This window comes from Amborella trichopoda, chromosome 6 (assembly GCF_054954075.1).
Source record: "Amborella trichopoda isolate Santa Cruz 75 chromosome 6, AtrichopodaSantaCruz75HAP2 v2.0, whole genome shotgun sequence".
NCBI lineage: Eukaryota > Viridiplantae > Streptophyta > Magnoliopsida > Amborellales > Amborellaceae > Amborella > Amborella trichopoda.
The window spans coordinates 8,549,630-8,693,808 of record NC_142341.1 but is presented as its reverse complement, the minus strand read 5'-3'; the positions used below and the strand labels follow the sequence as shown (position 1 = coordinate 8,693,808).

At 36.9% G+C, this 144,179-nt stretch overlaps 4 protein-coding genes across 6 annotated transcripts; 2 read left to right on the top strand and 2 right to left on the bottom strand.

Moving 5' to 3' along the window:
• Window positions 1-14,071: 14,071 nt before the first annotated feature.
• LOC18438022 (acetolactate synthase 3, chloroplastic) lies at window positions 14,072-16,730 on the bottom strand. Its single transcript, XM_006848191.4, has one exon. It carries the CDS (start codon window positions 16,442-16,444, stop codon window positions 14,426-14,428), a length of 2,019 nt encoding a protein of 672 aa, XP_006848254.1. The 5' UTR covers window positions 16,445-16,730; the 3' UTR covers window positions 14,072-14,425.
• Window positions 16,731-45,860: 29,130 nt separating this feature from the next.
• Window positions 45,861-70,664, top strand: LOC18438020 (nucleic acid binding / zinc ion binding protein). Of its 2 annotated transcripts, XM_006848189.4 has the most exons (4): window positions 45,866-46,190; window positions 51,419-51,483; window positions 56,223-56,421; window positions 69,983-70,664. In XM_006848189.4, exons 1-4 carry the CDS (start codon window positions 46,008-46,010, stop codon window positions 70,415-70,417), a joined length of 882 nt encoding a protein of 293 aa, XP_006848252.2. In that variant the 5' UTR covers window positions 45,866-46,007; the 3' UTR covers window positions 70,418-70,664. The 2 variants fall into 2 exon arrangements, with proteins under 2 accessions (XP_088725730.1, XP_006848252.2); XM_088869604.1 differs by lacking the exon at window positions 56,223-56,421 and having other exon boundaries at window positions 45,861-46,190.
• A 5,828-nt stretch (window positions 70,665-76,492) lies between these two features.
• On the top strand, window positions 76,493-83,099 carry LOC18438019 (protein transport protein Sec61 subunit gamma-1). Its single transcript, XM_006848188.4, has 3 exons — window positions 76,493-76,642; window positions 76,785-76,900; window positions 82,848-83,099. The coding sequence occupies exons 1-2, from the start codon at window positions 76,549-76,551 to the stop codon at window positions 76,898-76,900; spliced, it is 210 nt and encodes a 69-aa protein (XP_006848251.1). The 5' UTR covers window positions 76,493-76,548; the 3' UTR covers window positions 82,848-83,099.
• Window positions 83,100-89,387: 6,288 nt separating this feature from the next.
• Window positions 89,388-107,856, bottom strand: LCR (Galactose oxidase/kelch repeat superfamily protein). Of its 2 annotated transcripts, none has more exons than XM_006848187.4 (2): window positions 107,647-107,856; window positions 89,388-90,896 (listed from the first exon to the last, which is right to left on the bottom strand). In XM_006848187.4, the coding sequence occupies exons 1-2, from the start codon at window positions 107,730-107,732 to the stop codon at window positions 89,657-89,659; spliced, it is 1,326 nt and encodes a 441-aa protein (XP_006848250.2). In that variant the 5' UTR covers window positions 107,733-107,856; the 3' UTR covers window positions 89,388-89,656. The 2 variants fall into 2 exon arrangements, with proteins under 2 accessions (XP_006848250.2, XP_011624846.1); XM_011626544.3 differs by having other exon boundaries at window positions 89,388-90,876.
• Between the last annotated feature and the right edge of the window lie 36,323 nt (window positions 107,857-144,179).

The following is a 144,179-nucleotide window of genomic DNA, read 5'->3' as shown; positions in this document are numbered from 1 at the left end:
GGACAATAAAGGTCAAGGAATGAGAGAACAACACAGAGGTAAAAGAGAGGGAGAGCCAAAAGAAGTAAGGTGCTCATTGTATCAAACAAACGAGATCATGAAACTTTTTTTTTGAATCTGGTTAACTTTGTTGATTGAAAACATTAGATTACATTAGATCGGGTTGGAGAAAAGAAAGGCATCCCACAAGCTGGATGCTCAGACTACAGGGGGGGGAACATATAGAAAACTACTTCTAAAAGCGCGAGTTTGAACATGGAAAAAATTTCTATGTGAAAACTGCCAAAGAAAGAAGAGGGAGGCCAAAAGGAAGGGGTGGGTAAAGTGGGTCCAAGATGGAGGGGAGAGCCATTAAAATGAGAGATTGGGTTGGAAAGTCCGTTGGTAAAATCCCCAAGGCTGAAGTGACCCGTTCCACGAGATAGGTAAATCTGATCATTGAGAGGTTGCAGGCGCCCTATTGTGAGGTTGATAAGGGCAGGCTTCCTTGGTTGAGTCAGAGGGGATGAGCCGATGAGAGCCTCTTCCAGCTCCGTCTTGTACAAAGTCTTTCTTTTCCTGTTCACTGCTGAAAGACAAGGGATGGAAAGGGAAAGAGAGGGGTAGAGGGGGAAAGGGCTGGCTGTCCAGGACCTAGGGAAGAAGAGGAGTGTAGAGGTAGGGGGGTGGGTAGCAAGGGCCAGGGAAAGGCTAGAGCTTTTAGAGAGAAAGAGAGAAGGGGGGTGGGTAGCATGGGAGGTGCCATGAGAGAGAGAGAGAGAGAGAGAGAGAGAGAGGAGAGATAGAGTGAAAATAAAGGTTAGGATGAAGGGGGGAAGAGAGCGTTGATCATTTCTCTGCCTTCAGGTTTTTTTTTCCTCTTTCTTTCTTCTTTTTTTTTCTTTTTTTTCCTGAGCTTTAGACAGGGAGAGAGAAGAGAGGTGGGTAATGTGGGGGGTATAGAGAAAGAGGAGAAAGAGAAGATGGAGAGTAGGGGATCAAAGAGGTGACAGGTTAATAGGTAGAAAAAAAAAAGAGAGAGAAAGGGGGGAGGGTGAGGAAGAGAAACTCTGAGAGGCTGAGGAATGGCCTAAAAGCGGAGATCATACCTTTAATATGGGGTAAAAGAAAATTGGCCTTTCAAACCAAAACCAAAATTACAGTTAACAAGCAAGATATTTTCGAACTCATGGCAGGAGATATTTCTTCAAAAGTAAGTCTAGATACTCCTCGTTCATCCACCTCTGAACCTATGTTTTCAAAACAAGAACATCTTTTTGAAATTACCTATACTCCTGAAAAATTTTCTGAAACTCAATCTCAGTTGTTCAATCCTTATCATGTTTATGATAAATCAAGCTTAAACTGGACTAAAAGGCTTAAGAAACTTTGTGGAAAGAAAAACCCTAAGTCCATAAAAGAGTATGTCCAAGCCTCTTCTTTTGATCAACATCATATCCCAGCCACCCAGTCTGAAAAATATGTTACAATAAACCTACCAAAACATCTTTTCCCTTTATGGTTAAAAGAAGGATATACCCATATCCATTTTGGAGCCATAAAATTAGCCTTAACCTTTCATGGCAGAAAAGGGATGGAAGCAGTAACCAGAATTGCTTTGCTAGATACAAGATTTCTTGAATACCAACATGCTTGTATAGGCACCATTCAAACCACTTTAAATGTAGGCACCATCTTTGTTACCTTCTTCCCAAATTTCAATATCCCTATAAAAGATCCCAATCTGAGTTCAGTGTCCAAAGTCCAGTTACAAATAACTGGAACTAAACAAATTGAAACCTCTTTAGTAGCCACTCTTCATTACCAAATGGTCTATCGTCTGCAAAACCAGGCATTCGACATTGTTACACCTTTAACCCCTGAAACAGAAAACACTGCTTTGTTCATCAAAGTTGATAACAATTCTCAACCAGTTTGCCACTATGTCCCCAGACAAATATCCAGGGAAAGACTGATTGAATTAATACCCTCCACTTGGGTTACAAACTATGAGAATTTACAAGCTCAAAGCCAACCAGTGTTACAAACTGAGTCCAGAATGACTAGATTGATAGATGGTCAGGTCCAAGTTGATTTCTTACCCTCAGGTCAAGAAAATCAAACCAGAGATATTTTTCCAACTCATTTCCAAGGATTGCTCGAAAAGATTCCAATTCTTGCATTTAACAAACTTGGCCAACCCATTTATGAACAAAAAACCATAGATGGCCATAATTGGTTTGACTGCTGCAACTGTGACTCTTGTCTTCAAACTGATGATGAAATGGAGATAAAGAAAACAAGAAGAACACTAAAGAAAAAATCTTCTTCTCAACGATTACATCAAAGATATCAAGATGGAGATCCTACAGTTGATCCCTTAGGAGAAAGTTCAGGTATGTGGGATTATTATGTGACTTATGGTACTTCTCAACCTTCGGTCCCACAATCTTCTCCTATCATTCCCACTGGATGGGATGATAAAGATGATTCCACAACACAAAACAGCTGTTTAATGTTTGACCCTTCCAGTTCAAATTACGCATATAGTTTTCCTCCTCTTCGTGATTTTGAAAAAATACAAGAAAATGAAAAGCATGTTTTGGAAAATAAAAACCCCTCCGGAAAGAGACTCCTCAGGTACTTCTAAACAGATTGCATCTGCTGAAGCAAGCCTAAACTGGCAAGCTGAGAATACTAAGTTTCAAAATTTGGCATTACTACGACTAGAAACTACCCAAAATTCTATGAAAGCCCAGTTGGAAACTACCCAGAACACCTTTTCGTCTCACACCCAAGGGTTGACACGCATAATTATAGAATTGAAAGAAAAAATTCAGCTGTTACATGAAGAACTTTTGCAAATATTGTATTGTGTAAAAGACATGCATGAACAATCTTATTTGTTGTCCGTCAAAGGGAAAGAAAAAGCATTTTTGGAGAAACAATTACAAAGCCTTGAAAGGACTATTGGATGAAATCCCAATATCAATCTCCATACCAAACCCCATATCAACCTTTGCCAACCATTTCTCCTCAACCAAGTTATCCAACCTTGAGAAACCCAGATCCTTTTCCACCAACAAGAACTTTGTATCCCCCTACTAGAATTATTCACCCTAGACCTTTTGGACTAAGATCCTATAATCCTTATGAAGATGAAAGAAGATTTCCAGAAGAAATATTCTTTCCCCAATTAAGAAAACCACAACCTAGACCAGAACCTAGTCCTTCCCAAACCAAAAAACCAAACCAGACACCTCCTACAGATAAGCCTCCCAAACAAGAAACCCAGATGTTCCAACCCTCAGAAATTGATTATGATATAGTTGCCTCATCCACTTCTCGTTCCATACAGCTACCCGAACCCGAACCTCTTGGTGATATGAACACCTTCTTAAAGAATATTATCAAACCCTCTGAGATAAACCTTCATTCTGAAACCCAGTCTTCCTCTGACTCATTATCAAAAACTTCTACACCTACAACATTGTCTGAAACTTCTGATATTTCTGATCCTCTGTACATGATGAACCAACCAGAAGCTGACCCTCCAGAAGAACCTATGGAACCAGACCCAGATCCCATACCTATAGAAGAATTTAGACTTCCCAATATTCCACTCCCAACCTATGGAGATTCCTCAAAAGGTTTTACTATAGATGACATCCCTCCTTCGAAATGGATAGACAGATTCAAAGAGATCCAAGGATGGATGCATGCTGAAATTATAAATCCTGCAAATACTTTGACCAACACAATTGCGAAAGTCATTGTTCGTTTTGGTGGAAGACTATTTGACTGGTATGTCAGCCTTGGAGAATATAGGCAAACTCAATTAAGAAATAATCAGTCCATCATTGAATTTTTCAGCTATCTCATTGCTGAATTCACAGGAACAGTCAGACATGAACAGATTACTGCAAGAGAAGAATTTTTCCAACTTAAATGTTGTTCTTTCAAACGGCATGATCTGGAAAAACATTTTATCGAAATGAACAAAAGATACCATAAGATTGGAGGAATTGATGATGGTAATCTCAAGCAATATTATTTAGAATCTATTCCTCCTACTTTGGGCAAAGAAGCCACCAAGACAATGGAAAACCAAGGACTCACAATTTAAACTATTAGTTTTGGAGAAATTTACCAGTTTGTTTTACATGCTTTAGAACGATTATGTAACCAAGTAGAATTTGTCAAGCAAATGGAGAAAAACAAGTATCTTCTTGGCAAATCCTGTGACAAGCCGTATTTAAAGATTAAATGTGACACTGAGAAGCATTGTACATGTCCTTCTCTTGGAAGAAAAGCAAAACAGAAATATGGCCATACCATGGACCACAAAAAGAAGAATAAAAAATTCAAAACTTATAAATTTCTTCGACGATCCAAATTCCGAAAGCATCGAACCAAAGGAGACCGATGTTATGTTTGCGGCCAAACAGGACATTTTGCAAAGAATTGTCCCAACCAACAGACAAAGAAGAAGCTCATCCATCTTCTTTCACAGGTACTAGACGAATCTGTTAATGATGATTTGGAATCGGTATTTTCGCTGGATGATGAACACAATGATGAGACTTTGATCTCAATCTCCTACACAGTGGACTCTGAGCTTAATGAAATCTCAAATTCAGTCATACCCGAGGTATTTTGTCCCTCTGAATATTCCCCTGAACCTCTAAACCAAATACCTGCTGACTCCTATCCACTCTGTCAACCAACCCCAATAGCCTTGGTTCAACTCCTGCATGAACACTATTCCAAACCACTTACCCTCCCTGCCTTTTTTGATATTGGTGCATCTGCAAGCATATTAAAACCTGATCTGCTCCCTAAACAATTTTGGAAAAACTGCACCCAATCCTTCAGAGCTGCCAATGGAGAAAAGTTTACCATCACCCAGATCAGCAAACCTATTCTCATAAAACTTTTTCCAAAAGTTGTCATCCAACATAGACTCTTAGGATCATTTTTACCCAACAAAGACCTCCTGATAGGATTTGATGTATTACACCAGGTAAAACTGCACTGGACTTCCAAAGGTCTGCACTATAGAAACCTCACACTCCCATGGATAGCCAGTCTAGATCAACCTTTAACCTTAGAACAGGTCAAAGGCAAAATTGTTTCTGATTGTTGTGCTACCTTTCATTCAAATTTTTGAAAAAATGCACAAATCCTTTGTGGAGAAACCAAAACTTCTATGTCAAACTTCCCTTCAAAAGGAATGAAGGCATAAACCCCACAAAAGCCTCTCACAGAGGACTTAATCCTGCAATGCTAGATCAGGCAAAGCAAGAAATACATGACTTGATTAAGGAAGGATTAATTGAACCAACTAGCTCCCCATGGGCTTGTGAAGCTTTTCATGTCAATAAAAGAGCAGAACAAGTTCGAGGGAAACTTAGATTGGTAATCAACTACAAACCCTTAAACTCTTTTCTTGCTGATGATAAATTCCCTTTGCCCAACCAAACTGCATTATTTTCTCAAATTTTTTATGCACATATATTTTCAAAGTTTGTTTTAAAATCTGGTTTTTGGCAAATAGCTATACATCCAGATGACAGACACAAAACAGCTTTTTGTTTACCAAATTATCATTTTTAGTGGACTGTCATGCCTTTTGGTTTAAAAAACGCACCAACCTATTTTCAAAAGGTTTTAACTACCATTTTTGAACTCATCTCAACACAAACTCTGATATATGTTGATGACATTCTCTTATTCTCTCCAAACTTGCAAAGCCATATCAATTTGTTAATCAAATTCCACTCTCTTTGTTGTCAATTTGGCATTATGCTTTCTGAGAAAAAATGTGTCTTTGCTGCTACTGAAATTGATTTCCTTGGAATGCATTTTCATAATGGGATGTACAAACTTCAACTTCATATTGCCAATCACTTGTCAGAATTCCCTGATACCTTATCCTCTGTTAAACAAATACAGCAATTTCTTGGCATTGTCAATTATATGTCACCCTTTATTCCAAGATTATCTCTTCATACCAGCCCTCTTTACTTGCTCTTAAAAAAGAAAGCACCACCATGGACTTATAAGCAAACTGAGAGTGTTCGCGCACTGAAATCCATTTCCAAAAATTTGCCTTCATTAAAAATACCCTCTTCTGGAAAACGGATTTTGCAAACAGACGCCTCAGATGAATTTTGGGCTTGCATTCTTCTTGAGGAATTGACAAAACAAAGATGATTTGTGGTTATAAAAGTGGAAAATTTAAACAATCCGAATTACACTACCATTCCACTTTTAAAGAAATTTTGGCTGTAAAACGTGGAATAGAAAAGTTCCAATTCCACCTTATTGGTTACAGATTTCTGGTTGAAATGGACTTATCCGCTTTCCCACATATGCTGAAGTTTAAAAACAAAATATTACCAAATCCCCAACTTCTACGTTGGTCGAATTGGTTTTCTCAAAGGGATTTCGAATATAAACACATTTCAGGGAAAAACAATGTGTTAGCTGATATGTTTCTCGGCGGCAATTTTCAGAACAATCAAATTTCTCAGTCATTCCTTTCACAGGAGCTATTATCCGCATTGATAACACAGATCATGACCTTCCTGATGAAATATATGAATTGATTCTGGATAAAACTCTAGCCTCCAGAAGTGACCAAATGCAACAGAAAATGCATGAAATAGCCTTAAGAAATCATGGAGATTGCATGCATGGAATTCGATGCCATCCATCTTACCCTTATCTAAGCCTCTTTGAAACCAGGCATTATTATAACATGCCTAAAGAAGTACTCTGCCTCTTATGGTACTTAACCCAAAACCACCATATTTGTTTTATATTCCATGTAAGGAAACTCATTTCCTACCTAAGGCACTGCAATGTTCTTCAACGAAATAATTATATGCACCATAATCCCAGAGCCCTGAATTTTTATAGATTCCTCCTTAAACATTACCATTACACTCACTGGATGGATTCTTTCAGACCCTTTCTAAAACCTTATGTTATTATCAGTTTCCACCAAACTCTCAAACCGCTTCTTTATCCAGATTATACCTATATCACCCAACATCCCCTTATAGAAACTATTGGATGGTATGATTCTGATCTCCTTAATTTCTGGCCTAATAATGCAGAAATTTGGTCCGAGCTCAAAGCTACAATGTGTTACATTAACAGAGTCTCTCCAGACACTATTCCTCTGCAGGTTTATACAGGACAAGAAGTATGGAATGACACAACCCCTCGAGGAGCAGCTTTACTCCACCAACTTTACCATTGGCTTGCTGACCATCCACCACCAGAAGATGCACCAAGTGATAGCTCAAGTGATGACTCATACAGTGGACCTTCTCACAGCCCATTTGCAGGAAGCTACGACTCAGACGGTTATCCATACGACATGTATCCAGATACAGACTGAGACACTGCGGATCACTATTTTGTCGGCACACACTGTAGAGCACTATTTTGTCGGCAGACACTGTGGAGCACTATTCTGTCAGACCCACCTGTCTGTTACTGTTGTCAGACCCACCTGTCTGTTACTGTAGATATACTTTTGCTTTGTACTATTCACCTTTTACTGTTTCCAGATGCCAGCTGTCTTGGCTAAGTTGTTTGCTTTTAATTTTATTTGAAGTCCGGCTTTCATGTCCGACGTCTATAAAAGGCCTCATAAGGCATTGTAAACGGCAGAGTGCTTCTAGAGCCTCTCAGCCTTGTAGTTCTTGTGTGCTTGCTTTCTTCTTGAGGAAATTGACAAAACAAGGATGATTTGTGGTTTTCTTAATTGGGGAAAGAACATTTCTTCTGGAAATCTTCTTTCATCTTCATAAGGATTATAGGATCTTAATCCAAAAGGTCTAGGGTGAATAATTCTAGTAGGGGGATACAAAGTTCTTGTTAGTGGAAAAGGATCTGGGTTTCTCAAGGTTGGATAACTTGGTTGAGGAGAAAAGGTTGGCAAAGGTTGATATGGGGTTTGGTATGGAGATTGATATTGGGATTTCATCCAATAGTCCTTTCAAGGCTTTGTAATTGTTTCTCCAAAAATGCTTCTTCTTTCCCTTTGACGGACAACAAATAAGATTGTTCATGCATGTCTTTTACACAATACAATATTTGCAAAAGTTCTTCATGTAACAGCTGAATTTTTTCTTTCAATTCTATAATTATGCGTGTCAACCCTTGGGTGTGAAACGAAAAGGTGTTCTGGCTAGTTTCCAACTGGGCTTCATAGAATTTTGGGTAGTTTCTAGTCGTAGTAATGCCAAATTTTGAAACTTAGCATTCTCAGCTTGCCAGTTTAGGCTTGCTTCAGCAGATGAAATCTGTTTAGAAGTACCAGAGGAGTCTCTTGCCGGAGGGGTTTTTATTTTCCAAACATGCTTTTCATTCTCTTGTATTTTTTCAAAATCACGAACAGGAAGAAAACTATCGGCATAATTTGAACTGGAAGGGTCAAACATTAAACAGTTGTTTTGTGTTGTGGAATCATCTTTATCATCCCATCCAGTGGGAATGATAGAAGAAGATTGTGGGACCGGAGGTTGAGAAGTACCATAAGTCACATAATAATCCCACTTACTTGAACTTTCTCTTAAGAGATCAACTGTAGGATCTCCATCCTGATATCTTTAATGCAATCGTTGAGAAGAAGATTTTTTCTTTGGTGTTCTTCTTGTTTTCTTTATCTCCATTTCATCATCAGTTTGAAGACAAGAGTCACAATTGCAGCAGTCAAACCAATTATGGCCATCTATGGTTTTCTGTTCATAAATGGGTTGGTCAAGTTTGTTAAATGCAAGAATTTGAACCTTTTCGAGCAATCCTTGGAAATGAGTTGGAAAAATATCTCTGGTTTGATTTTCTTGACCCGAGGGTAGGAAATCAACTTGGACCTGACCATCTGTCAATCTAGTCATTCTGGACTCAGTTTGTAACACTGATTGGCTTTGAGCTTGTAAATTCTCATAGTTTGTAACCCAAGTGGAGGGTATTAATTCAATCAGTCTTTCCCTGGATATTTGTCTGGGGACATAGTAGCAAACTGGCTGAGAATTGTTATCAACTTTGATGAACAAAGCAATGTTTTCTGTTTCAAGGGTTAAAGGTGTAACAATGTCGAATGCATGGTTTTGCAGATGATAGACCATTTGGTAATGAAGAGTGGCTACTGAAGAGGTTTCAATTTGTTTAGTTCCAGTTATTTGTAACTGGACTTTGAACGCTGAACTCAGATTGGGATCTTTTATAGGGATATTGAAATTTGGAAAGAAGGTAACAAAGATGGTGCCTGCATTTAAAGTGGTTTGAATGGTGCCTATACAAGCATGTTGGTATTCAAGAAATCTTGTATCTAGCAAAGCAATTCTGGTTACTGCTTCCATCCCTTTTCTGCCATGAAAGGTTAAGGCTAATTTTATCGCTCCAAAATGGATATGGGTATATCCTTCTTTTAACCATAAAGGGAAAAGATGTTTTGGTAGTTTATTGTAACATATTGTTCAGACTGGGTGGCTGGGATATGATGTTGATCAAAAGAAGAGGCTTGGACATACTCTTTTATGGACTCAGGGTTTTTCTTTCCACAAAGTTTCCTAATCCTTTTAGTCCAGTTTAAGCTTGATTTATCATAAACATGATAGGGATTGATCAACTGAGATTGAGTTTCAGAAAATTTTTCAGGAATATAGGTAATTTCAAAAAGATGTTCTTGTTTTGAAAACATAGGTTCAAAGGTAGATGAACGAGGAGTATCTAGACTTACTTCTGAAGAAATATCTCCTGCCATGAGTTCGAAATATCTTGCTTGTTACCTGTAATTTTGGTTTTGGTTTGAAAGGCCAACTTTCTTTTACCCCATGTTAAAGGTATGATCTCCGCTTTTAGGCCATTCCTCAGCCTCTCAGAGTTCCTATTATTAACATGTAACTCAAGAAAGTTTTTAGCAGTGGAATAAAGTCACTGAAATTAACCTTTAAGTTATATTCTGTGTTCTGATACGAGAGATCGTAGTCCAGCTACGCAGACGTAGAGCATACTAATCTGAATATTTCTTACAGATTAACCAGTTAACATAACAAGATAGAGAATTTAATTTTAACATGGCTCTGATACCAATTGAAAGACATTCTCAGAAGACAAATACAGAAACGACATTAAAGCCACAAGGTCATACATACATAGAGTAGAACAAGACACAATGAAACAAGATATTGAAAGACATAAGATAGATATAAACATCAAACGGAAGACATGCTGAAAGCAAGAACCTGGAGGAGGAGAATGCCACTGACTCCTAATCGAGGGGGAGGGTGAGGTCAGGGACAGAAGGTAGAGTGAACTATCCCGAAGATGGGAGATGGGGATATGAGAGAAGGCTAGGATCCTACAAGCCCAATAGGAAACCAGAGAGATAACCGAGTCCAAAAAGGAGGGTAGGGGTTTTGCAAGACCTTGAAAGGTTCTTGCGTTTCTTTTAAGCCAAACCGACAACCAAATGGCCGCAATGGCCACGTTCCAAAGTTTTCTACCATTTTTCGGGAAGGGAGGGGGTAGGTAGGATAGGAAGAGATCCATTACAAACTGAGAGGTAACCCATTGGATCCCAAATAGTTTTAGAAAGGATGACAGCACTGTGAATGAAAAAGGGTAGTGAATGAATAGGTGGGGGATGGACTCCTCATTCTGGTGGCAGAGGATACAGCGGTTAGGCAGGGAGATGCCTCTCTTCTGCAGCTGATCAAGGGTTAGAGCTTTACCTAGGATCAAAATCCACAAAAAGCCCTGGACCTTATGGGGAACAAAGAAGGACCACACTTAATTGAGAACAGGGACAGGATGATCATTAAACTTTTGTTGCTCTAGCATGTTCATCATTTTGATATGGAGTTGTGATACAAAGTACAGATACAAGTAAAGGAGTAATTTGTTACTCAACCAATGTTCAATAGGTTTCTTTTTTCCCATGATCTAGATTCTAGAAAATTGAAAGCTAAGAAAACAAAGATTTACAAGGTAAAATGCGCTCCATTTGCACTCACAACCAAATAAGTTGTGCGTGAGGCTCCACACTCGAATGGCAAGATGTTGGAGATTTAATGTCCCCCTCCCATGTGATGCCTACCAATCAACTGCATATTATTTTGGATTAAGTTTAATACAACTAAACAAGTATAAGAAAGTAAGAGAAAAGAATTTAGTTAACACTGTGTTGGTGAAATTCAAACTCCAAAGGTCAAAGTTCCACTTCTTTTTTGTTACATAGTTGTGCAGCATCCCTGCTCTGAAACGCGATAGCATGTGCATAGCCCCGAGAGCATGCTTGAACTTGATCAATTCACAACTTCAGATCTCATTTTCATAACCTCTTAAAGTACATAAGAGCACTTCATTTATTATGCAATCTGATTCAAGGGAAGGGTGCGAGAGATGGATTCAAAAAGCAAACCACTGCATGGGGGGGCTGGGTATCCTATCTGGTACCTATATTCTCAAGTATGGGATTGTATTTGGTCGCATCATTCTTCAAAGCCATTTTATCTCTTTTGTTGCCCTAATCATGGCCTCATGCATGTAGCCATGGTGGGCAGCACATCTTCATCCACCAATTGAAGCACTTTCACCAAAGGGCTAGAATTATTCAAGGAAAAGTAGACTTGGGACCAAAAGGATGTATTACGAACAATTTTCTCTGCTTTTCTCCCATCATGATGCTTGACCACTTACTTCTAGTCCACTTCTCTGAAGTGAACATACTGCTTAGGACATCTTTGAGCTTGCATAGGATTTGCAGAGCGAGAAATGTCATGGCAAATCTAGTGACTCCTGGTTCTCAATCTCCCACATCTTTGTAAGCTCTCTCATCATGCTTAGGACTAAGGCACGATCGTAGATGAAACCAATGACGAACTTGGCTTTTCTAATTGACCATAGATAGCTTCACTGTGTCCTCAAGAATGAGATCAAGCCCATGTGTTGTGCAAGGAGTCTAAAACACATACCTTCTCTTCAAAGTCAAGAGATGACCAACTGCAGATAATTGGCACTATTGTCACCAACAATTTGTACCGCATTTTCTTCCCTAACAAAGTCTACAATATCATCCATCAACCCACAAAGTTGCATTTATGGACAACCCGAGATGTCCATAAATGACCGAGACTTTCTGTCCATCCATCACACATGATGGTCACTGCATACTTCTCCCACCCTTCTCTTTGAGAACTTGTCTTCACATCTTTCAATGTGTCCTTTAATAAAGGCCTGCTCAGCTCATCAAAAAATGGGGTTTAAGCCCGAGGCCAAAGTGCCCAATTGCCTCAACCATAACCTTGAAGCTAGCAAGGCACAATGTCTCAGTAAACCCACTTGTATAAAGTGTGGTTTGTTCTGTTTTTTTCCTCTTATTGTCTACCACACTTTTGGGGCTAGGGGTACGGAATACATCCAATGGCCCCTTAGGGAGAGGCCCTCTCTACCCAACATTTCCATAAGTCTACATAACATTCTCCCTTATAATCCTATGCTCGGTTACCAGCCAGTCAGTCTGCTTCCAAAACTATAGGTGTCAGTTTATAGATGAGCAAGGCAGAATTATCCAAATATACCCTAGTCTCTCTTCTAATTTCTCTGCTGCTGAAGGGCACGCTTCACATTCCCGATAATTTTAGCAAGATGTTGTTTTTACCCGAAAATACCCCCCAATATGTTTTCTCACATAGCATACAAAAAAACACTATTTAAATCATTTGGATTGTTCAACCTCGAACATTTCCACATCAGATCTTTGTTACTTGATGAGGATGAAGACATTATTTCATAAAAAAAATATATATATATATTGGTAGGACTCTGAACTTACCAAAAAATTGATCCTTGGTTCAAACTTTCAATACCAAACCCAAAATAAAAAGAAATATCAATTTCTAGATTTTAATCTCCTCGGCATTGAATCCCTCAAATTATGAAAGTTCACCCTAAAACCTTCAAAATGATGCCCGAAAAAAAATCAAACGATCGCCCAAATAATCAAGAAAGAAACCCCAATCTTTTTGAATTTAGGAAACACAAAAAAAACTTTATTTTTCAGTTTTAATCCAACCCACATTAATCCCCCCTAGTTCGACTCAGGCAAGTCTGAGGCAGAACAGGGAATTTTTAATAAGTAAAATTATAAATTTGTGAAAATTCATAGGACATAAGCTATTCCCGGGATCCCAAAATCGCTTGGCTCATGATCCGGACTGACCCATGCGATTTTCAAGTCGGCCCGATGATTTTTAAATGCTGATCCAAATTGCATGTGGAGCAATGTTTTTTGTCACAACATGGAAAAAAGACCGACATGAGAATTGATGAGACCAATGGTTCGCAAGGACCATCCAAATCAATTGTCAAACAATGTCACTAACGAGTAACAGGAATTCCCTTAGAGTTCATGTGGCTACTCACATTCTGCCTCCAAAAGATTCGATGTGGGATCCACAAAACCCTATTGGGACTTCCTGCAATATTTTGGAGCCAAGGTGCTTTTAAATATGGGGCTACAGTCTTAAACTATTTTAACATCAGGCTATAAAATTTATCGTACCTTTGCAAATATTTAGATCACAAACACCAGATACAGAAACAGGAAATTAGCTACTTGAGGAACACTATGCAATCTTTTCTAGTGTTATCTTCATCCGCAGTGACTATCATATCTTTGCAAATTCAAACACGCTATTCGTGAACACCACAAACTCTTCGTAGTGTTGTCTAAGGCTATTGGGTTGGATGAAGCCCTACGACCCATGCACACTAAAATCATTCCTCTCATATGAGAATCTAAAAATATCAATAAAATGATCTCCCATGAAATGTTAAAAAACAAAAAACTTCATTATAAACAACAATGTAATTCCAATACGATTGGCAATTTGGCATCATGATAATGGCATTCGATATGGCACAAAATGACTCAAATGAATTTTTTCTTATAATCCAAAATGATTCAAGATATTAATCGCATTTCTCACGTGTAAAGAACATAATCTCAAAGGAATTGCCAGCCATCACAACATAAAGTCTCAATCCTCGGAACAAATAAACAACCATGTAGCACAAATCGAACAGCTCGCATGAACTATATATTAGTCTTGAATATATCACGCTCAAGTTTGAGTACAAAATGAAGCACCTCATAAATATTCAACCACCAATACAGTACAATAACAATAGATATCCCGAAAACGTGAAGTTGTAGGTCTACCTGAATAGCTCAGAATATACCATGCCCTAAAACATTCTTACGTCAAAGGAACAGAACAATGATAGTTCATAGATATACGATAAAAACCAACTCATAGCATGATCTAACTCAACTAATTAACACACATTTCCTAAATCAGCTGCCTTTGCAGTTTCCTGAGCATATATATACAAGAAACACAAACCGTAGTGGCTTCCAATCTCAGTATGAAGTTCTCCCATCTCCTTCTGTGATTATATCTTTGAAAGCTCCACCGCTCGGGATCATAGGCAGCACATGCTCCTGATGAGGCACAACAACATCCAATAAGTAAGGCCCAGGGGTCTCTAACATCTTTGAAATGGCAGCCTTGAGCTCATTAAGCTTTGTTACTCGAGCAGCTGGGATATCACAGGCCTCTGCGAATTTCAACAAATTGGGGAAAATCTCTGATTCCCTTGATGGGTCTCCAAGATAAGTATGAGCCCTGTTCGCCTTATAAAATCGATCTTCCCATTGAACCACCATACCCAAATGCTGGTTATTCAAAACCATCATCTTTACAGGGAGGTTTTCGACCCTTATGGTTGCAAGTTCTTGAACATTCATCATGAAACTACCATCACCATCAATATCGACTACAATCGAATCAGGGTTACCCACCGCTGCTCCGATGGCAGCAGGTAATCCAAAACCCATTGCACCCAAACCACCAGAGGTTAGCCATTGCCTTGGCCTTTGATAATCATAAAATTGAGCAGCCCACATTTGGTGTTGACCCACTCCAGTGCTTATAATGGCCTTTCCCTCCGTTAACTCCTCTAATAATTTAATGGCATATTGGGGTGGAATAGCCTCTCCAAAAGTCTGATAGCTCAGAGGCCACTTCATCTTCTGCTCTTGCAATTCCTCTCTCCAAGCCGAGAAATCGAGCTTGACATTCGTTAAACCACCCTCTCTCTCCATGAATGATTCAGACGCACTCCTTTCTCTCTCCTCCAACAAATGATTCAACCCACGTAAAGCCAGCCTGATATCAGCACAAAGAGAAACATGGGGTTGCTTGTTTTTTCCTATCTCAGCTGGGTCTATATCGACATGAACAATACTCGCCCTACTTGCAAAAGCCTCCAATTTTCCAGTCACTCTATCATCAAATCTAACCCCAAAAGCTAACAAAAGATCAGCTTTATCAACAGCATAATTTGCATAAACAGTACCATGCATTCCTAACATACGCAAGCTGAGATCATCTGAACATGAATAGGATCCCAACCCCATTAAAGTACTAGCAACTGGTATCCCAGTTAGCGCAACAAACCTCCTCAACTCCTCACTAGCATTCAAACAGCCACCCCCAACATAAAGAACAGGCCTTTTCGATCCCAAAATCAAACGCACAATCTGTTCAAGCTGAGAAAGTTCGGGATTTTTTGGCAACCGGTTAATATAACCATGAATTTTCATGGGTTGATACCAATCGGGCACCGCCATTTGTTGCTGAACGTCTTTAGGCACATCGATCAACACAGGGCCAGGTCGACCCGATGAAGCTAAAAAGAAAGCTTCTCTAACAATCCTAGGTATATCATCGACATTAAGAACAAGATAATTGTGCTTTGTTATAGACCTGGTTACCTCGACAATAGGGGTCTCTTGAAAAGCATCAGTTCCGATCATTCTTCGAGGAACCTGACCAGTAATGGCGACTAAAGGAACACTATCAAGCGTTGCATCAGCTAACCCACTAACCAGATTGGTGGCTCCCGGTCCAGAGGTGGCTATACAAACACCCACCTTACCAGTAGATCGAGCATAGCCTTCGGCTGCAAATATCTCACCTTGTTCATGGCGACAAAGGACATTGCTAACGGTTTTGGACCTGGTCAGGGCCTGATGAATCTCGAGAGAGGCACCACCGGGATAGGCGAAAACATGTTTAACATTTTCTCTCTCTAGAGCTTCAACCAGAATGTCAGCTCCCTTTCGAGGCTCTTCGTCAGCGAAGCGAGAGATGAAGCTCGAGGGCAAAGGGGAATGGAGGTTTTTTTGGTGGGTGGTCAGGGTTGCAGGGTCGTTGGGGGAGTCGGAGAGGACGGCTTTTAGAGATAGAGAGGATTTTTTGGGGGTGGAGTAGGCGGAGGAGAAAAAGCGGTGGTGGTAATGAGGTGGAGTGGAGGATTTTCTCTCTCTAAAGAGAAAGGAGGGCTTGGAGAGGGGTAAAGTTGCAGTAGCCGCCATAGTTGAGGAGAAAGCAAGAGGGGTTGGAGAATGAAAGAGAGAGTGGGTTTTGCAGAGGAGTTGCGCTCTCTTTCCCTCTTTCTCGCTCTACATGTGGCCACCACAAGCAGGGAAAAGACCAAAAAAAGGAGAGTGAGAGGCGGCTAACGGGAAGGGGGGCAGAATTTGGAGGGAGTGCCGGGGGGCGCCTAGGGTTTTTCTCTCTCCTCTTTGGCGTTACTTTAATGGCGTCTCTGAATGTATGTTGAGACTTTCTCTCTCTACGTTCTCACTTCGGTCAATGTGCGTCTTCTCTCGTTCTCTCTCCTCTTTGATATCCTCTCTCTATACTGAATGTGTCTTTTTCTACTGAATGTGTCTTTTTCTCTCCATTGTTTCTCTCTCTAACGGTGGTGTCCTTCTCTCTCTTCTGTTTTTCCGTTTTTTTTTCTTTTTGAATATGTATGATTGGTCAGGGATATACGATACGTGGACGCGATTTGATAGAATTGCGATTGCTACGGGCCCCACACGTGTTATTATTAGAAATGTCTTTAGCACGTGTAGATACTGCCTTTTTGGTTAGATCCATTGAGCTCAGTTGTCGTTCGAATTAAAGGACGGTCAGGATAAGGAGATGTTACATAGAGATATCCAAGCCATACAAAACAGTAACAATAAATAAATCATTATTTTTAGGAAAAAGTTTATATCAAGGGTTTAAAAAGCGGATCGGTGACCCGGATCGGGAACCTCAAAAACCGATCCGGATCGGTGAATCGGCTATCCGAATAGGGAATCGGCTTAATCGGTGGGATTAAAGCTTCAAAAAAATCCAAAAAAATTATTAAAATTTATTATAAATGTTGTTTTTTAATAATCTAATAAAAAATGAGGGTACTACATTATTAACTTTCATTTTTTTTTATCAATTTGTGAATATTGAGATGTTCTTGCCCTGTATAAATTTATTTTAACTATTAAATTTGCATCACATAAAAAAAAATCATAGAATTATCATGGATAAAATATATAATTATATATGGACTATTTTAAAGAGTAGACTAATCAATGAAAGAATGGCCATTAAAATCTCGTTTTGGCGAAAAACCCTAACCCGCTAAAAAAACCCAAACTATTACAGCCTAACTAACTATAATCCAAAATTATTACAACCTCATTAATTATAATATTATATACTGAAATTATAATTGTTATTTTATATTTTATAATTATTTTATTAGACAAATAATAACAAATTTAAAATATTTTATAATATTATCTAATTTAAAATATATTATTGACAACTGTAAGAAAAATAGTACATTACATGATTTATAATGTAAAAAATCATAAATAAAATAAAATATTTGGTTATTTATGTAAAAATTAATAAAATGCGCACAAATTTTGGAAATAACACTTCAATTTTTCAAAAATTTATTTTTTTAGGTTTCTATAATAAATTTAGTAAAAGAGATTGTTAGCAGAAAGATGGAGATTTCAAATAGATTAAACTTTTTATTTTTATTTTTTTTATACCTTTCATATTATTTACAAAAATAATTATACCACTATATACAACAAAAATTAACTGTTTTATAAAAAATTAATTTTTTTATTTTTCATTTTTTTATGTCTTTTATATAATTTACAAAAATATTTATATTTATACCAACTACTATATACACAACAAAAATATTTATATTTATACCAACCACTATATATACAACAAAAATGCAACACATGCCCAAGGGGATTCGAATACAACAAAAATATTTATATTTATACCTACCACTATATATATAACAAAAATGCAACACATGCCTAAGGGGATTTGAATGCAACACATGCCCAAGGGGATACCCAAGAGGATTCGACCTTGGGACCTCAAGTAAAAAAATCAAAATCGTAACCATCAAGCCATCTAACTACATATAATTATAAATTGCTGATTAATAGACTATATGTACATTTCGTTTTCATTTAATGATGTTTGGAAATTATCCCACATTGAAATACGGGTATTCAACTTTGGTATATAAATACCTATACAATATGAATTATAAATGTGTGTAAAAATATTAGGGCAACCTCACACGTGGGTTTGGATAAACGTGTGCATGCGTGAGTGTACGTGGGGCACGCTCTCACGTGCGCTTGGACACACGTGTGCACGCATGAGTGTGTGGGGCACAGTCGCACGTGCGCTTGGACACATGTGTGCACGTGTGAGTGCGTGGGGCACCCTCATACGTGCGCTCGAACACACGTGTGCACGTGTGAGTGTGCGTGGGCACGCTCGCACATGTGCGAGCGTGCCCATGTACACACGTGGGCACATGTGAGTGTACGTGGGCACGCTCGCACATGTGCTCGAACACACGTGTGGGCATGTGAGTGTGCGTGGGGTACGCTCGCACGTGCGTGTCATGCGTTACGTGTGTGAACCGGGCTGAACCAGATAGAACCGGATGGGAACCGGCAGTTCCACTCTAGAACCGGGCGGTTCCCGGTTTTTGGTTGGAACCGGCACGGGCGCGTGTGTTTTTGAGTCCAACCGGGCGAGTCCGGTTCGACTCACCATTTTTTAAAACACTAGTTTATATAGAGCGGAAGGCTTGAACGATCAAATTAAAACCCAGCTCAAAAGGCGGTTCCACTCTAGAACCAGGCGGTTCCCGGTTTTTTGTTGGAACCGGCATGGGCGCGCGTGTTTTCGAGTCAAACCGAGCGAGTCCGGTTCGACTCGTCGTTTTTTAAAACACTGGTTTATATAGAGCCGAAGGCTTGAACGATCAAATTAAAACCCCGCTCAAAAATTTCACAAAAAGAGTTTGTTTTGATCCCCAAATATCTTCAAATTGATCATCTCCACGTCAAGATGTATGGATATGAGAAAAAAATAGATTTCAAGTTTTAGAAATAGTGCATCTTGTAACATATTTTTTTACCGTCAATTTTTCAAGTTTTCATAGATTTGCTCTATCTACATTATTTTTTAAGCTTTAAATTTTATAATTAAAGATGAAGATATATTTAGACTATCACAAATATTTCTAGTATTAAAACCATATTTTTTTATACTATTTGAAGGTGTGATTTGCTTTGATTGTTTAGAGCCTCGACTCTATACAAACCACACCCTTATTTTAACCCGAGTGAAACGATTAATAAATAGATTGAGACATTTTTTTTTGTTTTTTAAGAATGAATAGATGGGAAACTTTTCTTAGTTTGGAGCTTCTATATTGGCTTTTACATATGATTGTGAAAGGCGATTATGATCACTTTGTACCAGAGTTCAGAATGAAAAATAAAAATAAAAAATATTCTTCCTCGACTAATAGTAAATGTTTTTATAGCTTTGTCTACATGGAAGATAGACATACATCAAGTTCCTCTTGTTTATAAACGTTAGCTATTTATATATCAAACCGTGGCAATTTTTAATTAAGATCACTTATGCAGATGGAAATCGGTCTGAACCAAATTAGTTGTGGGATGATATTGGTCCCTCCCTAAACTCACCCCACCCCCCTTCTCATTTTTTTTCCTTTTTGTTTAAACTTGTCTAATGTATTTTTTCGTCCCCTTATATTTTTTGCCTCAAAATCCATGTTTCAATTTTTATTTATTTGTATTATATTTTTAGGTCACTGAATCATATTGATTCAGACCCAATCTAAATTGTTAGTTCAATAATTTAATCCTTCCCACCGATCCAAGTTCTAAAACACATATCATAATCATTCTTATTAAATTACTAAAAGTTTGATCTAAAAAAATTGATATGTTATCTTTACGCTTGCTCGTTTGAACTATTAAGGTGCTTACATTTACTATTATTTGTTTGTGACGCCCTCCAATAAAAGAATATTCTTCGACTCCCCTAACTTTTTAGAACCCTTGTCACATACCATTGTGATGTGTAACGCACAAGAGACGTTACATGTTAAAAAACTTAAAAACGCTCTGATTTGATACATTCGAATGACTTAGAGTGTCAAAAAAAAGTTTTGGGAATTAATTTGTGTAAAAAAATTCCCATGCCTAGTCATATTAGGGAGTTTTTTTTTTCGTGTATTTTTATGTACATCAAATATGTTTAAAATTTAGAAAGAATTATGTAAATATCTGTTTTAGTTTATGTTATTACCAAAATACTGAATACTTTCAGTTATTACTAATATATCTGTTATTTGGACTTCATAACAATTTTAAAAAAAAGATGAAGCTACCCATTTTCAAATTTTCTTAAAAATCAAAATCAGGTCAATTTCGAAAGTTTTAAATTTTTGGTTTTTCAAAAACAAAAAATTTAACTCTCTCTTGTAGGTCCTTTGCGTATTCTCTCTCTCGTTCATTACCTCTTTTTCTCTCTCCTTCATTTGACATGTGTCTCATTTATGACCTTCATTTTTTCCACGCCTTAATATTCCAGAATATGGACGGAGGGAGAAAATTGTAGAAGGTCCTTCTGCATAGCCAAGACCTTCTTGCTCTTGTTGAGTGTGGTATTAACAGCTTAAAATCTCCTTCCTTGTTGTTGGGTTGGGGTTTTTTCCAACTGCCTTTGCTACCAAATTATCTCTTCCCTTCTTACTTCTCTCTCTACAAAACCCATCTCTCCCAAACCTCAAATTGCTTGAAAATCCCACATATTTTCTATAACCCAATATCAAACCTCAAATTGCTTGAAAATCCCACATACTTTCTATAACCCAAGATCTCAAAAGGAACCTAGCCCTATAACTCCCACTAATGATGTTATTATCGATCTTTTTGAAAATAGAGAAACCACCCTTAGTGATGCCACTGAGCTAAAAAAATGTAGAAATCAAAGATCTTTGCAGATAGTGATTGCACATTAGTTGGGTTTTATATACCAAATTCTCGAATATTAATGAAAGAAAGACCTATGTGATCTTTTATCGAGGAATTTTTTTTTTTCACCTCTTTCTTTTGGCAAAAGATTACTTACAGGTGGTCTTTATTATAATAAAATAAATTTTAAAATAAAATCAACATAACAATAAAACTAAGATCTTAACAACTTGATACCATTAAAACAACTATGCATTATGCTTGAGAATAAAATATAAGATTGCAAGAAACAAAAAAGAAGAGTGCCGAAGATTACCTTAACCGGGCTTATTATACCTCACACGGAGCCACTACCATCCGATAGCGCGAGATTAACGGTTTAGCTTCAATCTCGAACCGGGAAAGCAAATTTCAATCAAGCCACACCAATTGAACATGAATCCCTTTGATCACAAACTCAAACCCTAGGTGAATTCTCTTAACAACCTAGTTTGAGATAGATGGATTCTCTTTTTGCTAAACCCTAAAACCCTTAACCGTAAATCCATATTTGAGAGATAGGATAGATGAACTCCATAACCTAAACCCTTAGGTTCTTTCATAATGTGAGAGAGAGATCAAACATGAGAGAGTGAAGCGTGCCCCTTTTTTGGGATATGAGAGAGAAAGATGGAAATTAGGTACAAGAGATAAGGTGTAGAGATTTTTGGGTAGAGGACAATCCATTTTTATAGGCTTTGAATAAGATTAGGGTTTTTCTTAGCTTGCATCTTCTTGTGAGATTGAAAATAGACCGTTGATCAAGGGTGACTTGTGGGGTGAGAGATCTGAGCCATCTATTTCATAGATGAGTCATCAACATTATAGAAGGTACATGAACCATTATCCCCATTTCCAAAACCATTTGCCCATCAATATATTTAAATAAAATAAATATCATGCATTCTATAAAATTACGCGATCCATGTCACATATTCCAAAAGGATATGTCAAATAATATCAAGTAGATAAATACTACCAAATATAAATAGGGATAAGATCCATATCAATTCAAATTGATCACATCTCTTTAAAACAAACTTGCCACAAAATAGATAAAGCCATGGTCATTATATCCCTTCTAAGATTTGACCACATGCCACAAATCAAAATAACCTTATCTTAAAAGCAAACAAGAGAATCCAAAGAGGGTGGGGCGTGCCACCCTTTTGTGGCACATGTGGGCCCCCGCCCACATGCTACATGGTGGGCCCATGTGTACTATGGGCCCCCAAGGAATATTATAAAAAATATATATTATTTTTAAAATTGAATAAAATAATTTAAAAAATATATATATTTGAATGTTTATAACTTTGTAAGAACAATAATTATATTTTTATAAGTCCAAAAATCACAAATAAAATATTGAAAGATTCATAAAATTCAAATAATAAAACTAAAATCATTTCAATAATAAAATGAATACAATCAAATTAATATAATGGGAAAAGGATCCATATGGTTTTAATAATCCAATCTGTAATAACGGGGTACTCTACCTTCAACTGTAGACTACGGACCACACTTGTTTTATCAGATCGACCCAGTGTTTCCCATGACCCACAGTCCAAGCAGGGACTCATTAACATCTCCCACTTAGCCTTTGAAGGCTTTACATTCTCTTTTCTCGTACTTTCTCTCATTCCCATCTCTCTCTCCCAATTATAATCTCTCTAAAGCAGTTTTACTTATTCTCTCAATACATTAATCATGGCTTTCGCCATCAATCTTTTCACAAAAGGATTCATAGAGGCAACACATTTTTCTTTTTTTTGCTCGGATCTCATCCCAAAAATGGTTATAGCTCATCTTTCACATCGCAGCGCGAATCATGGACCTATTTTCGCAAAATACCATCACGTACCCTCATCGCATGGGGTAGTATGTTCATGGGCTCAAAAGAGTTCTTTCAATAAGCTGCTCCTTTTTGTCGTCATACAACCAGCACCAAACATTTGGGTTATATGGGTGAACAATATTATAGTCTGTTGTTCCATTTTACATGTCAAATACTAGCAGGTGCTCCCACTGGAATATTTAATTTATCTAGATCTCGATCTTTATCAATCTCACCTCATTCCTCAGTAGATAAAAACATGGTTTTAAATGCTTTGAGTTCTTATGGAATCGTGACTCTTTTGACACGCATATCGTCAACGTGTTGTGCAGAAAATTCTTACTGCCTCCCAACGCATGAGATGAAGTCAAGTCGATTAAAAAATTTCTTAATCCATACGGCCTCCTCGATCACCAAACAGCACGACACGTACTTTGCCTTCATGGTGGACAATTTTATCACATTCTGTTTCTTAGATTTCTAAGAAACTGCACCCCCCCAAGCATGAACACATATTCAGATGTAGACTTCGCATCATCTAGATCTGTGAGATAGCTTGTACCTGTATATCTAAATATCCAAGCAACTAAAAAATGTGGGACTATAGCAGCTCTCACTCAATTATTGCACATACAACATATACATTCTCAACATTCTTATGCATATATCATGAGGTAGCATATCAAGTCTCATGCAATATGTAATTCAATGCCCATTGGTTTCATGCTATGCAAAAACCTTCATGAACCACAGAGGTTCAACCACACTAGACATCTTGATAGTAAATTCATACAAACTAAGTTATCTAATCAACACAACATGTGTTAGGGAAGCCCAACATGATGACATTCGTACAACATTTCCTATGGTTCAAAGTCTTAGGTAATCGAGGATTCTAAATAACTAAAAACATGGGTCAAGCATATAGGTATTTTAAAAAAAAACATGATAGTTTTTCTCCCACTTTTATAAATACCTTCAAGACACAATGTTTTTCTTTTTAATAAAAAAAAAATTGACTTGATATATATATATATATATATATGCATCCACAAGCAATACTTATATAATAGTATGATAATTTAAAATGATTTTCGTAAAAACTTAATGGCTTTACAAGACTGTAGTTTTTTCAAAACCACATTCATAGACTTAAGCTTTTTTTAAATCATCCAATTTAATTTTAAAATACATGCTTAGCCTTCATAAATCATTTTACCGCATTCACCTTTAATTTCCTACCAAGTCATGGTCATGGCCACAAAAACTAATCATATATACTATCTTATAATTTTATCCAAAATAAAGCATGACTAAATAATGTCTATTAAAGCTTTGACAAAATACTTCATTTTTGGCAATTATGAAGAATTTATCAAGAGATCATCATCACATGCAACACATCATATTATAGAAATTATTGAGAGGATGGTCACCAAGACCAAGTTCCATCAGAACACTCCCTTTATGCTTATATATTTGAATGAGCCACACCCATCTCTCGTGTTTCATCTTTAGGGCTCAAAGCCTTTGATCAAATCACATCTCCATGAGTATCACTACCTTAAGTAGTTCATACTCAAGCACAATGAGGCACAAAAATACAAGGTATTCAAAACTGACACTTTCAAATTTGTTAGCACTTATCACTTAATGTTTATACACTCCATACATATTCATAAAAAAATTAGCCAAAATATAACCAAAGCACATTAAACAAAGTTAATTAATCATCTTTCCCTATATGACCTTACCATATAATGTGGGATAGATTTCATACCTCAAAACCATGTAGTATTGTACCTAGGCTTTCTTGATTCATCATTTTTACTTGTTTGACAAGCTTTTGTGATCTTGAAAGTGCACGCAACTGATGGAGAATATATTAGTCATCGATTTCATATGTCACAAAGTGTCCATCTCTTCGCCACTTGAATTCTCCTATCTTACACCGTGAAAAAATATATCTTCTTCATCCCATTATTTCAAATATCACAATTTCGATTCTCTCACTAATCTTTAGCGATTCTATGCTACTATCAAATCTCTCTATATATCCATTCATTTCGAAGAAACCAAGATGCTTTTATAGGTATTGTATTTCTTCTTCTTTTTGTTATTTCCAAATCGAATACTCTTCACATAGAGTGTCATATCTTGTCAACTCTGTATTACCTCTCTCTGAATAAATCATACTCATAGCAAATTATGAAGCCTTTTAAAATGAGTCTTAAAGGTCTCCATAATTAGGAATTCAAGGATGTGCCTTAACATGCCACATCTTTTAATTTATTGCAGCATAGAACATTTAGACTCAAAACCAAATCATAAAATTATAGTTTCAGTGACATTTAGGTAACAATGCAATTTTCTCAGCGGAAAATCAGATTAAGCACCTCTCAATAAAAAATTATTTCACTCAATTCTCAAAAAATTTCTTCTTAAAATCTTTTGTGTTAAAAACTAGACTCAAAACCAAATCATAAAATTATAGTTTGAATCACAAATAATATTCTCCTTCAGAGAAATAAATAAGTGACATTCACGTTACAAAGTACATCATATTGCAGAATTCCAGGATGAATATTATCTAGTAAAATTATCTTTTCTCTCTACCATCATGGAGTTTCTCTTTCAAACCAATTTTGTTTGAAATTAGACACATAATAATAACATATATATTTTCACAAGCTTTAAATCACTCTGTTAAGTAGGCTTGATAAATATAGATATTCACGTCTACAATGAATAACATACCAAATTACAGAAAATTCAGGATGATCTCTCTTCAATCCAAAATTTTTATTCATCTCTTCCCATAGATATTTCTCTTTTAAACAAATTTTATTAAAAAATAGACTCAAAATGGAACTTTAAAAATTTAGTGTGGACCATAAAACATTCTGTTAAGTAAAGAAATAAAATTATGACTTCCGTTGCAGAAAATAGCGCTTGCGCACCCTTTAATAAATTGATCATATCTTTCAAACCACAAGGAATTTATGATGAAACTTTTTTGGCTTTAAAGTAGACTTAATTTTGTGTGGTATAGTAAAATTTCAGCAAAAAATAAAATCATATGATTGGTGAAAAAAATCACGGAACTCAATGGACAGTTTCTGGATTTTGCAAAATCAGAACTGACACCTTTCATTGATGATTCTATAACTCTCAATTCCCTTAGGATCTCCCACTGAAATTTTTCAAGTAGATCCTACTATTAAAGACACAAAATATCACTGCAGTATGTATTAGAAAAATACCTCATTATCTTATTCATATAACTACTCCAAAATAACCCAGAATACTTATTCTGCTGAATGCTTTTCGATGTTGGAGTATTTCAATAATTATTAACCGTCGGTGTATTTCTTGACTACAAAGGTCATTAGCTTTCTTATATCTCATTTCCAAGCTTCATCTAAACTCAATAAAGAGAAAAGATAATTAATGGCATCAAATATCAATAGCTCTGATACCAATGAAAGAAAGATCTATGTGATCTTTTATCGGGAAATACATATTTTTTTTTTTTTCGCCCTTTTCTTTTGGCCAAAGATCACTTATAGGTGGTCTTTATTATAATAAGATAAATTTCAAAATAAAATCAACATAACAATAAAACCAAGATTTTAACAACTTGATGCCATTGAAACAACTATGCACTATCCTTGAGAATAAAAGATAAAATTACAAGAAACAAAAAGGAAAAGTGCCGGAGATTACCTCAACCAGGCTTATTACACCCCACATCGAGTCACCACCATCCGATGGCCGAGGATCAACGGTCTAGCTTCCATTTTGAACAGGGAAAATAAATTTTGGTCAAGCCACACCAATAAAATATGAACCTCTTTGATCACAAATTCAAACCGTAGGTGAATTCTCTGAGCAACCTAGTTGAGAAAGATGGATTTTCTTTTTGTTAAACCCTAAAACCCTTAGCCGTAAATCCATATTTGAGAGATAGGAGAGATGAACTCCATAACCTAAACCCTAATGTTATTTGACAATGAGAGAGAGAGAGATCAAACATGAGAGGGTGATGTGTGCCCCTTTTTGGGATATGAGAGAGAAAGATGAAAAATTAGGTACAAAAAATAAGGTGTAGAGATTTTTGGGTAGAGAACAATCCATTTTTATGGGGTTTTCCTTAGCTTGCATCTTCTTGTGAGATTGAAAATAGACTGTCGATCAAGGGTGACTTGTGGGCTGAGAGATCTGAGTCATCCATTCTATAGATGGGTCATCAACATTATGGAAGATGCATGAACCATTATCCCCATTTCCTAAACCTTTTTCCCATCAATATATTTAAATAAAATAAATATCATGCATTCTATAAAATTGCACCATGTATGTCACATATCCATAAGGATATGTCAAATAATATAAAGTAGATAAATTCTACTAAATATAAATAAGATAAGATCCATATCAATTCAAATTGATTGTATCTCTTTAAAACAAACTTGCTACAAAATAGATAAAGCCATTGTCAATATATCCCTTCTAAGATTTGACCACATGCCACAAATCAAACTAACCTTATCTTAAAAGCAAACAAGAGAATCCAAAGAAGGTGGGGCGTGCCACCCTTTTGTGGCACATGTGAGCCCATGTGTACTATGGGCTCTCATGAAATATTATAAAAAAAAAATTTATTTTTAAAATTGAGTAAAACAATTTAATATAAATATATATATATTTGAATTTTTATAACTTTTTAAGAACAATAACTGTATTTTTATAAGTCTAAAAATCAAAAATAAAATATTGAGAGATTCATAAAATTTAAATAATAAAACTAAAATCATTTCAATAATAAAATGAACACAATTAAATTAATATGATGGGAAAAGGATCCATATGGTTTTAGGAATCCAATCTGTAATAACGGGGTACTCCACCTTCAACTGTGGACTACAGACCACACTTGTTTTATTAGACCGACCCAGTGTTTCCCATGACTCACAGTCCAAGCAAGGGCTCATTAGCGGGTCACCAAAGTTAGGTCGATAAATCAATGGGTCACAATTCTAGTCTGTGGATTACAGGTCCTCCCTTCGAGACGAGTTAAGGTCACCACAACTTGATGCGACCACTACTCTATAAGGCATAGGGGTATCTTTCGCACATGCATACGCTTCACCCTAAATAGTGAATTTCTGGCTTTTCCGAACGGTCTATGGATATGCATGTCGTGTGATGATATATGGATGAGGTTTTGACCCCTGTTTCTGTAGGCCACCATCACACACAAAGGTCACACAGTCCCTTGGCTCACTCATCCGGGCATGTTCTCCGACCTCATCAAAGGCTAACCCATAAACCCTCATCGATTTGTGCTTCATGCTCAAGTAACATGGGTTTTTCCCAACCGACTGGCCTAGATCGTCAAGCACAATCCGGTATCTGCAAACATCTTTTGTTTAATATGGCCTATGAGGGACTACACTCCCACTGAGTTCATGTTCCACTGTATCATTTCATTTTACATATAGTCATAAGGTCTTTAAAGGCCACATAAACCCAACAATTAAAGCATGGAAAAAATGAAAGCCGTGAATGAGATACAGGTCAAATGAAGGAGAGAGAGAGAAAAAAAAAAGTGGAGAGAGAAACACAAAGGACTTGAGATAGAAAAAATTTTGGCTTTTGAAAAACCAAAAATTGGCCCGATTTCAGTTTTTGAAAAATCGAAAATAGGTAGTTTTGTCTTTTTTTAAAGAAATTGTTATGAAGTCCAAAAAACAGACATATCAGTAATGACGGCAAGTATTCCGTATTTGATAATAATAGAAAGTAAAACAGATATTTACATAATTTTTCCTAAAATTCAACAATGAGTGATTTCAATGTGGTCCCCCATTCCTTGTAGAGGATAAATATCATGGTTGGGAAAAAAATAAGGGAAAAAAAAGAGCAAAATAATATATACCAAATGTATTTAAAATTTAACAACGAGCTATTTCAATGTGGTCCCCCATTTATTGTAGAGGATAAAAATCAAGGTTGGAAAAAATTAAGGAAAAAAAAAATACATAAAAATAAAAGAAGGCATACACAAATATTTATGTAGTTTTGACAACTGTTGTCTACATCCACGATGCAACAAAGTTCTCTTCCACTAATCAGAAAAACATTATGCAAGCATAGAGAATACAAGGGACTATAAACTCTCTCTCAATCCCTAAAATAGAATCTGCCCTTACTAAATAATTAACACTTATCTCTATTTTTGCTATCTCTATTTTTTTTTTCTCTCTCTCTACAAAGACACAACTTATGATATTCTTTCTCTCAATCCCTAAAACATGATCTGTCCTTACTAAAGAACTAACCCTTCTCTCTATTTTTGCATCATTTATTTTTTTTTGTATTTTCTTTCTCTACGAGACACAACTTATGATATTCTCTCTCTTGATTCGTATTTTGCTTGGATAACACTAATTTCCCATAGACGTAAGTTATTCTTTATTCCAATCGGTAAAATTAGGATTTCATATCCCATGATAATAAGAACTTCCACAATATATGCGAGATATCTAGTTCCCTTAAAAAAACAGGGAACAAAAGCTTCACGCATATCCAACATTACTCTTTATTCCTAACACCTGGACTTCTCTCTCTCTCTCTCCATTTTAAAACCATGTGGATTGCATTGTTATTTGTTAATTACAAAATATTGGATATGGCCTAAACAATAAGAAATATATCATTCTCAAAACATGATACATAGTCCCCTACTTTGGTAAGTCTCTAGCTTTTGTTTTGCTCTGCTTTTAAAAACTCGATCGAGTTGACCCATATACGGTCAAATTATTTGGACCAATAGTTAAGACGAGTTTCCATGCATCGGCTGAGGTGACTACCTATCTAGGTATTGTTAATTATAAAAAGGAAAAGTTTATATAGAGCCGAAACTCTATACAATTAAATTTGAGCCTACTTCAAAATTTTTATTTTAAAGGACACCACCTCCTTTATTTCATCCATTTCTCTCTCTTTTTAAAATGGGGGATTCATCTCTCTCTTTGGTGAAGGCAGTTGAAATTTGCTCTCTTCTTCCAACTTTATTTACAAAAATCTGCCCTCTTTTTTTCATCATATGTGTTTGTTTTATGGAAGATATGGTTTTGAAAATTGCATCTTCTGAGAAGTTGAAACCCTAAATTTTATGGTACCCCAAGGAATTGCATTATCTACTTTTTAGCCTTAAACAATGGTTTAAAAATCGGATCGGGGACCTGGATCGGGCTTTTCAAAAAACGATCCGGATCGGCGAATCGGCGATCCGGATCGGAATCGAGTGAATCGGTCAGAATAAAGCTTCAAAAAAATCCGAAAAAATTATTAAAATTCATTATAAATATTGGTTTTTAGGAATTCAATAAAAAATGAGGGTACTCCATTAAGAATTTTCATGTTTTTGAATGAATATGCGAATATTGATATGTTCTTTCCTTGCATGAACCGCCATTCAGTATTTAATTTACAGTATTTCGTGCTCATCCCTACACTGTTGCTGTTGGGACTCGATATGTGAATAATATGGCTGGGATAGGGTGGCCTCATAATCATCATCTCTCTCGTTTTCTCTTTGAATAATATGGATTAAAAAAAAAAAAAAAAAAATTTTCAAAAAAATCGATCATGGATTAAAAAAAAAATCACAAATTTTCAAAAAATTCTATCATGGATTACAAAAAAAAATTCGATCATGGATTAAACAAAAAAAATCACAAATTTTCAAAAAATTCAATCATGGATTACATAAAATTCGATCATGGATTACATAAAATTCGATCATGGATTACAAAAAAAAACAAACAAAAAATTCAATCGTGGATTACAAAAAAAGAAAAAAATAGTTCGATCATGGATTACAAAAAATTCAATCATGGATTACAAAAAACTCTATCATGGCTTACAAAAAAAGCAAAAAACAAAAAATTCAATCATGGATTAAAAAAAAACAAACAAACATTTCGATCATGGATTACAAAAAAAAAACAAACATTTCATTCATATATTACAAAACATTCGATCATGGATTACAAAAAATTCTATCATGGGTTACAAAAAAAAAAAAAAAAACAAAAAAATCGACCATGGATTACAAGAAAAGAAAACAAACATTTCGATCATGGATTACAAAAAATTCTATTATGGGTTGCAAAAAACCAAAAAATTCGATCATGGATTACAAAAAAATCTATCATGGATTACCAAAAAAAAAAAAAAAAAAAAAAAAAAAAAAAAAAAAAAAAAAAAAAAAAAAAAAAAAAAAAAAAAAAATTCCGTACGGAATAGCCGATTCACTGTTCGGACTCGCCGATTCCGTACAGTAAATCGGCGATTCACTGTACAGAATCGTCCGGTTCTCTCTAGAACCGGACGATTTCCGATTTTTGGGCGATCCGATTCCTTTTTCACTATTTTCGAGTCGAACCGGGCGAGTCCGGTTCGACTCGGCGTTGTTTAAAACGCTGGCCTTAAAGATAAGGCAAGTGGATATTGCAAAACTTCTCCACTTTCACACAAAAAAGTACTACAATATTGGAAAATATGGTTTAAAAGACTGCGCCTTCCGGAAGTCAAACACGCCTTAAGAGAAGTCGGAAATTATCCATGTATTTCTTTCTCTCTCTATAAAGTAGGGGAATCCACCCTGTTTTCATTTCTCTCTACCCAACAAACTCTCTCTTTCTCTTCCTAAATGCTCTATCCCCAAATATATTTGGGAAAAGTTTATATAGAGCCGAGGCTCTAAACAATCAACTTTGAGCCTATCTCAAAAATTTCACTAGAAGAGGTTGTTTTGATGCCCAAATATCTTCAAATTGATCATCTCAACATCAAGATGCATGGGCATGAGAAAAAAAATGGATTTCAAGTTTTGGAAATAGCGTATTTTGTAACGTAATTTTAGACCGTCAATTTTCAAGATTTTCAAGTTTTTATAAATCTATCGATCCACACTATTTTTGAAGCTTTAAATTTTATAAATAAATTAAGGCTATCACAAAGATTTCCAATAATGAAACCACGTTTTTCGATACTATTTGAAGGTAGGCTCTAATTTGATTGTTTAGAGCCTAGGCTCTATACAAACCACACCCAATATATTTATGTTTTTTTATTTGTTTTAATATTTGGAGATTTGTATAGCTGATCCCAAATAATTGAAAAAATGCCATGATAATGTGTAAAATGATGATTACATTCTTAAGGTATTTTCGTGCCAGAATACTCTTAAAGTGAGTCCATTAGGACTTGGCCGAGTTTCTCACCTTAGACAACGAACATAGGGAAGGGGCTAGGGTCATGCTGGTAGCATCCCCACACCCAGTTACCATATCGTGGTATCCATTCCTACCGCTAACACCCCTAATTAACACATTCAAAATACAACTCCCCAATCTATTGAAAAAACTGGCAAGGCCTGTCTTCCCCACTAAATTACCCAAAAAAAAAAAAAAACATAAGGGTTGCAGAGGTTTGTAATATCTTATACCAATTTTTAATTTGTCTGTAGAGGAGTTAAATCTGCATCGTTTTCTCTATTAGAATAAAAAATATGTTTTGAACGTTAGACTAAATAATATTTTTTTTTATAGAACTATACCATTTGCTATAAAGTTATATTAATACTTGCACCCCCTCTATCTTCGACTTCCTAAAAACGTCACGTACATGTTTGTTAATTAAAACCTTTGCATTCCTTGCAACTTGGAAATTCTAGTTCTTTGGAAGTTAGAACTATTGATATATGAAGTTATGGAATATTTGTTCGATAAACCGCTTAGAAGTTCTCAAATACAAATATTAGGCTGCACAATAATATAACAAAGCGTCATAGATGCTACACATTCAGGACTCAGAGAGAGAGAGAGAGAGAGTAGGGAGAAAATGATAGAGCTAGAGAGAGAAAAGGACATACTTAGAGAGAGAAAGGACATGGGTAGAGAGAGAGGATACAAAAAAAAAAGAAATGGTTAGAGAGGGAGATGATAAATTTATAGAAAAAATAGAGTTGTAGATAGAGGACATGATTAGAGGACATAGAGATAAGAGCTTGGGCCACCAAATGTGGCTTTGGGACCGAGGCCAGCCCAGCCCAGCCTACCCTTTATTCTGATTATCTTTTTGTTGATTTTAATTGTATTTGGCCCAGACCGGCTTGGCCCGGATAGGTCTAGGGCTGGGCCTGGGCCAGGAGCTCCTCAGCCTCATCAAGGCTGAGGCTGGACCGGGCTTGGGCCATTCCTATAGGGACTAAGGCCAAGGGCACGCCTGCCCGGTTTCACCCCTCTCTCTCTCTCACTAAGAAATTGAATGGTGGTGCTGTGTGCACATCACCCAAACTTTCAATGTTGTCCTTACAGTCACGTACTTTGTAGAGCTTTGAATCACAACTCTAAGGTGATTTGCATTGCTAATCGAAAATCTCAAATCAAAACTCTAAAACTTAATTTAAACTCGAGGTGATTAATCTAAAACACACGGTTAATTTACCCGCGATCAATCAATTATAGGATAAGGCCTTAGCATCCCTACTTTTGTCCCTTTCAAGCCTTTAATGGACCCCACGTTGAGGTACTCCACCAAATGTTTCGTCTCTACTATGTATATTACTTCATCTTTTTATATCTTCTAAATAAAATATGTCGTCTCCACTATATGTTTTATTTGTTTATATGTTTTTGTGTTTATTTGTTTATTTTATTTCTTGGCCCATTCACACCCAATAATAGCCCAAGTCAATAATTGAATAACTGAATCCATTTGGAAGACCATAAAGAAATGCTCATCACCCCCTTTTCAACAATGGAATGGTGAGGTATGCCCTACACCACTCATAGCATGAAATGGTGCCCCTATTTTTCTTGATGAACATAGTGCTTATCCGGACCATATTTATGAAGTCGGTCCTAAATAATTTAGAAAGCTCTGATGATGATGATGAATGATGGATATTATTGTAGTTTTTTATTAAAGATATTAACATGGTCCTGGATAGCACATACCATTCCATCATGGTACCAATGGTGGATATCCACATGACGTACCATATAATGTACATTAGTGTTGTGTTGTTCACCTTTGTTTTGAATATCATAGTCCTGATAAGGTCTCTCTGTCTCAGCTAGTATGTTTTGATCGCAAATATGTGATCATGACTCGATTGAATCCCCATAGTTTATAGCATTTGTCTACTCGTGATTCGATTCAATCCCCATCGTCGATCGCAATTGTGAAGGTTCTATATGAAACTTCACATCTCTAGAGCAGTTAGGTTTCGACAGATTTAAACAAGGAATGATTAGGGTTTTGAAATCATTTAAACAGTTTGACACAGAGAAGCAACAAATCCATGTCTTTTGCTATTGATTGGATTGCTATATTGTTGTAAAGTTTCCTGTATGTGAAGTTTTGTCATATTGAATTTGTAGACGACCTAAACCATTGCTTTCCCCTCATATATCAAATTGGCAGAATATCAAATTGGCAGAAAATGGATGAAGGCGTGGGAGGAATTGGTGAAATTTTTAATCTTTGATGTTCAAGCCTATTTTTTAATTATCCACCTCGCTTAAACACTACAAAAATCCTCTAACCCCCATTTGTTCAGGGTTAGAAATTTTACTTAATCATCTCCTTTAAAGAGAGAAACCCTCCTACCCCCTTGCTTAGAGTGAGTTACCCACCTAAAACTTTAAAAATACCCTAAAAAATAGAAAATAATTTCCAAAAAATCCCAACAATACCTCAAAAACATAGGGCCCCAAAGTTACCCAAAATACCCCTATGAAATCCCGAAATCCACAAACATAAAAGAAGTAGGAAATAGGATCAAAACAGTAGTTCAATTCAGTTCAAAACGTCTCCGCCCTTTCGGATCGGCTCGGTTCTCATGTCAAGCCGCACATTCCTTCTCGCTTAAAATGAGAAAGGCGAGGCTAAATTCCTCCTAGGGAACAAAATATTAAATACTTGACCGGATCTGCGAATAGACCATTAAGGGTGGTTGGGCCTCCCCCGGCTCTCATATAAGTTGGTTGTTCTGAGAAGGTTGGCTACACCGACTTGGAAATTCGTGATCCCACACTTGTAAGCGTGCTCTGAACCCAATTTCATTTGAACGGATTTTTGCTTTCCTCTTGTGTTTGTTTTTTCTGGTTTGTAGTCGAGAAATTCACGCATGCACACATACCGCTTAGAGGGCATGAGAGGGATGCAAACAAGGGTAGTGGTTATGTGGGCAACGATCTTTGAAGTGACCAGGCTTACCACATATGAGGCATTTTGGCAGTCCATGTGTAGTCTCTTAGTTGTGGTGCTTGGCTCTTTTTATTTTTGGATATGTTATTCTTCTCAATATACTGGAACCTTTCATTGTTCGGCTTGGATTTGCTGGGTTGAGGAGGACTTTGAGCAAGTATGATCTTACTCTTTTTATCTTTGTTCATATGTTATGCCGCTAGTGCTAATCACTTGGCAAGGTCTCCTAAACTAAGGGATTTTGTATTCAACCATGACCATCCTCCATGTGGGGAAAGACTATTCAAAATTGTAGAGACTTGCATGGTCCACCATATACTCCCCCTCCTTCATCTTAAATGAGTTGTATTTTTCTTGGAACAATTGGAGATGAGTTTATGTAATGGCATCATATTTCTATATTTCTTTTTTTATTGCATCTAGTGATTTCTTTAATGTATCAAGATTTTCAAATACCCTAATAAAATCATCTTACATAATCATAGCATGCATGTCTTGGCTATTAGGTTACTAATATATAGCGACCTATCTTGGATGAGAACATATTCCATCTTTCTCTTTCATGCATCAAAATTAATCCCGTTTAACGTTTCTATTTTTGATAATTGAGTCATCACTTTTTTTTTTTTTAACTTCAGCTCATGTCCAAAAAAGAAAACAAAAAGTCCCTAGAACTTTCGAATCCAGGGTCTTTGGATCCAAAATTTCAGCTCCACATCTGTTATAGAAGAACAAACCAGATCTATAATGTTTGATGACCCACAAAGAGCTTATGCATTTGTATGCATGAAAATCTGAATAAAAATAAAAAAAAATAAAAAAATAAAAAAAGAAAAAAAAGAGACAAAAAAGTTCTTTAATATAGGTTTTCTTTGAACTTACCCAACATGAAGCAAATCCGCCAGTGGCTACCGAACAAAAATTTCTATTGGCTGAGTAAAGGATTTAGAGAGAGGAAACTCGTAAACCCTAACCAATAGAGCTGAGCTTTGTTTAATTTAATAGATCGAAAGTCATCATTTTAAGTAGCCACCCAACAAAAACATCTATTGGCTGATGAAAGGGTCTAGAGTAAGGTTATCAGAATCTGATCCACCATCGAATTGGTGGAGGGTCAAGCCCAATCCAAATTGTTCTCACGGTAAGTCAAACTGGTTTGATGGGATTTTAAAAATATTAAAAAAAGATATTAATAATAGATTAAAGTATATAATATTTTTAAAAAAATTACACACTTCGTTTGGCTGATCAAACCAGTCGAAACCGGCTAGCTGGTTTTCACATTAGACTAAATTGACCAAGGTACCGGTTGGCGATCTAGTCAATCGGACCACCGCTTCTGCCCGATTTTGATAACTATGGTTTAGAGGGAGGAAACTCGTAAACCCTAAACCTATAGTGCTCAACTTGGTTTCATTTAATGAATAGAAAATCTAAAAGCAAGAAAACCTGATTATGAAAAACAAGGCAAGGATCTTGGGTGCACTAGTTGACTAGAATCTAGCCGGACTGTATGTATATGTGAGATATTTTTTTGGCAAAAGAAAATAAAAATTTAGCAAAAGTTGCTTGCAGTGAGAGAGAGAACTACGCAAAAATTTGCGAGCCTCTTAATAAATCTGTTTTTGAGATAGATTTTAAGACTTAATTTTTAACAATATGTAATCTCTAATATGAAGATCACGAATATGAATAAATAAATAAATTTAAAAACTAAAAATAATAATTATAGTAACAAAACATTTGGATCGTTAGTTTCTATTGTTTTTAGATGGAACACCTACTTGCGTCCATGTTTAAGATGGATGCTTTACACTTTCTAGACCGTATATGTAGAAGTGCGGTTCAGCCCGCATGAAATAATTTTTCTTATTCTTATTTCTTTTTTTTTTTCTTTTTTTTTTTTATGGGGTAAGATAAGCATGAAGAGAAACCCCCCTTTGTTGAAAATATAAGCTTTTTCACTCTTTTTGTTAATCTAGTATTTGAGAAAATAAGGAGGAGAGAAAAGTACTATGAAGTCAGGCTAACAAGAAAGGAAATAGGAATCCCAAAAGCTAAATTCCATCGGGATCGTGTACTTAATAAATTAGAAATAAAATATGTGAAAAAATAAACTGTAAAACATATATACCATAATAACACAAAGATTTACATGGTTCATCCCAGGGCTCTGTCCACGGGCATTGCGAACTAGAATCCACTATACCAATCATAGTTATATCACATAAGTTGAGATACAAATTTAACTGTCTAATCCATGACAAAACCCAGCTGAGCAACCCACTAGATCAGCTCTTGCGAGTGACATCACCCATTGATCTCCCATCTCTATTCCACCTCTAAACCAATGTCCATGAAGATAATATTGAAAGCACCTAAGACTTTTTCTCTCTAAAAGGATATATCACCCAAAATCTCCACAATAACTACTTTCTTACAAGAAACCAACATGCCACCCTGCAGGAAATACCACTGCAACGTTTCTCTACATAGGAAGCTCACTTCTCTCTCTATATATAAAGGCTTTTTTATTATAGGAGGTCTTTTCTTCTCTCTCTAGAGGAAGACACTTTTTTTATATGGTGATCCCAAGTAGGGCGCACACATTATTTTTTCTCTCCTTCCATATGTATAAAGGTATGAATCCCATACGAAATAAGGAACTTCCCAATGATGTCATATACATCTCAAAACCTATGAGATATAACCAAAAGTCTTAATCTAGCTGGACTACTATTTCGTTTTATCCAATTTTAACCTTACTTATAGGATTTCTATGGGATGGTAATTTGCTTATCACATTTTTTATTATTAAGAAAATATATTGTAACCCATTTAATATGAGATTAATAATAACACATATGGAACAAATAGTTGTAACCTAATAAAGGACAAGTAGATGGAAAACAAATAGCTTGAAAGAGAGAAAAGAAGGGCATGCGATTGATAATGTTAGAGAATACCAAGTATAAGAATCAAATGGGATGACTCTAATACTTGTGATAAAGTCAAGGATGAGCACCGATAGGGGATGGTGCAAGGCTGGTGCTTGTAAAATTCCAGATCTTCTAAGAGCTTTTAAACTCTTAAGAGAGACAAGCAAGCTAACAGAAAGTTCCGTATTTTTTAATTATCAAAACCGTCTCTCCAACCTCCCTTTATAAGGTAAGTCCACCAATTTCATTTTCAATGGGTCTATGAGAAATTGCCCTCCTAGAAAACCCTATTTTCGAAGTGACCATTGAACAAAAAATATTTTAGAAAATAAATAATTATCTTCAATAATATGATGAGAAAAACTTATTTTGTAGAGATTAACAATTAGGATAACAACCCTCCCTCCAGCTTCATACTGCTCTCAAGTCGCAACTCGCCTCATTTTTATGAGATGCGACCCTGGACTTGAGCGCACTTTGGATGGTATGCGTGTGCCATAACGGCTATATTCCTAGACATTGATTAGGCGCAGTAGTTGTGACAATTCATGACTATTCAACTTGTGGTTATAACAGCTTATAACCATTGGTGGCACCTATTGGGTGGGTTTACATTGCATTGTGATCACTCAGTAGTGTTTCATTTGAAAGGCCACCTTACTACTTTATAAGTAGGGGACCAATTTTCATATTCCTACATACAATTCTCTTTCTATATGTTCATATTGTTTTCTCTCTTTGAAATTCCCACTTACTTTCTCTTTAAAAATAAGGCAACTCCGGCGCCTAGAAGACTTGCTATTTCAACACCCTAAATAGGGGAGATTATTTCATACCTTCTTTTTTCTGCTTGGTCCACCTTTTGCACACTGATTTATATCGATATGGGGTCAAATACTATCTTAGGACAGTGCTTCTAGCATGACTGAAAACAGGAAGGTCCTCCCATCCTACTTTTTATTCATTTAATTATCCAACACCAAATATTATAACCCTCGTTTCATGTGCAATTTTCAACCATTCAAAACTGTGATTCGGGTGAAACAGTGGACACAAGTGTGAGTTTTTATCGAAGTGATGAACCAAGATTTCACATAGCTTGCTAGATTTGATGTAATGAATTTCAACAGTGGACACAAGTGTGAGTTTTTATCGAAGTGATGAACCAAGATTTCACATAGCTTGCTAGATTTGATGTAACGAATTTCAAGAGGTGGCAAAAAAAACTTGTGTTTTTGTTGACAATGCCGTCATTACTGCACAAACATCAAATGAAGATGAGGACTATGAACAAACCAAATTTTGGAGAAAAATATGCCCACTGATCCAATTTATGACATATTCTTCAGTGGCGTAAGCAAGGGAACTTTGACAATTGTTTGAGATCGAATATCAAATATCAAGCAGAAGAAATGGGCATCCAACGCTTCATTATTGCAAAATATTTGGAAAATAAATCTATACCAAACCAAGTGTATGTGTTACACTTATAGTTGGTGAACTCAAATCAAGTGGTATTGAGTTAGATAAAGCACTTCAAGTGGGTATTATAATGCATAAATTACCCCCTTCATAGAAAACAAAGATAAAGCACAAAAGTATTGATGCTGATTGAGTTCAACTTCAGTGATCTCTTTTCATAGAGGAAGTTAGTATGATTTTGGAAAATAAATATGAAGGGATAAGTATCAATCCAGAGCTAATCTTATGACCCTTTTCTTGCCAAAATTAAAAGGATAACCTTAAGAATAAAAAGTCTAAGAATAGAAAGGAAGTGTGCAGCGTTTATGGAAAACCTAGTCACTATTCAAATGAGTGCCAACCCTTTAAAGGGCCTTAAAAACCTCAAAGTCAAGTAAACATGACCAATGAGGAAATATTAGGAGCAATAGTCACTAAAAATAAATTTAATTAATAAAGAGGGAGGTTGATGGGTAGACATCAGTGCTCCACCCATGTGACTAATAACCGTAACCTCTTTAAGATACGAACCACCGGGAGGAGGACAGTCAATGCAATTAAGGATTTAATAATTTTGTAAATACATGGAAAAAGGACAATTGAATTAAAAATCAGGTCATAATAAGTTAATAAAATGTGTGTCATATACTAGGTATGAGAAGAAACTTGGTGTCGGGCTACTTATTGAATAAAATGGGATTCAAGATGGTCATGGATCCGATAAGATCGTTGTGCTAAAAAATGATGTCTTTGTGGGGAATGGATATTCTTGTAATGGAAATTTTCAACTTGATTTGATTAACGAAATAATGTGTAGTTCTATTTATATTGTGAGTCATTTTAATTTATGGCATCCTAGAATAAATTGTTGGCCGTCCCATCTCATAAGGGAGGGACACCAATGGAAATCATCTTTTTAAAATGGTAGTTTTGGAAAGATGAAAATATCCAAATCATGATCTCATGATATATGGGAAATCTCACGTGATCGATATGAATAAATATATCATCTATCTCTTACTTAAAAAAGAGATAAATATGAGCCATCTTTTAGGATGTTATAAGATATCCTTTTTATATTGTTCATTATTCTATTGACCAATTATAAAAGCAATCACGTGAGGGGTTTTTTGGTTGCTCTTAGTTGGGTTTTAACCAAAGCGGAGAAAAAAAGAGATAGAAAATTATCATTCTCTTAGAAAAAAAAAAGAAGAGAGAGATAAAGTTATCTTTTGTTGAGAGAGAAGTAGAAGAGAGATTAGAGAAGAGAGACATAAAGTTATCATTCTCTAATAGAGAAGAAGAAGAGAGAAAAATTACATTTCTTCTCAAAGAGAAAAAGAAGATGGAAGAAGAAAAAAGAGAAAGTTACCCTTCTTCTTAGAGAAGAGAGAGATAAAGCTATCATTCTCTGAGAGAGAAGAAGAAGAGAGAGAAAATTATATTTCTTTAAAAAGAGAAGAAGAAGATGAAAGAGAGCCAGCGATCATCTTCTTAAGCATTTTTCTTATAAAAAGATAGAGAAAAGAGAGAATAGAAGAAAAAGAGAAAATATACTTTTTTTTTAGAGAGAGAAAGCATTTAAAAATAAAAGAAGTCTCTAAGATAAAATAATCTCAAAGAAGAAAACCTAAGGACAAAAGTCTCTAGACAGTGAGCCCAAGAAAGAATGTTTTCTTGGAAGACTATTGCACTCATTGAGATAATAATGGATTTGTTTCGTTCTCCGGTGGACGTAGCTTGAAAAGGTGAACCACTTAAAATCTTGGTGCTAGTAAATTTTACATTTTATTTGCTTTAATTGCATATTTTCCCGCTCATACACATACACACATCGCCTTTGGCATGACCCATATATCTTGGTTCCACTGAATGCATCCTGCGAGAGGGCTCTAATTGAGTGAGCCCAACATAAATAATTTAAATTTTGCTGAAATAAAATCCATGGTTAAGTTATGCATTATCTCTGATGGCAGTGATATATCTAATGAAAAAGGTGAATCATGTGTACAAGCCAAAATAACAAGAAAGTCATTTCTTTTAGTAAAAGAAATACGTAATTATTTGGGCTTGTATACAATGATATACATGACTTGCATAATATACTCACAAGAGGAAGACAAAATATTTCCTCACTTTCATAAATAACTTCTGTCGGTATATTTATGTGTATTTGTTAAGGCATAAAGACAACGCTTTTGCAAATTCTAGGATTTCAAAGCCGAAGCTGAGAATCAACTAAATAAAAAAATAAAAGTTTTAAGAAATGGTAGGGGGCGAATATTCGTCTAATGAATTTACAAAGTTTTGTTAAATTAATGGGATAATTTACCAAGTAATTGCTTTTTACACATAAAAAAGATGGCTTAACCGGGAGAAAAAATAGAACTTTGATAGAAATGGTAAGTTCTATGTTACAAATTTTGGTCTACTTGTAAACTTACAGGGAGAAGCCTTACTTTCAGCTTATATAGGAAAGTAAATAAGACCCCACATGAGTTATAACTTGATAAAAACCATAATTGAAGTTTCTCAAAGTATCGGGATGCCTTGCCTATGTGAGAGTTCCTTGTCTTAAAATAAATAAATTAGGACCAAAAGTCTCGAGATATGTATTTGTGGGATATGCACAAAATATGAAAGCATATAGGGCCTCATAACTGAGTTCAAATACCATACTAGAATTTAGAGATGAAAAATTCTTTAAGTAGGTGAAGTAGAAAATATTAATGTGCTACCAATAAATGAAGAACAATATAACAAAAAAATAAAACTTAGAAGAAGTAAAAGAGCAATAAGAGATCTTTTGTATAGTTTTGGCTCAAATTTTATATTCACCCAGTTGAAGCAAATCAAGAGGTGGTACTAGGTGTAACACCTATTGCCTTATATGTGGAGGAAGATCCTTCCTCATTAGTTAATAAAATTTTGGAGAGAAACCATTAATAATAAAATGGACTAATATTTGATAATAAAACATGGAAGTTGGTGGACCTGCCACCTGTTTCTAAATTTATAGGATGTAAATAGATATTTAAAAGAAAACATAATATAGATGGATCAATTAATAAGCTTACACTACTAGCCAAATGATTCAAATAAAAAGATGGCATAGAGTATTTTAACATGTATGCCCCATGGCAAGAACATTTATTAAATGATTCATTTTAGCAATAGCCTCTATTAGCTGTCTAGTTATTCATGAAATGGATCTAGAAACAACATTTCTAAATGGTGAACTATAGGAATATATTTATATGGACCAACCCAAAGGCTTGTTATATCTGATCATGAAAATAAAGTTTGTAAATTGGTTAAATATTTTTTTGGACTAAAGTAGGTATTTATAAGTTAGAACGTTTTAAATACAGATGCACTTTTGATAGGCACACTTATATAAGTGTTCAAGTGATGTGCATTCCTATAAGATGAGACTTGTCTTTACAACACTTATGAAATTGAGATATAAGTAAAATGTCCAAAACATGCCGATAGCTGAAAGACACTAGAGATATATATTTTTCGTGACTTGTGCTACAAGTCGGCTAGATAAGAAGCATGAGTCAGAGCTATACACTGCCATGAAACTTGATGGACTTTGTAGATTATATTCTAAATGAAAGTTCAAATCGAAAGATGCCTTCACGATATGCATATAATATATGATTGCCTATATTTTTGTATTATTTTGAAATGGTATAACAGACATTTGTATTTTTTGTATTTGGAAAATACTAAGAAGTATTTTTAAAATAATATACTATTGAATAATATTTTTTTAAGTTTTTAATAAAGAGAGAGAGAGTTATAGGTTTTTAGTCCTACGTTGAAAAATAGAGTAAGACAATAATGGTACTTATATGGAAACACTCTCTAACCCTATGTTTATAGGACAAAGCAGAGAGTAGTGTGCATTGGTACAAAGGCACTTGAGGTGCATTTTAGAAGCTCGCATCAGCACAAGGGTGCTATTAGCCCATGCACGGGTTGCACTCGTTATTATAGTTTATAACCGGTTGATGGTGGCTGATGGTGTGGTGGCTAATGGAACCCATCAGCGCAAGGCTGCCATTAGCCCATGCACGGGTTGCACTCGTTACTATAGTTTATAACCGGTTGATGGTGTGGTGGCTATTGGGTTCCATCCGTCACTAATGTGCACTTGAAATGCCTCCTTACTGCTCTCCCATTTGTTTTTTCCTATATTCTTTCATTCTACAATTTCATACTAATTTTATCTCTTTAAAAAAAATTTCACTTTCTTTTTAATAAATCAAGGCAACTCTGGTACTTAGAGGACTCACTATTTCAGTGCATTAAAAAGAACCTTTAACCTTATGTTTTTAGGTAGCCTAAGGACTAATTTGCCCGATCCATCTCACATTAGTAAGGTGGCAAATATCACTTAGTAAGGTGGAAAATACAATCTTGAGACAATGCTTTTAGCATGACAGAAAACATCCTATTTTTTATTTATTTAATCCTCTGCAACCAAATATTAGAGCCCTAATTTCACCCACTTTTCAACAAAATGCAGCACCCTCAAAGAAATTCAAGCCTTCAAAAAAGTTTAGGCCATCTTTGCAGGCTTGAAACTAGCTTGAATTCGTAAGGGCAGGTTTGATTTCTGGAAGTTTTTGTTTTGGAAATCGCATCTTCCAGCACTGTAGCACTTCCTTGTTTGATAACAGGGAAGTTTTACAGTAAAGTGGATATCATGATATCCACTTGCCTTATATTTAAAACTAGAAAGTGGATATCACTAACTCCATGGGGGATCATAGAACTTAGGGTATCCACTTCCCTGAAAAATACGATTTTCAAAATCGCATCTTCCAAAAATCAAACATGCCTAATAGTAAGATAAGATATAGCATAATTTATAACATAAAATAAATGCATTCAATGTCGATGGGTGGGGTTGGGTTCCACTAGCACATTATCAACTAAATGTACCTGCACTTTTCATTTGTCACCATTCAAATCAGTGTTATCAGGACTTGTCACTAGACTACTGAGGGTGTGGTTCAATCAAAATTTTTCTAACTATCAATAGTATAAGTTTTGAGAGGATTTTGAAAATATTAAAAAATATAAATAATAGTTTAGAAACATGTAATATATTTTTTAAGAAAGGCTATCACTTCGTATGGTCGGTACCAATCAATTATTATTTTTGACAATATTTGATATCTAATTTTTTTTAAGATTAGACCAACCAAAACAACAATTAGTAGTCTTATCAGTTGGCCTATGAGCTCAGTCTCATTTTTTATAAGGGACATGACCATGTTAGATCACTCCAAATAATCACCATTAAATTTGGTACATATTTCTAAAAAAAGTCAAGTTCCACACCCATGTAATAACTTTTTTAGATATATGTACCAAATTTATTGATAATCTTTTGAAGTCATACACACATAGATGTAGGAAGATCTTATAGGATTATTACTCTTTCTATAAAGTGTACTGATTTTATGAGACCCTCTCACACCATGTACGTAAGATTTCAAAACATCACCATTAAATTTGATATAAATATCTAAAAAAAACCAAGTTTCACACTCATATAATGATTTTTTTTAAAGATTTGTGGTGATCCTTTGAAATCCTAGGTATACGTGGGGAAAGATCTCGTAGGATGATTACACTTTTATAAATATGGTCTAACCGTCATGATTTTTTAAACACTCGTCATTACGACCAAGGGCTCCAATGCTGTGCATAGAGAGTGGATCCCATTGAGTGCGATTAACTCAACTGACGGTGATGACCGGCATGACAGTGACTGTTATCATGACCGTAGGATCGTAGCATGATTACTATCACGACCGTAGGATCATAGCGTTGCAACTGCAATATTCCAACCAACCAGTGTACACGTGGTGTATCGTACATGGTGCACATTGCTTCGCATTGGACCGCAGAGATTAATCGTACTTGGTAATAATAGTTCCATTTCCGTTAATCTCCACCGTCTAACTGAAAAAAGAACGGATACTCAGATTGTTTGAGGTCGTTCTCATCTCTCTTTATAACCACGTCATCTCCTCAAGTGGCGTTGCATTTCAAACTTCAAATTCCAGATTCCAGTGCCATTTTAGAGAGAGTACCAAAGCGGAGAAGCTTCGTGAAGAGAGAGAGTGAGAGCATCAAAGTTGAGAAGTTTTGGGAAGCAGCGTGATTAATGGAAGAAGAGAGAGAAATGGAGGTAAAGGTAGAGGAGAGAGAATCGGGTATTTCAGGGACAGTGGAAGAAGAAAAAGAAGGCCTGGATTTTCCATACTGGTCTGTTATACGTAGAAAATATGATCCTGATGCTCCCTTCTTTGCCTCTGGTAACATAGAGAGAGAGCTTCTCTCTAAGCAGGTATAAGCCTCTCTCTCCCTCTCTCCTTACAGTTTCTTTCCTCTATTTCTATGATCTAATACCACGAAGAGAACGCATTAATGGTTTCATAACTTTTCATGAATAGTTTAATACTAATGGACCTGTTTAAAGCCCATTTTGTACTTTAAAAAAAAAAAAGGAAATCTTTTTTTTTCCTGACATTTTTTAGGGAATTGGCGTTTGGGAAATTTGCATTGCACTTCGTTTTCAGATAATTAGTCATCCCTTTTATGATAGCATATGCGAATTTCAAATTGTAAATCATTTCCTAGGTGATGGATCCCGAAATCTAGAGAGGTTCCACAAAAACCTAGAACCAAATTCTCAAATATCTAGCAATAAGTTATTGTTTGCTTCTCTAGCAATAAACTATTATTTAAGATAGTATCTAGGAACCTTCTCGATAAATTTCTTGATAAATCTCTAGAAACATCTTCCTTAGCTTATAAATACCCCAAAGGGGTCCATTTGCAGCTGAGAGTTGCCTTGGAGCTTTCTTTGAGAGTGAGTGATTCCTCTCGAAATGGTGAGTGATTCCCATGAGGTTGAGCGATTCCCTCATAACTCTCTTTCTTTTTTGTAAAACAGTTGTATTGCATCTTTTATTGAAATAAAGAGTGAAGTTTCATTGTATTGTGCCGTATTTATCAGTCCTACTGTCTGGGGACACATCATTTGGTATCAGAGCCAATGACCCTATGGCTGGTAGAGCAAGACGTGGTCAAGCGGCTGCCAATACCCCTACCATGGTTGAGTTTGCTGAGCTAAAAGCACTAGTTGAGGACTTAGTTCATGAAGTACAAAAAAGTGGGAGGAGTTCCAACACTTCTAGTAGCCATGAAGAAAATTCTAGTGTTGCTGATGAAAACCCATTTGCGCAAACAGTTGATGGACGGCAAGAATCAGCCCTAGAGAGGTTGGCCAAAGCTATTGAAGGAGGGGATAGAAACATTCGAGTTGATAGTGAAGATTTCTAAGTTAAACTCGATCCCGACTATTTTGTTTATTGGATAACAAGTATTGAAACTTTCTTTGAATGGCGGGATCTACTGGGGTAAAGTTTGTTGCCACTAAACTTAAGGGTCATGCTCTAATTTGGTGGCAAACTTTACAAAATGACCGAGTTCGGCATGGAAAAGGAAAAATACAAACATGGTAAAAAATGAAGGAGAAACTAAGGGCTGTGTGTAAACTGTTTCATCATCTAAAACAAAAGGTAGACCAAAGTGTGCAAGATTACACTGAAGAATTCTACCAACTTTTAAGCTGAGCTCAGGTTTTGAAAAGTGAAGAACAATTAGTAGCTAGATATGTTAGTGGGTTAAAACCGATGCTACAAAATGAGCTTGCATTACTACACCTATGGGATATGAATGAAGCCTACTAAAGGGCCTTAAAGGCTGAACAAAAGTTGAAAAGACTTTCTTATTGATTAGAGCGAGGGAACCTGTCAAAGGCTTCAAAGGGTAATATTTTCATAGGTATGCCACAAAACACTAGATTCTGTGCTTGCACAAGCTGAGTTCGCTTATAACAGTTCAAAGAATCGTTCAATAGGCAAAACACTATTTGAAATTGTGTGTGGGCGAACCCCATTGCACATTTTGGATGTGACATCGATATCAAACCATGGACGTTTTAGTGCAAATGTTGCTGATCTGACTGATCATTTGAAAGAAGTCCATGACAATGTTCATTGAAAGTTAGCCGCGACATATGAGCAATATAAGGGTGCTGCTGACAAAAGTCATCGTGCAAAGGAGTTTAATGAAGGAGATTTGGTTATGATGTACCTCCGTCACAAAAGGTTCTCAGTGGGAAAACATCACAAACTCAAACACCGAAAGATAGGACCATGTCGAATCCTGAAGCGCATTGGGACAAATGCCTATCGCCTCGAGTTACCGAAAGGAATAGGGATCAGCCCAGTTCAACATTTCTTATTTATTCAAATATCATGGAGAAGCTGATACTAGTGTTTGCAAAACCGGCCGATCTAACTGCTAACCGGCCGGTTACATCGGAACCGGCCAGTTGCCGGTTGCGGTTTTGGTGATCAACCTATATTTTAAACTTTAAATAAAATACTACTTCAAATTTAAATCAAATACATTAGAATGGTTTATTGGTTAGCTTTGATGATTAAGTTTTATATGAATCATGGTTTGAATCCGACAGCCAGCGTGTTTTCTTTTAAGAATTCATTTCGTTGGTTCAAAGCGTGTTTTCTTAATTCATTTCGTTGGTTCAAAGCGTGTTTTCTTTTAAGAATTCATTTCATTGGTTCAAAAAAATTACTTGCCCATTGGAATCGAACTAGAATCCTCTCTTAAAGAAGTCCTTTATTATCAGACCCACTAACCAATACGCCATTTTCTACTTAGTTGATAAAAAAAAGCGCCTATATTATATATACTTTATTTTTTCTTCATTTGCTTTTAAAAAATAGTTGGTCCAGTCAATTTTTTTAACACTCTTTTAATATTCTTTACATTATGGTAAAGATTAAAATTTTTTTTGGTCATTGATACTCACTTTTATATTTTCCCATCTTTTTCAAAAAATTGTAAAAAATAGCCCTTGGCACAAATCGATTCGTTAAAATCCATTTTTTTCCATTAGTTTTCAACTTCATTTGAGTGTGTTTTGTTTTAATCACATTCTTTATATGCTTTTCATATTTTGGTAGATTTTTTTTGTATCTTTTTTATTGTTTTCAACACTTTTTTTTATAGTTCAGAACGTGCCCGGTTAGAACGGTTGAATCGGCCGGTTTACCGGTTAGGCCGGTTAAATCGCTTTCGGGCCCATGTTCGGTTAACTGTTCTGGTTCGATTTTGCGAACACTGGCTGATATTATCAATTGGGATGAGGTTTGAGACAATTCACCTGTGCAAGAGAATGAGAGCATTCTTAACATCATTGATACCCGAAATATAATGACCAGTCAAGGACAACTCACTCAATACCTAGTGCGGTGGAAAGAAATAGAGGAGCAATTAAAGGAGATTAATTTTGAAATATGGAGGTCCGTGGTTGATAACTCGAGGACGAGTTCTTTTGAAAAGGGGGTGACTGATGCATCCCTACATCTAGAAAGGTTCTTGAAGGTTCCACAAAAACCTAGAACCAAATCAAGTCATTATCTTAGGAAGTTTCTTAGAAACTTCTCTAGAAATATCTAGCAATAAACTATTGTTTAAGGAAGTATCTAGGAACCTTCTCTAGAAATATCTAGCAATAAACTATTGTTTAAGGAAGTATTTAGGAACCTTCTCTATAAATTTGTTGATAAGTCTCTAGAAACATCTTCCTTAGCCTATAAATACCCCCAAAGGGGTCAATTTCCAGCAATGACGAATTGAGAGTTGCCTTCAAGCTTTCTTTGAGAGTGAGTGATTCCCACGTGAGGTTGAGTGATTCCCTCATAGCTTTCTTTTTTTCTTGTAAAACAATTGTATTATATCCTTTATTGAAATAAAGAGTGAAGTTTCACTGTATTGTGCCGTATTTCTTAGTCCTATTGTCTTGGGACACATCACTAGGTCGGTTATTTATGTATATCGTTAGATATTCTTTCTTTTGGTAGGTTACGATTGAATTGAAACTCTTAACCCATATTTACTTGGTCTGTTATTTGGCATTGTGAAGTCGCAATTAATATTTTAATGACTCATCTATCATCAAGTATACATAATGGTATACCGATTCTCTATTATATTCTTTTTTGGCAATGTAACTGATTCTATGGATTGACCTTACTCATGTTGGGTTGTGCTATATAATTTTATGTTTGTGAATTGATCCTTGTGGTTGGATTTTGTAAGGTAGTTATTGTGGTTGGATTTGATTGTTTAGTTTGTGCTTTCACTTTTTCTTTATTATTCTTTTTTCAGTTTCTCTCAGCTGAGCTTTCTTTTTGTTCCCATTTAGTATGCATTTCAGTTTGTTTGCAGTTTCATGTGCAACTATATGTATTGTGATCCAAATCAATATAATAGTATAATAGAAAAAGAAGAGGCCAAGCTCCAAAGTGACAACAGATTTTTACCATGAATAAGATGTTTTGTATGACTAAATTTAATCGTTCAAATAGTTATTAAAAGAAATTAACCTTTTCTGTTGTATTTAAAAAATTTAGCCTTTTAATGCTCTGGTCATTTGGCTCTCATTTTTCCTTTACCAAAGCACTAAGTACATAAAAAGTTATCCAGAGGAGGCAACCCAAGTTCGTCAGTGGAGGCAACCCAATTCCATGTAGTAGGAACATCAAAATTAATTTATGATAATGTAATTATAGGTTTGTGATACAGGCTCCATTATTTGCTAGAATGACTGGACTTGGGTTCCTGCAGTAACAAGAATTCCTATTCTTCAATCTACAAAATGGAATCCAAATAAGGATGTCAACTTTGATAAACATTTGTCAGCCATTGTTCTCTAAGTTCCAAGGATGAGATTTCTTCTCTTCTTTGAGATCTTCTAGGAATACCATCTTTTTTACACATATCACTGCATGAGTCTTTGTAGCAATTATGCTTACCTCAAAGAAAGAGCCTTCTTGCAATTATCAATTGTAAATTGCTTTATTGGTTTTGAGTTTGAAACATGTCACCTGGGAACATCAAGATCAATGCTTCCTTGTTTTGTAAACTCTTCATTCTCACTCATATATGTCTTTTTTCTGGTTTGTTACTGTAAGCAAAATATGTTTGGATGGTCTGTTATTAGATTGATTTGATTATGCAATATCCACCACCACTATCATGGTGCTTAATATCCAAATATTGTATGAACAAATTGCATTCGATGTAGGGAGTGGACTTCAGATCAATTAAATGACAGAATTATCTTAAGGAAATCTTCTTTGACTTTCCCTCTTTCCTTCAAATCAATTAAATAACGGAATTATCTTAACTAAATCTTCTTTGACCTGGCTGTAATTGTTTGGATTTGGAGGCGGAAACGAAGCAGATACTTATTGCTCATATTTATGTTATTATTATATTGAATGTGAAAGCTTTGCTTTCTTCTGAGAATGATTCTCCAGTCTTGCAAATATGTGGAGTTTGCACATTATTATCTGAGATGAAATATCTGATATTCAGGTTACTTTTACTTATACAGTTCTCCCACTTAAATTTGAAACATGCAATATTCTTGGAATTAGAATATCCTTTAAAGATATGCCTTTATTCTATGAGCAGGTGGCTCTAGATCTTACACAAGATGAAGAATATGAGCTTAGCAACATGGCAGATGCAGAGCATGGGTATGTATCTTATGCCTCTTATAGTTGCTTTTTAGTCATTATTTTGCATAACATAATAATGCTGGTTCTTGGTTTGGCACATTTGCTATTTTCAACCAAAATACACTTTTGAGTCTTAAACCACCAACATTTGCATCAAATATTTGAGTATTTGACTGTTATTCCAATTTTGTTTGAACCATCCAGAAAATTGTGTTTTTTGTTTAAGATCAGATTTTCAAGTTCAGTTTAGAGGTGGAATACTTTTTTCTCTCCCTTGTTTTTGATTTGAAGATCCTCGACAGTCATATAAAAATAAACATGAAAAAAAAGAAGAAAATGAGTAACAACTCACTGTTTTTTGTGAGAATTCAAATGAATGTTGGACAGTTAACTCTTCTAAAAAAAATGAAGTTTGGAAAAGATTAGTGGAATATGGCCCTGAAAGAAAATATGTGTTGCTCAAGTTTACCAAGATGGAAGCCTTAATAATCATATGTGCAATAGGAAGTGTGGACCGTTTATGTTTAACCTTGTTCATAAAGTTTTAAGTTTTAAAATTTCTTCAGATAAGGAGTAACATGGTTCAATCCCATCGGTCAAGAATTTAAGAAGCCTTGGAAGGTGAAGACATAACATTAAAGTTTCTTTTGATAATTAATAAATGTCATAAAGTAATAAAAAATTTAACGATTGTAGTATTGTACATACGAGTTGCACCTATTGATTTTCCAAATTAAAAATTTTGATGGCAGTTCAAGGCTGTATGAGTGGCTGCTATTGACTTGCATAGTTCTTTAGCCAGTGGGGGATTGTAAAAGGCTAGAAGATCCTTATGGTGGGGAGCGCAGGCCGTAAAATGCCTATGTTAGGGAACGAGATCCCCAAGCGTCAGAGATCTTGATCTCAACCTTTTTAGGGATATTTCTCCCAAGCTTAAAGAGTATATATACCCTAGGACTATGCGCTCTTCAAAATAAGGATCTTTTTATTTATGGCCAATAAGCTATGCACCTGTATTGAAAATATAGTTGCATTACTAGCTAGCTATAAATAAAGAAAATCATCAATTTGGTCGTTATCTTGATCTTTAAGGTGGGGATCAAGATCCCAAAATTTTAAAATTAAAACCATTTGAAGGTGCCTTTCTTGGAGCATCAGATCGAGATTCTGAAGTGGGATCTGGACTATATGGAATTAATGCATTCGGTTGTGCCTCTTTGTTTGCTTGGGGGGTGGGGGGAGGGGAATTTTTTTTGTCCCATTTTATGTCCTTGAAATTTTTATCGCATGTTGTTTTCTCAAAAGAAAGCATAGGCGAATCCCTAATGTGTATGAAATTGCATGACTGGTCCTTTTTGTTGAAGGACAAATGGGAGAGACAAGGCAGCTGTAACTAGAAGGTTAAAGTATAAACCAGTGTTTGAAAAGTCGCCGATCCGAATCGGAATCGTCCAATCCGGATCTCGAAATATATCGAGATCCATAAAAATGAGATTTTTCAGCATTAATTTATAATAAAAGCTGTAACTTCCCTGTGTACAACGTCACACACCATTGGTACCCTCCTTCCCTGTATCCATCCCTATGCACACGTCACACACCAATCGTCTCATGTTCTAAAGCTCTTGGATTTTATATGGCCATTTTATCCTCTCAATGTTAGAGGAAAATTATTGAATCACGTTTCTTATTTCGAGCCCCAAAATATCAAATTTACCCATTGATTTGAATTAAACTAGAGGTTTGCCAATAACCACATAATATGCTACAAAATAGTTTTCTCTCTCAGCTTGTTTTTCTACTATATGCCACTTTTTCATTTTTTTTCTTTTTTTACAACAATAAACGGAGTGGGGCAACTTAGGGGAATGAGCATGCTATTTTTTATGTTTTGAATTTTAATATTTTTATTTTCCCATTTTCAGGATAAATTTGTTTAGTGTCATAATATTAAAATTTATAAGGGGATTTATTTTTTTAATCATATTATAAAAATGAATTAATGAGCATATCAATTAATTTAATAATATTAATGAGAGTGTTAATTAATTTATAAATCTTAGCATATCATGTTTCCAAATTAGCGTGTCGTATTCAATGAGCCTCATCAACATATTTTTTTAATTAAATGAATTAATTAGAGTTCCAAATTAAAAAATTTCCATATAACAGTTTTTGCTATTTATTAGTAAAATGGTTTTTTCGGTAGGTTTTATTTCCTTATGTATTTGTATTTTTATGTTTTTTGTAACGATTGTACATGTTGTCGATAAGCATTTGTTTTTTTTTTTTTGAATTTTGTATCTTTATTTCATTTTTTGGATAAATGTTTTTTGAATTTTTTAATATCATAACATTAGAATTTATTGGGGTTTTTTTTATTTTTAATCATATGATATGGAAGCATTTTCTAATAATGTTTAATCATGTTTACTATAATATTATAATTAATAATTATACATTGATAACCAAATCTTGTATTTTATTTATTATTTTATTTACATTATAAATTATATAATGTATTATTTTTCTTATAGTTGTAAATAAAATTTTAAAATTAGATGATATTATAAGACATTTTAAATTTGTTCGTATTTGTATAGAAAAATAATTATAAAATATAAACCAACAATTTCAATTTCATTATATAATATTATAGTTAGTTAGGTTGTGATAATTTTGGATGAATAAAGCGAATTAATAAATATTTAATACTTTGATATGATTCTAATTTCACTTTATATGGGAAATTATTATTTTTATAATATTCTAATGCTATATTATAATTAATAATTATACAGACGTCCAGACAAAAAAACATATCAGTATTCACCTATTTTTGCAAAGATATGAAATTACATAATGTATCACTCCTAATTACGTTTAGAAACTAAAATAACATTATTTTTGGAGATTTATACTTCATCCATGATAATTCTATGCTTATCATTTTATGTGATGTAAATTTAAAGGTTAACAGTAGTTAATGCAAGGAAAGAACATCTCAATATTCGCATATTGATGCAAAAAAGAAAAGTTCTTAATGGAGTACCCCCATTTCTTATTGGATTCCTAAAAAACAACATTTATAATGAATTTTAATAAATTTTTTGGATTTTTTTTTAAGTCTAACTCCGACCGATTCAGCCGATTCTTGATCCGGATCGCCTATTCACCGATCTGGATGGGTTTTTGGGGTGCCCTATCCGGGGCACTGATCTGTTTTTTAAACCACTGGTATAAACTGAAAAAGTGTATAAGGTCAATGGTACTTTGAAAAGAAAATAAATGATAGTAAAATGGGGTGCCAAATGTGTACAGCAGGGAAACGAATTGGTTGGGTAAGGAGTAAAGAATGAGATAGATCAAAGGAGGAAATTGACAGATTCAGGAGAAAAGGAAATTAAAGGATTTGAAAGCAGAAAGTTTGCTGAAATCAGTATATGATAAGGTATTGAGAGATAAGAAAGGAATTTTGTGAAAATAAGGACTATAGCTTTGAAGGGGGTGAGTACAGATCTAGGTTTTGTGTAGACAGAGGGTTAAGGTACATACGCGAATAAAAGCATACCATAAGAATGTTACCCATTCCTAAGATGGCACCATAATTGGTTAGGATTCTGACATGGAAGGACTAGATTGGAAGTTGTGATATGAAAGTACTTGGTTATTGATTAGAAAGTTTGGTCAGTGTTTTGATAGGAAAGAGCAATTTTTTTTTATTTGGAAAAAAGTGGAAGAGAAACTGAGTACTGGGAATTAGCCAACATCATGGAAAACTTTCGGTTTCTTTGTTTCATTTACTGAGTGATTTTCATGTGCTCAAGGCAGTCAACTCCATAGTTGATTCCCTTGCACAATCGGGACAATTTGGGGTCTCTCTGTCAATTGCAAACTTCTCATTGCCCCTTGACCTTCATCTTCAGTTTTCTTTGTATGCTTTTTTGGATCATGTTCCTTTTGGTTGTATTTTACCACTGGATGTAACCTTCTTACAATTTATTATCAATAAATAAAAAGGGTTTAAACTTGCAAGTTTTGATAGTAAAAACAAGGAACCAGGGATTCTCCTTTATTTATTTATTTATGTGCTTGTATAGAAGAAAACCAAGGACGAGGTTGAGTGTAATCCTATAAGGATATTTTATTCTACCCATCTTTGGCCTCTCAATATGAACAAATGTCCTATATATGCTGCTGCTTTGCTACCATGCGAGAATCTACTTCACTTGTTTTACTGTCAATGGAGTACACGGAAAAACTATTCTAATGAATGAGTAATAATAGATGGTCTTGGGGACGACATATACAATCAAGTAAGTGACCCCTGCATACTGCAAATAACCAAAACATAAATATGCTAACATCTTGCAGTAAAATGGGTAGGCAATGTTTCATCTACCTTTGGAGACTGACAAATATCATGAGGGGATTTGGGTACTACGGTGTCATTAATTATGGGCTAAATTCTTGGGTGTTTGTACTAGTTTGTTATCATGAGCATGGTGTGGGTAAGCTTTTTTCCTCTTCAGATCTTCTGGACTCTCAACCCTGAAAAAGTCACAACTGTGGGGTAAACTTCTTTTCTTTTTTTTTGTCCCCTTCCCTTTTCAATAAGTGAACGAAAACTCCTTTCTCCTCATGCATGGGATTCAATAATAGATCACATGAGAGTGAATATCATATTATGGAACCTTTTGGGAATGGAAAGCACTTAACATCATGTTTATTGTTTCTGGATTGATTACCTGTTGCAGGAAAATATGTTGCCCGATTGCTGGTTGTGGAGCTCAGTTGATTTCATTGGAGGACTTTGAGGATCATTATCTCTCGCGCCATTCTGCGTCGTGCTCTGTGTGTTCCAGGGTTTACCCAACATCACGTCTACTGAACATACACATTTCTGAGGCGCATGACTCTTTCTTCCAAGCAAAAGTTGCACGTGGCTATGCTATGGTAATTGTCACATGAATTGATCTTCATTATAACCAAACCATGTGGTGCCTAGCCAAAGTCGAACCCAAACTAAGGTAGGTCAACCTTCCATAAGCACACACAGGAGGACAGGAGTGAGACGAGTAGATTTACTCATGTATAGCCACACATGTGCCTAGGGGTTTGAGCAAAGGGTTTTTATAGCCCGATAGTCACCCATCGGTTGCAAGATCATTAAGGCCTGCACCCCAACGTGTGCTAGTTATTAGTCCGAGCCCCACCAATAATGACCTGCACAATGTGATCATTGACGGTACTTATTTGTTTAGTCAACCAACCCTTAGGTTATAACTGTACCATGCGTGCCAATTCAAATTTGCGTGGGCATAACACAATAATTTATGGCCACTCGAGCCCATTGCATGTGCACTCACCCTATCTCACATACCCTATGGCCATTACATAAGTTTATGTTTTGGGGCAAATTACACAATTTTAATCCCACCCTCGAATATTATTGGTCAACATACCTACTTAGATTAGGTGTATAGTCAACCATGCCTATTTCAGATGGGCCATGCCTATGTCCCTTTAGGTCATGGTGGCTATGGGCATTTAAGCCTCTCACCCAATAGGTTTCTACAGTCACCAAGTCCCACCATCTTAACCATCTGTCGACACGATCTCGCCTTAGTTCTCACTCTGAAGGCCTTTGCCGCAAGCTTACATGTGCTCTCTTGCTGATCTTCATACACCCCATGCCATAATGCCTCACCTACCACCGAATGTCGGTTAAGGCTGGAGATATGCCTCCATATGAGTTTTTCTGTATAAGAACTTGCCCAATAAGATGGTTAAATCCCCTGAAGTAGCACAAGTCTATACAAGACATACCTTTTTAATTTATTTGTTGCCAAGGGAGGTTTCATATGCCTCGCATAGCGTGCACTCTTGTCTATGGTGCTGGGGCCTCACATCTGCATATTTTTGGGAAAATATGAATTTGGGCAAAAACCTCTGCCATGGACGGTCCTAAGATGGCTATGGCGATCCCAAGGCTAGAGAAAGGAGGAGGGTTGCGTTAAGTTGGCAACCAATGTAAACCTTCTGTATAAGGCCAGATTTGAGCTATGATTTAGGTCTTGTAAGTAGGTATCAAAGCAATCTTGGCATAGCCTATTGGAAAATAGTTGAAAAAATTCGCAGCCAAATTAAGGGACAAAGCGTCTTAAATTATATTTTCAAGCAGATAAGACTTGAAGTTCTAGGATATTTCAATGCAGATTTTGTTGTAGATAAGGATGATAGCAAGTGCATCTTAGGCATGTTCTCTTCTTTGGAGGTGCAGTTGTCTTTTAGTCTAGTAGGAAACAAGGGTGTGTTGCTCAATACATGCCTGAAAAAGAGTACAATCTATGTAGCATTGTTTGTACTTATGCCATCTAGATAAAGTGCCTCATAGATGACTTGAAGCTGCAAATAGTCAACTAGCCAAGTATAATTTTTTGTGATAATTACGCTACCAAGTGGAGCAAATAGCTCCAAAGGTAAACACATAGAGGTGCAATATCACTAGATTCAGGATGTAGTTATGTGCCCTTGTCTGATATGATTGTTGACCCATTGATAAAGAGTCTGAGTGTGGAATTGTTTTTTAAGCATATAAGCTTAATGAGACTTAAAAATGGTTGAATTAGATGATTGTCATGTCATGAGTGACGAATCTGCATTAGTGTGGAAATCCTCATGATGGAATTTGTAGATATTGGTCATGAGAGGAGTATTCACGAAGCGTGAGGAAAACGTTATGACAAAATATTGTCATAAATGTTATGCTCAAAAGTAGAAGGAAATCTATGAAAATTTATTGTGCTCAACCCTCATGGCCAAGTACGAGATATTGGCATTTGTGGCCATGGGGCCTCACGTTTCTATACCTAATTTCATGGGAAGAATCCCATGAGATTAATTTTTTTTTATGCTTATCCTTTATAAAACTTTTCTTATATATAATATATGTAAAATAGTTATTTTCTAAATGGTTTCAAACAGTCATGTAAGGGTAAACACATTCCTAATATCTGGGAGGGCCATATCTCAGAGATCCGTTGCCTTTCCTATTTAAAAGGGAGGTTAGAGAACATGTTTTTACATAGTGAGAATTGCAAAGCCTTCTGCGTTTTTTTGATAGTTGCTTCTCTTTTTAAAGGTTTCTAGAAGGGAAATCCGAGCTCTATAATCACTAGCCTCACATCATTCCTTGTCAAATCTAGGACTTTCCCTTGAGGCTCCATGATCTGTAATTTTTTGATAGCGCAAAAGCCCTAGAACTAAGAGGGAATACTATAAGGCTAGTGATCGCAGTGCTCGTCTTTTCATTTCAATAACCTTTAAAGAGAAGTAGTTATTAGAAAAACACATAAGGTTTTATAATTTTCACTGTGTGAACACATGTTCTCTAACTTCCCTTTTATAAAAGAAAGAAGAGAGTCCAACATTCCTTTTCAACGGGTCTCAGAAAAAATGACCTGCCCATATATTAGAGATATGCTTATCCTCGTATGACAGTTTGAAACTATTTAGAAAATAATTATTTGTATATATTATATTTAAATTTTTTTTATAAAGGATAGACATGAAAAAGTATTCCCATGGGATTCTTCACATGAAACTAAGAATAGTAGTGTGAGGCCCCCCATGCCAACACATTAACATCTCCCACTTAGCTATGAGGGCCGAGCGCAATATTTTGTCATAAATTTACTCACTTTTGAGCATAACCTTTATGAGAATATTTTGTCCAGAGATTTTTCTTACGCGTTGCTGATATTCTCCCCATGATAAATGTCCACAATTTCCGTCATGAAGACTTCCATGGTAATGTGGATTTGTCACTCATGACAACCATTTAACTTAAACATTTTTAAGTCCCATTAAGTTGATATGCTTAGAAAATAATCTACATTTGGACCCTTTATCAATGTATCATATCAGACGAGGGTAAATAACTAATAATGACCTTATTCTTTTCAACTAAATATTGAATGTAGCGATATCACACCTTTGAGTGTCTACCTTTGCAGTTATTTTCTCCACTTTATATAAGTTTAATAGCTGCTTGATTATCACAAAACATTTGAATTGGCTCATCGACTATTTATGGCTTCAAGTCACTATGAAGTGCTTTATCCAAACGACGTAAGTACAAGTAATGCTAAATGCAATGCACTCTACTTCCTGTGTGTATCGAATAATACATCCTTGTATTTTATTAGACCAAGAAACGACTACACCTCCAAATAGGAAAACATGCCTAATATGCTTGTGCGTAGGGAACATTAGGTTTTTTTTGTCCTTTTTAGATAATCTTATTTCCTTTTCAAGGGGAGCGGACAATGGTTAACAATTTTCCGTTTTGAATCTCTTAATAATAAAGTCAAGATATCTCTCTTAGCTCAAACACAACATTCGAGATTTTTTATCTCTAGTTATTTTTAGACTTAGAACGTAAGATGCTTCTGCATATCTTTCATCTCAATCTGAGAAGAAAGCCATGACGTGATCTTATCAAACCTTTTCAAGTCATTTCCAATTAATAATATATCATCCACATATAACAAGAGTATTGTGAATTTACTCCCACTCTTGAATACATATACATAATGATCTAGTCTATTTACTTCATGTCCCATTTAAAGGATAGCATTGTGGAAATGGCAAGTACCATTGTCTTAAAGATTGTATTAGACTATATAAAGCCAGATTGACTTCTTCCTAGTTTAGAAAGCAAATAGTCCATCATGTAAAGATTGTAAGGTTATCCAGGAGAGACTTTGATCTCACAATATAGGCCCATGGTTATGAATGTTTACACAAAGAGATGCAAGAGAAGTAGAGAAAACAAGAACTAGGTGGTGGAACTTAAAAAGGGGGGGGGAATAGACTCATTTAGGAATAAATTGATAAAAGAAAGAAAATGTAATTCTGAGGACAAAGTTCATGTTTTGTAGAATAAGGTAGTTGATTGTATTAAAAAAGACGTAGAAGAAGTTTTTGGAGAATCTAGAGGGAAAAGACATTCAGATAATGAAACTTAGTGGGGGAGTGGTGAGGTCCAAAAGGCTATTAGCCAAAAATGATTATGGCGCAAAGCTTGGCAATGGAATAGAAATAATTAAAACTTAAAAGCATATTTAAATACTAAGAAGAGTGCTAAGATATAGTCAGTAAAACTAAGCTTAAGGCATATGATAATCTATACAATAAATTAGGGGCTAAGATGTTTTTTAACTTGTAAAAATTAGAGAGAGGAAGTTTATGGATCTAGATCAATGTTAAAATGCATCAAGAGTGAGGATTAGAGGATCTTGATGAAGGATTACTAGGTCAATGAAAGGTAGATAATTTATTTTAAGAAACTGTTAAATGATGACGGCTATGGGAGCCTAGCGTTAGGAGCTTTTAACATAAAGGAGGTCGAAGGTCATAAATACATTTATAGGATTAGGATATCTGAAGTGAAAGAAGCTTTGAGAAAGATGAAGTTAGTAAAAGCCTTAGGACTGGATGGTATCCCAATAGAGGTTTAGAAGTGCATGGGAGATATTGGCATATTGTGGCTGACTAAGCTGTTCAACAAGATTTTGAGAATAAAGAAAATGCAAGACGAATGAAAAAAAAGTATTATGGTACTTATTTACTTGAACAAAAGAGACATATAAAATTATAGAGACTATCAAGGGATCAAAGTTATGAGCTACACTATGAAGTTGTGGGAAAGAGTGATTGGGCACCTACTAATACATGAAACGAATGTATCAGAAAATCAGTTCGGTTCCATGCCAAGGAGGTCAACACTGGAGGCTATTTTCCTACTTAGGCAATTGATTGAGAAGCTTATGGAGAAGAGAAAATATTTCTCTACATGGTGGGTGCCTAGAGAGTTAATTTGGTGGGTGTTGAAAAATAAAGAAATCTTTAAATGATATACTGACATGGTGAGAGATATGTACGAGAGCGCACTAACTAGTGTGAGGACAATTAGTGGAGAGACAAATTAGATTTTAATGACAGTAGGCCTATATTAGGGGTCAGTAAGCCCATATCTCTCTGTTTTGAAAATGGACGAGTTAGTTAGGCATTTGCATGATGAGGTTCCACCGTGTATGGTGTTTGTGGATGATATAGTTTTGATTGATGCGACTAGAGACGGTGTCAACTCAAAGTTAGAACTTTGGAGAGATGCTTTGGAATCTAAAAGTTTTGGAATCCGCCAGACTAAAACATAATGTATAAAATGCAAGTTTAATAATAATAAGAATATAAATAAGTAGTTAAGATTGATGGCCAAGAAGTACCTAAAAACGATTATTTTCGGTATTATAGGTTGATAATCCATGAGAATGGAGAGATTGAGAAAGATTTCGTGCGTAAAATTAGAGTTGCGTGGCTGAAGTGGAGATGTGCTTCCGGAGTTTTATGTGATCATCGCATAACAAAATTGAAAGGGAAGTTCTATAGCACGGCTGTAAAACCAGCCAGACTTTATTGGACGCAATGTTGGGTGGTCAAGAAATAACATATCTATAGAATAAGTGTAGCTGGGATGAGGATGTTGAGATGGATGAGTGGCAAGACAAGAAATGCTAGAATTCAGAATGAATACATCTGAGGTTACCTAGGGGTGGTTCTAATAGGCGTTAAGATGAGGCGAAATAGACTCAGGTGGGCTAACCATGTGCAGTGTCGACCTAGAACAACACCAGTTAGGAGGAGCGATTCGGTTCAAGTGGAAGCCTCTAAAAAGGCAAAGGAAAGGCCAAAAGGACATGGATGAAATTAGTGAGAAGAGATATGGTGACTTATAGTCTGGCTAAAAGTATGGCCCTTGATTGACTAAAATGGTGAAACAAGATTTGTGTAGCCGGCACCAAATGGTTGGTTTAAGGCTCGGATGATGATGATGAATTTGGGTAAAATAAAAATTATGTAGCACATGTGAGGCCCCATGGCATGAGGATCATACACATTCATATGCTATAAAGTCTATGCCACTTATGGTTTTAACTTTTATGAGCATATCGTCATCACAAGGCTTTTCACAGTAGTATGGTTATACATCTCATAACCAAAATTATATATTGTTTTGTCATGGTGCATTTTTTCTTCTCATGAAATATCCCTTTTTAGGAGGAATGTCTGACTCATGCTCCTAAGTCTCATCAAATTTACATGCGCTGAAAAAAGTTCAACACTTAATCCCTTTATCAAAGGCTTTGCAATCATATCTGCTAATGGTAGATGATTTATAGTTATGTCATCCTTTTCAATGATATCGTAAACATAATAATATTCAATTTCAGTGGGCTTGCCTTTGGAGCTATATGCTCTATTTTTAATTAATGAGATGGTAGCCTCATTATTACAAAAAATTTTAACGGGTTCACTGTTATATCCTGCTTCAAATCCTTTGTGAAGCGCCTAATCTTAACAATATGCATAGTAGTAATAGTACAACCAACATAGTCGGCTTCCATAGTCTGCCAAGTTACACAATCTTGTTTCTTGCTTGACCAAGAAACACATCCACCTCCAAAAAGGAATACATGTGCAGATGTTGATTTTCTATCATCTGGGTCTCCTGCAAAGGTCATATTAGTAGCTCTAAATTTTCAGCTTGGAAGCACAATTTGTAATTTTTGATTTTCTTAATAAACCTCAGTATCCATCTTATACTGAGAGCCGGAGTGGGAACAGCTCTCCGGGGTCGTGAAAGGGAGTGTGGGATCGATGGCTGATCGAAGCTCCATCTCTCAGGTGGTGGGTTTCAGTGAGGGTATCGAGGACATAACCAGATCCCAGATAAAAGAGGATCATGCTCCCATATGGAATGGGATGGGATCGCACTCCTATGTGGATTGGACCACGCTTCCTACACAGTAAGGTTCTAATCAAGATCCCAACCTCATTACACATGGATTTATGTTCTCACAAAGCATTGCAACCCGTTCCCACCATAACACGATCTTGATTCAGTTTATTCTAGACCTCATTATCTAATATATAGACCTTCTCGATCTTAGGTGGAAGCATTTACTATAGCAATGATCTTAACCCTAGATGTCGATGGATTAATTAAATTTCATTGATTTGTGTGGAATCAATTCTTTATTGAATTTTATGCTTGAAATGGTTCATGCTCTTAGTGTAATCTCGTACATGGTCATCATATGAGCTAGAGAGAGAGAGAGAGAGAGAGAGAGAGAGAGAGAGAGAGAGAGAGAGAGAGAGATCATCAATCATTTTTAGTTGCATATTCATTTATAGGCTACATAGCCCCCTAAGATGAAGCCACACTGAAGCCACACACACACACAGTTGCATGAAATAATCATTTCATTCAATATTAGACTGAGAAAATCTTCAAAAAGCAAACAAAAAAATCATCAAAACATTAGAAGGTTCTTCAACTTTTGGTGCATTTTTGGACACAATAAAAAGAATCGGGGTTCTAGCTCCCAGATATCCGGAATTGAGGAACTTATAATTTAGGGAACGGGATTCACAAATACAATGAACGAGTTGCAACGTGATATGTGGGGATCGAGATCCCTGTGCTCATGAATGAGATCCCTAAGAAAAGGGAGTGAGATCTCGCGGAAAAAAAAAAGCGTTTCGGTTGAGGTCGTGGCTCAGGAGCGTGGGATTTGGATTTTGGAGTCGGAACGATCCCTTAATGGGGCGCTCCCAGTAACTATGGGGTTGCCAATGGGTCATCCCAATGTTACTTTGGAATCTACTTATAGGATTGACTGCATAACTCAAGTCGGTCTGGTGCACAATATGGCATACATTGTACACCCTACAGCTTGAGCATGTGGAAAGTTTTTCCACCTTAAGCTTTGTCACTATCACACTTGATGGGCACATTTTCTTCGATAATTTCATGCATTTAAAAACATATGTATCTGTAGACTTAAATTCTCCATCTTAAACTCTTTAAAATGCTCTCTAATTATTTTTCTTGAGATTAACAAGAGTCTCGAGCTCCCATATCTTGTTATCTTAATGGGTAGCATAAAGGAGGCCTCTCCCATTTCTTTGGTATGGTTAATCATGCTAAGCTCATTTCCAGTTGACAAAATGTAATCTATATATAAAGATAAGATAACAAAATTAATCCCACTATTCTAAACATATATATAATGGTCTAATATATTAACTACATAAATAATCTTTGTGATTGCATCATGGAAAGTGAAGAACCCTTGCCTAGAAGATTGTTTTAGACCATCCAGGTTTCTTGAGTTTGTATACTTTGTCTTCTTCTTCCATATCCTTCTGGTTCCTTCATGTATGTCTTTCTTTAATTCTCCATTTAAGAAAGCTGTTTTAATGTCTGTCTGAAATACTTCTAAATCATAATATGCAACTAATGCTAGAATGATCCTAATGGATGTAAATTTAGCTACTGGAGAATAGATCCTTACGTAATTTTTACCCTTCTTTGAGTAAGCATTTTAGCTACCAGTCTAGCGTTATATTTTTCTATGATTCCATTTGCGTTAAGCTTTTTCTTTATGACCCATTTTCAACCAATAACAGAGATCGATCAGTTTTTAAACTTGATTCCTTTTAATGTGATCGATTTCTTTTAATGAGATCGATTTCATCATTCATGGTATGAATGCACTCAATTGAGTCATGTGAGCTAGTAGCCTCATTGTAACGTTGGGGTTCATCTTTTGTATCCTCACTCATTGAAGAATAATTATTTTAAATTTTTCATTCATAAACACATAATAATGATCTAAGGTGGTAGATGGGACTCTAGTTCTTTCTTGTCTATCTAGTAATCTAGGTTTAATGGAATCCTGCTCACTAATAGTTGAAGGAGTCTGAGCAATAGGGTAGGACCCTTTGCTTTCTCAATTTCATGCAAGTCAATAGGTTTATTCAAGACACGTTCATAAGTCCTATTTTCTAAGAAATGAGCATTGCAGTTCTCTATTGAGGATATTGTAGAATCTATAGTCCTCAGAATTTTATTTGAATAATATATAAAGGAGCATGAATAGTTTTTACTAAGTAGTTTATCTCTATTTTATTGTGGTAGAAGCACATGATTTTTAGGATACTAAGGTCTGGTTTCCTACTAGTCCATAATTCACGAGGTCTTAACTTTATGGCTTTGGTTAGATGATGGTTTCGAATATATACTGTAGTATTGAGAGCCACACCCCAAGAATTAGGGGATAAATCTGCATGGCTCATCATAGATCTAACCATGTCCATTAGAGTTCTATTTCTTCTCAGAGGTACAACACTTTGTTGTGGTGCATACCATGCTCCTTGCAAAACTGGGCAAATAAGTCAAATCAATATTAATCTCGCCAATCTTTTCTAATAATTGTGATGTTTCTACCTAATTGATTTTCTACTTCAACTTTGTATTCGATATTTCTAATGCATCTGACTTTCTGTTAATAAGATACACATAACCATATCTAGAGAAGTCAACTATGAAAGCGACGAAATAATTCAAATGCCTCATGCGTTCTTACATCTAATAGTCCACATGTGTGAGAGTGTACAATGTTAACAAATTCATTTAACTAGGAAAATGTTTCCTAGTTAACTTACCAAAAATAGATGGTTCCAGACTTGCATATTAATTTCTCCCAAGTTAAGGAGTAAGCCTCTTTGAACTAATATGTGCATGTTATCTTTATTTTATCTTTATTTATATATTCCTAATCTCAAATGTCATGAATACGAGTCATTCAAATCAACATGAACATCAAAAGAAGTGTTGATATGAGCAAAATAAGAGGAATTTTCATTAAAATCCAACTGGTACAATTGTCAACTTTTGTTCCCCATGCCAACGTTCGATGATGGTTAATTCTGAACCAATCCGATCTGAACTTTATTTCATAGCCCTTCTCATCTAGCCTAGAAACGGAAATTACATTGCGCCCTATATTGGGCGCATACAAAGTATCATTAAGAGATTTGTTTCTCCAGGCAAACACAACTTCAATGTCCCAACTCCAACTGCATCACAATAGTGTCAATCACATATATATCCATTAGTTGCCGGCTACGATCTCCTTCAGCTCTATGAACCCATCCTTGCTCCTGAAACATGTCCGGTGGAGGCAAAGTCAATCCACCAATTCTTCAGGTCATGGTCAACAACCAAAGATTCTAATGCAATGCAAATCAAATTCTTCCTCTTATTTTGGCTATTGCTATTTTGACCAGCATTATTATATTTTGATTTCTATATTTGTTTTTCAATATGGGACAATTGGCTTGGTTGGCCTAGGTTCCCTAGTATAGAATGTCTTATCAGATGGCTTTTGAACTCACTTCTTTTGTTTTTAAAATTCTTTCCTTTCCCATTAGAGCTTTATTAATCTGCACTAGGGTTTTGGGAAGAGGAATTATGGGCAAAGTGGAGCTCATTAGACTCTTTCCTAGCTCGTATCTCAACTTCAATACTAAGTTGCATGGGAAGGTCTGCCATAGTAATGCCCCGTGAGGAGTGGTTCAAAGTAATCACCACATGCTCCCAAGATGGGGGAGGACTATTGACAGTAGTAGACACTTGCATATGGCCGGGAATTGGATTCCTGGCCAAGGCAAGGTCTTTTGCAAGCACCGTCATTTATTTGAAATACTCAGTTGGGATTTGAACATGGATCTCTTATGTTGTTCCATATTTTCCACATAAAGCATCCATTATATTTCAGGCTGTGATGTGGTCCTCAAAAACTCTAGGCAGATCATCTTTCATGAAACTTTGCAATGTTATCATAGCTACTCTGTTTTTTGTTTTATTTTTTTGCCTTTTTTTCTTTCTAAGGTCGTTGGGTGGCCCAGGGTGAGTCCCAGGGCCAAGATCAATAAGAAAACGTTGATTCACCATTACCATCATAGACGCCAATTTAATGCTAGAAATTTAAAATGAATTAATCAAAGCAATTAGAAGTAAACAGAAATTTTGCCTATTAGTAGAATACCAACTTATTAATTGTTGTAGAGATGGGGATTGGTTCATTACTTCCCATGGCTGAGAGTGTGCTAATAATTGTCTATGCAGACCTTCTTTTGAACAGTTGGTTGGAACACTGTTGAATTTGTAGGGAAAATTCAATAGATTTTGAGGGAAGTGGAGATAGATGAGGCTCATCTATGGTGTCAACTGCAAAAAGTGAATGGGGGTATCTAATTACAACATCTCTCCTTTTTTTTCGTAGTTAGAAAAAGTTGAGGAAGGGCACAAACTTGAAAAACACAACGTGAGCAAGATGAAAACAAAAGTTATGAAGGCGGAGATGTATACATATAAGACAAGAAAAAAGAATGCTGACAAAAAACAAGGTTATCTAGGTAAAGAAGATTTAACTCTTGCAAGATGCAGTCCAAGGATTATAAATCTTAAATGGAATGTCCATTAGATTGATAGAAAATCACTGCCTCGAAGATTGCAGGTTCTAATGAGGCACTTGGCAACAAGATTGCAGTATGAGGATTATGAATCTTCAATGGAATGTTCCATTAGATTGATAGAAAATAACAGCCTCGAAGATTGCAGGTTTTAGTGAAGCACTTGGCAATGAGATTGCAGATCACAAGATTGTATAAGACCAGTTACCAAGGTCACAAATTATTACTTTGCAGTGATAGGAATGAAGGACGAAGGATGATGGTGAATTCCCCAAGGGTGATGTCGCTGGACTTATCTCACAAAAATCTAGTGTTTCTCAGAACTCTCAAGTAAGATTTTCATGGTGGTCAGTTGACCCTCCCTTATAGAGTGTTCAGTTATTCCATCATTCGGTTTTTCCTTAAAATCTCTGCAAAGATGGCCGTCAAAATCTAGGAGATGGGAGTTATCCACTGATAGTTGGGAAAGATATTTTTTCTCTCTAAAAATCGTTCTAAAAATAAATAATAGGTGTACTTGAAAGTGGATCACTGGTCAGAGTTATCTAACTCCACAATGGGTGAGGCATCTTCAAACAGTGGGAGGTGCGATGTGATGAGTCATCCAGCTATCCCAAGTCAGGTGATGAAGAGGCAATTGGGCAACCAGCATGATACCCAAGTAGTACTTGACCTATGGTAAGGCTGGTGCATGGCCTTCCTCTTGAGAGTTGCAGGAGGTGGCATGGGTTGTGGTTGCAATAACAGACTTGGCCACATATCCAAACACCTGGTGGCAGCTCAGTGACCTGACCCATGTATGTGTAAGCAAAGACTTGGTGGCAGCAACGATCCTGACCAAGGGATTGAGTAGAAGCTTGGTGCAGCATCGGACCTAACCACGTGCAAGGACTACGCAAGAGGCTTGGTTCAGGCAAGCATGAGCTTTAGGCCAAAACCGTGGTTTATGGGGAGCCAATCCAAGTTGAGGTGGGGGAAGCTTATTAGGCCCTTTCCCAAAAATTTTGATCTTTATTATTTATTTTAAAAGGCTTTTAGTTAGGAAAAATATCTTTTCCAACCTTTAGTGGATAACTCCCCATCTCTTAGATTTTGAAGGCTGTCTTCTTAGAGATTCCTTTGAATAACTTAACCCTCTATAAGATCGGTTAACTAGGTCATGTAAGACCACCACGTGATGGCATGGTTGAGAGTTCTGGGGAATACTGGGACTCTATGATATACAGTCTAGCAACATCGATAATCAAAATCTGGGTTTTTTGGCGGTTCACCATCCATCTTCTTCATCTAAACCTTTCAAGAAGGGGGTCTAATACTAATCCGAACTCATCCTCACGGTCATCCATTCGTCTCTCTCTATCTATCCATTAGGCTTTTTCTCTTTTGCAGTTTTATAGGTTGAGCTTGATTCCAAAAGTTGGATCTCTCTCTTGGGAGTAAAGTTTGATTAGTTGAGCTTGGACCCATTCTCTCTCTCCCTATAGGCTGGGCCTTTTTGTAATTGAGCTTCAATCCATTGCCATATCTTTGTTTCTCACTTAGTCGGGCTTAAGTTGGTCTTTAATTTGGTAGGTTAAGCTTAGACTGATCTTTTTCTCTCTCTCTCTCTCTCTCTCTCTCTTTCTCTCTCTCTCTCTTTCTCACACACATACAAATGATTTTTCCTTGTAGTGCATTTTACGTTGGGTGTGGTTTCTATAAGGTTGCAACCTTAGACAATCCAATTAAGGCGCACCTCCAAATTTTATCATAGCATGTGATTGTGGTGTAAAAATTTCATAGGATTATTTGAAAATCTATTTTCATACCTAATTATAAAATTTTGAAATCCAAAAATGGTTATAATCAAGTAGATTTATAAACATGAAAATCTTGAAATTGGACGGTCTGGATAATATGTTGCAAGATGCACTATTTCTTGGACTCAAAATCTTGGTTTTTTTCATTTTCATACATCTTGATGTTGTGATGATCAATTAGATGTTTTTTCAACATTAAAACAACCTTTTCTGATGGATTTTTTAGGTGCATCTGTAATTCTACATTTTAAGGTTGAAACCTTTTATAAAGTTTTTCCTTTTACTTTATAGGAAAGAAAGTGTTCCACTGATATCTATATTGTGAACAGTATGAATGCCTAGTTGAAGGGTGTGGAGCAAAGATGACGAGCTACAAAAGCAGGCATCAGCACCTAGTCGACAAACATAAATTCCCTGATTCATTCGAGTTCTTGAAGAAGCACCACCCTTCCAAGAGGCAGCGCCAGAGACGCCAGGCTTGTTCAAAGAAAGGCGCAGTTGATCAGAAAATGAGAGGTGTGAGAGAGGAACATCAAAAACGAGAGGAGAGAGAAGATGATCAAAAGGGAATAGAGGAGAGAAAAGGGATGGACGTGGATGGAACCATTGAAGATCTTGTATCCAAAGTTTCCAAATTGAGCACTGCTGACTCCACACCTTCTGTTGTGAGCTTTGGTCGTCGCCATACTCGTGGTTTAGCTTTCGTCCCTAGAAATTTACAAAGGGAGAAAAAGCAGGATCTTTTGACCAACAAAAAAGGTTGAACCTCCACCTCTCTCTCATCTTTTTTATAGTGATTTTGAGTGTGCTCTTTTTGGGGCATCTTCTTCACTATTCTAGTGTGAGGGTGATATGGACGCTGATGTAATAGTAACCAAGGTGCGGAATTTCAGATTTGTCAATGAATTGGGCCTCAAGGCAATGGTGTTGTTCATAACACCTAATTTTTGTTGAAATTTGGCTTCAATATAGTATTTTAACTAATAGAAAAGCGGCTGAGCTGCAACAAAATATTGAATTTGGCTCCTTTCTTTTTCTTTTCGTTTTTTGAAGTTCTTGCTTCCATTTTCTTTTTCTAATGGCCCCGGCATATTATTCACCCGAAAAAAAATGTGTCATATTTGTTGAAATGGATTATTAACTATGGTGATTAGGATTCACAATTGAAAACCATGTGCAGATGGATATCCAGCACACCACAGTCAATTAGCCCTGACCATAACTTGGGTAAGGCCTATATTTATAGCTTAATAAAGCTTTATCAACCGATAATGGATATCATCCTTCACTTGGCTTTTATATGTGATGTTTTCATATACAATGCGCTCTTCTCAGGTTCTTAACATTCATGCCCACTTCAAATTTTGAGGGAAATGTTTTTTGATAAATTGAGTATTTTTGATGTACTCTTTGTTTGGTTATAAGAATCATGGGATGGTATTGAATTTGCTCCGTCCATCAGAGATTTCACAAATAAAAGAGTGAAAAACGTAACAGTACAGGTTATAAGATGTCCTCCGCATTCTTCCTATGGATAATTTTGAGCGTATGCATTTTATTCTCGATGTGTATTCCTGATCCCTATTGAAGTTGAATATTAACTTGATTCTTTTCAAAGTTGTAACTCTAATGGCTTCAAGATTTGTGAGTACTTTCTTCAAATGTAATAATGGACAGGACCAATCGTAATTCAAACTTAATAGTGATTGCGTGATTATGATGCCTCATGCCTGTTAAGTTGACAGATGGGTTGCATGACGAGTGCTACTAACATTGCTTTGCGTAGGCTAATAATTTCATTATTTTGGCAAAATATCGGTCGTGTATTTGACATTTGCTGCCTTAGAAATCTACAAATTTGACACACCTCAAGGTTTTAGAAATCGGGAAACCGAAACCAGCCGGTTCGGATTGAGAATTGTTGGTGCTGGTCCAGTCTTGCTTAAATATTAGGAACTGGCCAATTCTGCCTATGAATCAGCTGGTTTTGGTTAATTCTTTAATACAACCAGTTGTTTTTGTCAAGGATCTGGTCCTATTTTATTTTTTTGACGTTTTTTATTTTTTTATTTCTAAATTTTTTTAGTTGTCGGTTCACTAGGCCAGATCACCAATCTATATTGGTTTTTTGGAGGGGCGATTCGAGGCACCGAACTATGTTGTAGACCTTGACCCACCTTAAATTAGGTAGGGGTACCCGTCATTGGTGGAGACCTCTTAGATGGATCAAGTTACTGAAATGTCTCTATTTGTTCACAATTTTTAACCCTAAAAAATGACAATTAAGATATTTTTGAAGTCATGTGGGATATTTTAAATTCTAATTCTAATTCTAATTAAAAAGCATGCCTTCTAAGTTTGATTGAGGTTTTGATCCCTTGAACAAAATATATGTTATTTCTCATGGGTTGTGTTAGAGTGTTCCAACATATAAATATTTTTTTAAGGTATTCAACATTTTTGGACACTTGATTCTCTTATCCCATCATATAGTAACTTTTTTATTTAGAGGTATTTTAAGTAATTACTTAGAGATAAAATAATAATTCGATGGAAAGAGAAATATTTATTAATTATAGTGGAGGATAACATCATTCATATGATGTGTCACATCACCCACAAAGTAATAATTGCTTCTTAACCACTAGTAAAATGCCATCGGTTTTTTATAGAAATATCTATCATCTCAAAAATTACCTTTACTCGAAAATATTTGTACTACAAAATAAGGGGCAATGAGTATTTAAAAATATTGAGTATAGTAAGGAAGTACTCATATATATATATATATATATATATATATATATATATATATATATATATAGAAAAAGATGAGATTAACCCACTAGCTCATATGAACATATGAACCCAACGTCTCAGATTGAATCTGGGTCGATCTGACGATCATAGATGTCGGGTAGTATTTTAATTTTAGTTTTTTTTTCTACAAATCCAAATTACTTGAAATTTTAGATTTGTGTTAATAAAAAATAGGTAAATCTTCGAAAAATATCAAAAAAATATTTTACATGAAATAAATTGACCAAAATACCCCTGAAAAGTTTTGGGGGGTATTTTGGTCATTTTATTTTTTACCAATAACTTTTTTTAATATTTTTATTAGGTGTGCCTTGATGAGAAGAATACACACCTAAAATTTCAAATGATTTGGATTTGTATAAAAAACAAATTCAAGTACTACTGGACATCTGTGATCATCAAATCAGCTTAGATTCAATCTAGACCGTTGGGTTCATATGTTCATATGAGCTAAGTGGGCTAATCCCATATATATATATATATATATATATATATATATATATATATATATATATATATATATATATATATATGAATGTCGTGACATAACTCTTTTCTAAAAGGGATTGTATACTAGGAGATCACAATTACTTACAACCATTTCGATGTAAAGTCAGATAGGTTGGATGCGTCACAAAGTTCGAGAATTTTTTTTTGTAGTTTGAGTTTGGTCAATAGAATAAATGCTACTATCTAATTTTACATCAAATGGTCAAGATTTATTGTGACCACCTTGTACTAAAGATAAATAGTCTTACTGTATACTTTTCCTGCCTAAAGTAGTTTGACCGGTTTAGCGATACATTGATATTTTTTCCTTTTTTGCAAAAGGTGGTCTGGTCCATATGACCATGTAGAACATATATTTACAAAAAATCGTCAGCATTAAATTTGACAGTACCGTTGAAAGGGTAAACTTCTTTTTGGGTAAGTCAGTGGAGGAGAAGGCCCCTTACCCATTTTTCATTAATAAAATAAAGATACAAGAGTTCATTATTTTACAACTCTGTAATAGGACAACTGCACTAAACCATGAAATAGCAGCAAGGAAATAAAGTTTGACGGTCGAGAGCGCTAAATAGTAATTCAGAACTGAAAGAAACTTTCTTAGCAAAGGTATCGACTACCATGTTGTCCTCATGAAAAATATGGGAAATTATCCATGTACGAGTGGAAATTTTGCTCTGACAGTTGGCTGCAATATGCAATCTTCATGTGGCATGATATCAATCATGAATAACATTCACAAGTAAGGATGAATTGCTTTCTATTTGGAGAGGAAAGCAATCCCTCTGCATAGCGAGGTTAAGACCCTCTTCAAGAGCAAGAAACTCTGCATAATTGTTAGAGGCAATGTCGAATGGCTTAGCAAAGGCAACAACAAAAGCACTATTGCTATCTCTGATTACACCACCACCGCCTGTTAAACTTGGTTCTGCAAAGAAGCTCCATCGATATTCAACTTGAACTGCTGGAGCTCGAAGAATGACCAAGCCATCAGAATAATGGATCGAGGTTTCTATTGACGCCATGTGATCTGAAAACTCTTAATGATTGCTCTCCTGATAAATGAAAAGCCCATTTTTTCGCATATGCTAGCTCTTTAATATGAGAAGATATCTGCGTAACAATTTGCTTCCTTCTTATAGACCTTGACTGAAAATTTATCCTATTTCGCCTCATCCCATAAGAACCAAATTGTTGTGAAGAAAATAGAAGTCCAAATATTACGAAGGCTATTTGATTTAAATCTGAAAACTAACCAACTTCTCAACATAATAGATACATAAATATTAGGGGTAAACCACTTACCACACCGCCACACGATCGATATCCATACACTCTGCATGAACACACAGTGAAACAATAGATGACAAAGGCTGTCATCATTGTTCCTACAGAAAGGGCATACAAAGTTCAGATCAATACAACGCTGCTGCAGAAAAAATGCAGTAGGTAAACAATTGTGAAGGGCCAACCATGAAAACTATTTGGCTCTAGGGTGACATTTAGAAGACCAGAGAGCTCAAAAATTTGGTTGTAAAGATCTTTTGTCACGAATAAAATCCCAAGCCTCTTTAATTGAAACCATTCCACTAGCAAAGTGAATCCAAACCAATAAATCATTTTTAGGCTGTAAAGGAATAGTGTGACCTTCAGCCTCCTTCCATATACTAATAAGGGGAGCTGATGTGGGCGAAAGAAGCACCAATGTCTGAGGGGAACCTCCGATGTAATCAGAAACCTTCCATCCAACAAAATCATCCAACTCCTCATGAACATTTTCATTATAAGAATCCCATATGGACTGCCTTGATAACCAGAGATGTACCAAAAAATTCACAAGCTGGCTATCCCCAATAATCTATTGCACGTGATCCTTCAGAAGAGATCGGCTTAACATAATACCCTTCTAAGCATAAGAACAATATTATTTTACTTTGGCCTCCCATATAGAAGTATTCTTGAAATATTTGTGCTTGAAAAATCGAGCTAATAGAGATGAGGGCTTTGCCAAAATTCTTCATGCCAACTTCATCATTCTTGCAGTATTAAAATCAACAATGTTGCATATCCCTAACCCCCATTCTTTTTGAATGAGGCAAATTGTCTTCCATTCAACAAGGTGAACACCCTTTTTTTCCGCCACACCTACCCATAAAAAATTCCTCTGCAACCTTTCAATCATATCTGAAGAATAAAAGATAGAATCTAGAAAATAGATGATGCGTTGAGTATTGATTTTAGCAAAACTGTAAATGGCATGTATATGACAGACGAAGAGCTTGTCATGTACCAATCTTACCAATAACTTTGCCAACTGGACTGTGACAATAACTGTGTTTTAAGTGTCCATGAAACAGAGGTAAACCCAGGTATCTTACTGGTAAAGAACCTTCCCCAAAATCCAACTCCTTCAAAATAGAGGATCGAACAGCCTATGTTACACCAAAGAAAAACACTTTGCTCTTTGCAGTATTCATCTTCTGACCAGTAGTAAGTTCAAAGTTGGTGCTTTACAACAAATGACTACATCATCAGCATATAATAAATGTGAAATACCATAGTCGCATCCCGAATGAAAGGCCTTGGGAATAATCCCTTGCACCATAACATAATCAATTTGTTTGGGGCAAAAACTGATCATCCATACAGAGATCAATATCACTTTCTTGGCTAGCAGATCTTTAAAATATCCAATCATGTGATTGTCAATATCATATTTTGTAACTAGAGAATTTCTATTTTAGTCCTTAAAAAAAATAATACCATCACCCCTACTCCGTATCACAGTAGATATGTGAAAAACGTTTGTATTAGAATCCCCTTCCTTTAACTACCTATGCCTCGACTTTTGCCTCCAAATACTCTCTTCATGACCCAAGAAGATCTGTAATTTCTGAATATACTCCTTATCCATCATCAAGACCTCATTAGAGGGTTCAATGTACAAGCTATCATGGATAGATGACAATTGTTGTCGAATCGCTACAATAGAATCACCCACATGACCAAAAACGTCTTTATTCCAAGAACGCAAGTCCCCTCAATCTCTTCGACTTTGTAACAAAACAAAACATAAAAATCCCCCCATTCTGCCTTGCCAGGAACCTGAAATTATATAAAAAATAAAGCACTATATGATATTGAGGAGTGCTTAAATGGTTTTGGCCCAACGGAATCCAAATCTGACATTGATACTAGGAGATAGCAATGGTAAGAGTTCCTTATAGTGTAGACTTGACTATGAAAGAGTCTCTCACATTACCATCACCGTCCAACTCCTCACTGATGATGTTTCCATGATACACATTCCCGGAAACATCTCTTTCTCCACTAGAAATACAAACCACATTTACCTCCGACCAAAAGACATTTCTGTCCAAATACGAGCGAAGGAAACGCGTTTACTCATTGGCCGGTTAGAGAGAGAAGGGAGGCGACTTCTAGAGAGAGAAAGCAGCTATACACGTGCCATTTTGGATCATAAAAGGTTCATTAAGCCGTATTGCTCTTCTGGCTGTGAGAGAGAGAGAGAGAGAGAGCAAAATCTGGTCCTGTGATTTGTTAAGAAATGGATGCCCTAGATTCAGTCGTGGATCCCTTGAGAGACTTCGCCAAAGACAGCGTTCGCCTCGTTAAGCGATGCCACAAGCCCGACCGAAAAGGTACTCTCTCTCTCCTGATTGATTTCCCCCTCTCTGTCTCTTCTCTTGATTTGATGATCCAACTTGTGTTTTCCTCTCGTGATTTCGGTTTCCTTTTTTTCTTTTTGGGTTTGGATCTGATGAAATCAACCATCTGTTGCAGAATTCACAAAGGTTGCGTTCAGGACTGCGATTGGATTCGTTGTGATGGGATTCGTGGGCTTTTTTGTGAAGCTTATATTCATCCCTATCAATAACATCATCGTTGGATCTGTTTAGGTAAAGTTCTTCTTCGTCTTAGATATGTTGAAATTTGGTCTGTTTCTTTCTTTTCTTTTTCTCAATCCATAAAAGAACATATCTAAGATCTGGGTCCTTTTAATTCCGTTGGTTTTCGCCCTCTTTTCTCAATTATCGACATTATTTTGACATGATTATGGAACATGTTTTCTAGATCTGTGTCCTTTTAATTCCTGGCATTTTTTGGTTGTAGCAGTAAATGCCCTCAATTACATGTTTGAAAAATAAGATGATTTAACCCAAGTACTGTTGAATTAAGGAATTTGAATCCAGAACACGGGCGTTGGTATTTTTTTATTTTTGCAATTGATTGCATGGAGGCTTCTTTTAAATTAGGCCAAATGCCTCGAGATATTCATTTGTGATTATGGTGGCTTCTTTTTGTTTTTTATATTTCTTTGATATTATACAATACTCTCATTAGACAGAAATGATCACCTGTAAGCAACTGATCTTCTCACAAGTCGCAATTAATAATAATGTTCTAGCTTCTGAAGCTTGCCACTCTCGAATTTCTTATGCCGCCATTATGAAGCATCTCATATTTTACCATACACTTCTGAGTCTTTCTCCATTTGTACTATTCTTTTAGTGGACCAACTTGACCTGGTTGTCATGTATTGTGGTCACATGCGTAATATGGTTTGTCAGAATTCTATGCCCATGAGATTTATTACAGGGAGTCTGGGATCCTTGATTCAAAGAAGCTTTATGTTATGAAGATGTTCGCCATGAGAACTATCCTTTTCTGGTATTTTGCACGGATACTCTAGGGTAAGTAGGACCGTCTTAGTATGAGCTTGTTCAGAATAAAAGAGTATGTGGCAAGTAGCTACAGATAGATAATGAGTTGTCTCAAAAAAAAATTTTTTTTTTTTTTTTAAGGTGCGATATTTAAAGTTAATATAGATGGAATGGTTATTGAAGAGGGCACATTTGTGCAAATCAGAGACTTCTATTGTCCTTAGCTTTAGATTTTCCTATTTCTATATTGTTGATAAATATATATTTCGATAGATAGTTGTTGGATTCCTGAGCTAATTTTTTGTCCCACGTTCGCTTGTGAGTTATACCCTGGTGCTCTTGACGTTGAATTTAATGACAGCAGTCTCAGAAATCATGGTCTTGTTGGTTTTGGAGGCATTATCGGAGGCTGCTTTAGTTATACTCTTTGTTCCTTCTTTGCATCTTTGTATAAAAGTGGTTGTACGCTTGAAGAGAAAGTGCCCTCCTTTATGTCGTGAGATTTTTCTCAGTTGTGATCGGTGAAGTTATCTTCTTACATTCCATGAAGTTCGAGCCAAAAACCATTGTGCTCTGGTCTCCTAGTTCTTCATGTCATTGAGATTTGAATATTGAATAACTTTGTGGATTGGCTTCTGTCTTTATTCCCCTGTTTTGATGTGGCCATGTGTTCTAGCCCTTTAAATATGTTGTCTCCTTCAAGGTGTTTCAAACTATTCCTTTTTTTTCTGAGCTATATAAGAGAAGAAAAAATATCTCTTAATTACCACCACAAACAACAATATTTTCATCTTTATTAATGTCATCACTTCTTATGAATCTTTGTCGTATCCATCTCTCTTCCCCTTCCCTGCCCAATCTTCTCCCTCTCCCTCTCCCTCTTCCTCTCCCTCTATTTGCTCCACCCTCCTCGATTCTTGTGCATTTTATTCTTCCCCTTCTATCACCCTTGTCCCATTGTCTCATTCTCTCTTCCTACCCCTTGTAACCTCGCCCACCTTTCCTCCAACCCACCCCCCCTTCCCCCCCGCCCAAAAAAAAAAAATTTCATTTTCTCTCGCCTTTCTTACTGGTATAGTCTTTTTGGTTACCCAAGGGACCAAATCATGGAATATCACTCCTCTCCATTCTTCCATTCAGTGGTTCTAGACTTGGCTCGGCCAAGTTATTCGGCCTGTGCCCAAGGTGAGTTGCTTGGGTGAGTCCTAGTAACTCGCTCGAGTCCAGCCCAGGTTAAAAAAAATTAAAATAAAGACCACAAAATTGAGATATAGTATATGACCACCCATTTCCTAGTGTTGAACACAAAATGGCTTATCTGTTAGTTGTGCCGCCTTAGATATGCCTCTTCAGCCAAGAGATCTCGGATTCGATCTTCAAGGGTGCCCTTTTTGGGCGTCCTTTTTTCTAAAACCTTAAAAGGTTAACTTCAAAAAAAAACCTAGGCGGTGTATATAAGGGGGTTCAAACCCTTAACATATGGGAGGGTAACCATGCATGCCACCCAACAAGGCATTTGAAAGCTTTGAATTAAAATAGACGTATTATAATGTATTTCATATGTATACATGGTGTACAAGAAAACTCGCTCGCCCATAGGGTGAGGCCAAGTAACGCAGCCGAGTTTGAGTGCACTCGGCTGAGTCCCGGAACACTGGTTGAGCTCCTCCTTTGCAGATTATAGCTCTTATTTAATTATTCCTTCCACCTGGCAGTTTTGGAGTGTCCTATAGGTCCTCACCTGAAAGATATCTCGTAACCTCAACTTTGACCTTACATTGACAAATTTCAGCCAATAAATCTCGTAGTGTGTATGTTTGGGAAGGAGTGCATCCCGCATGTGGCATCGTGCTATCATTCAGCTACTTGCTGAATTCTTGTTGAATTTTTGTCTCTACGTGTACCTCAAGTGAAGTTTGAGCTTTTTTTTGAGAAATATGTTAACTTTTGTATATATGGTAAAAATTACAATATGATTAGGGAAAGGTTTCTATACGTCACCTACAGCATAGAAGATCTATGCTTCCCCTACCATCCAGCCATCCAATTTTGATCAAGAGAGCCACTCACCATTTGAACCTAGATCCAATGTCGCAAAGTATTTTATTTTTAGTTTGTTTTTTTATACAAATTGTATGAATATGAAATTTGGTACGTGCCATCTTATCATTGTGACGCACCTATAAAAAATATTAAAAATAATTTTTCGATAAAATATAATGACCAAAATACCCCTTGAAACTTTTAGGGGTATTTTGGTCATTTTATTTTATTGGAAATATTTGTTTCATATTTTTCGCTAGTGCGAGTTTATAGAGGATTGGACGTACAAAATTTGGTGTTCAAATAGTTTGTAGAAAAAAATAAAAAATAAAATAGTGTAGACACGTGACATTGTGATTGGGGCAATCCTAGCCCTCCATTCAGAATGGACGGTTGGATTAGGGGAAGTATATAAGTTTTATGTTGTAGGGGAAGCATAGAAAGCTTGCCCATATGATTATACTACGGATGGCATCCCACAAGTCGGGTGCTCAAACTACAACAATGACTGTTATGATAGGAGAAATTAAGAGATAAAGCAAAAAAGCTCCCCAGGGAAGAGGAGAAGATTACAAAATTAGAAGACCCAAACTAGGTATTAAAAAAAACAGAAAGAAATCCTAAAAGAAACAGGAAAACTACACTTTGCAGTGAGAGGTTAACAGGGAGATGGAGTATGATTCTGTTGGTGGGCGTGCTGAGGGGCTGTTGTTGAGCAAAACATGAGGGGATGCTACCTGGTCAAGCTGTGGGGATGTTTCTGGGCAAGCTGTGGGGATGCTCCTATCTTGAGAGTGTTGAGGTTGTCGTAACAATTCAACAGGTCTTGAAGATCGGCAATCCTCAGCAGCAGCAGTTTGTCGTGGTAATGTGAGTTTCAGATAAGATGACGGGGGGGGGGGGGGGGATAAAGAGAAAGCAAAAGAAGAGAAACTCTGATATCCTTGGAAGCATTAGGTCGTCAGATTGAGACATACCAAGAAAAACGATGGGGAAGGGGAGGTGAGAGAAAGAGGAAAAAAGGGGTAGAAGGATAGATTTAAGAGAGACAGTGATAAAGGAAAAAAGGGTAGGGAAGGATATGAGAATAGGGATAGGGGCTGAATGTTTAGAGGGTAGGGAAGGATATGAGAATAGGGATAGGGGCTGAATGTTTAGAGGGTGCGGTGGCTGTCTAAGAAAGCTTGGAGTTGAGCAAGAGAGAGAAAAAAGATGAGGGAAAGGTGAGAAAGAAGGGGATAGGTAGAGATGGGGAGGCTTGAGATATGAGGAACAGAAGGGATGAGATAGGGGAGACTACCACTATTAGCCCAATTTTTTTTTTCTGTTTTTTTTTTTCCTTTTTTCTCTTGTTCCCTTTTTTTTCCTTTTTCTTTCTTCTCCCTTTTCCTTTTTTTTTTTTTTTTTTCTTTCCTGTCTGAGGATGGGGAGAGAGAATAAGATAGAATGAGGAGGAAGGTCAGGGGATAAAGAGAGAGAGAGAGAAGAGAGTGGAAGAGAGATTTTAGGGGATAAGTGGTGCACCTGTGCCATGGGTGGCTCCTACCTTTGCCAGACAATCTGCTTCTAAGTTGGCCTCCCGAGGGATGAGTTTGATAGGGAGCTGCAAAGGAAAATTATATGCTCAAAAACAGAGTTGAGCCTCCAAGGAGGTTGCTTCTGTTGGGTAGCCCAGAGTATCGTATTTCTGGAGTCTGCTTCAACGATGATCCCTTGAGCACTGGGCCCCACAAGAGCCACACGTTTGATGCCTTCGAGGAGAGCCAGAGCCTCCTCAAAGGTGGAGCCATTAATTATTATGAATTCTAAGAAGGTCAAGATAGTTGCAGAAGAATCTGCAAGTGTGCCTCCTATGCCAGAGGGCCCTGGGTTCCCAAGGGAAGGCCTGTCTGTGTTGAGTTTAAGGAAGCCTGGGGAGGGGGTGTCCAAAGTGGTCTAGGTCTTGGGGTCGGAGTTGATAAATTAAGGCGGCAATCCCAGTTTATCAAGAAGTGGGAGATTGGGATAGAGGCAAAAGTCAGTATTACTTTGGCGCAAAGGGAGATTAGGGCTGTGATAGATTTAAAAACAGATTGTTGGCTTTTCAGGGTTCCTCTGAAGGTTCTAGAGTTCCTCTTGAGCCATAAGCTCCATAGGAGATCCACAACAGAGAGGTGCTAGAGTTCTTTTTTCTGAGAGGGAGGGAGGGAGGGGGGGGTATCCCACTGCAAGCCCAAGAGTTTAAGGAGGGAAGACCATAGTCCTAGGAAGACCTTACAATGGATGTAAAGGTGAGGGATCACCTCTTCTTCCTGGAGACAGAATACAGCAGTTGGGGAAAGAAACACCTCTGCGTTGAAGTTGGTCCAACCTTGGAGGAGAACCTAGATGAAAGCTTGAATTTTGTTGGGAATAGGAAGAGACCAAGTTTTGTTGAGGAGAGGGTTCGGGTTCTAATTTGGAAGAAGAGGAGTATAAAAGAGACAGAGAAGGAGCCCGAAGGGTTAGGGGACCAGATTAGAGCGTCTTGGCAAAGAAGGAGACTGAAGATGGGGTCAAGCAAATGGAGAAGGGAGATGAGGGAATTGGATTCCTGGTCTGAAAGAGGTTTCTCCTAAAGATAGGGGTCCACTATGGACTTTTGGGATGTATCTAGGGAGACCCACTCCATGACATTCTAGTCGTACATGGTATCTCATTAATCAATTTGTTTCTTATACTTGATTGCTTCCTTTATCCTTTTTAAGGATAGAAAATATCTGTGCATCTCATGTTAAGTTAAAACGGGTTAGTAGTCACTGCCCCTCTTATTCCTAGTATTGTTGGTAGCAAATGGATAAATAATGAATGAAGAATAGATCTATTGGGCTATCAAGATCCTTATTTGCCAGATGTTCTGTTATCTCATGAAACTATTAGTTTTTATTAGTGAAAAAAGGTTCCAAAGTGTGCCATACAAATGTGGGGTAGTATAAAAAATGTGCATATTTGATGTAGATGTTCATTTCATACATTTTATGGTCGATGTCTTGATATCACCTTTGCGTTATGTATAAAGAGATTCTGCATATATCTATGCTTCAATAGTAGTCAGGTTTTTATTCTTAGTTTTTCTTAGTATTAAAAAATTTGTAACTTAAATATTTCCCTATTTCTGCAGCCAATGGGCATTAAGAGGAGCCATTGTTGGAATATAGAAGACAGAAAGTAAAAGTAGAAGACAGAGAACTGTGGCCTGATGCTCTTTATCTTTTAAATGCACGTACACATGATGGAATGTTTGGAGACCAGGCCATCTTGAGGCGTTTAATTTTCTTACATTAGTTTCCCATTCTAGTAGCTTGTTTGAGACACTGCTTTTTGGAAACTTGCCTTGCGGATGTAGGAGCCCTTATGCAGGCTTTTTCCTCTCTCTCTCTCTCTCTCTCTCTCTCTCTCTCTCTTTCACTCGCTCTCACGCGCACACATGCATAGACAGTTCTGTACAAGCATAAATGAAGTCACTTGCAATATATATGTATAGGAAAAGTCTTTCCAACGCTTAGAGGTGAAAATAAACAGTGATTTTATTTATGCTCATCACCGTTCAAAGTTTATTCTACGGTCACGATTGTCTAGTAGTATTTCAATTTTTATTTTTTATTTATAAATTGGAATGATCTGAAATTTAAAACGCATGTACATCTTAGTAAAGTGAACTTAATAAAAATATGAAAACAAAATTTTGTAAAATATAAATTGATCAAAATATCCCTGTAAATTTTCAGGGGTATTTTGATTAATTTATATTTTTGTGAATTATTTTTTTCTATTTTTATTAGATTTTTCTATTTTTATAAATACACGTTCCAAATTTCAGATTATTTCGATTAGTAAGAAATATGAAAATTGAAATATTATCGGATAATTGTGATCGTGCGATGAAGTTTGGATGGTGATGAGGGTAGGTAAAATCATTGTTCATTTTTTCTTATGGCCGTTTTGTAGTATTTTCTGTATATCTATATATATGAGAGAAAATGGATTAGCCCACTAGCTCATATGAGCTCAATGATTCAGATTGAATATGGGTCGATCTGACGATCACATATATTCGGTAGTGTATTTTATTTTTTACATATCCAAATTATTTGAAATTTTAGGTTGTGTTCTTTTTATCAAGGAGCACTTAATAAAAATATAAAAAAAATTATTCGTAAAAACTAAAATGCGTAAAATACCTCTTGAAACTTTTTGGGGGTATTTTGGTCAATTTATTTAATGTAAAATGTCTTTTTGATATTTTTTGAAGATTCACTTATTTTTTATGAACACGCGTTTAAAATTTTAAGTGATTTGGATTTATAGAAAAAAAATTAAAACTTAAATACTATCGGACATCCGTGATTGTCAAATCGGTCTAGATTCAATATGAGATGTTGGGTTCATATGAGCTAGTGGGCTAATCCCATCTTTTTCCTATATATATATATATATATATATATATATATATATATGTATATATATGAAAAGGTTTGGGTGAGCCCACTAGCTCACAAGAAAAAATGAGCCCAACGGTTCAGATTGAATTTGGGCCGATCTGACGATCATATATGTCTGATAGTTTTTTATTTTTATTTTTACAAATCTAAATCACTTGAAATTTTAAGCGTGCGTTTTTCTCATCAAGTCGCACTTAATAAAAATAGGTAAATAATTTGTTAAAACAAAATTGATCAAAATACCTTTGAAATATTTTTAAGGCATTTTGGTCAATTTATTTTATGTAAAATATTATTTTGATATTTTTAAAAAGATTCACCTAATTTTTATATACACACCTTTCAAATTTCAAGTGATTTGGATTTGTAAAAAAAAAATTAAAATTCAAACACTACTTGATATATGTGATCGTCAAATCGATTCAAATTCAATCTGGGTCGTTGGGTTCATTTTTTCTTGTAAGCTAATGGATTCACTTTAGCATTTTCTATATATATATATATATATATATATATATATATATATGAAAAAAGTTAATAATAGTAGGGCAGCTATAATGAATAGTAATACATGTTAAATCTTAGCCGTCAGATCTTCTTCAAGTGATTCCAAATACATATCATTATTTTAATTTTAATTTTTTTTACAAATCTGATTAAGATGAAATGTTAGGTGTATATACCTAACACTATTGCGTACCATATAAAAACATTATTTCCAATAATTTAAAATGATCAACTTACCCTCGTCATTTTTAGGGATATTTTGTTTATTTTATATTTTGAAAAAAAAAAATTTATATACTTTTTAATTGTGCATTATATGTTTTAGTACATTATGTTTAAAATTTCATTATGATCTGATTTCTATAAAAAATATTAAAATTCATATAGTGATACATTTTGCACCATATTATAAAGATCTGAACAGCTTCCATTCTACTTATATTATTATTCATTATAGCGGTCAAATGTTTACTTATATATATATATATATATATATATATATATATTAGACCCTCCCATATACCAACCGCACGTTACAATTGATAACCGTAAGTTTCGTATCCACATCCTAAGAAATATGGGATGCCAGGCCACTTGGCTTTCCGAACTTTTTTTTAGTAGTGTTGCAGCTCGTCTTCTGGATTGCAAAACCCTTTAACTTCTAAACCTCCTCTACTTTCTATTAATATGCTCTTTTTCTACATCCCTTCGTATCTATCTCTATCCAAACCCATTTGTTTAGAGAGAAACTCCAAAAAAAACCCCTTCGGTATTCTATGTTGCAAAAGCTCGCTGAGGAGCACTTGCAAAAACTTTATAGGAGCTTTATTGTAACTATATACTAAATCTGATTACATCTAGAGTTCCTATCGCTGGCTTCAGTTGATGAGGAAGTGATTTTTTGGATCAATCTTTGAAATTACAAGAACAAGCGAATAAAATTCCCAAGTTTTCTCGTCTGGAAGAATTTTTATGGGGAACTCATCGTGTTTATACAGTGATTTTTACAATGATTCTTTTGTGGCTTCTTTCAGCATAAAGGGGTGATTAGCCCTAGAAGTTTTCCATTTTATAAGTAGAATGAGAGAGAAATCTGTTTTTTAATTTATTGGCATATTGAAATTTAGAAATTTTCGAGGACAAAGAATTGAGAATAATGTTTATGTTTTTTGAACTATAAAATAATTGGATTAATTTGTGCAGATGTTGAATAATTATAAGCATGTGTTTTTTGCACTTTTCTCTTTAAAACTTTTTATGGGTTTTTGTTGATATAGAGAGTTTCATGTACTTTTCTTTCTAAACTAATGGGTATCTTTCTAGTGGGTTCTTGTCGATAGAGAGAAAGTTTCCAATACTTCTCTCTCTAAACTAATGGGTCTCTGTTTTTTGGGTTTCTGTCGACAGAGAGAGATGCGAGGGGATTTTCAGAGAGAGCAAACATTCGGATAGAAAGTGGAGGGGGTTTAAAGGGAAAGGATTTTTCAGTACAAAAGATGCGAGCGGATTTTCAGAAAAAACAAACAATTGGACAGAAAGTGGAGGAGGTTTAAAGGGACAGGGTTCTGCAGTATAAAAGAAGGGCTGCTACTGAACGAATTAAAGGGAAAAAAATGCGAGGGGATTTTAAGAGAAAACAAACATTCAGAAAGAAAGTGGAGGACGTTTAAAGGGAGAGGGTTTTGCAGTACAAAAGATGGGCTGCTATTGTACCAATTAAATGAAAAGGGTTTTGCAGTAGAAAAGAAGGGCTGCTACTGTACGAATTAAAGGGAAAAAATGCGAGGGGATTTTAAGAGAAAACAAACATTCAGAAAGAAAGTGGAGGAGGTTTAAAGGGAGGGTTTTGCAAGACAAAAGATGGGCTGCGACTGTACCAATTAAATGGAAAGGGTCTTGCAGTAGAAAAAATGGGCTGCTACTGTACCCAAAAAAAAAAAATAAAGGTTAGGAAAGCTATTCTACTAAGGTTAGGAAAGCTATTCTACGAAGGTTAACATATTTCATTGGATGTGGTTATGAATCCTATGGTTATCAATTGGGGTCTCATGCAGTATATATATACGCATACACATTCTGTAGTTTGACTTTTCTCTCTTGAGGGAAGTGTCCAGTGTAGAGACACTGCACTTATGTTTTTTTTCTTTTTTTTTGTTTTTATAGAGAAGTTCAAGAATGTTATTAAACCATCAGAGGAAATACAACAAAACTACGAATTAGACAAGCGTCTCTGCGAGAGAAATACCGATCTTCCCGAGATTATTAGCGAAAACATTGGCCTCCCAAAACACTCTACAAAGGAGATAGGCCAGGAATGTGAGAGATCAAAGATTTGAAACAAGAATAATCTCAGCTCCCGCGGAACATTCTTCTCCTTATTGCACCAGTTGATAACATTAAAAAAGTCTCCTTCTACAATACAATTAGATCCTAATTTTTAGCACAAAAGATCTTAAGACCCTAAAGGAATGCCAAGAGTTTAGCATAGTTTGTTGTTTTCTTACCAAAAGGACCTACATAAGTAAACAAAACTTTACCAACCCATTCCCTCACAATTCCTCTAAAACCCGTACGGTTAGGAGTCTTTAAAGAGCTCCCATCAAATTTTAATTTCAAGACCCCTCTAGACGGTGGAGACCATCTACCATTAGGCCTACATTTCCCAAATCCCAATTGAAATAGGATAAATAAATTATTCCTTACATCAACTTCCACAATATCTTTTCCCACTTTTGAAATCGATAAATACACCCAAATAGAATGCAGGGTTTTCTCCAAAACTCTGTCACATGACAGACTACTTTCATCAAAGACTCTTGTTTCTTTCCTTCTAAATTTTTCAAAGAATTACTCCCCTTGCAATTTGCCAAATAATACTGCACTGATCTCTCTGTGTGTCGCGTATACACACATGAGATTCGCTCGAGAATAGTCAAACACTTTAGCTTGATTTTTCAGATTGCTGAAGCAAAATATTTGCATCAACTTAGTGCTATAAATGTGTGCATACTGTCTCTCTGCTGCATCACAATGCAGCAGGAAGACTCTTTAGAGCGTGTTTTTTTACTGATCGCTCGCTAAATGGTTATTCTACCACTATTTCTTAGCTGTGCTGTGCTTTTGTGTAAGCACCAACTGCAACTTGTTCGGTTCACAGATTGGATCCTGTTTCTCCGTCAGCTTTTCAACCTATTTATGTTGGAAAATCATCTTGATATCGAAATGTATGAATATGAAAAAAAAAAAAAAAAACTTTTTTGAGTCTCAAAAATAGTGTATCTTGCAATAAATTATCTAGACCTTCCATTTTTAAGAGTTTCATGTATTTTATAAATTTGTTTTATTTTAAATACTTTTTTAAGTTTACAAATTTATAATTAGTTATAAAAATATATTTTTAAGCCATATTAAGAATTTTTTAACAGTAGAATTGCATCTTATGATAAATTTTGGAGAAGCGCCTTAATTTAATTATTGAAAGTTACAACTTATACAAACCAACCCTGTAGAAAATGTGGAATCCCGTTTGTCTCCATAACTCTTTGAACCCTCCAAACCTGTAGGTTGGACTAGAGCACTATTTTTTATTACGGGGAAGCACAGTATGTAGTCACTTGCATTTTAATACTATCAAGTGTTCAAACTTCTAAGTTTTCCAACTTTCCATGACTTATTTCTTGTTACATAATCGAAACTTATATAATATTAAAAGATATTGTAATATGACACTTAACACGCAATAAATATACGAACATTAGCCCTGTCAACTTTTTAGATGAATGTATTAGACATTATAAAAAATATTCATACGCTCTAATACATTATAAAAAAATATTCATACTCTACTGAGAGTAGGATGTTTATTTACTCCTTTCATCAAAACCCCACTTGGAATTAATTTTAGGACTCCAAATTTTAGGGATGTAATCACTTTAACCTATAGATTAACTTCAATAAAAAAATTGTACCCTCCACTACGTACTCGAAAAAAAAAACAATGGCTTGAGATTGAATAGAGACAGACCATCTAAATTTTTTAGATAATAAAATCTAATTCTTAGAAAAACTAAAAACTCAAATATTTTTTTGAGACAATCATTTACTAGTTCTCAGGTGATTCTCAAAATTTAATATTGAAAAGATCCTCCCAACTAAGTCTTTTGACCGTAGGAGTAGATTTAAATTATACTCCCAAGCGAGATTAGACATTTACATCACCCATAGACCCAAACACCGTTTATCTGTCGCATTGTTACTAAATAGTGGTGGAGAGGAAGCTAGTTTTTTCTATCATTTATGGCTTGATTTTTCCAAGGAAAAATGTTTTTAATGTTTTGGGAGCATTCAAGTGCAGCCCTACTAGTCGTCCGATGAAAACAACAACGCACAAGGTTCACTGATGCATGCAAACATTATGAATGGTAGCATCTTGTGGAGTCCCATCTTTGTCAGACGGCAGCCGCATGCAGGTGTGGGGATGCCAAAACCCACCCACCCACCCTACTCCATAAATTTAGAAGGCCCCAAGGGACCATCTAAACTCGCATTAACATTGCAAGACCCCTTGCCACAAGAAAAATCAAAATAATCTATCTCAAAAAACTTTTAGAATTGGAAGCCTCACTCAAAATTTTTTTAGATTTGGAAGCCTCTCTCCTCTCTCTCTCTGCGTCCTCTCTTTCTCTCTGCGTCAATAAAACAATGAAAGAAACTTGAGAAGCAATCCAAGCATTCATACCATCTGCACGAAAGACCTAGAGAGCAATCAGGTCCACCAACATAAAGCTTAAGTTCAAACAAATTTTAGCCAAGAGTCAGTCAGTCAGTCAACCTTTCCAATTGTCTTTCTCAGTCGAAATTAACTCAAAACAAAATTCGCTTTGAGACCCACCCTCCCTCCAATGCAATAGACACGCGAATCACATAAGCACATAACGTACCTCCACAATCTCAGAGCCAAAGAGACGAGAAGCTCTCTCTCTCATGCCGAGGCTGTGAGGCAGGGCCTGAATGATGTCCCACATGCGATCCATTGCCGCTTCCGCCCCCCTCTCGGCAACACACATGCAGGCACCTTGCTCCACTCTCTCCGCTCGACATCATACACAACCAACCGGTTCAGCTGCCTCGACCTTAAGCTCAAGAGCACCAAACCCCTATTCCCCAAGCAACTCATCCTCACTTGCTTTCCATAAAACTCTAAGCACATTATATTTGGCATTCTGTCAACCTCCTTCCACAAAAGGGTCATCCTTTGCAACTCCCAAACACACACGCATGTGGCCGCATTTCTTGAAAGCAAGCCTACAAGCATGATTCGAGACCCACATTGAGCCAACACAAGGTCGGTAGCTTGTGGTGGTGGTGGTATCACCAATTGTTGCCAAGCCCCAATGTTCGAATCATAAATTACGAGCCCATCAGGGTTTGTTCTCATAAAATACAAGGACCCACCTATTGAAACGGCTTGGGACCTGAAGTTTAGGGCCAACGGTATCTTGATATCAGTGGGCATGCTACCTGATCGAGCCCAAGTGTTAGAGATAGAATCAAATACTTCGAAATCTCCGTTGCACCCTAACCATAGGATCTTATAGCTAGTGTCCCCTTCATTGAGTATCATTCCAACAGCTACCCGAGACCAAACCCTAACAGATCTCGAGGGGAGTTCTTTGAATGAGCGGGTTAGCGGGTTGCATACGTAAAAGTTTCGGTGGCCTATGTCAAGGAAGCAAACTAGGCCACCTGCTGAGGTCACGGGTAGGGTTATAGCCCTAGATGGCAATGGTGGGGTGGTGGTGTGATGCCATTTCTTGAGAGAGGGATCATATATAGCACCAGCATTTGTGTTTTCATGGGTTATGGTGTAGAACCAAGGGAGACGTTGGGGTACCTGTGCGCATTGCAGAGAGAAGCTTTGGGCGCCAAGAAGCGAGTTCCACTTTCGACAGACTGAACGAAATCGAAAGAAGGTCGCAATGGGGAGACGAGCAATCACTGCCTCGAAGAGGTCTTCTGGGAAGTCCTTCCAAATTTGCTCTTCCATAGGTTCAGATTGGACCTTGTCTTTGTTTCTCTCATGGTTTCTCTCTCTACGAGAGCGTTTGGAAGGAGGGGGCTTCGAGTCACCCACCATCTTTAGGGAGCTTGAGGTGCGAACCCTCCTTGTGCTGCTGTGGGTGTCATCTGTGGAACTGTTCTCTATGTCGAGAAAACACCATCTATATATGAGAATAATCTATAATCAGCAGCCCAAAGAGATAATTATGAGAGAAAGAGAGAATTTGAATACATCAATGAACTGTTCAGGCTTTTCAGTATCGTATGATGATGAATTGAATGATATAAAAGAAATAAACCACCACCTATCAATCATAATAATCTATAGTGAGCTGAGTCATGAACCAGATCAATTACTGAGAAAGCGAGTGCAAATATCAATAAAAGTGTCCTATTTTTCAGGATTTGTCTAATAAAGAATTGAATAGTTTAAAATATGGTGTTTCCGAAAATGCCTATGGCATATCCAATGGTTGCAATTTAAGGTAACAAACTAAGTTGCAAGATGCTACCATAAGCTCCGATAAAGTTGACAACGACATGAGCAAATGTAACTGAATTAAGATGTCACACCATTAACTTACACAATTCTTAATTATAGAGGAATAAAAATATGTTCTTTTATGGGTGGATGTTCTTCTGAGTGAAAATGTTAAGAAATTCAATGAAAGCAAAAGGATGGTTATGGTTTGCTGTTCCTACAAAGCATTATTTTGGTTTGGCTGCAAATTACTAGTGAATCAACAGCTCTTTTTCTTTTAATTGCAGAACATAAAATTTACTTGTTCCAACCAATTAAGGTTCCATATCAAAAATGTAAAAAATTATGATTGCAAGTAATGGGAATCTTGAGACTTACTTTGGCCTGATTTACAATGCGGTTCCTTGTTATCACTTACATTTTGCCAGGAAAAGAATTACTTATAATTTCCTTCTTGATAACAAGCATTTATCATTGAATAATGAATTAATACTTACTGGCGCCAACATACAGACACTACAACAGTGGAACAGCCTCCTGAACATGAAACCCATCTTCAAGATACCACACTGGGCTAATGAATTTTTCTCTGCCTTCCTCATGAAAGTGAAAAGATCCATTTCACAGATTGGCAATATCAAAAGATCTAACCTGAGATTAAGAGCAAGGTTTCTGATAGCTTTGCTCCATCATTTCTGGGCAGTAGCCCCTGTTTGGAGAATTTTACACTACAGGTAATCAGGTATTGTTCATCGAGGCATGCATGCTACCTTTATTGCTCTGGTGACAAAACTGGAAGGGGCTGAGGAACTATGGGCGTGTTTGTTTTGGTCGAACTTTTGGGTAGTGCGAGACAAAGTTCCACCCATCCCACTCCATGTTTGTTGCACACCCCCATGGAAACCCCAAGATGGTAGTGTGGCATTCAACAGGGGTTTAAAATAGCATCAGAATAGGAAGCGGTGGCTTCCATATTTCATGGAAGAGGGGGCTTTGACAACCCCATCTTCCACAATCAAACACGCCCTAAAGGATTTTAGATCAATAAGCCTCCTCAACAGCTCCTTTAAAATACTTGCTAAAATCCTTCAAAGTTTGGAAGAGGCGCTTATTGGCCATGAATGTATTCACTCCTCGCATCAGCCTGAACTTCCTATAGGTGTTCAAGGGAGATTGCGAAAAGCATGTGATCATATAGATTGGGCAAAAGCATTATGATCCTATGTAGGTTGGAAAATCCTAGAACAGACACTTGAGCATATGGGCTTTGGGAGTAGCTGGAGAAAGTGGATTCCAGGTGTCTAAAATCACTGAAATTATTGGTCTAGATGAATGAATATCCGCAAGGCTTCTTCCCCTCATTGCGGAACCCGCCGCCCCTCCCACTTCCTCTTCATAGGAGAAACTTCTAGTAGGTCCATTTCTAACCTCTACAATGCAAACCTTCTCAGTGGCTTTGCCTATGCCAGTAGGGGGCCTCAAATATCTCACTTACAAGAAAATTTTGAGAGAAGCTCGTGCTGGCCAGAGGGCTGGGATGTGGGAGAGAGCCCCATCCCAACAAGTAACTGGGAATACCACTCTGCCTTGGCAAACCAAGAAAATCACAATGGGAAAGCATGGTTGAAATTTTTAAGAGGTGGCTGGCAACATGGAAACTAGGTTTCTATCTTTCAGAGGCACGATCAGGCTTTTCAAATATACCCTTTCCAATATCCCAATTCTCCATATGTCATAGTTTAAGATGCCTACGTGTATACCCATCCTTAATGGGCTCAAGCTTATATGAGATTTCCTGCATCAAAGAAGCTCCATTTGAGGGAAGGGGGCCTGGGTATTAGGAGGTTAAAGAGTGAAACCTGGCCCTACTTAGCAAGTGGTGGTGCTTTGCATCACAAACCGATATTTGGTAGTGTTATTCAGTACACGTATGGCAGCTTTACTGGTTTCCAGAGCCCCTCACAGGTACTAAGGTTTCCAGGGCACGGTGGGGTATATCTACTGTGTATGAAAATATCTCATGCTGAACCTTATTTTGACTAAATTGGGAGCTCAAAATCAAACTATAGAAGGATTAGTGGCTTGGGGAATGCTTTCTAGACTGCTTAGTCCCATGTCTGTTTCACGTGGTCACAGATCAAGAAACGTCTCATCAAAAAATCCTATGAGTCACTTAGGGGTCATTTAGTTAGGACAACTATCTCTTGAAGAAATCGGCAGAACACAGAAATTTCAGACATGGCTGCAGTTTTAGAACAACTTAACAGAAACTACATTTTGCAGCATGGGGATGATGAGGTTCTTTGTGCCCCAGCCTCATCAGACTCCTCTGTTTCCTCCATCTATATTGAATTGACTGCCACGAACAGTGGGCTAGAAATTCTGTTCAAGTCCTGAACTGCACATGTTTCCCCAGAAACCCGACATTCAACTGGCCAGTTATCTAGAAAAAGCCACTCATCATTGATCAAACACAAAGGAGAGGCATGCCACTACCAAACTGATACACCGAGTGTCAGGAAGCTGAGGAGAACATCAAGCACTTATTTCTACATTGTCCAGCTCAAATACACTTGTGGGACTCTTTGATTGGGTCTCTTAGAATGGAAACCGGTTCAGCCACTAACTGTAGAACGACTACTTTTAGCGTACTTCTTGCCCACTCCTCCTTTGACTGTCCTATTCTTATGTCGGCTTCCACTGTGGCCAGAGTCTGGTCCATTTGGTTCGAACACAATGCACAGATCTTAGAAAGTAGGATAAGGAGTATGGAAACATTAAAGGAGAATGTAAAGAACATGGTTACCTTTCGAACCAAAAATAGAAAACAGTTCTCAAGGTGGTGTTCTATGGACTTCATACAAAATTGGAGGCGCATCTAAGCCACTAGACCCATGGAAGTTGCTAGATCTAACTTGTTGAGTACACCTCCCATAGGGTCCATCAAATTCAATTTTGACAGTTGCTCTCTAGAAAATCCAGGTCCCTCTGGTGCAGGAGGTATTTCTCATAACCATTTGGCAGTATGTTCACTCTGGTCCAGGCCCCATTGGTGTGTTAAAATCTAGGAAGGCTCAGGCGATCGACCTTTCAAACTGTTTGACCGCATTTGGAGTCCTCTCGAAGTTGTTGGGGATCCAGTGAACATTATCAGATGGGCCTTGAGGAAGGCCCTATATACCTCGCAATCGCAACAGGTCTGACCATATATTTGCCAGACCATAACTTCGCCATTTCCAGCAACATACGTGTTCCATTTCAGCAGGTCTGGCATACCAAGTCGGATTGCCAATGCCCTAGCCAAGGAGGCCGGTTGGCAATTGTTTCGTAGTGAACGGACAGCAGTTCTAACCAAGACTTCCTTTGTTTTTATCCTCTTTGTTTTCTCTTCATTGTACATAGTGTAGGTGATTTTACTTTTTTACTGTGGGTAACCCAACAGCTACACCAACCCAAAAGATGTAAATATTTTCATAAACAATACGATACGTCACTTTTATCCAAAAAAAATTATTTTGAAAAAGGATATAGATTTTATATAAAAAACTGGACAAAAGACAAACTATAAATTTGAAAATGCATCACTCAATACAATAATTACAAATTGTCCATACACTATTTTTCTTAATTACATATCAGGGAAATTCATACTATACTATTTAGGATATAAATACTATAAATCATAATTTGGTATTAGGTTAGAATGTATATAATTAAATAGAAGCACAATGCATAAAAAAAAGAACAATTGTTTCATGTGGGCTTGACCGCATTTCTACAATATGCAGTCCAGAGGTATAAAGCATCCATCTTAAAGATGTATGCAAATAGGTGGTCCATCCAAAAACAATTGTAACTAACGGTCCAAATGTTTTCTTAATATAACTATTATTTTTAGTTTTCAAAAAAAAAATCATATTCATGATCTCCATGTTAAAGATTATATATTCTCCAAAAATTAGGATCAAATTATATTTAAAATATATATATATTGCCAAGCCCGCATTTCTACAATATGCAGGCTGGCCGCATGGTAACTGCGTCCTAAACAAATATCAATTCCAAATGTATACTATTGATACTATTGAGTTGCAGCACTCAACAAAGACTAAAGACTCCACCTATCAATCAGAAACCAACCCAAGTCTCAATTGAAGTAACAAGCCCAATCATAACATTATTGGCCTTAATATAATATAAAAGATGAAGAATTAAAGAACTGGGCATGAGTATCCATTTAATATCATGAAAAATACAACAATAATCTCAGCCAATCAACATAGAGAACATCCAGAAAGGAGTCAAGTAGAAGTTGACCTCCTACAAAATCTTTATCTTTATGTTTTAACACAATAAATATGGGGAGAGAATCATTTTCCTAAAGCTTCAAGATATTAGAGATAAAAAGTTCATAGTTAATCATTCTTTTGTAGGCCAGAAGTTCATAAACAATAACTTATTTACGAGGCTTTTTAAACTTTGTCTTGAATACCATGTGCCCAATTATTGGAAACGGTTTTGGCCTTGAACCTCATGTTTTCAATTTTAAAACCTCTAATAGAATGTTTATTCGAATATATATTCCTACTTCCTATATGCACCAGCTTTGCTTCCTATTTTTAACTCACAAACTGTGTCCTAAAATAGACAAAGATGGTTCTAAGCATTTTGGTCCATAGGAAAAAGGTTGACTGTTAGGTGTGTGAGCCTGCCCTTATCTGAAGCACATTTTTCTTGCACCCAACACACACAAACCTTATTTCTCAAAAGAAAAACAAAAAAAAAAACACACACAAACCTCATGCAATTTATAACAAACTTCAGTTTGTACAACTTTATCATTATGCCTAAGCCTCTTGAGTACAGATCATGTCATGTGGTCAGACAATCATATGGAGGCTGGCTGCACGCAAAAAGTGCTCTATCCGGCCTGCATCAAGTCCTTGAACATGCGATATCCCCTCATCGTCATGGTGCTATTGCAGAGCATGCATAAATTTTGCATGGAGCCTTAATTGCTCATGCTTGTCTTCATACAAGACGCCAGTCCAAAAGACAATGCTAATCTGCAAACTAAATTTCGAGAAGGCATATGGTCATGTTGGCAGATCCTTGGCAATGTCCGGACCTCGATGGGCTAAAAAATGGACAGCATGAATGGCTGGATGCACATCCACTGCTCATTTCTCTATACTTATCATGGAAGTCCTCACGACTTCTTCCCTTCCTCATGGGACCTACACCAAGGCAAGCCCCTCTCACCTTTCTATTCGCAATCCTTGTGGAGGTGTTCGGTAGGTCCATCACCATGTTCACCACCCCTCGAAAAGGACCAACTATCTCCCACATCCAATATGCAAATAACACCCTCATCTTTTGTTAGGCAAATAACACCCTCATCTTTTGTTAGGCCCTCCCGCAAGAAGTCAACAGCCTTTGGTTATTTTATCAGGTGTAGCTACAGATCTATGTGTAAATATAGCATAGACAATAAGACAAAATTGATGGGGATTGGTACCCCATTAGATACCTTGGTTGCCTTGGCAACGCGTATGGGTTGCGACATTATGTTGCCAAATAACTACCTAAGCCTCACTTTATGCATTGGCAAACCCAGAAAAAACCAATGGGACAGCATCATCAAAAGATTTGAATGAATCATTTCTAATATTTAACAGGTCCGATCACTTAAATACGGCCACTCTTTCCAATATTCCAGATGTCCATGTTTTGCGCCCATGTCCATAGTTAGGAAACTGGAGCATTTCACGCAAAAGTTCTAATGAAGGTGGCAGGGACGTCACAAATTTCATCTTGTTAGATGGGAAACAGTTTGCAAACCAAAAGTTCAAGTGGCCGGTGAATTAGAAGCCCAGTGGACTGCAACATCGCTCTGCTTGGAAAGTGGTGTTGTGGTGTTGGCCATTTGCATACAATCGAGATCATCTATGGCAGTAGGACATCAAAGGCAAGCACGACACTGATGCCTCTGTATGGTTGGGAGATGTCCAGCTACCGCCATTGCTTCGAGGGCATGGAAGAGCATTAGAGGTCTTCTATAAAACTTTCAAGTCAGATCTGTTTGCTGCTAGAAGTGGAAACTGCATCAGATTTTGGAAAGATCCATGGCTTTGATAGTCACACCCTTGAACAGACCTTCCCAAGCTTAGTAAATAATAATATATAGAGCTTTGAAATAGGAGATCCACTATCCCACAGTCATTTGAGGTGCTGTGTGGGGTAGATAGTTTGGACACCACTCTTTCGGCCAAAAACCTAAATGAGACCAAAGTTTCAAGCTTGACATCTATGCTTCATATCCTCAAATCTCATTTTGTCCACAGTACTGACCAGGACGAACTCATTTTGTGCCCTTCCCCAGCAGATGCTTTGTCAGTGTCTTCTTTTTATAACGCACTCACCCCCTCAAATCCATTCCCTGTAATTGCTAACAAGGCATGGTTCACCCTAGTACCCCCCTAAAATCCAGGCCTTTAACTGGTTAGTGAACTCTGATAAGGCCCCGACCTCAGACCATATCCAGAGAAAGGGGTACTCACTGCCTAAAAGATGCATTATTTGCTAAATAGAAGAGAAGACCATTGACCACTTATTCATCCTCTCCAAGGTTGGTATTTCATACTTATTCCGTTTGACCATTTTTGAGTCACCACAGCATCCGTTGAACATTTGTGTTGATCTCATTTCTCACCCCCCTACCCAGCCTCAGATATCTTGCCCTGCATTAGTGATTAGTCCCTACTATCCACAATCTGAACCATTGGGCTAAAACGCCCCAGGAGCATTTTTGAAATACCAAATGCCAAATGAGATCTCTAACGAACCATACCAAAACAACCATCATTTAGGCAACCACTTGCAATGAGCTCAAAGTACCCTTGCCCATTGAGCTTGATAATCAGGTGAAACATATTATCTGATCAGTACCACACAAGGTATCAAGATCCCCACAGTGGTTACCACCTGACCAAGGAGTCATTAAGCTAAATTTCTATGGCACCAACATTGGAAACCTGAGGCCTGCAGGCTCTGGGGGCATCTTCAGAAACCAAAGGGATAAGACACTCCTCGCAAATTCTGGCCCAGCAACACGCAGATGCACAGGTACTGCTGGTCACACTCAGTGTTCGACAGAACTTGGGGGTCCATTGCTGGTCGCACTCAGTGTTCAACAGAACTTGGAGGTCCATCCTATTGGTAGAAGATGACTCCCACAATAGCCACAACGATTTCTCCCCATCCTTGGAGGCTGCAAAACATCATCATCATCATTGTAGCATTTTCCCAATTAATTGGGGCCAGCTACATGAATCCTAGTTCTCCATTCTGCTCTATTAAATGCCCATATCATTTCGGACTACTTCCAACCACGTCCTTTTGGGTCTACCCCTTGCCCTTTTCAGTCCTTCCACTTGAGGCTGCAAAACATGTTCAACCAAATTTTTTATATTCGCCAATCTCTATTAGTGTCCTTTAGAGAAGTCAAGTGCCATCACTGATTCCCTAGCCAAAGAAGGGGTTGCCGGAACCAATATCCTTATCATATATCTGCAAACATCAGTGTCACCACCAATGCCCCCTTTAAGGAGCAAATTTTGGTTTCACTTATTTTTTGTACAAACATGACATACCAGAAATTTTGTTTTAGATTCTTTCATACAGGAAAAACTGTACAATTCTACACCATTAATAAAAAAAGCTATTTATCAAAAAGGAGATGGACCTGAATGAAGATTTAAGGGAAAGAACAAACTATGAAAATGTAAAAAATTTCTTATAGGAAATTCCCAAAACCTTGGAGAAGCTACATAGGATCTATGTTCCATGTGGGATTTTGTGAATGTTTCCAACTAGATTTTACAAAAATTACATATACATCAATCTTCCTAAAACATTTCCTGTCTATGAATTTATTATGACCTCACATATAATGCAAAATAATTCACCATGTTACATTCACAGTAACAATCTATGGTCTAATTCCGAAACAGTATGAACACTTTCAGCATGCACACCCCCTTGAACATCCATAGGACGACATCCCAAAAAAACACGTTCTTTCATCTTTATCTTTTATTTTATTTTAAACAAATAAAATTTAGGCATTTATGATTGAGACAAAAAACCCAAAACCTTAAACTATATTTGACCATGAAATACATCTCAAATCAATTTTCTTAATGTTTCTTATGTATGCTTTTATTTTTCCTTCAAATAAAAGGAACCAAAACCCTAGGATCCCATATGGATAGTCTAAACATTCATAACTTAAAAAATAAAGAAGGAAAACTCCATAGAGGAAAGGGTTCTTGATATTGTTGAATGATATTTATTTAAAATCTCTCTCTCTCTACTCTCAATGCTCCACTGAATCACATCGTTCGAAATCTCTCTCACTACTCCCAATGCTCTACTCACAGAGACCACCACGAAATGTAGTATCTTATCATCCAAATAAAGTATTAAATCTGAATTTGGACAATAGTGCCCTCAACATCAGAAAAAAAGACCGTTGCACACAGGTATTCTAAAACCCCAAACTATGCTACATGGATGTTTATCCAGCACTCACAGGCTTTTGCACAATGTGAAATAGCGGCATGTGGATTTTAGACCATAATGAGATCCACCACAGTACTTTTACCATAATCTTCACGTCGTCCGTTAAGGAACATGCCCAAATGTACAGAATATGACATACACATTAAAGCCTGCTCGCAACATATTTCTTCCCCAAAAACAATTTGTAGGTAATTCAAGTCAATATCAAAAATCTCAGTAACACGCAAAACCCCTGAGAACTTGAATAATAAAAACCTACGCTGCCCCTAGTAATATAAAGTTAAAAAGCACCATGATGCCATACTAAATCTGAAAAATTACTAAAACAGATTAAAAAATTACCAGACTACAAAATCACATGTTTCACAGCTATTTTCAAATTAACTTAAAAAAGTCAAAATATAATTAAATTTCCAACAAACTATTTTAATGAACTTGGGGATCCAGGAAATAATTTAGCAAACATCTCAACGTGCTCGTAGATCAGATATTAATTCCTCTAAATAGGTAACATTATGAACTAACCAAATCACTCAACTTCAAGTGACCAATACACAATTCAGTCATCACATCTTGTGCATCAAACACAATGATACCTTGTCCTTTTTGTACAACACTTTGACCTAGTATCCAAAGGCTACATAATCAAGTATGGCACTAATAGCCGAGAATATATTCAACTAGTACATTGGATAGAAGCACTTTCATTCCAGTCATTCCACATGTTTAGATCACATATGCCCATGTGTATGAGTTGCATACCTGAAGCAATCGAATCTCTTTGATTCGATTGCTGAAAATCATAGCATGTTGAGGTACCATCCAAGCCCCATCAGCTCATTATGAACACCATATCACATGTAATATTTTATATAAAGCTGAAAACCATAGCATCCATGATAAACGTAGGTACAGCACTAGGTCCAATACATTACTAGAATAGTCTCTAATTCAAACTAGTTCCAACTATTCACTCAATGAAATACACAATTATACACATCCAAAACACATGGAGAGAAAATGAATCAATTCCATCCAAAAACACTGAGTGAAAAATGAGATTGCCATATAACCACCCCGGCACCCCCCAAACCTAAAGCGGGTATATAAATCAAGGATGCCTTTGTAGGCAACAATTTATGGCAACACGTCACTCATAAATGCTTGAACGGCTGCTTACCATCATTTCTCACTCAATGATATAATGTTCAAAAAAATGGATGCAGGCGCCTAGGCGGTCGGGCGGCCGCCTAGGGACAGAGTGCCCTCACCAAAATCAACCAACCCCCCCCCCCCCACATTTCAAACATAAAAAACAAGGGAGTTCTTAAATGAATAACTGAATATATAAGACATTTTAAAACTTCAGTTTCACTTTCACATAAGACTTAACCCATTAAAATATCACATAATCAATTATTTATCAAATAAAGTAAAACAATAAAATATAGAATATCAAAATAAGACACATTGTACAAAATAGGAATCAATTATTCATAAAATAATACGATATATGGTCAATTTCATCGTCCAAGTGAGAAGAAAATCAATAAATCACCAAAAAAATAATCTTTTAACTACAAACATGCAAATATATCATAAAAGAAAAAAACACATTATTCATAACATAATATGTTGTAGCAAAATAAAATCACAACCCAAATATGATAATACTTTAAAAATATCAAAATCAAATGTATGTTGGTACAAACGTCATCTATTGGGTCGCCAAAAGTTCCCAAAATCAACTACCAGAAGCTCCAAATCCACCCACAAACTATTGCCTTCGTTTTGGGAAGAAATCGAAAAAATAAAAAGTTTATCCATCTTTCGATAAATCACAAAAAAGTGGTTTTTGCGAGGTTTTTCTCTCCCCCAAGCCACGGATTTTCTATTGGGGGTTTAGAATACCCCCTTTTCCTCCCTTTTTAGGGGGATAAATTACATTTTTTACGCTCACCGAGGGTTTTTCTCCATCCGCCCACAAGTTGTCACAGGACAACGCCTAGGCGGGCAACCAAACAATAGCACCAAGGCAGTACCTTGAACGCCTAGGCGGGCGCCCAGAAGCAAAACAAATAATGCCCCCACCCAGACTGCGCCTCGCCGTTTTTTAAATTTTTTCGCCTAGGTGGTCAGGCAGCTGAATTTTCGACATTGCAACAATATAAGATTCAAGTAAGCTACTTTAGCCGATAACTAGGTCATCGCCTTCTATGTGCATGGTCAGGACAAATATGTAAACAATGATTGCAAGCTCGTGACTAAAGGAGAGGGAAAAGTAGCACAAGATCCTTACGGATTGGAACAATATGGCTATACTAAATGCAAGTTACTTAAGGGAGGATTAGCATAAGCTCCTTAGGACCGCCCACCCCCCCCACCCAAAAAAAAAAAGTCTCCAAAGCTTGATAGATGCAAGTAAGACTCAAACTACTAACTGGCTAGCTTATTAACAAATATCACAGTTATAATGACTTTTCCATGATTTTCTCATGATAGCATCAACTCCTATTAAAAACTCTAGCATATCACCTATAATTTGATAATATAACAGTTTGTTAGGCGTATGGAAAATATTGTAATAGAAACTTATGGCAATAATATTGAAAATGCAATTAAAACCAGAGTTCAATGACTTGGGCGAATCAACTCAATCAATCAAGTCTAATTGGACAGGGAAGAAAATAATTCAGAAATGTGATGACTTCGCTTCTTCACGATTCAAATTATGCCCGATTTTGTATTGACTTGGACTAAGACTCAAAGAGTCCATAATTGACCCACCCCAGTCAAGTGGCTTAGACGAGTCAATGTTTCTTTTATGGTTAAAAAATGAGGTGGTTCCTAATTATCGGGACACGCTCCAAAGAATCAAAACCCTGACCTTCCCTGACAAAGATCAAATGTAATACCATGGGCCCAAGCCAAACTTGATACTCATTTTTTATATTGCTATTTTGTCTATTAAAAAACAAGTTTAAAGGTAAAATTAATAAAAAAACTAACAGACTAACAAATCTCTTCCTTTTTTTTTGTTTTAGCATAAATGCAAAGAAATTTTAGGCATCTCATAAAGAAGTTACCAGTTCAGCTTAAGCATACAAACAGAAGTTGCACCCATTCCCTCATGGATGGCCATTTATTTATCCTCCCCTTCCAACATGGAAGCAAATGCGCTCTCTCAACCCCCCAAAAAAAAGAATATTTTACATTTATAGTAGGAGTAATTTCTAAACTTATTTTACAAATTATCTGTATATTAGTTCTTTTTATAATTATTATATGCAAATAGGTACTGAAATGACCAGAAATTGGCCTTCACAAGTTGCCGAATTAACTCACCCAAGTCCTGAGATCACGAATATTGATTGAAACATCAGAATTTGAATTCTAAAGTTAGAAATAAGACAAAATATTACTATCTACTTTCTAAATCACTGGCTATTTTCACACCCATGTGAGCTACTTAAAAAAGCTAACTAATTTCAATGCGCATATGAGTTACCTAAACAAGCTAAGTATGCTAATGGCACGCCACGTAATTTCATGTCAATTTAGAAAAGTATTGATAGCTTCCTGAAAAGACGAGCAGATATCTTTGAAATTTAAACAAAGATTGAAATTTGCTTTTCATAAGCACAATGAAGTTTGATTTTCATAGACACCAGGAATTTTACAAAGAAATAATTTAAAAAAAATTTAAATTTTCCAAGATAGATATCAGATTATCACTATACAAAACTAGAACTTCGTTGCAATATCACACCATCGTAAGTCACAAAAATCTCAAGGATAGGATTGAGTCATTTTTTGAGAAATATGATTGATTCATTGAGATTTTCTTTTACCATATTTGTATGAAAATTATTTCACAAAAAGTTAATATATTTAGTATAAATATATTAAACTCCCAGAAACGTTCCAGTAAATTCCCAACAAAAAGGCCTTGTCATTAATATCCTGATAACAATATTTATTTTGTTTCTTTGGAGAAAAGTCCATCATCATCATCAGAGGTTTTTCCCGAACTATTTGAGTCGGATACACGAATCTTGGTCTCCCCATAACGTAGTTTCAGGATTCATGAAAACTTTTGGTAAAGTTTTACGTTGGCTGCCTACCTAACACAACCCACCTCCTTTACCCGGGCTTGGGACAGATTAAGGAAAAGCTTAAGGTTGTCACTCTTATTAGACCATTTTTCGAGAAAAATTGACTTTATAAACACACAGACACACACACACACACACCCACACCCACCCACACACACACACACATAAAAACATATGTGTGTGTGTATTATTAACATAGTTACATAAGGGCCCCCCAACTTTACATATTTCGATAATATTCCCAGCCAATAATATCATGACAAAAGTATTTAATAATAAGCCGCCTGCCCAAGTACCCAACTATATACAAATTGAAATGATTAGCATACATGGATACAAAGTTCAGTGAATTAACAAGGCTGATTAACATACATGGGAAACTGTTTGATGAGACAGTGGAGTTGGATGTACACAAACGGAAATAAGGTCATAAAAGTTTTAAATTATCTTATTCCTGTGATTTTGTAATCCCAATCACCTATTTGTACTTTGGTTCCGGTACCACGGATCAATTGGCGCCCATGCAAAAGAAAATGCTTCTTCCCATTTCTTTTTCTTTTTTTAACAACAGACCTACCATTTTCTCAATCACCAAAGTAGGAGTCAAAGATTCACAACATATGCAGTCATAAAGAGAACACCAGGTGGTCAAGTCAATGGGTTATATAAACTTCCATATCTGAATATGCAAGGCATTTGTAAAGCAATCCAGCTAAATTTGACTTGACTATGTAAATAAACTTTTTCCACCAAACTTTATATGAATAGTTTACGAAAATATGCAATGAATGGACCTCATCGCAATTGAGGTGAATCAGATGAAGGTGAAAAATGCTGCCTACATAGGAAGTGAAAGCAATGATTAGAAACTCAAGAGTAACACTAAGGGTTTAACCGAGCTGAGTTGGCTCAGGCCCTCAACGAGTTTTTAAATAGAATGTACTCAACTCAACCCAGTCTTATAGAACCTTCATTTTTTTTTTTCTATTATTGTCAGAAATTCATTTGCATCTTGCTGAAGCGCAGGACCAAGCCAAATCCTGAACACAACCAGTTTATGACAATGATGTTGATCGCACTTAACATGTACTTAAAGGAAATGGGGAACAATGCAACATAATAAGGCATATAAACCAGCTTTAGTCACTCTATGATCTTATGATCATCCAGGAAACAGTACAAGAAGTGTCATGAGGCTCAAGTAACACAAGGTAGGACATGATTCATGAACACAAAATACCACTGCAAGTAAAACTTCATGAGAAAGAGAGAGAGAGAGTATGATTCCAGACACAAGTATGAAGCATGTGAACCCATTGTTGATAATGGTTATTATGAATTAGGTTACTTCCTCCCCCCCCTCCCCACTCCGCTTTGTTTCTTTTTTTTTTTCCGGGTAGATCAGTGGAGATTGTAGGCCCCTACCCATTTTGGAAATAGCCAGTTTTTTTAATGCATTAGTGAAAATGGAGGCCATGACCTTCAACTAGGACATGGTGGTACTGTCACCACAACCCCAGCCCCCTTCCCAAGATTACTTTCCATTTTGCTCTGAGCATAAAAGGCTATAGCTAAGATTTACATCTTCATTGGCTTGTTCTATAGATAAATAGTGATATGAAGCATTTTTTTAGTTTCAACATGCAAGTTGTATGGTGGTGAGCAGATACCACACAACTTAAAACAAGGCAATTGATATGGGTATTTATTTGATGTTGTGATACCAATTGTAATCATGAACTGAAGTTCTAAAAGTAAACCTTGGCAAAGTACTAATATATTTGACCAAATTTTGGAAACATCTTCCATTATTTCCTAACCAAAGAACTCAAATACTTTCATCCCCACGGGAAACTCTAGTTCATATTTCTTTCTTCATAATAACACTTCCAATACTAGAGAGCTGGTCACAATCCAATGGAATCCGTCCAGTACTAGAGCTAAGGTAGAAAACATCTGCAGAATCATACCATACAACTAAATAAATTCAATGGAATCCGTCAAGTACTAGAGCTAAGGTCGAAAACATCTGCAGAATCATACCATACAACTAAATACTTATAATGGCTTAATTTCTGAAGATTTGAAGCAATAATGATTTTATTCACAGCCTAAATTCAGAATATGCATGCCAAAATATCTTGTGGATTTCCTTGAAACCATCAAAAATCAAACACATCAGCAATCCAGATAAAGCAAGAGATTTTTAATCAGGAGCTTACCATATGTAAGAATTGCCTATACCAAGAACATAATGAACCCCAATATAGGACTTTGACTAACTAATAATGATCATCCCTATAAACTGTAAGAATTTCCTATTGCATTTTACTGCCCGGACAGTCGTCATCATCATCATTAGAGCCTTTTCCCAATTACTTGGGGTCGGCTGTGCCGATTACTGCCCCGACAGTGTGATAATGAATACAGGAAGCCTCGAGTAATAATTGTTAAGCAACTGGAGTAGACATATTGCATAAACATAATTCAAAATAAAGCAGCAAAATTTGATATACAGTTCGTACAGGTCGCAAAGAAGATCAAATAATAGCTACAGATCAAACTGAAATCTTAATAATCGACCTAATTTGTCATAATGATTGACATCAATACTACAAACAGAAGGTTCCAAATGGAGATGGCCCACGACAATTTAACCCAGTAACATAAAACCACTTAAAAAAATGTGTATCCATGTGTAAATCACAGTCTAGTTTAAACATTAAAAATAAAAATAAAAATAAAAACCTAGGTCACTTTGCCTCATTTGTGGCCTCCAGAAAATAAATATGTCTAAATTAAAGACCAAGCAAAAGTAACAAGTATTTAAGCAAAATGAAAATGAATAGTGTTAATTCAAGAAACAATCTTCTATACAGAATACATCCATTCCAAGGTCATAACATTTACTTCACTCTATATCACTCAAATAACCATAGACTTTGAATTCCAGTAATACTAAAAATAGGCTAAAATCGGGTGGAAATAAATTGCAATTTCCATAAGTAGAAGGAAAAGAGAGGGTTTCAAACATTTTAAATTATAACAATATTAAAAAATAGGCACAAATGTCACAAGAATGGGTACACAGAGTTGACTTTTGCCCCCCATTCTGGATTTTTTAGTGGAACTAATCTTGCAGCATCATAAGGAATTCACATATTCAAGGTGTTATGAAAAGAAAGAAGGAAAAAGAACTAAAATTGCCTTTTGCACAAGTTTCAGATGAATTCGTTCAGACTGATAGATATAATAGAGATAGCGATGCAGAGAGAGAGGAAAAACTGCCAGGGAGGAAATGGAACATGAATGAACAAAAAGAAACATAACACATTCATAAGAATGGATTTCTACCGCTCAAGCTTCAGATGAATAAATGGGTGAGAGAGAGATGAAAGCTGAAGGAGTAGAAAATCATGACCACAAATGATTGCCAAGAATTCATATCACTCAAATTTCAGAAGTAGAGAGAGAGAAAATTTCAGAAGTAGAGAGAGAAACACAATGAGAGAGAGAAGGAGTGAATCACTGGGAGGAATAACTGAAAAGGAGACAACGGAATTTGAACGAACAAAACCGTGTACAGTTACTTGGATCACCGGAAACCCCTGATACCAGGAGAGAGAGAGAGAGAGAGAGAGAGAGTGAGGTCTCGGGAGCTGTAAAGGAGAAAGGAAGGGGAGACCCTAGAGAAAGAGAGCGTGTAGGTTTTAGAGAGAGAAAGAGAGTCACCTTTCATGGTGAGGCCTCGAGCCAAAAACGTCCCAAAACTCCTGAATCTGGCCAATGAGTTGCCTGAGCACGGCCAGGCTCTCCATTTCAGCTCAGCCTCCTTTTTCCCAGCCTCTTCCTCCTTCATTTGCCCCTCTCTCTCTCCTCTCTCTCTCTCTAAAAACTAAATTTCTCCACCATTTTCCTCACATCACACACTCTCTCTCTCTCTCTCTAACTGTATTTTTCCTCCTTTATAGTATGTTTTCCTCCCTTTCCTTCTCCCTAATGTTAACAATGGTCATTAATATTCCATTCTCAGAGTACGCCACTGCTTTTTACCGTAATTGCGAAAGTACACCCCAGGCTAATCAGCATTTCAGCGCCGCCGAAATACTGTAAGGGGTATTTTAGGTATTGTAAGGATGAAGGGTATTTTCGGAAACCAGCGGTAATTAGCCCCAGGTTTTTAGAAACTGTTAACTAAGCGTGTTAATTGCCTTGGGTTACTTTTTTTTGCGGTTAAAACGATACAAGAAAATGATTCTCGAATTTTTTACGTAAATGCCACTGGGTTCATGGGTTAATTCATACATACCACCGTGCTTATCTACGAAACACCCAAGCCATTGATAAAGCAACGCTTACCTACTCAAGAAAAACCATCATTTGTAGATATCTTGTGGAAATGCCCTTACCTTTTCATTCAATGTCCCTATATATATATATATATATATATATATATATATATATATATATATATATATATTTGTAGATATATTGTGGAAATGCCCTTTTCATTCAATGTCCCTATATATATATATATATATATATATATATATATAGAGTAATGATCATAAGCGACTCTTTCTGTGTGTAGGACCTCAAAAGATCATCAAATAATTGAGAGTGCGTGAGGTAAGTTGGAGTATTCACATGGATCGTATCAACAATTAGATCAACCAGATCGCCTCTTTGTTGGACAGCCAACGCAAACACAATGGTCTCTGACCAAGACCAAAAACCAATTCGAATTTGGATCTTGACATGTCAGTGGTTTTTAACTGTAGGCATCTTGCTAGGAAGTTGGTGGGCTCATCATGAATTAGGTCGGGGTGGCTGGTGCTTTAGGGATCCCATAGAAAATGCTTCTTTTATGCCTAGGGTATCAGCCACAGCTCATATTCATTCAGTAATTCTACCCCTTCTTCATTTTTGGACCAAAAAGTTATCACATGATGTGGGATTTGATTTTTCTAGAGATCTGTGTCAAATTTAACGGTGATCTTTTAGGGTGATCTAGTTCATCGATTTTTTAACGATTTTTGTATAACTCAAAAGTTTTAAAAAATCGGTGAACTAAATCGGAACCGGGCAGTTCGGATGGGTAATTGTCGAGGCCAATAAAGTTTTACCTAAACATTGGGAACTAATTGGTTCTAACCGGTTCTCTCATAGAACTAGTCTCACTTTACTTTTTTACTATTTTATTAATATTTTTTAATTTTAAAATTTTTTATTTCCCAATTAATTAAGTTGGATTGTCTATCCAAACTGCCGATCTGATCCAGTTTTTCGGATAGGCAATCTTTGTCGCCGAACCGTGTATTCAACCCTTGGTATAACTCATCATTGTCACGCAACTATCTACATATGAAAAACCTTTTTGTACATGATGAAATGATGGCCTTGATTTTTTTTTTTAGTCAACTCTCTCTCTCTCTCAAATCTTTGTAAAGTTGGGTAAGGAAAAATCCTTCAGGTTTATTGTTTTTCTTTTTTGGAAAAGTTTTATTTAGAGTCCAAAATACCTGAGTCCTCCGAGTTTCTGGATTTGAGCTGTAAAACACATTTTAAATCGCTGGGGATAGACATCTGTTGGAAGGTTCGAAAATTTTGCAGATTTAGTAATATGTGAAGAAGTAAAATCAACCATATCATCGTCAAAGTCTTTTTCCAATTAATTTGGATTGGTTATGCGAATCCCAATCCATTATCACGTTCTATTAATAATTGTACCCTCATTGAAGTTATAATTGTTCAATATTTTTTCCCTATTTTTCAACTATGTCTTTTTGAGCTTGCCTCTTGGCAAGTTTTCCTTCCACTTGTACGTTGTTAGGTATGTGCCACACATAGTCTACTCACCTAAGTCTACTATCTCTAATCTTTTCTCCTATTAGTGTCATACTTAAATTATCTCAAATGAATTCATATTGTTGTGGCCTTGTCACTCATCCATTTCAACATCATCATCTTCACTACACTTATTCTAAAGGTATATTATTTTTTACTGCTTCATAGTGCAAAGCTAGTCTCATAGCTGTCCTATAGAAGTAAAATACATTATGCAAAAAAAAAGATCTCAAAAAAATTATTATTTGATGTTTATTTTTTATTTTTTTTCATATTCATCATGATCATTGTTGAAGTTAACGACCCTAATATTTTGGATTCAAGTTCCAACACTGAAATAAATTTTGAAGGGGATAAATAATGTGCTTCACCAAAACCTCATCCTTTTTACCAAAAGTAAATTTAGCATGAGTATTTTTCTTATCTGAAACTTTAGAATCTACCTAAAAATGACGAGATGATTATTTTTTAAATAAAATGTGGAATTTTAGTTCTTAAGCACTTAGATCTAACCATAAAAAAATTAGACAGTGTTTGTTCAATCTCATGAAATGTTGGTTTGGTACGCATACAAAATCCATTTTAACTTCTTCTTTTTTTATTTTCTTTTTGAGATTCGTCCCTAGGTTATAAAAATTTAGGGTCTTAAAAATACTCCTAACTTTAGTTTTACTTGAGGGAGAAAAATGATAATATACTCACATAGAAATAATTGGGGTTTTTTTTACTTACTGTTAATAAGTTTGTTGTTGCCATACCCTTCATTGGAAGCAAGAAATGCGAGTAATCCCTATTACCCTTTTGAACCTTCTCCCTTTCTCAATGTGCTACAAGATTTTGTTGAAAGAGAAACTAAACATAGCATATTGTTTATATTTTTTTTTGAAAGAAAAATTAAATTTGAGAGATCATCTTGTTTAGTGTCATTCCTATGTAACGCTTAGTTGGTCAGGATAGTAGATACCATAATAAGACGTCTTGAGCTTTATTTCTATTATGAGTAAAAGGCTATATTCCCATTGATTTACCCATTAGAGAGTATGCCACGTACAAATTATGTATTGCATACACATGCAATTGGTGTTATAGATTGTATTTTTTATGTATTGCATAAACATGCAATTGGTGTTGTAGATTGTATTGGGATTCTTTTTAGCCGATGGCTCACTATTTCGTGTATCTGTCATGTTTTAGATTTCATTAAGGGGATTGTCTACAAAGAGACAATTTACCTTTTGTACATGGAGATCACAATCATATACGTCCATTAGATGTCAAATTGAATCACTTAGAATAAGTCACAAAGTTCGAGTTTTTTTTTTTTCTTTTTAACTTTGTGTATATACTTTCTTAAAGATAAATATTGATAATTTTTGTAGCATTTTTCCAATTGCTTATGTTTTGGTTATGGATTATTTGACGTGCAAGAACTTCCACATTTTATTTGTTGGTTACCAAACAATCATGTCTTGTCTCGCTTGGTTTGGAAAATACTCTTGGGCTGTTGTACAACTTGAGCCCAAAGCCAAACTTCATGACCAAGTTTAACTCCAAACGCCATCACCTAGATTTTTTTTTTTTTGGGATTGTCTACCATGAGATCATTTACTTTTGTGTAAAGTAAAATGTACTTTCAAATGGTGTCGAGAAATATAATTTCAATATTGAAAATCTTTGAGATAGCCTTAAAATGTATTTTTATATTTAATTATAAAATTTAAAATTTAAAAAATAGTGTAGATTGAGCATATCTAATAAAACTTGAAAATATTGAAAATTGACAATAAAAAACTTGAAATCCATTTTTTTCTCATGTCCATGCATCTTGATGTCGAAATGATCAATATTAAGAAATTTGGGCATCAAAATAACCTCTTTTTGTACAACCAGTCACAATTATTATTAGCCATTGGATGTAATATTTAATAGATTGAAGTGCGTCACAACATTCAATAAATTTTGTTTTTGGACATTGTGCTTCACATTTAATGATTGATGTTAGTTGTGACCTCCTTGCACTAAAAGTTAAAGTCTCATTGTATACATTTCCTATTTTTTTAATATACAATTTATATAAGGTAAGTTTAAACAATTATAGCGAGACGTATCTCTAAATCATGCTCAAGGACTCAATTTATGTGCCGAATCTATTTTGGCTTTCATTTATGAAATTTAAAATTCTAAAAATAGTGTTGATCGAGTAGATCTCGAAACACTTAAAATTTGAGAATGGACGGTCTGGCTAGTGTTATAAAATGCCTTAGTTTTAGGACTCAAAATCTTTATTGTTTTTCATATCAATACATCTTGAGGCTGAGATGATTAATTATAGAGTTTTTCAATGTCGGAACAACAATTTCAGGTGAATTTTTTAGGTGTGCCTTCTCCTATAGTATAAGGTTGACTCTTTCCGTTGTCCTATCACAAGGGGCATTTTATGATGACTTGTGAACTATGTTGTAAAAATAAGGATACATGAGACCTAGATAAGTGGGGTAGTACCTAACTTCCATATAAGCATTAGAAATGCCAACCTTAATTCGAATATTATTTACATTAGGGGAAAAGTGGGATCTTGTATGATATTTGGTATTTTAACATTGAGATTTCAGCATAAATGGTTCAAAAAAAGGCTATCAAGTTTCAAACTTGAGTGTTGTGTTTTTATAAGTGTCAATATGTATCGAAAACTATTGACACCTAAATCCATCTATGAGTTTCATGAAACATAAAGGGCAATACATTGCCCTACTACTCGATGCATTATTGCATTATAATCCCTAATAAGTGATACCATAAGCATTTTCTGTCTAACAAAACCCAATCGAGGAGTATTTTCAGGATGCAAATTTGGGTTAACCCATATGCTATGCTCGGTAGAAAGAAAAAAAAATCCAAATTCCATTCTTTATGGGCTTGAAAAAAAATAATGCCTCGTATGGAAACAATCCGAAATTTGAAGGGTGACATCTAAGTATTAGAAAACTCAAAGTTGATTTTTTAGAAAACTCAAAGTTGATTTTTTAGAAAACTCAAAGTTGATTTTTTTTAATTAATCATCTAGTGATTTTTAGGTAGTTCCTAAAATTTTAGTCCTTGACCCAAGAAAGCCAGTGTATGGCGAATCATAGTCCAATGTAGTGTTTACTTTATGGATGACGTTTCTATAAGGCTTAGGCTTATGATAACAAAAAAAAGTTTCACCTCAAATCCTGAAAGCACTTTTAACAATAAAAATCGCCATGATAGCTCTAAAAGTTAAAAATGTGAAACTAAAAAAAACTGCCTTAGATATAATGGTTTTTCAATGTTTGAATTGCAATTTTCAATAAGTTTAAGATGAAGCATGGGCTGCAGCTCTATAAACCATTTTCCTTATTTTATTAATCCGGTGCTCTATTTGGAAACCTAAGAAACTGCCCTTCAAACTAATTCACCAAATCTCTCTCAAATAAAATTCTTTAAGCTCCTTCTCCGCCTGATGTACCATTAATTTTCACATTCGAATATTATGACATTTTTATCACAAAATATTATCCGTTACTTTAAAGGTTAATAAATACTAGTTGGATTACGTGCGTTACATGTAGAACATGCGTGCATCTCTACTTTGAACAAGATATTTTTAGCACAAAATAATATGTTACTTTAAAGGTTAATAAATACTTGGATTACGTGAGTACGTGCGTTGCACGTAGAACAGAACATGCAACTCTACGTTGATCTTTGTTCAAATAACTCCTATGAATTGAGTGGTTTCTAGAGTTATGATCCATTTCGTGTTATTACATTGTCGGCACAAATTTTGAATATGCATCAAACACTAATTCAGTAAATCATACAACAAATAAGATATGAGTGACTTCTAGAGTTATAATCTATTTTCTATTACATTATATCATTACTAATTTTGAACATATGTTGGATGTACACGACAAATATGATTTGTCTTGAGGCCTATCATATTTTGTCAGGTATTTACATGAATATAAACATAATTCTCATAATAGTGATTTTCTACATTAAGACAAACTTTTAAGATTTTTTTACGATATATCAAAACAATTATTATCACATATAAATATTGCACTACATAACAATGAACATATGCTATTTGATTTCATGAAAGTGTAACATATATGACGATAAAAAAACATAGCACGCATTCATAGGAAAAATTCCATTGATGTAAAACAATATTACAAGACATAAAAATGAACATATTTTATTTTATTTCATGGAAGCACAACATGCATGATAACAACAAAAAAAGAAAAAAATAGTATGCATGCATGGGGCCAATTCCATTGATTTTTGGTAGTTTTATAGGTGTATATATGGACCATTATAAATTAAGTAATTGGTTAGTAGTTTTATAAATAATTTTAATAAATATTATGGCAAATAATAAAAAAAAATTATTTCATTATTTTTATTACTACTACTGCCTCATACCTTTAGGGAGCAAAGAAATAACCATTTTTGGTTCGACCATTTTTGGTTCATGTGACCAAGAAACTCTTCAAGGATATTAAGCCAAATTTTAAAAAATATAAAAAACCGCCCAAAAAAAAGAAATCTATTTGTAATGTTTATTATTATTATTATTCTTATCTTTATTTTTATTTTTTATTTTTTATTTTTATATTTTCTATCATTTTAGCAAAGATTGAAAAATATTTTGGCCCAACTTAGGGATATTTTTTAAAAAATTAAAATTATATAAAATCCCAAAAAACAAGAAATCTATTTGTGATATGTGGTTATTTATTTTTATCATTTCGGCAAAGATTAAAAATATTTTGGCAAGAAATACTTATTTTTACAATTTTGTAAACATAGACTCTCATTTGCTTCAATCCATAACAAAAACATCCCAAGCAATGAACAACATAATAGAGAATCACACTAAAATTGATGAATAGTATGATATGGAGAAAATAATAATAACTAAATTGCCACAAATATTGATATCATGGAAAAAGCACAAGATACGTACCCGAGTGAGAGTAAGCTAGAACTATGTGACATAGATAGAGAAAAAATACCAAAAGATATGTAGAAGCTAATACACGTTATAAGAGCAAATGGCTTGGGTGTGGCCCTTTTTAGGGTTTTCTAGCTTCTATAATATCAAAACCCTAACAGATGAATATATATATATATATATATATATATATATATATATATATATATATAGAGTGAGAGAGAGAGAGAGAGTGGGGTGTATATGTATTGAGAGGGGTTATCATGCTCTTGGATGGAAAAGCCCCTTGGATGTGGAAGCAATCTTAGCATATCTTTCTCTATTGAATTTGATTTGGGGATAGGCACCCATTTTAGAAATTTTGAATCAAAAAATAGGGAAAGAAAAGTTATATTTCTCAAAATCAAATATGAAAACAATCTATCTTTCTTCCTAAAATCTCTACTTTAAGATCTCCTATTTATTAAATTAAAATATGTAAACAATCTCTCTCTTTCTAAAATCCCTATTTTTTCTCTTTCTCTCTCTTTCTAAAATCTCTACTCTTCATACAAACAATCTTGGATATGTATGCATTTTTTTTTTTCGGGTGAATTTGAGTTTGACGTACATACCCATATATATATATATTCTCTCTCTTCAAAAAGGTTTACTCTCTCTCTCTACCCTTAAAAGTAGGAATTGTATGTTTTGTTTGTACTACACATTAAATTTAGGAAAAAAGATCTCTTTTTCTCTCTCTCCCACACACTAAATTTTTTTAGTCTCTCTCTTCCCTTGAAGGTAGGACATCTCTCTCTTCAAAAAATCTCTCTATCTTCCACACACTAATTTTAAGAGAAAATATGTCCCTCTTTCGAGCACTAATTTTAGGAGTTAAAAAAGTCTCTCTCCTTCTTCCCTTAAAAGTAGGACATCTCTCACTCCAAAAAGTATCTCTCTTCCACCCATTAATTTTAAGAAAAAATATGTTTTTTTCAAAAAATCTCTCTCTCCTTATAAAGGTAGAAATGTCTCCTACAACCTCTATAGAATTAAGGTTCTTTTTTATTTTTACGTTCACCCCTTAACTCTGGCTTTATAATATAACGTATATATATATGTGTATATATATATAGTATCCACACCTATGTGGGTAGGAGTTCAAATGATCACCATTAAATTTGGCACAGATATTTAGAAAAGTTATCACATGAGTGTGGGACTTGACTTTTTTTTTAGATATCTGTACCAAATTTAATGGTGATACTTTGGGGTCCTACCTCTGGGTCAAATTTAATGGTGATACTTTGGAGTCCTACCTCTGGGTCAAATTTAATGGTAATACTTTGAGGTCCTACACACATGGGTGTGGGAGGGTTTCATATGATAATTACTCATATATATAAAGTTTTTTTTCGTTCATAGTTTATCACCGTTCAAAGTTCATCGCACGGTCACGATTGTCTGGTAGTGTTTTATTTTATTTTTCTATACATCAGAATGATCTGAAATTTGAAGCGTGCATACATCTTAGTGAGTCGTACCTAATAAAATATAAAAATAATAATTAACAAAAACAAATTAACAAAATACCCCCAAAACTTTTTGGGGGTATTTTGGTCAAATTTTTTCCATGTAAAATATTTTTTTTATATTTTTTCGTAGATTCTATTATTTTTTATGAATACATGCTCCAAATTTCAGGTCATATCAATTTGTAGAAAAAAAATAAAAAATAAAACACTACCAGACAATCGTGACCATACGATGAACTTTCTTATCAGTGTGTTATAGTATATATATATATATATATATATATATATATATATATATATATATATATATATATATATATATATATATATATATATATAGGATATTCTAAACTTCACGACCCTTCAAATTACAAAGGTTCAAGATAGAGAGAATTGTGAAGGGTGGATTTATTAATTTTGTAGTCTATTTTTTTTAAAAAAGTTGCTTTTGTGGGGCAAATTTGTAAATATTACTACAAGACAAAGGGTATTTTTGTCATTTTTGTAAGAGGTAATATTGAAATTTTAACTAAAAGACAACGATACTATACAAATAAAGTTTTAGGACACTAACTTCCAAAATGTCATTGTACTTTTATGAAATTTTCAAAATTACCTTTATTTAATGGTAAAGTTACATATTTAAATAATTTTTAATTAAAAAATTATTTAAATAGGTAACTTTACCATTAAGTAAGGACAAATTTGAAATTTTAACAGAAATACAATGGCTCTGGAATTTTATTTGTAGAGTACGATTGTCCTTTAGTTAAAATTTCAATTTTACTCCTTATGGAAATGACAAAAAATACTCATTGCCTTGTAGTAATATATACAAATTTGTTCCACACAAGTAACAAAATATTTAAATATGTAGTACATTTGAAAATGTCACAAAAGTACAATGGCAATTTAAAAGTTAGTATATTGGAGCATTATTTGTAGAGTGCCATTGTCCTTTAGATAAAATTTCAATTTTACCTCTCATGGAGATGACAAAAATACTATTTGTCTTGTAGTAATATTTACAAATTTGCCCCACACAAATAACAAATTATTTAAATATGCTATAAATTTGAAAATTTCACAAAAATACAATGGCATTTTAGAAGTTAGTGTCTTGAAATTTTATTCGAAGAGTGCATTTATCCTTTAGTTACAATTTCAATTTTACCTTTTATAGAGATGACAAAAATACCATTTATCTTGTAGTAATATTTACAAATTTGCCCCACAAAAGTAATTTTTTTTAAAAAAATAGACTACAAAATTAATAAATCCACCTTTCACAACTCTCTTTATCTTGAACCTTTGTAATTTGAAGAGTTGTGAAGTTTTTATATATATATATATATATATATATAACTCATATGTTAGAGCATAGTATTTTTATAATAAAAATAGGAATGCATTCTCATATTTTTCTTTTTTTAAAAAGAAATTACCCTTATAATTTGATGAGCTTGTACGGTGCTCTTGCATAGTTCACCTCTACTCCTTCTGTCTAAAGATCTACTTGAGAGTATTTTTTTAATTTTAAATTTTGGAATCATTTAAGAATTAGTAGATGATATTTTTTAAAAAAGAAAATTAAAATTCGAGTTTTCTAGCATGTAGAACTTACTATCAAAAAATTGGATGGTCTCTATTCAATCTCAAACCATTATGTTTTACAAATGCATAGATGATACAATTAATTAATTTTTTAATTAATGTTTATTTATGGGTTGAGGAGATTACATCTCAAAATTTGAGGTCCTAAACCACAAATATTTGTCAGGCTTTTTTATCTCAAAATATCGGACCTATCCTAAAGAAACTTTCATAATGCATTTTAAGAAAAATAACATTCTAAGATTTGAACCAAGACCGTTCCTTTTTTTTTTTACACCAACATTAATACTGTATTAGTAAAAAGAGATTACATCAATGAAACAACATCTTTAGATACTACCAACGAAGAAAGAGCGACACCTAAAGAATCAAATATATCATTAGACTCCCTATACACATGATGATGAAATGAAACTCTTAAAGACGCCGCCATTGTAGCTATGCGGCTTTCAACAATCAAGGCACTCTTTGTTCATTATTACACCATGACTTGTTGAATGTGATTCCCCGAGGCCAACATAAGTGAAGATGACATTTTTGGAAGGATAAATTTTTAGGTGTTTAAAAATAGAAACCCTCATTTATTGAAAACGTTAAAAGTGGACTCCCAAAATTTCTCAGACAAAATAATCTTACCCACTTGCATTTGAGGTAGTGTGTATGTAATCCAACACAACGTTTAAAAAAACATTGATCCAGATTGACATCAATGAGTCTAGATTGGGAACCAGTTAAGTCGTCCCAATTCCCATAAAATATCATAAATCAAGTGGTTCCCTTTATGACAAAAGTAGTTGGTTTTGGCCAATTCTATGACATAATCAGGCAGTTTTGTCACATAACCATTCGATCCCGCTATTGAGTCGAGAATGCTATACATACATTTATTTTCTCTAATTTGGGTTTTTCATTTTTATCCATGGTTCCCATCTTGGACGACGTGGGTTGGCAATGGGTCGGGTATTGGACTCGAATTTAGACCCAAAAAAACGTTTATAGGACCCAGACCCAGACCCAGACCCAAATCCATACCCTGACCCAAATAGCATACAAGTCCAAAATTTTGCCTTGACCCGACTTACGAGTTTCAATTTTTGGATCCATATCCAGAGAGGAGTGTGGGCTAATGGTAAGAGGCAATTTGGTAAAAAGTAGCAGTGTGTGGAGGCTAATATCGGTAGGAGTGGGTATATGCAATAATTCCCACCAAAGAAGAGGGGTACTTTAGTCAATAGTGGCAATGAGAAAGTGAACGGCAAAGAGCAAAGCGAGTGGCCTTGTAATGAAGGCGCCGAGGCCTAATCATTAGTTTTGTGAAACCGAGAGGATTGGGCGTAATCATTCCATCTAGGGCTATGCAATTACAAACCAACGGTCCAGATTCGATCCCACCTTGAATTCCTAATCCTCCGATCAAAAGCAAGATGTCTCTTTCATTTGACACGTGTTCAGACGTAAAAAAATCTTTGCAAAGGAGTGAATGACGGTGATCCAGTGTTGATTGACGGTAGATATATCGACACGTGGCAGTACAGAACCCTGTCTAGTGCCTAGGAGTGGAAAATGGGGGTTTTGATGCTTGGCCTTTTTGTCATCATAATATCATTTATTGACTGGTCTTCATGATTTTGCCATGTCTCCTTTTATTAGGAACTTTGCTTTGTGGTGGACACGGTGGGTTGCATAATGTTGATGTGGGCTTCCCCATTTTGCCCTTTGATGATTACTCTCTCTCCTCCCTCTCTCTTTCTCTCTCTATTTTTTCTTTCTTACACTCATAAATTTCTTTTAGGGGTAGAGATAAATGGGTTAGTGACCTGCATTATTTAAGAACTCCCTATGCATAAGAAACGGACGCCCTCTATTTAGTTTATTCGATCAAGTATTAGCATCATGTATATATAAAAATTGTTGAGCTGATAAAGAATAGTTTGGATAGATGGAAATAGTTAGGATGGTACAATTTTAAAAAACCTTTTAAATACCCAATCATCTTAAAACCCGTTTGGTTCGTATGAAAATATTTTTATATAAAATAACCCCCCTATGTGATTAGGTGCGGGAGTCTCTTCAATTGATCCGGGAACATTTTTTCACATCAATTCGTAACCATTAATATGAAAAGACTGTCACACCTAATCAGAAAGGTTCTTTTATGTACAAATATTCTCACGATCCAAATGCAACCATAATTTTTTATTTTTATTTTTATTTTATACTACAAAGGTACACCATTTCGACTAAAGAATGAGTCATCTCATATGGATTGATTCAAAACCGGTTCTTAGAGATAGAAGATCATATCCAACTTTTTCTTAGAATCAAAAGAGTCCAAGGGTTGTACACAAACACCGCAAGTAATGAGGGATCAGGTTATTTCCCTACTTTTTTGATACTAATTCGATATATATGGATTTCATCCCATATTTTTTACATTAAAGTTATATCTCTCCTTAGTTTATGTCTCTTTTTTTTTTTTTTTAGTGCCTTGGCTTCCACTGTCTTTCTTACTCGGGAATAAGAGGATTTTATTCTAGGTATTGTTTTTAGTAGGTAAAATGGCAGATCGGAATTTATATAATCGGCCCTAATTAATTAAAAAAATATATATGATAATGATTCTAATTATGCCAAACTTTGAGCCCTCAGGAGACGTCACGACTTATGTAAGGAATATTCTAATTTTAATTATAATTTTGCCCGGATAAATTGGAATTTCAAACGTTAGACTACTTTTTACAGCATCCAATAGGCCAAAACCACATTCGAGATATATGAAGGGAATGATATGAGATATCAACATGTAAATGTAATCATTCTGAGTTCCTTTCGTAACGACCTTTGAGCATCTTAGTGTGTGAATGTGATCCCTATGGGGGTCCACCAAGTTATCATGATATTGGGAAGTGTACTCAAGAGCAAGACCATTTTGAATGAAACCATCACATGAAGTAGCAAAAAGGCGGTGTACTACACCCTACTAAATTGGTATAATGGTTGTCTCCTACTAAAGAATCGCAAAGAAGACTGAAGAGGCCTCACACTATTTACCTGAGGGTAACTTTTTCTAGGTACCCCTCTTTCTCTCGATATTGTGGTGGAAAATTGTTTCGGGCTGGACCACATTTCTACATATGCGGTTTAGAAAGTGTAAAGCATCCATCTTAAAGATCGTTGCAAGTAAATAATTTATCTAAAAAGCAATAGAAATTAATGATCCAAATGTTTTTTTTACTATAATTGTTATTTTAATTTTAAAATTTTATTCATTTTTTCATATTTATGACCTCTTTGTTAGTGATTACGAGTCCTTAAAAATTAAGTCATAAAATCCATTTTAAAAATAGATTTATTAAGGAGCCCACATTTCTACATATGCGGGCTTACCCTGTATAAAAACCGGATCCTAATGTGGCGTGGGGTACCACATTTCTCTTTGAACGTTGGATGCATCCTGTTTGAGGTACGAAAACAATGAAGGGAGGTCCCCCTAGGTGCACAGTGAGGGGCCACATGCGTGCTCTGTGTGCCAACCTAGCGAAGGACAAACAATCTTAAATGCAGAGGACACTGCTCTTAAATGGGATTGGTGTGTGTCCCTTAAACCAAGACACTTGAGACAGAGAGAGTGGCATGGAAAGATCAGAACTTTGGGGCTTAGCTAATGGGAAAAGTTTATATAAGGTTGACATTTTAAATCAAGTTGCACCTCTAAAATCATTCAAAAAAAAAAGTTGGGTAAAAAGAAAAATAAAGCCACTTAGGAGATTAAATAGTATTTTCAATAATTTATTTTTCATTTTATGTAAGATTCTTTTTAGTTATCTCATTGTTTTAGGGAGACTAGTATAAGAACTAATGTTTTAGCAAAAGGTGGCGTGCACTGACATTTATTGGTGGTTACATCATTTTTTTTTTTAAACTTCATTGTAATCGTTCATGAGTGAATGAAATTCATAGTAATTGATTTTAAAAAAAATATTTAAAAAATTTGTTTCAATATTGGAAAAACATCTAAATGCTCGTATCAACATTGAAATGTATAGATATGGAGAATAAAAGAGATTTCAAGTCCTAAAGATAATACAATTTACAATACATTATTTGGGCTATCTATTTTTAAGATTTTCATAAATTTATAGATTTTTTTAATTTGAATTACTTTTAAAATTTAAAAATTTATAATTAGAGATAAAAATTGTTTTTTATACCATCTTAAAGATTTTCAACACCAAAATTGCATCACATGACCAAGTTTGAAAGCGTACGTCAATTTGATTGTTTAAAGTTGCAACCTTATGCAAACCAACCCTTAGCGAATAGGGTGCTTTGTCGGATTGGTGGGTAAGGGTGCTTTGTCTGATTGGTGGGTATGTCTGTTGGTTGAGGCAGACAAAAGGATCTGAACCCTTGAAATTGGTCCCAATAAGCCCATACAAGCTAATTTAATGGTTTTTTTTTTTTATTTTGTTTTTTTTTAAAATAAGGTGTTCTATAGGAACTTGTAAGCTCTTAAACACTGCATACCATAACCTGTCTAGAATTTTAAGGGAACTCTGGAAACCTGTGATTAATTAAACAAGAAGTCTGGAAATATAGAGATTAGGAATTTCACCTTCTTTCTCTCTCTCTTCTCTCTCTCTCGAAACCAGCTTTGTAATTTGTGAAGTTATGAGTTGATTGGTATTGATACATTCATGGTTACTTATGTCATCGATTATATTTGTTTTGTTTTGTTTTTTGATGATAATTCTCTATTTTGTTTGTATTTCTTGAGCAATGCTTTCTTGGGCTAAAAGGATTATAACCATATTATTGCATGCGATTTCTTATAGTTAAAAGGCTAAACACCCCTGATCATGACTCTACAATCTCACATGGATGAGTTTTAAGATAGGGTGCGGTTTGTATAGAGCCTAGGCTGTAAACAATCAAATTAGAGCCTACCCTCAAATAGAGTTGAGAAATGTGGTTTCAATATTGGAAATCTTTGTGATAGCTTTAAAATATATTTTAATTTTTATTTATAAAATTTAAAGTTTCAAAAATAGTGTAGATCGACAGATCTATGAAAACTTGAAAATGTTGAAAATCGACGGTCTAAAAATAAGTCACGAAATATACCATTTCCAAAACTTGAAATCCATTTTGTTCTCATGTCCATGCATCTTGATGTCGAGATGATCAATTTGAGGATATTTGGACATCAACACAGTCTCTTCAAGTGAAATTTTGAGGTAGGCTCCAATTTGATGGTTTAGAGCCTCGGTTCTATATAAACCTTTTCCTTTTATGATATGACATCCGCTAGCCAAATGGATGATTTTTATGGTATGGCATCCCAAGTGGTAAAGGTGATGATAATGTGAATCGAACCCTTGATGAGGAATCTTTCACTATTCGATTTTTAATTTTTTATTCCATTTCATTCACTCCTTATAAAAAATATAATATGTGATACTCTTATATTTTACCGAAGTTACTGCATCTTATAATGCATTATCTAGACCGTCAACTTCCAATATTTTCAAGTGTTCATAGATCAACTTGATCTACACTATTTTTAAAACTTCAAATTTTATAACTGGGGATGAAAACAAATTTTCAGGCCATCATAAGGATTTTCGATATTGAAATGACATCTTTCGACATTATTTAAAGGTGTGCCTTTACCTTGATTTTTTAGGGCCCTAGCCTTATACAAACCACACCCTTTAGGAAAAAAGTTTATATAAGGTTGAGGCCCTAAATAATCAAATTAAGGCCCACATAAAAAATTTGCTATAAGAAGTTGTTTTGATGCCAAAAAAGCCTCAAATCCTGTCATCTCAACCTTAAGATACATGGACGTAAAAAGAAATGGACCTTAAGTCTTGAAAATAATGCATTATTTAGACCGTCAATTTTAAATATTTTCAAATGTTCATAGATCTGCTTGATAGAAACAATGTTTGAAACTTCAAATTTTATAACTGGAGATTAAAATAAATTTTTAAGGCACCATAAAGATTTTGAGTATTGAAATGGCATCTTTCGACGTTATTTAAAAGTGCGCTTACTTTGATTGTTTAAAGCCTCAGCCTTATACAAAACCATACCCTTTACCTTGAACAACTTGCACTTTCTAAGGAAACGCTTCGAGTGTCATCAAGTACAACTCAATCACAAATGAGAAGCATTGATAAAGGTGGAGTTCCTTATGTAAATTAAATATTTCCAACACACACAATAACTTTTGAATTTTATTGTAATTTTGCTAGAAATTTTGGTTTTGTGGTTCATAAAGATGGAAGCTATGGATTAGATGGGGATGGAAGAGGTGTTCCAAGAAAGTACTTTGTCAGTAACCGTGCTGGTTTTTTTAAGCCTAGAAATGGAATTGATGGCAAAAGGAAGAGGAAAATTAGAGATCTTAAAAGATCAAACTATAAATGTTTTCAAAATATGGGGTGTCAGAAAAGAACATGATGATAATTTTGGAATCTGAATTGTGCCTTGAACCATGTCATTTTCCTTTTCATGATAGGAACCTATGGGATTTTCTTGCTTCTATTAAAACCATGGAATGCAAAAATGATTTGTCCGAAGTTCTAATGTCGTGTAAAGTATTAAGGGAGAAGGATTCTTATTTTAAATACAAGTTGATGGTAGACCAATTTGACTGTCTTGAGCATATTGCTTGGTTGTATGAGATATCTATTCAATTATATGAATTCCATGGCGATGTCATAGCATTTGACACAACTTACCACCTAAATAGCTACAAAACGCCATATAGAATTTGGGTTGATTTGAATAATCATGGAATTATATGTTTAAGCGTTCTTCAAAGAAATGAGAAGATGATGCCATTTTCTTGGGCCCTAAACACAAGATTTCAAATATTGTTTGCTTATGACTAGTGCAAAACCATTTCTCAGAATGGGCATCAAAAAATTGACTCTTTTCAAAATAGGCAAGGACATGTAATTCCCACTGATAAAAAAAAAAAAGGTTTAACACAATTTCTTACTTATAGAATTTACAATTATGATGATGATTAAGAATGCTTTACGCAATAAACTGCGTGGCTATCTTAGGATTGAAGAGATTTATTGGAAATAGAGGTCGCGAGTTAAATAGCTTAAGGGAGGTGATAAGAATACCATATTCTTCCATGCTATAGCAAATGCTAAAAAAAGGCAAAATGACATCTCGGGCTTGAGTTTCCTAGGGGTCTTGGATGGTGATTTGGGGGCTCTTGATGATGCCATTATTGTCCACTTTGAAATGGCGTTTTCTAGTGAGAACAATTTAGGGGTTATCCTAGAGGAAGTTCCTTTTAAATCCTTGCCATCCTATTTGGCCTCAGATTTAGATAAGGATGTCACGATTGAAGAGGTCAAATGGGCTGTCTTTGCCCTACCTCAGGACAACGCCCCAGGACCAGATGGTTTCCCTCTCGTCTCTTTTAACATTTCTGGGATCTTTTTAAGGATGATGTTGTCTCTATGGTCAAGGAGTTCATGTTTATAGGGAAAGTTCGTAAAGATATCAATTCTACTTATATCTCTCTTATCCCTTAAAAAGATGTTATTGCAGATATTGGTGATATCGGGCCTATTAGCTTTTTAAGCAGTCTTTATAAAATTATTGTCAAGATACTTGCTGAAAGACTCAAGCTGATCCTTCCTTTAGTGATCTATAACGAACAATCCACCTTCGCTAGAGACCGTATGATTACGGATAGCATCCTAATTACTCAGGAATACATTAGCTCAAGGAAATTAGCAGATTTACCAGGTGTGATATTAAATTAGAAATGGAGAAGGCTTTTGATAGAGTAGAATGACAAGTCCTCCGTGAGATTATAAGAATAGTGGGTTTCGGTATCAGATGGATCTTTTGGATTATGGGGTGCCTTTTTTCAGCCCATTTCTAGGTCCTTATTAATGGTTCTCTTAAGAGCTTCTTTCGCGCTTCTAAGGGCATTAGACAAGGAGATCCACTTTCTTCTTTTCTTTTTACTCTAGTAGCTGAAGTTTCAACCTTATGCTAAAAAATATTGTAAATGCGGGTCTTCTTAGAGGTTTTCAAGTCGCACCATATGGGCCTTCCATTTCGTTTTTGCAGTATGCTGACGATATCCTGATCTTCTATGATGCTAAGGTTGAACAACTACAAAACTTGAGCACTTTCCTTCTCTGCTGCCAGTTTGCTTTGGGCCTTAAAGTCAACTTTCACAAGACCTCAATTGTGGGTATTTGATGTTTTAATAGTGTCATGGTCTCTCTTGCATCAGTTATGAATAGTAATATTATAATATAGGTACCTTGGGGTACCTATTTTTTATCGTAAGCTCACAAGAGCTGCTTGGGACCCTCTTATACATGGATATCAAGTCAAGCTGGATCTTTGGAAAACCAAAACCTTATCATTAGGAGGTCGAGTAACTCTGATTAAATCGACTTTTGCAAACCTTCCAATTTACAGTTTACTTATATCAAGTGAAATCATAAAGATTATTGAAAAGTATATACGAAACTTCATACGAGGCAATGTCGAAGATGATCGTAGGTAATATTGAATTGGGATCAGGTGTTCATGATGAGGAAATATGAAATCATAAAGATTATTGAAACGTATATGCGAAAATTCATTTGGGGGCAATGTAGAAGATGATTGGAGGAAATATCGAATTGAGATCAGGTGTGCATGACGAGGAAACATAATATGGTAAATTGGGATCACCATAAAACGAGATCGAATTAATATAATCTGGTAAATCGTACGCTTACCTCACACGTGCGGTTGAGGTCACCTTTTTATAGTAGATGCTTTGTGCTAAATCCTTGAATGTGGGACTAGTATAGCCTTCTATATTTCCAAAACAAGTACATCATATTGCAATGCATAGCTTTCGTCTACGCGTACGCGTGTATTTATATTCGTCTAAATAATCTACAAAATGTATTTATTTTTTAGATTATTTTTTTATAATATAAAAAAATAACAGTATATATACTTAAGTTTTAATTACATATAGTTACAAAAAAATTGTATTTAATTAATTTACAAAATAATTATAATTGTAGTAAATTATTATTTGTTTATTTATCTTAATAACTTGTCAAACTTAGGTCAGTATAATCACGTGAATATAATTACATTAAAATTTATTAGGGGTTTTATTTTTATTTTTAATCATATGATATGGAAGTATTTTTAATAAAATTTTAATCATATTTATTATAATATCAATAATTATACATTGATAACCAAATCTTGTATTTTATTTTTTAATTTATTTGTATTATAAATTATGCAATGTATTATTTTTTCTTATATTTGTACATTATATATTTTTTTAAATTAGATAATTATAAGATATTTTAGATTTTTTCTTATTTGTATAGTAAAATAATTATAAAATATAAATTTATAAACCGATAATTTCAATTTCAGTACATAATATTATAGTTAGTTAGGTTGTGATAATTTTGGATGAGTAAAGAGAATTAATAAATATTTGATACTTTCATGTGATACTAATTTTACTTCATATAGCAATTTTTTTTAACCTTTTAATATGGAAGTGTTTTCTAATATTTTTAAATTATTTTGATACAATATTATAATTAGTAATTATACAAACATTTAGATAGGAAAACAGTATCTCGGTATTCACCTATTTTTACAAAGTAATGAAAATATAATGCATAACTCCTAATTACGTTTAGAAACTTAAAGAACACTTTTTTTAGATATTTATAGTGATTTTTTTAAAAAACATCTGGATAAAAATTGCCGATTCCACCGATTCTCCGATTCGAACGGGTATGGGTGTGACTGATTAGAGTCATCGATCCGTTTTTGAAACCATATTAGAAAGCTAAAGCTCATGAACTAGGCACTCATATCCAAATTGTGGTGGAGAATTTTCCAAGATTCGAATCACCTATGGAAAGATTGGTTAGGTGCCTTGATCTCGCCTCCCCGGATCTATGTGATCGGGTGACAATGTCTCGGGTTCGAAAAACCCGAGACTTGAGATCGCTTTCTCGGGAACCTTGTTCAAGAACAAGGGTAGGTATCCAATTCATGAGAGAGAAATTTTGGATGTGAGGTGGGGACCAACCTCACTTGGGTCCGTGACTTACTCGGGCTGACTCGTGTGGGCGCCCTCTTAGATCTCAGAATCGCCTCCCTTGATTTGCAATTTCCTTGTTTTTCTGTACAACACTACTATGGTTAATTTGCAAGACAAGTGGGCTGAAGAGGGCCCACCCTTGTCTTAGGGCAATGCACATTCGTGTGGCTAGGAATGTGAGGGGTTGGAGTGATAAAGTGGAAGGTTCGAACAAAGGTCGAAGAGAGAAGAAAACTTGATGAAGGGATGAGACTAGCTTGATAGCTGAACAGTGACCGACTCAGAATGGTAGCAAGACGGGCATGGTACTCAGAACCAGCAGGACGACAGTACTACTCGAAACCGAGGCCGATATGGCGGTGCTAGGCTAGGTCAACCCTCGATCAGGTGAGAAGAGGAGAGAATGGAGAGAAGGCACGAGACGGTGAAGGGATAGGGTCCTGTCGGCGTTAGGTGTTGCCACCCACGATTGTGGAGTAGCAGTGTCACTGCCCTTGGACGGTGCTAGACACTACTGCTCATAGCTTGAGTGGGAACACGGAACTACAGACGGTGCTAGGCATTACTGTTGGCAACACAAGAAGGCAGCGCGCCTTTGCACGGGTGGCGATAGCTTCTCGTGAAGCATGCGACGATAGTTTTCATGAGGCACACGGTGATAGGCGTGGGACGTAGGAGGAATGATGATGAGCACCGAACGCACGAAGGAGGCTTGAGGACAGCTATGGGCACCGAGCACGGGAAGGAGGCTCGCGGACTTCGATAGGCACCGCGCACGCAAAGGAAACTCGTGGACGGCTATGGGCATCGAGCACGCGAAGGAGGCTCACGGACGGCGATAGCCACCGTGCACGCAAGGGAAGCTCTCGAATGGCGGTATTGCTAGACCTCTCGCGGGCGGCGATAGGCATCGTCGTCTGTGATAGGCACGCAACAGGGGGAGACCCCTGCAGGCAGCAATGAGCTTCGTCGTTTGCGCTCTTCACTGAGGCGTTGAGGATATGTCTGTGGACGGTGATGAGCAACGCCATCTGCAAACCTCGTTAGGGGATAGAGATGGACGAGCAGAAGGAGGAGGCTTACACATGGCGCTGCCATCGCCATGCGCGACTTGTGAGACCATAGTAGAGGCATGCACGACATTGCCACTGTTGTGCATGGCCTATGAGGAGGAGCTCAGACGGAGAAGAGGAAGAAGAAGGAGAGGAAGAGAGAGAAGAAGAAAAGAAAAAGAAGGGAGAGAAAATTTACATTAGGGCTAGGGGTATCGGTCCAATAGTTTCTCTCTCCCAATGTGACCTAACAATGAGAAGAAAGAGAAACTCTATTAAGTAAAACCTCTCTCTTTTGTGAAGAGTTCCAGCCTTTTACGTACAATAATAGTACGGTAGATATAGAATTGTGCCCAAACATGGGTGGATGATTAAAAGTAACCCTAATTGCTAGAAATTAAGATTAAAGTGAATTAAAAGAAATTGGAAAATAGGGTACAAAATGACAGATTTGCTCATTTCTAACAAGTTGTGGAATTCGAGAACAGTCCCTGTATTGTCCTAGAATGTGCATAATTTTTCGTGGATGATCTGGGGTCGTTCCGATGCCCGGTTGATAAAGAGATGATTGTTTTCTTATAGGCACAACATCGTGATCGATTTGATACCAACTTCGAGCCATGGATCGTGTTTTTAGGGAATGATCATGTGACTTGAAATTTGAATGAATATTGAAACTTTGGATCGATTGTGTGCTCATTCCTTGATGTTTTTCTATGAGTTCTTCATTGAATCACACTGAGCATGTCGTCTCAATTGTGGGGCAACAAACGCAGCTCGATTCCATGCCCGGACAAAGATTTTACAACTTTGGAATTTTGACCGGGATATGGAATTTCGGTGACGAAATTTCCAGTTATTTCGTCAGCTTCATGTACAGAATCCGACCGTTCATCATGTATGGGGTTCGAGTCAGAGATAGCCCGATACCTTACGCATGAGATAGCAGCGTGATTTGGCTGCTTGGGTGAGATATAACGCTGTTGATTTTTCTACACTTTCTTCACGGATCAACAACTTCTATCTAGCTTTTCCACGTACTCGGGCGTCGTCACATGGTATGCTACATATCGAAACGCTCGTCTTAATGAGACGAACACTCTCCAACAAGTTTGAATGCGATCCGATCTCGGACGAGGGAGACATAAGGGGTGCAAGTCACTATTTGTGACTGTCCCTTTAATGGAGCCTAGTTGCAGGGTGGCCACACGGGAATAGCGTGTGGCTCCCCCTATTTCGCTTTTTTGCCTATAACTTCTTCCTAGGATGTCAGTTTATGCTGAAATTTGACTCCTGGGGGTTTTCAACCGTGTCGGATCCAATGGCAGTATTCCAAAAATTGAGACACTAAAAATATAGATTTAGTTATAGGGTCCGTTTCAGGGTGCTAGAGGTTGATTCTGTCGAAACTGTTTCTCAGTCAGCACTGCCTTCGACATATCGAATTGTGACAAAACTTAGCAGGAGACTTTTGAGAGTTTTTATGAAGATCTTGACTGGTTATGAGGCTATTATAAGACTGTCAAAATTTTCATTGTTTGCTAGGCTTTTATTGAGCGGGGGCCCCGTGACGATGAAAAATATCTTCCAACAACATGCCCCACCGAATGTTTTACTTCGAGAGAATCAAGAAGTACAATCATTTGAGAAACTTCCCCTGGCTAGGCACAAGATTATGTAAACATTGAGGAGATCCACACAATGCTGCAACTAGAATGCTCGGATTTTTGGACGCAATGTACGGGTCCACCCGTGGAGACTTGTAGGGGAAGAAGAGACGTTTGAGGGACCCTGTCGAAGTCATCACCCTCGAAGGACTATTCATGATTATGACAGCTTGAGGATTTTGTAGGGACCTCATTCTACTCTGAGGCCGAATGCTATGAACCTTTGGTCGACATTGTTCGCTGCTACAACAGGTTTGCTTTTGATGATTAGGGTATCTTTGTAGGTCCCGTCTAGCGGGGTCCCGTTGGGAGCTTTTGACCTGCCCGAAAGTCTGGACCTGTCGGCTAGGGGGATTTTGGCGAGGCGACCTCATGGGCCCCATCTTGCCGAGTCTAGTCGGGGGACATTTCTCAAAGCTGGGCCTATCGGCTAAGGAAGGTTTTAGGCAAGGCGATCTCATGGTGAGGAATAACCCTGAAATCTCTGGTAGGCTAGGCCCTGGCTTCATCAGTTTCTTGCCTTTGTGATGGTCTTTTAACATATTGGAGAGATCTTTCGATCATTGCCCTCACCCTTAAGGACTCTTGTTGTTTGTGTAGGTGAAATGTGGGAGATCTTGTGCAGCTCTCACTCCCAAGTGCGCCATTTTGTTTTGGGATTGAATGCTGGCGGCTGAGGATCTTAGGTAGACCTAATAGAATCATGCCTGTTTGGCAATTGGGTGTCGGCTGAGGCTGTGGTAGTGTGTCAACCTGCTTTGTTAGTCCAAGCGCCCTTTGCAGGTTTTCGCTCGAATAAGGGAAGTGGTGCCGTAAAGATGGTTTTCACCAACTTCATTTGGAGGCTCTTTTAACCATGGCATGACGGCCATGTCCACCATTTTTATCCGTTTTTGCTCACGATGCCCTTTTGGGGTTTTCACCGTGTCTGGGTTGTTGTTTCACGGAACTCTCTTACTCATGGTTTTGTGACCATGCCTGTCTGTCATTTTTACTCATGGCGTTCCCTTGTCCAGGTGTACACCATGCCCATGTTTTGTGAAGACATGTTTAGGGTCGTGCCTTTGAGACCTGTGTGAAGCCTTTTAATATCATGCAGCTAGGAAGTGTACTATAGTTTAGGGTCATACAGGTGGACCGTAGTGGTGATGAATGACAGTCTATGGAGGCCATGGAGTGAGTATGGTGATAGTTTTGGCTCACTTTGGGGAGATGGCGCGAGGCTACCTATGAAATGTGAATGATGTATGAATGGTGGGTGAAGAGTGGTGATCCATTAGCTGACGGCGAGTATGGGTGGCAAAATGGCTCACCGTTTGGTGAGCATGGGTGAGACTCACTGGGGAATGATGAATAATGGTAGTGAAGCAATGATAGTGTTGCACGCACATGAATGGGTCAATTAGGGAAAGCGTGCATGAAAATGCACGTAAAGGGGTGTGCACGTGTGTGGGGGCAAGTTTAATGTCGTGCGTCCATGACCTATGCAATGCAGTATAACGTCATGCGGTTAGGACGTGCACTATGGTTTAAGGTCATATAGCTTGGGCCATGCAATATAAGGTCGTGTACCTAGAGTATGGCTGTGCAGTTTAAGGTCATGCAGTGCAGACCATGTGTGGGTTGTCATGTAGGTGAAGCTGCATGGGGGATAGGTCTGTGGATAGCAATCTGACTCCCAGGGGATAAAGATAGTTAAGGCTATACACAAGCAAAGAGATTTAGATGAAAGTGAAAGTGGTGGCCCTACGAGGAGTGGCAATTAGAAGCAGACTTCTCTGAGGATTAAAAGGGTAAGTGTGACTCTACAGTGATAATGAGTAATGGTATGCAAGTAACTCTGCTGAGAATGACGGGCCAGAGCACAGATGCAATCCTACTGGGGTGACATGCCAGAGCATAGATGTAACACTATTGGGGGTAAAAAGATAAGCATGGCCCTAACTCACTGGGGATAGTGGGTTGCAATAGGGGTGACTCACGCTAGGGTGTCGGTGTGAAGAGACCCACTGGGGATTGAAGGGGTAGGTGCGACCCCTTACTTTCTTGCCATACACCTAACTTCACTGGGGGTGTTAATGAAATACACCTGGTGAAGAGGTGGTCCCTCTTATAGTTAAGGTTATGCGCATGGACTATTTGTCGCGCCGTGCGTTACAGTTTTAGGGTCTTTTAGTTCGGACTATGGCTATGCAGTTTTAAAGTCATGCAACTAAGACCATGCAGTTTAAGGTTGTGCAACTAGACCACCGCTACAGTTTAGGGTCATATAGTTTGGACCATAACACTATGCCTTTTAATGTCATGCGACTAGGATGTGCACTATAGTTTAAGGTCATACAGCTGGACCACGGCCATGTAGTTTAGAGTTGTGCAACAATGACTGTGCAAGTTTCAAGGTCGTGCAACTAGACCTTCGCTACAGTTTAGGGTCATATAGTTTGGACCATGCAGTTTAGAGTCGTGCACTTGAACCATGGTTGTGCAATTTAAGGTCATGCAGTGTGGACCATGGATATGCAATTTAAAGTCGTGCAGCACGGACCATGACTGTGCAGTTTAAGGTCTTGCAGCACAGACCATAGTTGCGCAGTTTAAGGTCATGCAGCACGGACCATGGCTATGCAGTTTAAGGTCATGCAGTGCGGACCATCGTTGTGCAGTTTAAGGTCATGCAGTATGGACCATAGCTGTGCAGTTTAAAGTCATGCAGCATGGATCATGGCTATGCGGTTTAAAGTCATGCAGCACGGACCATAGCTGTGAAGTTTAAGGTCATGCAACACGGACCATGGCTATGTAGTTTAGGGTCATGCAACACGGACCATGGCTGTGCAGTTTAAGGTCATGTAGCACAGACCATGGCTACGCAGTTTAAGGTCATGCAGCACGGACCATGGCTATGCAGTTTAAAGTCATGCAACACGGACCACGACTGTGCAGTTTAAGGTCAGGCAGAATAAACCATGGCTGTGCAGTTTAAGGTCAAGCAGTGCGGACTATGGTTGTGGAGTTTAAGATCATGCAGCATAAACCAAGGCTGTGCAGTTTAAGGTCACGTAGTGCGGACCATGGCTGTGCAGTTTAGGGTCATGCAGCATGGACCATGGCTACGCAGTTTAAGGTCATGCAGTGGGGACCATAGCTGTACAGTTTAAGGTCACGCAACTTGGACCATAGTTGTGTAGTTTAAGGTCATGCAACACAGACCATGGCTATGCAGTTTAAGGTCATGCAGTGCAGACCGTGGCTATGCAGTTTAAAGTCATGCAGTGTGGACCATGGCTGTGCAGTTTAAGGTCATGCAATGCGGACCATGGCTATGCAGTTTAAGGTCATGCATAGTTGGTGAAGGAATGCGACTCCATGGGGAACATAGCCGTCACCGGAAACTAGACTCTTTGAGGAGTAAGACTGTGGTGCAGAGAATGAACTTCTTGAGGAGGCAGGACAATGATCCAGATGGGAGTGTCGTGGCGTGATCACGACACTAAGTGTTGGATGGCGCACGTGGAATTAGCCCTAGATGTTGCACGCACGGCTTTAGGCCGCTTGGTGAGGCTCACGGTGATAACCTTTTGACGAGGCGCTCGGCGACGGCTTCCTTGACGAAGGGCACGTCAACGGATTCTTTGACGAAGGGCGATGACTTCCTTGACGAAGGGCGCGACGACGACTTCTTTGATGAAGGGCGCAACGATATCCTTTTCGGGTCTCGGGCTTGATCCGCCCGGCCCCAATCTTATTGCCGTCAGGAGTTGGGGATTGAAGCGTCATTTCGGATTTGTCAAGGGGTAGTTTGTGGCACTGCTGAGTAAAAGGGGGAAAATCCCATTCTATTGTTTTACCAAAGGGTAAAACAGTTAAAGAGTTTCTAGAGAAAGAGCCTGAACCTTTAGCAAGAGACTTCCAACGAGGGTTTTTTGGTCAGAGTTTGCTGCAGATAGGTTTTTAGGAGTTTTTCAAGCGAGCTTGAGTAGGTCTTGAGCTTTGTACCATGCTTGCGAATTCTTTGGGAGAGTGCCAAGGCTTTATGAGGGGGAAACATGGCTTCTCAGAGCCTTAGCAAGATTTGCAGTGGTGCTTCTACCGGGGTTTTCGGGTGTCCTTTCGATAGTCTTATGGCTGGAGGAACGGTTGTAGAGAAGTCAGGGGAGCTAACAGTCCTCTGGTTTTTGGAAGAGAAAAAGGAGGAGCAGCAATGGGCTCATTGGAAACTCAGTGGAATTCTGGTGGGTTAGTGGGCATCGAGCGAGCGAGAGTCGGCCGAAGAGTGCAAGGGAAAGGTCAATGAGATCATTGACTGTTTTTACAGCATCTTCTTTCTATTTTTTCTTTTTCTTTTTTTTGTAAAGAAACGACACTTGTAATATCCTTTTTTTATGAATGAAATAGTTCGTTTCTTTTCTATGAGATGTATGTCTCTTATTTTTCTTCTTTTCCTATTTCATTGCTTCCGCCCTTTCATAGCTTGAGACGAAAAAGAAAAGCCCACTCCTTACTTCGTCTTATGGCAGCCTGCTGTGGTTCAATGACCTCAAATGGGGGAGCGGTTGCTTCCTCACCCCTTAGTGTTTGATTGGACAAGGGCTCGTAATTCATGGTTCTCATGATTTGGTGAACTCGTTTACTGTAAATGCTCCAGTGTGGGGGAGCCTTGGCTTCGATTCGAGGTGCACTGCTTTTGCGCTCATCATAGGTTTGAGCCTCAGGGATGAGCCCCTTTAAATGCTTTGAAGCGACACGTATAACCTCCAACTGATTTTGGAGGCTACGAACCTCACTTCTCAGCTCAACCATGGGGTCTTGTTCTTGAGAGCCAAAAGGCTGGCCTTTGTCTGTTTGTACTTTTTTAGAGCTTCTGAGAGGTGTAACCCTCTCGTGGTTGCTAATGATCTCCTTGTTCAAGGAGAATGGAATTTGGAGTACCTTCCTTGGTGGCCGGTGTGCCAATTCTGCCTCTAGAAGAGCAATGGGGACATGCAGAACCTTTTGCTGGTCCGGTGTATAGGTGACCCTTGGTGTTGGAAGGTCTACCTCTAGGGCTTCCTCAGTTTCAGGGGTTGCTTCTAGCTTGCCATTTTTTTTTGGCAAGTTAGAAGTACAGGGGGAGGCTTCGTCTTCGGGAGAGGACACCATGACCTCAGAGAGGTGGCAAGCTATACTCGAGTCGATCGGAGTCAAAGGGAGGATCTTGCGCTGTCTTTCCTCTTCTTTGAACATGTTCGTGATCGTTCGCCCCAGGTTTTCAATGTTGTCATGGGAAGAGAGTCCCGTCTCTCTCACAGGCTTCCAATCATCATCCTTTGACTTTTTTGACACTGGAAGGTCTGTGAAATAGTACTTGGCATCAACATAGTGAGTCTTAGCTATAGGGAACGGTCTTTTGTCAGCATAGACTGTGTGCTACCTCCCATCTCGGCTGTATTTGAAGCATTGGTGGAGTGTGGAAAGAACCGCCCCCTGATCATGAAGCTAAGGACGACCAAGCAGGACGTTGTAGGAGGTATCGGTGTCGATTACATGGAACTGAGTGTAATCATTAAGGTCACCAATCTTGAGACGAAGGCGCACCCTGCCAGTTGGCTTCTCTCCTGATTAGTTGAAACCTTGTACGATGATGTGGGTAGGAGTGAGGTCGTCATATCCTAATCCCTATCAGGTGAAGATCCTTCTTGGGATCAGGTTGACTGCTGACCCTCCATCCAACATGATTCGGTTGATAGGGCAGGCGTTGAGTTTACCATTCACAAAGAGGGGGAGATTGTGGAATTTGCCTCCCAATTGAAGGTTGTCTTCAGAAAAGGAGATTGCCAAGCACCTACTCAGAATGGCTGGGTCGACCTCAATGGGCTCCACTTCAGTCTCGTACACCTCTAGGTTAGAAAGAGATTGAACCAAGGCCATACAATAGTCTCTAGATAGCAGAAGGGTATCATAGATGCTTAGAAGGGCTGGAAGCTTTCTCAAGTGCCCAATTACGTCGTATTTCACTTTATCCTCATTAGCTTTTTGTGTTCCTGATCCAGTCACTGGTGTAAGAAGTAGGGTAGGTTTAAGAACAGGCTTTAGTTGAGTTTTGGTTTGTGGCACTGGTTGACTTTGTTGTTCAGCCGGTGCGGTCTGGGTTGATGGAGAAGTAATGGGGATTTGTATTAGGGATGTAGAGGTTTGAGGTTGAGGTTTAGGGAAAAGTGATGGATCAGGAAACTTGAGGACCTTGAGCTTTTGAGGCGTGGGCTGTAACTTCTTCCTTGACCTCAAGTTCATTTGCCCCTTGTTGCATGGTACTTCCAAAATTTGCACCATATGGGAGGCCTCTTTGGAAGAGGAGCTTGATGATGGCTCGGTTTTGGCTTCGATTCGAATCCAGCCGCCTGGGCTAGCATCTCTCTGAGGCTCTTTTGCTGCGACCTGTGGAGGCTGGTGCCTCCGAGCTCTTTGTTTAGAGCATCGAAGTCTGGGCACTATCGGGTTATACCTGTGGAGAAAATAGAAGAGGAGGGAGGAGAAGAAGAGTTAGAATGACCCGAGCATCTTTTTACGTCGTCGCCGGAATTGGACATGTGCGGGGGCTATTTTAGGTCTTGCCCCGCTTTGACCGTTGAGGGGTGCTTTTAGTGTCATCACCAATTTTGGATGACTGCAGGGGGTATTTTAGGTCTTGCCCCGACTTTGACCATTGTGGAGTGCTTTTAGCGTTGTCACCCATATTGGAGGGATCCCGAGTTGTTGGTGACTCAGGGATGTCTACCTAATTGAATGAAAGGATAAGGCGAGCCGCGTCTGGAATGAAGTCTTGCAAGGTCGGCAGTGGAGGAAAGAGCCTAAGGAATTCTTCCTAGACTGGTGGCTGAGGAATGGGATTCCTTCGACTGACTGACCTAGGTGCTCGTTGTCTCCTTCTGGACCCTTGAGACTAGGTGCCATATGGAGAATAGTGCATAGAGGATAGCGGGTGGCCCCTCATCCTTATTGATCATCACTATGTGGGAGGCCTCAGTTGCCACGAACGCTTTCTTTAACTCTGCGAGCTTTATCTGGCCCTTGTTAATAAGGGCTTCGATAGTGTCGTTGAGCTTATAGCAGTCATGAGTAGGATGACATACTTTCCTGTGATAGGCGCAATATCTCTCATTCGCGTCTTGCCCAATCGGCTTTGGGGTGTTGACCTCCGGCAGCTGGATCATGTTCTGTTCTAGCAGCAATCGAAGCAGTGCAGGAGTCCACTCCTTGTCGAAGGGGTAAACGTTATTCTGATGCTGGATTCAGATGTCACTTCGACTAACATTTTTAGGAGGCGCGACCTTATTGTAGGACTGCTATTTGCCCTCGCCTGAGGCGTTTGTGCCTTGGAGAGGTCCAGCGTTTTAGGGACGACATTCTTCGTGTTAGTCACGGTGACAGCCGTACTGATCACCGCCTTTTGCTGGTTGCCCCGACTATTGGAGCTAGAATTCGAACCGAAGGGCTGCTGACGAGATCCGCCATGGTGCTTGGACATACCCTCTATATGAACTTCTTTAGAGATGAGCTCTAACATGGAGAGCGGATTGGAGCCCTCGACATGTAGGGCAATCTCGGGAAGCATGTTCCGTATATAGGTCTGGACAGCTTCTTTTCCGGTCATGGGGATGGCATAAAAGGTTGCCAGCTCTCTCCATCGAGCGATGAACTTGTCAACTAGCTCACCAAGGTCTTGAGTCAGAGTAAGGAGCTCGATGGTGTCTACATTCCTTTGGACTTCATAGAAGCATTGGTAAAACAACTGCTCCATTTCTTGCAAGGTGTGCACCATGTTTGGAGGCAGCCGAGCGTACCCTAAGAAGGCTGGCCCTTCGAGAGTCTCGACGAACTGACAGAGGAGGAGTCGCCCGTCAGTCGCCGTCTCTCTACAGGCTGCTTGTAACCGGGCGGTATGCTGGTGAGGAGACGTAGTACCATTAAACATGGGGAGTTTCCCTGTTTGATAGTTTGGGGGAAACGACACCTGGTCATTATACGAAGGGTACGACTTCTGGTAGAGCGACGCCTCTTGCATGTCTGGGACCTTGTTCTTGAGGCTATGGGCGACCATGGCATCTATGTCGGTCTAGAAAACCCCTCGAGAGGCAGAGCTGCCTTGGGAGACTGGTGGGAACTGTGTCTTTGCTAGACGGGGAATCAATCTTGTGGTGAGAAGAAGGGGACCTGGAGGCTTCTAGGCATTCCATCTTTTCAAGTATGGACTGCACCATTATCTCGAACCTGTTCATCCTTTCTTCTTGGGAGTCGTCAGGCTCGTTGATCACCATGACACTCATCGTTTCTTCTAGAGGGTCAGAACCAGGTGGAGTAGTGGACTACTGAGGTTGGAGAATCGTATGTGGCAAGTCAGTCTGTAGAGGCTCAGCATGCCCCGACTGGACTCGAGCCTTGTATGCCGATCTTGTGCGGATCGATTCTCGATGGTCTTGAGACCATGGCTGCTAGGCAGTAATGACCCAACAATACTCTTGGACTCGCTCAAGATCTGGAGTTTGGAGAGGGAAAAAGGGATTACGAGACAGGAGGTCTCTGAAAGTAGTGACCTCAGCTGCCTTGGAGGCCTCTCTGGTCAGGATCTGTAGGCCCCTCTTCTGCTTAATCCTGAGGCTACTATGGACTTCACCCCAGAACTGGGCCTGAGGTTTAGATTGCCCTGCTTTTCTTGAACATGCGAGGGCTAAGTCTATTAATTGGAGTAGGGAGTGAGGGCCAAGGATAAGGCAACCTGGGCTTTTGCTTTGGAGGCTGGTGGCTTCTGTCAGACATCAAGCCGCTGCTCCGAGTCCCTTTGTGAGGCCCGGATGCGTGGCTGACTTGAGGCTGGCTCAAGATGGCACTCTTAGGAAAAACCTTTGAGTACTAGGGCTTAAGTTACTTGCTCGGTGAAAGGAGAGCAGCATAAGAAGGAGTTGGTTCATGACTTAGCCTGAGTCAGGAACAAGGAGGAACTTGCAAAGTTGATGTGTGTGCACCTTGAGGGTTAGCCGTTTGGGTGACTTGGGAGTCAGCCCGGGCTCAGTCAATGGGTTTGACCTTGGAAGGTCGAGACCCATGTGTTTGTGTCTGTGAGGGATGGGGTAGGAACCTATCTCTCACATGGTGAAGCTATGTGTGGTGAGAGGGAGGACGAAGTGGTCGTGTAAGGGCTACAATTAGATTAAACCGAACCACTCGTGGCAGTGGAGAGAGAGAAGGAAGTAGAGAAAAATGGAAGCGCACACCCGACGCTAAAGGCAAGGATTAATGCCGTCTACGTGACTTGGCTGTCCATGTAGCAAAAGCTCACGCTGAAGAATTGGTAATACTGCATGCAAACAAGGAGTAATACTGCATGCAAACAAGGAGTATCGCTGCATGCGAAAGGCGTAAGGATTATTGCTGCGTGCGAAAGGCGTAAGAAGTATCACCAAGAGTCAGCATCGCCGCGAGCATATCGCCCTCTGGCGTATTACCGAGAGCATATCACTCGCAGGCGTATTGCCGTCTGAGGCATTGCCGCGCAAGTCAGTGACGAAGGAGCAAAAAAGGGAAGGGAAGAGGCAACGCAGCATCGGCTGAGTAAGAGGAAAACGCAGCGCTGGTTGAGTAAGAGGAAAACACAGTGCCGGCTGAGTAAGAGGAAAACACAGCACCGACTGAGTAAGAGGAAAACATAGCGCTGGTTGAGTAAGAGGAAGACATAGCGCCAGCTGAGTAAGAGGAAAGCACAGTGCCGGTTGAGTACGAGGAAAATGCGGCACCGGCTGAGTACGAGGAAAAGAGGTAGTGCCGGCTGTGTAAGAAGAAGACGCAACGCCGACTGTGTAAGAGAACCCATCGCCATCTGTGAATGCAAGGCCTAGCATCGACTGGAAAAAGGGGAGCAAGAAAGAACAGCTCCGGGATGTTTTGGTCAAACGAATTGCCTCCGTACGTGTCAGCGCCGCTCTGTATGTGTCAGAGCAATAAGTGATTGCGTCAGCCATAGTGAATCCCACTAACCATGAGCACTTAAGCCCTTTGACAACCAGTTTCCTTCATTTTACTCCCTCTCTGCCCCTAACGAGTTCACTGCTGCCCCTTAAAGATAACCCACTGGTGGATCTTAAGGAAAGCCCGTGGAGGTCGTGAGTGAGGATTTGAGATACTATGAGAAGTCAAGGTAAGTGGGTTTAGTTTCTATGCATCCATATTTTATGTAAAGAAGAAATATTTAGAATGGGAAAATGATAGAATAAAAATGTTAAAAATGAATGGGTTAACATGAGGTTGAAATTTCAGTTTTTGTGCTTCTCAATGCCATGACTGTTTTTACCACATATATAATCTTTTTATTTATGGGCACTCATGAAATTGCTCACTGTGAGACTCCTTATCATGAACAAGGTTCCAAGCCCAAAGGGTAGCTTGGTTAGGAAACATTAAGTGTTCTTTAAAAGCATGTTAACTTGAGCATATGAATTTCCAGAACTGTGATTGTTTTTGTATCAATGTGTTTGATGGCCAAATGGCATCCAGATGGGACAAAAACTATCTCGAATGAAAGGCATGTATGTCTACTTTTTATGTCATGATGAAATTTCGCCTGGAAGAAAAGATATGGCCTTAAATGTCGAGGCATGACACTGCTCACAGTCACTTCTAATTCCAGCAGCTGTGGCCCTTTGTGAGCAATGCTTTTGACCCAGCAAACGATATCCAAAAACCCTAAAACTTCCACCATTGTAAAGGTTTATGAATGTTCTCAAAGTTGCATGTTTTGAGGTTTCTGAAATTTCCCACGGATTTTGAATTATGACCCGAAATGCTTGAGTATGTCGCTATGCATTGTTGTAGGGAAGATTTCCAGAAACTAATGCTCACTTTGTACTGAGCTATTGACCCATCAAATGGCCCCCAAATTCTTTCAAATTACTATCTTTATAAAGGTCTGTGTATTAACTCAAAGTTTCATGTTTAAGCCATCCTGAAACTCCCCTTAAATTGGGAGCTACACCCTCGTAAGAGAGCATGTCACTGTTACTTGTCACCGCATCATTTTATGACCATGCGGCGCTAAGTTATCTTGATATACGATAAATGTGAATGCCATATGATAAATTCCATGAGAATACCATAAAGATATATGAATGATGCCGTGTAAACTGTACTTTATGAGAAAGAGAGGCCATGAGTGAGATAGTGATGAAATGAATTCATAATGAATGCTAAATGGTACTGAGAGGGCATGCGTGTAAATGCCCTGTGAAAGCTTATGAAATGCATGTCTTGTGCTTAATGCTATGATGTTACGATGAACTACGATTCATCTGTATGAGACATTAATTTATGAGAATGTGATTCATCAATTATGAGGCGTTGTATTGGCCACTACATGGTGGGACACTCATTGATAGTAGATATTGTTATGATACTGTGATGAATTGGCTACTACGGGGTGGGACACTCACCGGTAGTGGATATTGTTGCGATACTGTGATTAATGCTATGATGTTACGATGAACTACGATTCATCTGTATGAGACATTAATTTATGAGAATGTGATTCATCAATTATGAGGCGTTGTATTGGCCACTACATGGTGGGACACTCATTGATAGTAGATATTGTTATGATACTGTGATGAATTGGCTACTACGGGGTGGGACACTCACCGGTAGTGGATATTGTTGCGATACTGTGATTAATGACCAATGCTTATGTTAATATTGACCACTACGTGGTGGGACACTCACCGGTAGTGGATACTGCTATGCGATGGGACACTCATCGGTACTAAGGAAAGAGCTGCCGACATATCCCCTAACCTGCATAATGATAGGAACGGGTCAAGGGAGAGGATAGAGGGTTGCACCCTAGATTTATGAAATGGAATGATTGATGCCTTGCAAGGTAAGGGCCTATCGAACCCCCAATGCACGCTGGGGACTTTGTGTGTGTGTGTGTGTGTTGAGGGTATTACAAAGTGGATTAACGCACTTGCCATTACCCTCCCTCATGTACGATGGTAGAGGTCTTAAACAATGGGATTGGCTTAGCCTGATGGATAGGGCCTCTACTGCGGAAGTATGTGATTTAGGGAGTGAGTCGATAATAATTGATTTTCTGTATAAGGAATGTTTAGTATTTCAATGATTGGATGATTAATGATTTCGCTGGTCGAATGCTTATGATCTATTCAAAGGTAACTGTCATTTAAATGAAATGTTCATATCCACCGCCTTGTCCTGATATGCATTTATGCTAAACTATAACTTTATATTGATGAACTGTATTATTCTCACACATGGATAGAACTACCACAGATGCATGACACTAGACCTGCTTATTGGGCTGTATAGTTCATCCCATTATTTCTCATCTCCTTGTAGATTGATAGCGACAGGTGCAGGGCTGAAAGTTCGTGTTTGGCAACTGGAGGACGAAGCTAGTGTTCTTGAAGAAGGTGCTTAGACCTTGTTTATGTTTGGGCTGTTTGGCCCTGGTTTTGTTTTGTTCTTGGTGGATATGTGTAATATTGGGCCAAGATGCCCCAAACTGAAGTAATATTTTAGAAGATTTTTATATTATGAATTTTGGGTTGTGTAGTTTTTCCTTACTCTTCTGTTAGTTGAGTTTTTGTTCTAGTTCTTTTCAATGGTTTACTCGATTACTGGAAATAAAGGAGTTGAGTCCACTCCTACCTGAGTGACAAACGTTGCATTGGATCACGAACCCGCGCTCCATCGCCCATCACCGCGGAAGGTACGGTGGTCGGGGGCAGAGTCGTGACAGGTCGAGCCTCTAATGCTCGAGCTAACATAGAACTAGCGCTGCCCTGAGCTGTGGGATGCATGGCGCGCACAGGGTTCTGCCCAAGAAGGCCTAACCTTGAACGTGAGTTTGAGGCAGCGAGAAAGTTGCCTTGAGGTGTGGCTGGAGCGGATGAACCACAAGCCTTTAGGTGTGTGCGTGGGGTGGAGACCTCAGGATCTCTGCCTTTGTGTGCCGAGCCTCCAGGTGTAGAGTTTCGGGGTAGTAAAAGAGTTCGGGGGGTAGCCTTACGGCAACCCTTAGAAGCGATGGCAACTTGCTTACCTCTCACAAGAGTGGATAGGGCAGCCTTCCGGCGTACCTCAGCAATATGACTGGCTAGAGATTTTCCAATAGCAGGGTGGGTGCTATGTACGGTAGCAGATGTGCTACTAATGCAAGGGGCCTTGGTGGAGAGTCCACCAGGGCGAGAAAGCGGGGAGGTAGGGACCTTTAAGTCCCCTCTCGTACCGATTAAGGAGAGAACCTGGGAGCTGAACTGTGAGTTCTGACTTAGAAAGAAAGTAGGGAAAGAAGCTTGAACAACTTGCTTCTTCGGGACGGTCACGAGTGCAGGGATAAGAAAGTCCCTGACTTGAATGAAAGGGTTGAATAACCCAAGTGCCATAGAAAGTAGTGCAGAAAGTGAAAGA

What these genes read in the sequence shown, in the direction of transcription:
- LCR (XM_011626544.3), bottom strand. Translation starts at nt 107,773, where the DNA reads ATGAAGGAGGAAGAGGCTGGGAAAAAGGAGGCTGAGCTGAAATGGAGA. An exon ending in TCGAGGCCTCACCATGAAAG is followed by an intron (nt 90,877 to 107,646) that starts GTGACTCTCTTT and finishes TTCTCGACATAG; the next exon opens with AGAACAGTTCCACAGATGAC.
- LOC18438019 (XM_006848188.4), top strand. Translation starts at nt 76,549, where the DNA reads ATGGATGCCCTAGATTCAGTCGTGGATCCCTTGAGAGACTTCGCCAAA. An exon ending in CCACAAGCCCGACCGAAAAG is followed by an intron (nt 76,643 to 76,784) that starts GTACTCTCTCTC and finishes CATCTGTTGCAG; the next exon opens with AATTCACAAAGGTTGCGTTC.
- LOC18438020 (XM_006848189.4), top strand. Translation starts at nt 46,008, where the DNA reads ATGGAAGAAGAGAGAGAAATGGAGGTAAAGGTAGAGGAGAGAGAATCG. An exon ending in GAGAGCTTCTCTCTAAGCAG is followed by an intron (nt 46,191 to 51,418) that starts GTATAAGCCTCT and finishes TTCTATGAGCAG; the next exon opens with GTGGCTCTAGATCTTACACA. An exon ending in ATGGCAGATGCAGAGCATGG is followed by an intron (nt 51,484 to 56,222) that starts GTATGTATCTTA and finishes TACCTGTTGCAG; the next exon opens with GAAAATATGTTGCCCGATTG.
- LOC18438022 (XM_006848191.4), bottom strand. Translation starts at nt 16,444, where the DNA reads ATGGCGGCTACTGCAACTTTACCCCTCTCCAAGCCCTCCTTTCTCTTT.